Source organism: Cryptomeria japonica, chromosome 5 (genome assembly GCF_030272615.1).
Source record: "Cryptomeria japonica chromosome 5, Sugi_1.0, whole genome shotgun sequence".
NCBI classification, from domain to species: domain Eukaryota; kingdom Viridiplantae; phylum Streptophyta; class Pinopsida; order Cupressales; family Cupressaceae; genus Cryptomeria; species Cryptomeria japonica.
This window is the reverse complement of record NC_081409.1, coordinates 14929652-15073830: the sequence shown is the minus strand read 5'-3', so window position 1 is coordinate 15073830 and position 144179 is coordinate 14929652. Positions and strand designations below refer to the sequence as shown.

At 38.2% G+C, this 144179-nt stretch overlaps 1 protein-coding gene across 1 annotated transcript; it reads right to left on the bottom strand.

Annotated features, from left to right (window-relative positions):
* Nucleotides 1–38895: 38895 nt before the first annotated feature.
* On the bottom strand, nt 38896–112172 carry LOC131077993 (uncharacterized). The gene is made up of 10 exons (XM_058015606.2): nt 112019–112172; nt 103266–103340; nt 102654–102676; nt 102464–102543; nt 101996–102162; nt 76860–76955; nt 39814–39950; nt 39575–39681; nt 39198–39285; nt 38896–39032 (listed from the first exon to the last, which is right to left on the bottom strand). Exons 2-10 carry the CDS (start codon nt 103294–103296, stop codon nt 38967–38969), a joined length of 795 nt encoding a protein of 264 aa, XP_057871589.2. The 5' UTR covers nt 103297–103340; nt 112019–112172; the 3' UTR covers nt 38896–38966.
* Nucleotides 112173–144179: the final 32007 nt, after the last annotated feature.

Sequence of the window (144179 nt, the reverse complement as noted above, 5' to 3'; positions counted from 1 at the left end):
TGCGGAGGTTGAGGGAAGAGAGTATGGAGGTGATGGGACCACCACCACCACCACCATTAGGAGTAGTCTTAGGAGGGGTGAACCGTCTATGACTCAACATTCCTTAAGACCAACTAGTTCAGAGGGTGGGAGCACATCACAACTTCTTTAGCTCCCTATTTATAAATATTGATATAGACACCTAGGAAAGTGATTTTGGAGCTCCTAGTAGCCATTTTGCACTATAACATCATTATATTATAACACATCATTTTTAATTATATATGAGATGACATGATTTTGGTGGTGGTTATATGCATATATTTATTCTATAATGTGATGTTTATGGATGCATTTATGATATATTTTATGTTCCTATCATGAGATCCATGGATGTATGGATGATATATATATGTTTCTATGTAATCCTTATGACACCTAATCTTAGATGCATACATGGTCTAAATGATGCATTTATGTGATGAGTTATATAATGGATGCATGTATGGATGGATGATGTTTTATTATGATGTATTATGCTATATATGATGTATGTGATGGATCATTATGAACTAATGTGTTTTGGTGTAGGATGTGATGTTATATACTTTATCTAGATGATATGTAGATCTAACATGTGCTTTTGTAGGATGGATTCTAATGCATGAGATGCCCCTAGTATTTTTGGTGTGTTGACATACACAATCAATTTATGTGATACTACCAACAAGGAGAGAAAGGGATGAGATGGTTGATTGGCCATAGAAGAAGCGGGTGGAGATGGATAGATAGAAGATATGAAGGTGATGGGTTCTTGTGTATATCTAAGTGATATATCATCATTGAGCTTATTATGGCAAGTGGATGCGATCATCTTAATATGAGTTATACCCAAATGATTGACACACTATTTACGAGGATAAAAAGACACTTACATACAAGGAATATGCTCTTTCACACTAGACTTGTAGGTCCTTGATGATCATAGACACCCGCATCCTAGGACAAGCCATAGTGTTACTAAAGAACAATCCACAAACAACAATTGAGTGATCATGCTCCATCCCGACAACTCTACTTGGAAAAAATCCTCTAGTAGCATAGGAAACATGTCATAAAAGATCAAATCAAAAGAAATTTAAAAGACCTAAATAAAACAACCAATCAGATATTCTTGCCACCTATGTTTCTTGCCATAGGTTGATTTTGTCTTGATATATTATATGTGTTGTGAAGGATTGCTTATGCAATAGGATCGTCATGTTACTTAAGTCTTGATCTTGATCAAAAGATGATTTCGTTAAAGCACAAATGTTGCATGTGTTTGTCTAACAATGTCTCAATCAATGAAATAGATGTTTTATTGCAAAGAAAGTGACATGTTTCTTATGGATTTATGGTGCAAGTGAGATTTTATTGTGAATTATCATTGTATAAGAAGGTAGAAAGTAGGGTTCCTCTTAACATGTGGTGTCTCAGATCCAATTTCAGCACTAGGTCGAGGATATGCCCCTAGTTAGGGATAGTGTCTACTTATTATAAATGAAGCAAGGGTGATGAAAAATTTATTATGGATGGATAGAAAGGGTGATGGACGAAAGAACAATAACAGGCCATGATGGAAGCGAGAGATTTATTGTGATTCGAAAAAATGTTGGATATGTGATGGAAGGATGTGATAAAGTCCTAAAGGAGAGAGAAACAAAGTACCTACACATAGTGCCAGTTGCCTGATTTTCACCATGGTGCTTGCCCCAGGCGCCACTAAAACGATTTTCACCATAGGACAAATTATTTATTTGTACTTTTCTCAAATTTTTAATTTTTTTGTATTTTTTGTATTTTATATATATAAGACAAGGTTCCCTAAAGGACTGGGTATAAAATATATGAAGGTGCGTGCTATTGATAGGATCTTCAAGTAGTTCACCTTTGCAATTAGCCAACTTATAAGATCTAGATCCATACACTAAGTCTCTTGTATTACCATTTAAATTATTCAGGACTCCAACAACTTCTAGACACCCCATAAATGATGTATTGATGGTCTCTTGTGTAGATATTTATATAAATGATATTTTGGTCTTTAGTGAATCATTTAAAGAGCATATATTATGTTTCAAGCAAGTGATTGACATATTGAAATATAATAGGCTATTGTTGAATGGAAAGAAATGTGAGTTAGCTAAAACATCTTTGTTTTATTTGGATGATGTGGTTGGTAATGGTATTTAGTGAGAATTGATCGTTGAAAGGCAAAGGCTATAATGCAATGGCTAAAGGTGAAATTGTTGGTTCCCAAATGGGTTTACACTGTGAGAGGTAGAAACCAAGTTGTTTCTTCAAATACTCATGGAGAAGCCAACTCCAACTATCAATATCCTTCTAACTTGGACAAAATTCAGCAAGGATCTACAAATCCTTCTACACTTTGGGCTCTGCAAGACCCGGGAATGTGACCCCTTAGCAAATTTGTGATCTCTGCGCCACGCTCATGACTTATGCTAAAACAAAGCAGATAATCTCATATACAAGCTCAACAACAAGGAGAATTCTCAAGAATGGTGAATTCTTTAGTGATCCTCGACCTTCTCTGGAGCATGAGATAATTAAACACCTCAAACATACATAAAAACTTGGAAATATGTATTTATTTTAATGATTTATGACAAACCATAAGTGAAACAGACAAGAAATTGATAACCTAATGACATTTCCTAGCATATATCAACGTCTTACTCCATTGGTCTCCGAGTTTATGAAATATCACTGAAACTTGATAGAAATTTATCTAATAGCTGATTAAATCTTAAATGATACTGTATTACAATATCATTTTATTTGCAATTTCTTACCTGAACTACTTATCAAATCCCAGTACAAGCTTTATCCCTTTGTAATCTCATTCAAGCATTTTAATCAACCCCTTGGATTAAAGCATGAAATGAAAAATTGCATACATCATAACAATACAACAAGCAAATGAAACCCTTGATTCCATTTACCCAAAAGAAAAGAAAATCGTACACAAGAGAGTAAGGATCTGAAATTATATCTGTTAGGATTCCCAAAGATACTAAGAGGGGGGGGTGAATCAGTATCTGACCGGTATAATAATTTTCTTAACTTATAACATGAATAGCATATTAAAACTGTGTATCGATAAACCAGAAATAATGCAACAAATAAGAATAACAACCACAACATGAAGAGCACACCATAACACAATATTTTAACAAGGAAACCCGATGTGGGAAAAACCTTGATGGGATTTGTGACCCACAATATTCACTTACTGGCCAATAAGAGAATATTACTACTTACAATAGCGGCATCCACATGCGGGAAGGCCAAGTGCCTAGAGCTCACTGCTTAGTTACAAAGGAAGTCACACTGACTTACAAAAATGGATTATACTAATCCAATGTCCTGTACTGCTTCAGATTAGCATCTGCTATGCCAAATTCAGTACTAGTTTAAGCTCTGCTACATACATAAACCTTTAACCAATAATTCACATATTATGTCTGCTACCTTCTATTCATATGTCGCATCATATCATATCCTAAACAATCTACAATGATCTCATACATATATGAGTCATATTACAATCCGCCATGTCGGCTTACAAAAGATTTAATAATTAATTACAAAATACATTAATACAAAATTGTTGTCGGCCAAGGTGTTGGTATTCTTCCTTTCGGTGCCAGTGTTCGGTATGTTGGTGTAGAGTCTGCCTGTGCCGGTGCCTGTCGGTACCACATGATTGTAAGGTTGCCATCAATGACAATACCTTCAATCACCTACAATTTCTCATTGGAGTGTGAATTTGCCCACAATCTCCCCCTTTGGCATTGATGGCAACACTCATGAGAAAAATCCAAAAAGAATGTGTCCAACAATGGTTTGCCAAAATTGTCTTACCAAAACTATGTGCCCAAAAATGTATGCTCCCCCTGAGCTGATGATGTCCTGTTTTGATCATTTTTCTCATCACACTACTCCCCCTTTGACATCAATGACAAAGGTTGTCATTCACTGTCAGTGGACTCCTACCTAGATTCTTATAACTGGTGGGTTACAATCTGAAAAATATCTGTCAAAACCAAATTTAAACTTTCAATGAATCTTTTGCTATCCTTTAATGCCTCTTGTGTTCTCTGAAATGTACCAATGAGTATGTGCATTTTCTCTAGTGTCTTAAGTCTGGGAACTAGAGCCTCAGAAATTTCTTTTCTCAAAGAAATAAGGTAGTCTAGTTTAGGACCAAGTTGACATTTTAAGCTCTTTGCCTTATCCTTTATTCTCTCTTTGTCCTTCTCTAACTTCTTAATTTTCTCTTCTAGATCTGCAATTTTCTTTTCTATCTCCAAAAATGAATCTGACGTACCTATCAGATTGTCAGCAATATTGTTAATCTCATCTTGTGCTTTGCTTATTTCCTTGTCTAGATCTTCTGTTAGAATATTTGTTTTACAAGTGTCTCTATGCAGTTTCTTGAAATAAAAAATTGTCTCTCCTAGTTTCGGTAATAAGGTGTCCATTTTCTCTTTGTTCTTTTTGACAATTTCCTCAAAGAATTTCTCTTTTTCCTTAATCATTCTCTCCTTAAATGTGTCCTCATTTATTTGATCAACAATCATTATGTTGTCGGTGATGAACTTAGACAATGTGTCTAGTTGACCTAAAGAATCCTTATTATCCACAATGTACTTTGGTGCTATCAATTTAAGAATAGGAATGGTGTCATCAATAGCCTTATAGGCTTTAGTGTTGCACTCTGTGATCTTCTTTATTGAATCCAATAAGACCTCTGTTACATTTGTAGGTTGGAATTCTGCTACTGAAGTACTAGATGTCTATCCAACTGTTCTCACAATATCCATGCTACCAGTTGTAGTAATCACCTTGCTTGATTCGACCTCTGGTAGGTCATTCTGTATTTGCATTTCTATAAGTAAAGGTTTGAGCTTTTCAGTTTTAGCCGGTGGCACTGTTTCTGTCTGAACTTGTGTCTCAACTTGTTTTTGTTCCAGTTTCTCCATCTGTGTCTTAGAAGGTTTTTTTGAGCTCTCAACAGCCGGTTTCTCAGGTGTGGCCTTTGTATGCACTTCCAGTTTCTCTGTTTGTACCTATGTACTGTCCATTGCCAATTCTCCTGACTGAGTAGGTTTTTTTGTGCTTATGTTTACAGTATCATTAACCTTAACCTCAACATCTGTAGTCGGTGACTCAGTAGTCACTTCTTCCTTCTTATCCTTAGTGGTTTCTCTGTCAACCACAACATTTACTTCTTGAGTATCTATATTTACAGTGTACAAAATTTCAGATTCAGGATTTGTATCCTCTAGTGGAGTCTCCATACTCTCAGTGGCCAATTGATTGTTTGTAGTTTGTGTCGGTGGAGTATCTGAAGGAGGTGGGAGCACATTATCAGTTATTTTAAGGTTTGGAGGTCCACCTACCTTACCTTTTCCCTTATCCTTGTCCTTTTGATATACCTCGATAGTCTTGGGTCTTAGTAATTCTTCCTGTTTCTCTTTTTCTACAAAGAATATATCCCATGCATCTGTTGTTTCTTCAGAGACTTCATTCACTCTACCTACCATCAATGCTACATGTTGGTGAGCAGTTGAAAATATTGTCTGGTTAGCTTCATTGATTAGTTTGTCTATCTCATCAAGTGAGTTTATTGGATGCATTGCAAGAGTTTTTCAATTTGTATTTTCTTATCCAGCTCAACAATAGCTACCCTTATAGCTTCTAGTCTTCTATACAGATCATTGGGTATTTCATCAACAATTTCCATCAATTTTTTTTTGTATATATCTAAGTGTAAAATTACACTGTTCTCTATGCTTTCTTTGTCATCGGCAAATAGTGTGTTGTACAGTTTGTTGATGTTTTTCAACTTTCCATCTTTAGTAATTTCACTTAAGAGTTTATCCAGTGGAGCAATCTCTTGTTTTACCTTCTTCTTCTTAGGAGTCAACTTTTTCGCTGGAGGCCTCACTGCCTGTTGCTTTTGCCTTGTTTTCTTGGGTGTAGGTGAGGTTGTCAGTGAGGGTTTTCTTTTCCTTTCAACCCTTTTGAATACCACTGATATATCACTCTCAGAGGAAGTTCCAACCGGTGAAAGATGAGTTTCTGGTTGAAGTCCTTTCAAATCACTTTCCTTTATACTAGTTTGTTTCAAGACATCTTCCTTAATTGCTTTTGCCTATCGGGTTCCTTTCCTTACTGTTTCTTCAACCTTCTTAACCCTTTTCCTAGACTGAATTCCACTCTCAATTGTTTCTGCATTTCCAAATACTTTCTTAGTGGGTTCCTTTGGTGCTTCAAGGAGGGATTTTGCATAAGTTTCAATAATGTTATCATCTGTCTCGTAGCCCATTTTAGTTACCCAAATAGTTCTAGGGACAATTGCCTCCATCCAGATTTCATCCTTTTTAATTACAAAGCAAATTTCCTTCTGATATTTATCTAGAATAGCTTGTGACAGTCTTATTCTAGTTTCCATTCAAGCCTTTAATGCTTGAAAATGTTCATTTAAGTTTTTCTCCTTGTTTTCTCCCATATTGTTCAATAGATCCAATAGTTGCTTTCCTACCGGTATATCAAAGCCAAAATCTCTTCTACCAATACTAGGTACTTGTTTAGTAATGTACAACATTAAACATACAATTAAATTTCCAAATCAAGGTTCCTTTCTTATCTTCCTTAATCTTCTTTAGATTGTCTATCAATTCATCTTTGAGCCATTCACACACATCTATTCTAGCATTGTCATTGACCATATCATATGCACTTTTGATACATAGGCTAGAAACTGAGTTCAATCTATTTGCATGTGTGGCTTTGTAACCTAAGATCATACTGATAAATCTGACATTGATGTACTTTACATCATTTACCCTTAGAGACCTTTTGTCAAAAGTTGCACCGGTTAGTTTCATTACTGTGTCATTCAAGACCTTCTTTGTTCTGTTAGGTCTGCTACCGGTGGAAGGTAACCCTATTACTACTTTTACTGCTTCTTTTGTGATTTTATGAATCAAATCCAACTAGAAGAATTCACCATGAACTCTGCTTAGCATAATTCTTATAATATCCTCAGGAAAATCAGGAATGCTAAGAATATCCACAAAGCCTAGAGTTTCTACTATCTTGTGTTCTAGCTTGATATTTCTAGATTTATCACAAATCACAGTCCTATACATGTTTTTGATCTCATCATCACCTAATTCCTCTATATGATAATGTATGTATATCCTAGGATCTTCAGCATATACTACTCCCTTAGGAATTTGAGAGAATGCACCTATGCTATCATCTTTCTTCGCAATTTCGAGAACCAGTTTGAATACGGGTCTAGGGCGCTTAATAACCTCAATCACAGTAGGGTTTGCAATAAATTCAGGAGTGGATGAGGATGTCATAGTTATAAATACCTCAATCTGTCTTAGGGATGAGTACTTTGATGAACTGCTTCACTTCTTCGCTAAGGATGCCTTCGCTCGGGAATTTTCGCGCTCTCGAAGATTTGAATGCTTGGTGAATGAAAAAGGAGCCAAAACACTTGCTTTATAATGTTATTTTCTCTAACTACCACATTTAATGCTTTTCGGTTAAGTCACAACTTAACTCATCTGTCGGTATAGAAGTAATTTCAACTTCTCACCATCAACCAAGGGAATAATAGCATGTTTTTCATTTTGTTGCTAAACCCCCAAAGGATTTTCCTTCAGTTAGATGAAGAGTCTCCTGTCGGTGGAGTGTTACTCTATTCTACCGATGGAGGGGTATTTCCATCAACATTTTGATCTGACTTTCTGATCCATTATTTTGAGAATTCTTGCTTTACCTCTTCAACCTTTTCTTTACCTTTCAAGCTAGGACCTTTGTTATTTGCCGGTGAGGACTTGCTTCTACAAAATTTTGCAATATGTCTAATTTTGTTACAAGCATAACAAGTCACATTGTTTTTCTGAATAGCTTTCCCATATCCTATGCCAGTATGTGTTCTACATTGATTAGATAGATGTCCAAATCTTCCACAAACATAACATCTTACATTCATTCTGCAATTTTCTAAGTTATGACTAACTTTGTTGCATTTAGAACATTGACCGGTGGGTGTATTATTGTTTTGATAATTTCTAGATCTACACTGATTTTCTCTATGACCATACTTGTTACAGTTAAAGCAATTCCCATTGAATTTGTAAGCATTAGGTTGTCTTACCGGTTTACTATTATCATGATTGTTTGCAGTACCGAAGCTTTCACCAAATTCAAAGCCAAGGCCATTTGTATCACCATTAGGTTTCTAATTCTTCAGCATGTCAACAAGTTCTTCTTAACTTTTCTTGAATTTCTCTTTGTGTTGATTTGCAATAGTTAGTTAATTTTCCAAGATTCCTTTCTGTCTCATGAGTTCAGTTCTATCATTTTGTGTATGCATCAGATCTGTCTTCAACATATCATTCTCATGACTGAGTCTTGTGTTTTCATTTCTAGCATCATTTAGTCTTCTAGTCAAGTCATCTTCATTCTTCTTTCTGTCTTCAATTTCTTTACAAAATCTCATAGTCATATCTTGCATCTCATTCTTCATTGTACAGTTATCTTGTCTCAGTTGGTTCACCAGATCATTAAGAGTTTCCTTTTCATCTTCCTCTTTCTGCATCTTCTCACAAAGTTCTCTTCTTTTATTTCTTGCTATGGTGAAATTTTCTTGAAGTCCTCAAATAATATCCCGAGCAACCTTCAGATCATCCTCAAGTTTGATATTCTTCACTTTTTTTGCATCATAGTCTGAAAGAGTTGTTTCTAATTGCTTTCTCAAGTTTTCCATCTCTATCGATGACAAGATCTTCCTCAAGTTGTTAGGCTTTTGAAAATAGAGGACCAAGCTTTGATACCAATTGTTAGGATTCCCAAAGATACTGAGAGGGGGGGTGAATCAATATCTAACTGATATAGTAATTTTCTTAACTTATAACATGAAAAGCATATTAAAACTGTGTACTGGTAAACCATAAATAATGTAGAAAATAAGAATAACAACCACAACAAGAAGAGCACACCATAACACAATATTTTAATAAGGAAACCCGGTGTGGGAAAAACCTCGGTGGGATTTGTGACCCACAATATTCACTTACTGGCCAATAAGAGAATATTACTGCTTACAATAGGGGCCTGCACATGCAGGAAGGCCAAGTGCCTAGAGCTCATTGCTCAGTTATAAAGGAAGTCACACTGACTTACAAAAATGGATTATACTAATCCAATATCTTGTACTGCTTCAGATTAGCATCTGCTATGCCAGATTCAATACCGGTTTAAGCTCTGCTACATACATAAACCTTTAACCAATAATTCGCATATTAGGTCTGCTACCTTCTATTCACATTTTGCATCATATCATATCCTAAACGATCTACAATGATCTCATACATATATGAGTCATATTACAATCCGCCATGTCGGCTTACAAAAGATTTTATAATTAATTACAAAATACATTAATACAAAATTGTTGTCGGCCAAGGTGTCAGTATTCTTCCTTTCGATGTCGGTGTTCTGTATGTCGGTGTAGAGTCTACCTATGTCGGTGCCTGTCGGTATCACATGATTATAAGGTTGCCATCAATGATAATACCTTCAATCACCTACAATTTCTCATTGGAGTGTGCATTTGCCAATAATATTTGTATTAACTTCAAAAGCTATCTTCTATAAAATAACCAAATACATTTCATTTACAAGAGAAACCATTTTAAATTTGAAACTGATGACTATCTTCTATTTTGCTCTGCAAAATGACATTACAATTATCTACTATTTACTCATGACTTCTCAAAACTGGAACCTAATCTTGCAGACCACACCTACACAAGAGACATTATTCAAAAATTTTGGAACCCTTTCTAATGGCCTTGATTTCCCTTTTATAGAAAAAAAAGGGAGCAACAAGCTCGGGCCAAGAGACACATGTCATCAGAATGAACAGACAAAGAAGGCCATACACAATTTTGTTACAAAATATTCCTTAAAACTACCCATACGCCAGCACTCGTGATAAAACAGAATCACAATTTGTAAATGAACATTGGTAGAAACAAAAGTGCTTGAGTCGTGCCATTGTCACCTTGGTGCCATCAGATGGACTATGAGATGCATCGTTCTACCCTACAGAGCATTTCCCTTCCCGGAAGGGAGACTAGATCCTGGAACGAAGTAAAGTCACCCCTAAACTAGAGGAAGATCTTCAAACTTCATGCCTAGGATCAGAGAAAGTGGAAGGAGGATCTTACAAAGGAACATAATAAGAGGGGAAGGGGTCGCAACTTCCATGCCATTGCAAAGATTACTGGTTCATGCCCCCAACCTAAACACATCCTGCTCTCATTCTCCTATGGGATTCTTCTTAAAATCCCATGCCAACTAGTGGCAAGGGAGAAGCAAAGGACGTATCATGTAGGGCTCCTTGAGATGAGAAATTAATTTCAAGCTTCCACTGACTATCCTCCCAACTTTCAAGTCTCCACTAACTATAAGCATACTCACACAGGAAAATGGACATCCATCCAGTATCACAGAGCACACAGTAGCTCCATGCATGATCGTTCTCAAACATCACCTTCTTCACTGATGAAAATCGCTCTTCAGAAAATAGAAAGGTTTATGTTCATTTCTACCTACTGAATTATCACCCCACTATATTTATAATCAATTCAAATGGTGGTGCTTGTTCATGTGAAAAATCATAATTTTGATGCTTTATACTCATCCCACCAGCTATGGACTCGGGAAGTCATGTCTATCAAATCTAGGACACCATCAGATCTAAGCTAGCAATCGATTGCCTCCTTCTAAGGCTCATCTTATGTGAACGATTTTGTTCTGATCTTATTCTTCCTTCATTGTACAATTTCTGCTTCAGAATCCTTGACAATAAGCGACCTCTAATTTTACCAAGAAATCTGTGATCTTTCACCTCCAACACAAAAGTTATCCAAATCCCCTTATGCCTCTAAAATTGTCATCCTTTCTTGTCAAATCAACCTCGACTCAATAGAAACCTTCACACTAGTCCCTCAAGAATGAGTCAGCATCCAAGTGTCTCGACTTGTTACTATTTATTCCATGTTGACAAGCCTGCATTTTGTTTGTTTTAACTTTCTTGCATGGGTGACAAACAATACCTTTAATTACCCTTTTAAATTTGGTTTTAAACTCCGTCATAGATATTATCCATCTTAGTGAAACACATGGTCATCGTCGGTCAATCTGACACTAACCTTCAATGTGGCAAACGAGTCCATCCAAAGTATGACATGGCATAGCCAACTCACCGCTTACTTTAGCTCAGTCAGCAACCCCACCATCGACTTTTTCTGGCCCACCTTGGACATGTGGCATCATCTCATCCGCGGTCCATAATCTCCTTGCATCTCTTGATCACAAGGTTACAAGGGTCATTGGATCGGTTCACTATTTACTTGCCAGCTGCGACGATTACTTAACAATGGCCACTAACTCTCGAGCATTTCTTGGATCGGGATTAAGACATCATTGTTCAATTTTACTATGTGCAAAAACATGCACCTTTAGTAACTTGATTACTACCACAAAGTCATTGACCAAAAAGATAAAGGCCAGACTTAGGAAAAATATAAAGGACCGATAGAAATATTTATGCTAGGAAATAAAAGGCCTCGCCAACGGTATAAGACCCTCAGGATTAATTGGCGAAAAAGCTAACAATGAAATAGAACTAACTCAAGGGTTTATATCAAGACTAAACCAAAAAAATCACAAACCCTAAACCCTGAGGGCAGGAACAGAGAGCAACATTAACTCAAAATGATCATAATTTTGACCAAGGCATGAAGATTTTTGCAAAGTAATTTTTAGGACTATCACTGGCTCTGGCTGGGGATGATCATTACTCAGGAATGATACGAGAATCCATAATCTTTGGTGGAGCAGACCATTTTGCAGAGCAAGCCAAAAAGGAAACTACTCGGATAGGGCAACTCAAACAGAAAGGAAAACAACACAACTTATGTACAAAACCTATTCTAATGTTCATGGAAAAGAGCTACTTTTAGAAAATTAGAGTTTCAAGAATTTTCCATGAACAGGCAATTGAAGAAGAAAATGATAACTACTCCATTGGGCATAGAGTCAAAAAGGCTTACTCTACCCCAAGTTGTTTGTGTCTTGAAGGTCAAACGACATGTGCTAGTATAAAGCCATCTGACAAGATCAACCAATGATTTCCTCTGTCATAAACATGGTTTTCCTTTGACTGCACTGAAAACAACATGATAACATAGCTGGAATGCCATTGATCAAACTTGCTGGCATTTTTTATCCAACTACCATGCTTAAAATTATCATTGCACTCACTGTTGAACCTTTGAAACTTATGCAATGATTGAAAATATTGGTCACTGTGCGACATATATGTGTTGTGTTGAACGCAACATATATCTTAATTGAAACCAATATCACACTCTGTAAAAGCATCATTCAACTGAGAGAAGAAAGACTCATATTCTGACACACAACTGAGAAAATGGTTTTGATTCAAAACATTAGTTTGCTCATCGAAATAGGAACTCTCAAAAGAATTCACTCTCCCACTGTACACAATAAGAAAACTATTATCAAGAGGAGGAAAAGGATCAAAATTGATCCTTCCATGCAACCGTAAATTGTCAAACTAGAGAATAACTTCAGCCACTTGCTCTGAGTCTTATTTGATGTTATTGATATCAGCAACAAAAGGAAACTCATCCTCGTCAATCAGCATCAACTCGGGTATCACATCCTGGTCATTGCAATTATTTATTTCACAAATTGATGCAACACCTACAGTGTCCAGACCCTCAAATGTCTCTTCATACAAAGGATTAAAAAACAATATGAAAGCCCTTCTCAAAAAAATTATGGCAAAGCACTAGCTGATCCATATCTGCATCCTTATTAAACAATCCATTAAAAGTTTCATTGAAACCACTGCCAATCTCAATACCAAATTCATTTTTATCAGGAACAAAAGAATCAGAATCTAAACTAGAATAACATTCAACATTATAGTTCTCATAATACAGATACTCAATGTCATGATCTTCATAAACTTCAACAAAATTATCATGACTATTTTGTCCCTTTTGAACTCCATCTTTCCCATGCACACTAATTGGTTCAAGAACACTTTGATGATGAGAAAACTGAGAAACAATATGACCCATTGCATGAGAAGTTGTTTGTAATGGGACAAATGGTGCACCACTACTTGCAACATCATTTTCAAGCATACGCGCCTTAACCAATTCTTCAAACAAATTACTATGGATAAGTTCATGTGGCATAAGGTCAAGCTAAAACAAACTTTTTGCATTGGAAAACACCATGCAAATTTCTTGCTCAATAGCATCATCAAATAAAAATGGTGGCACCTCATCATCCAAGTTCTCAGCATTACATATAACTGATTCATGTGAGAATGAATCAATGTCATCAGAATCTTGCACACTAGCATTGTCTTCATCAAGTGTATAACTTTCCAATTCTTCTTCACACAAGCTATTAGATTTATTTGAACCATAAGATTGCAGATGGACGTTTTGCATGCTCTTCTTGCTGGAAAAACTAATGTTGTCGTCAAATTATGTGGTAACTGAAATTATTTCTATTTCTGTATCAGTTGTGTCACATAATTTTTCACTAACCCTTTCTTCATTAACATGAGGAATGACCACTATCTGGGACAATTTCTCTTCGCTCACATTTTTGTTTAAATCATAGGTCATAACATGGTTAGTGTGATCAATAGGGATGTAGATACTTTAACATTGATCTTCATCTTTTGGCTCATACCTTTCTTCAACATCTAATATCTTAGGACATCATACTCTTGCAGATTGATAACCCCTTGGGATCCCATATTTCAAGTTATTATCAATGTCCATTGCTATCCTATAAGCCCGATGCAAAGTTTTAGGATCTTTGTCTCTTAACAAATAACTCATTTCTTCATCAAAAGCAGCTAGGTAAACAACTAAACACATTGCATCATTTGGCCTATAGCTACTAGGAATATCATCCAATGTTCTTGCAAATCTAAGATTAAAAAAAGGGACTAACTCATCCTCTTCCTTTTGAATATCCATAAATCTTTTTATAACTGACCCTGGACCAACTCTTTCACCAAATTGTTCCACGAAGGCTTCCTTTAGTTCATCCCATGAAGGATAGAACATGCTGGAAAATAAGAGAACCAATCTCTGGCATCCTCTTTCAAATATTGAACAAAAGAATTCATGAGAACATCTTCTTGACTTGTCTCAAAATCTCCCATCAAATCAGAAAACTCTTGCAAATGTTGACGTGTCGATTCTGATCTTTTCCCATTGAACTCGGGTAAATGTTCTCTAACCTTAGTAGGAACAAGATTTGGGAAACCTTGAATACCATTAAAACTTAATGGTTTATATCTTTCCATAGAGAAAATCCTGTTGTGACTTGACAGAGGCTGGAAGTCTTTCATATTGACATTTGGCATCTCATGGAAATGTATAGGCAAACAATACATCTTACTAATTTCCCATCATTTGCCTACCTCTTGCTTTTATCACAATCTCAAAATATTACAATTCATAGCTCAAAACATACTTTATTTAACTTAATACAAAGTCTGAAAATCATATCTCAGAAGTATGTGGATTAATTACTACCATTCCCTTCCTTAGTGCTTAACTCACTTAATAGGGAAACAATTTTTGCAACTGATTTTCATGGAAATGCATTTGACTCATGAAAATCAAAATACCTGAAAATATTGTGATGGCTAGAAATCATCTTTCTGGCTTGCAACAGTGATAGATTTGAAGCTAACTTCACATCTTCATTAGATTCCAAGGTAGAGTTGCCACCTCTTTGCAAAGGACAAATATTCTTGAACAACTAAAAATTCTTCACAGATCAAATTTGTTAAAAAACCAACACTGCAACACCTCCTTATCATCATATGGCATCATATGGATTCCTTCCTTATTTGTCAGGGTACTTCATCATAAGAGCTCAAATATTCTTCATCTCTACTGCAAATTCTTTTGTTCTTCTTAGTTCTTATTCAAATAATGCACACTAGTGCAAATATCTCATAGTCGCTACTCACAACTTGTGAGGTATTATGAAACAATCATGAAATATGGATAAATCCAGACATAAGTTACATTAAAAGATGAATTACGATAGATTTTTAGGCAACATTCATGAGAATTGACTCAACTGACAAGGAGATAGACTTAACAAGCTCATGACTCCATAAGATAAAAATAGGGTGGTCTCAACTACATGATGATGCAAATGTTTCTAACTAGAGATTCTAGACAACTATCCCTGGCGGAGTCACAATTTTGTTGGTTCCCAAACGGGTTTACACTGCGAGAGGCATAAACCAAGTTGATTCTTCAAATACTCATGGTGAAGCCAACTCCAACTATCAGTGTCCTTTAGATTTAGACCAACTGCGACAAGGATCTGCAAATCCTTCTGCACTTTGGGCTCTGCAAGACCCGAGAGGGTGATCCCTTAGCAAATTTGTGATCTTTGTGCCACACTCATGAATTATGCTAAAACAAAGCAAATAATCTCATATATGGGCTCAACAACAGGGAGAATGCTCAAGAATGGAGAATTCTTCAGTGATCCTCAACCCTATCTGGAGCATGAGATGGTAGGACACCTCAAACATGCATAAAAACTTGGAAATATGTCTTGATTTTAATGGTTTATGGCAAACCATAAGTGAAATAGACAAGAAATTGATAACCTAATGACATCTGCTAGAATATATTAGTGCCATACTCCATTGGGCTTTGAGTTTTTGAAATATCACTGAAACTTTATAGAAATTTATCTAATAGCTGATTAAATCTTAAATGATACTGCATTACAATATCATTTTATTTACAATTTCTTACCCGAACTACTTATCAAATCCTAGTACAAGCTTTATCTCTCTTAATCTCATTCAAGCATTTTAATTAACCCCTTGGATTAAAGCATGAAATGAAAAATTACATACATCGTAACAATGCAACGAGCAAATGAAACCCTTGATTCCATTTACCCAAAAGAAAATAAAATCATACACAAAAGAGTAAGGATTGAAAATTATATTTGTATTAACTTCAAAAGCTATCTTCTATCAAATAACCGAATAGATTTCATTTACAGGAGAACCCATTTGAAATTTGAAATTGACGACTATCTGTCATTTTGCTCTATAAAATGACATTACAATTCTCTGCTATTTACTCATGACTTCTCAAAACTAGAACCTAATCCTGCAGACTGGGCCTACACAAGAGACCCTATTCAAATTTTGGAGCGCTTTCTAATGGCCTTGATTTCCCTTTTATAGAAAAAAATGGGAGCAATAAGCTTCAGGCCAAGAGACACATGTCATCAAAATGAACAAGCCAAGAAGGCCATAGGCAATTATGTTACAAAATATTCCTTAAAACTACCCATATGCTGACACTCGTGATAAAACAGAATCACAATTTGTAACTGAACATTGGTAGAAACAAAAGTGCTTGAGTCGTGCCATTATCACCCTAATGCCATCAAGTGGACTATGAGATGCGTCATTCTTCCCTACAAAGCATTTCCCTTCTCGGAAGGGAGACTAGATCCTATAACGAAGTAAAGTAGCCCCTAAACTAGAGGAAAATATTCAACCTTCATGCCCAGGATCAGAGAAAGTGGAAGGAGGAGCTTACAGAGGAACATAATAAGAGGGGAAGGGGTCGCAGCTTCCATGCCATTGCAAAGATGACTAGTTACTGCCCCCAACCTAAACACATCCTTTTCTCATTCCTCTGTGGGATTCTTCTTAAAATCCCATGCCAACTAGTGGCAAGGGAGAAGCAGAGGATGTATCATGTAGGGCTCCTTCAGATGAGAAATGAATTTCAAGCCTCCAATGACTATCCTCCCAACTTCCAAGGCTCCATTGACTATAAGAATACTCACATAGGAAAATGGATATCCATCCGGTATCACAGAGCACACAGTAGCTCCCTGCACGATCCTGCTCAAATATCACCTTCTTCACTGATGAAGACCACTCTTCAGAAAATAAAAAGGCTTTTGTTCATTTCTACCTACTGAATTATCACCCCACTATATTTATAATCAATTCAAATGGCGATGCTTGTTCATGTGAAAAATCATATTTCTAATGCTTTATACTCGTCTCACCAGCTATGGACTCGGGAAGTCATGTCTATCAAATCTAGGAGACCGTCAGATCTAAGCTATCAATCCACTACCTCCTACTAAGGATCATCTTACGTGAACGATTCTATTTTGATCTTACTCTTCCTTGATTTTACAATTTCTACTTCAGAATCCTTGACAACAAGCGACCTCTGATTTTACTAAGAAATTTGTGATCTTTCACCTCCAACTCAAAATTTATCCAAATCCCCTTATGCCTCTGGAACTATCGTCCTTGCTTGTTGAATCAACCTTGACTCAAATAGAAACCTTCAAACCAATCCCTCAGGAATGAGTCGGCATCCAAGTGTCCCAACTTGTTACTATTTATTCCATGTTGACAAGCCTGCATTTTGTCTGTTCTAACTTTCCCACGCAGGTGACAAATAATGCCTTTAAATACCCTTTTAAATTCAGCTTGAAACTCCGTCGTAGATCTTATCCATTTCGGCGAATCACACGATCATCGTTGGTCAATCTGACACTAACCTTCCATGTGGCAAACGGGTCCATCCAAAGTATGACATGGCATAGCCAACTCATCGCTTACTTCATGTTGGTCAGTGACCCCACCATCAGCTTTTCCTAGCCCACCTTGGACACGTGGCATCATCTCATGATGTCACAGTCCATAATCTCCTTGCATCTCTTGATCCTGGGGTTATGAGGGTCATTGGATCGATTCACTGATTACTTGCCAGCCGCGACGATCACTTAACAATGGTCGCTAACTCTCGAGCACTTCTTGGATTGAGATTAAAACATCATTATTCAATTTTACCATGTGTAGAAACATGCACCTTTAGTAACTCAACTACTACCACAAAGTCATCGGCCAAAAAGATAAAGGCCAGACTTAGGAAAAATATAAAGGGCCGAAAGAAATATTAATGCTAGGAAATAAAAGGCCCCGCCAATGGTATAAGATCCTCAGGCTTAAGTGGCGAAAAAGGTAACGACAAAATAGAACAAGCTCAAGGGTTTATAACAAGACTAAACCAAAAAAATCATAAACCCTAAACCCTGAGGGTAGGAACAAAGAGCAACATTAACCCAAAATGATCAGAATTTTGACTAAGGCATGAAGATTTTTTGCAAAGTGATTTTTAGGACTATCAGAACTCACGTGCTAAAATATATAGAGAGTTTTATTGGAGAAACTTAGTAGCTCCAAAAACTTGTGGTCATTTTTGTAAGTGGCTACCCCATGAGATTCTGTCATAGGTAATGGTAATGAATGTAATTGGAGAAACAAGCAACTTTGAGCTTTTGATTATGTGAAGAAGAGAGTTAGCTTGGTGTCAGTCTTGGGATTGCCAAGTTTGCAATAGCCTTTTAAAGGTGGCACTAATTCATGTAATTAAACCATGCTGGTTATTTTACTCCAAGGAGGTAGATTGGCCTATTCACACTCATAAATGTTATAGTACACAATTAATTGATGAGACACATGCCAATAAATTGTAAGCATTGGTTTTAGAAGTTAAGAAATGGAAGTATTATTTAATGGTCAAGGATAACATTATTCCTATAAACCATCAACTTTTGCAATATTTGCAAGCTTAGATAAATTGTAGTAGATTCAACATACAAATGGATGATGTTATTTCAACAATTCTATCTTGTGATTAAATACAAGCAATGATTACTAATAAATTGATTAATATGCTTTCCAATCCACCATTACTCTTCGTAGTTGGCACACAAGAATTAATAGAACCATTTTATGTTTAAGATTATGTTAATGACAAATATTTTAGGAAATTATATAAATCAACTTAGGAAATGCATTAAAGTTTTGAGCATAGTTTTGATTTCTACCTTCTTGATGATATTTTATACAAATTAGACAAATGTGTGGGAAAAGCTCAAAGAGTGTTGATCATAAAGAAGCACATACCTAATAGTTGGATGGTCATTTAAAAATGACCAAAATAGTTGCAAACCTTCAACACTATGCCTCATATTTGTACATATATGCTCAAGGTTTGTAAGAGGTTGTCAATTGTGTAGCATATCTAAACCCAATAATAAACAATCAGGATCATATCAACCATTGTTGATCACAACAAGGCCATGGGACTATGTGATAATGAACTTTGTAGGTAGATTGCTGAAAAAAAACCATTGTAAAGATTGTTTTTGTCATTATGGATCATTTTTATAAGATGTTAATGCTGCAATAGATTTGTTATTAAATATGTATGGATGCATTTTGGTATCTCAAAGAGAATTATTCCTAATCACGACATGAATCTTTTGAGTAATTTTTGGTGTACATTGTGGAGTAAGATGGAAAAATGGGCATTGTTAACAAGACTTGTTCATTAGAGGTATTATAGAGATTGGTATGAGCATTTTCCAACACACTTATAACAAAGCAATCCATTATTCCCCTAATTTGTCCCCTTGTGACGTTTGTTTTGGCTATTTGCCACCAAGCACAATTGATCTTTCCCTTAGACAACCAAAGGACAAGCAACCAAAATTGAGACACAAAGATGGATATGGAAACAAAAATTCATAAATAAAAGAGTGACACATCCATATCCAAGTCTAGAAGAGACTTACACTACCGAGAATGATACAAAGGTTAGCATGATCAACATCAAATTGAGCAATTTCATGTGGGTGAAAAGTTTTGGGTATACCTTAGCAAGGAGAGATTACAAGGCATGTCTTGGAAACTCAAACTACTAAGGTATAACCCATTTTAGATCATGTTACATGTGCGAAAATAATTATTTTCGATTAGGTTTGATTGAGTATACAAAGGTATTTTTCATAAATTTAAATGTTGAGAATTTGATGTTGTTTGAATCTTGAATTCTTGCTAAGAAGAATGATGTTTTTTTTTATTAATGAAAAAGCAGGTTTTGAAGGGCCCCCGAAACCCTTTACAAGCAAGACTAAAACAACAAAGCCACGAGAAACAGAGAGAAATAGAACAAAAGGAAAAAACCAGCGGAAAACCGAGGAAAACACACAAAAGCCCCTAAAAGCCAGCAGGCCATCCAGGAATCAGATTTTATCCAGGGCTTTAGCCAGGGTGCTACTAATTTCTTGCAGCTCTTTGATGTTGTCTTTGAGGTTGGGAGGGTCCTTGGCCACAACAACCACAACTTTCTTGATACTGGCCCTGGTTCTCTTCGCAGTTCTGCCCGCCAGGGTAGCATCACCACCACTTCCAGTCTGGATGGTCTCCTCCTCCAGGTCAAGATCCACAACCAGTTTAGGAGTATGGTCAAAGACCTTGGCAATGTCTTCCAGGTTTTTGGTGACAGCAGAAAGGATACTTGGGATAATTCCCATCAGATTTTTCATCTCTTCTTTTCCCTCTTCCAAGGATTTTACCTTATTCTCCATTTCCTGCTTCCAATTAATATGCTCTTTGTTTTCATCCTCCCTCTTTTTATCCGAATTTATCCCTTGCTTCTCCAGGTTTTTCAGGGTTTCATAAGTTCGTCTGTCGAAATTCATTCTGGCCTCCGAGAGCTTCTTGAGATTATCTAGGATAAGCCCCTCACCAGCACTATCCTTGGCCTTGCTATCCCTTTCCTCAGTCAAGTTCTTCTTGGAGCCTTTGTTTGTTTCCTTCTCAGAATTAACTTCGGTTTCCTCATTATCCTTGGGACTCGTCTCCTCCATTAGATGGCTATTGTCCTTACTAGGGTGGTCACTTGGAATAGGGCTATCTTGACTAGGCTCGAAATCTCCACTTTCTTCCTCGTTGCCCAGCTCCTCTTCCTTCCAGCTGTCTTCACCGTTAGAGTCATCTATCTCCATACCACTGCTTTCCTTGACAATGTCCTCAGTTTCCAACCCGGGGGCGCTTTTCCTTTTCTTGCTGGATGACGCCTTCTCCTTGCTAGTATCTCCCTCTTCCATCCTCCTTTTACTTGGGGAAGCGAAAATCCGCTTATTTTCCTGTAGAGCAAGGGTTTTGCAATTCTCATAGATGAGCAGCAAGAGCCCGCAGTGGAGAATCAGGCTGGAAGGGTTAGTTTTGTGCTTGTTCAAGGACCTGGAGAGGGATCGAAAAAGGTAGCAGGGCAAAGACACTTTTTTGTCGTGTCTAAAATGGTTCAAGAGCACGAAGTGGTAAGTGTGGGCCCTGGAGAAACGACCTTCAACCATAATATACTCCATGATTGCGTTCAGGACCCAGCCCCACAACTTCTTAATGTTTGTAGCATCGTAGTAGCCCCCGGTAGCCTTACCAATTTTGGCCCACTCTTTCTCTTTTCGCGGCAACAGGGTAACTGCATTGTTGGAGACCTTGAGCTCTCGAAATAAGTTGAGCCCGGAGTGGGGCATACCAATCATAGTAGAAATAAGCCCAACATCCAACTTAAATTTAACTTCGTAAAGTTTAAAAGAGCCATTAGACCAGTTTTCAGAAATCTTGGAAACGGCTAAGTTGACCCTACCTTTGTCATAGTCCTCAAGATTTTCCATGAAGCTGGTGAGAGAGCCCTTCTCCAGCTTTGCCCAAACTTTAGGCATTGCTTTCCAGGTCGACGTGTTGTCAGGTTCTTCGCATCTTAGATCTCCTCCCATTTTCAAATGTAGGATATCGACTCTGTTTCTCTGCAAATTGAGAACTTCTTTCCCTATGCAACTCAAATTATCGCTTTGAGTAACCCACAAAGTGTGCAGAAATTTTTTGGAGATAGTAGGAGATCTGCCGCAGTGCCAGGTAATGATGGCCTTTCCAGCGAGGTGCAAGTGGTGCTTTTTACTTGTCATGATTTAATTGTCCTTCTCTCCCCGTATAACGGTCCTTTTTGAGTATCTCTTTAATGTTTAAATTGAGATCATCCTCGTGCCAAATCATTTGAACGTCATAATTAACTCCAGTATTCGCTAAACAGTCAGCAACACTATTTTGCTCTCTGAAGGCATGTTGTATAATAATTTCTTTGAAACTGGCGATAATCTCTCTAGCTTTCATGATGATATTCTCAATGGACCAAGAAGGCTCTGATTCCCCCTTTAAGCACTTAATAATATTAAGTGAATCCCCCTCAAGCCATATTTTATCATAATTGAGATTTTAGGCTATAATTAAAGTATGCAAGGCAGCGGAGGCTTCAACAAAATGGCTAGTTTGATTCCCCAGAGGACCAGTCACCACCTTAAGGCAACTTCCAGCAAAATTCCTGATAATGCCCCCATATCCAGCTTTACCCGGATTTTCTTTAGAAGCCCCATCGAAGTTAGCCTTAATCCATCCCTGCGGGGGGAAACACCAGACAAGACCTTCTCTGCCTTTCTTCTTGCTAGTAGTGGTGGTAGAAAGGTTCCATCTATCTTTGAAATCCTCTTTAGCAGCAAGTCCCTTATCAGTGCCATAGAGGCATTCAAAAATACTCCTAAACATTTTGTCAGCAACCACTTTAGGAATAGCCCTTTTATCTCTAAAAATCCTGTTGTTGCACTCTTTGTACGATTTTGCCAAGATCAAGGGCACAATGAAAAGCATAAAAAGAGACAATAGAATGACAAGAACAAACTATATTCTCATCAATATGCAAATGATCAACTGGGTTCACCAATACAATGAATATAGGCCTGCTTATATAGGCAAGGCCATATGGATGTACGAGCACACAATTATGACATGTGGCTCAATGAGAAACAAGGGTAGGTAAGAAATACTAGGGGTAGGTAGGAGAAATAATATAATATTCCACAAGAGGTGGATGACCCACCGAATGTGGAGTGTAACAGCAAAATAAGACCACAAAAGGTGGAATTTCTCCTACAAGCCCTATCCCTATGTGCACACTTCCTTAAGTGTCTCAAATACAAACTATGAAGAGATGCATTATCCTAAGTTAACTTAAGTAAAGTGTAATAATATCCAAAATGAATATTTATTTACACCAACACCCCCCCTTCACTACAACTTAGGGGAATGAAGACTCAAGTCAACAATGCAAGATGGGTCCCGGCTACTAGGCCATGATAGGTACCCATGTACAGTATGCAAATGCAAGCAAAACCATGCAATGCAATCTCTCACAAACGGAGAAAGGGAGAAAACCCAGTGGGAAAAAACTCCCCCCCAAAAGAGAGATGAATGTACAAAAGACTCCCAAAGAAGAAGGACAAAACCTCAAAGAGGAAAAAGTCCCCCCCATAAGAGAGGAAGGAGAAGTCAGCTGACCCCCCCTAATGACACATCTCGCACCCCCAAGAGAGCTCGCAACTGCTGGAACTTACTCTCGGTGAAAGGTTTGGTGAATATGTCAGCAACTTGCTCTGCTGTAGGACAATACGGCAAATCAATGACCTGCTCCTGAATGAGCTCTCAGATATAGTGCATATGAATCTCGATGTGTTTGGTCTGTTGGTGCTGGACCGGATTCCTCAAGATCGCAATAGCACTCTGATTGTCGCAATGTAGAACTGTCGGTCGTGGAGTGGTGAATCCAAACTCTGTGAGAATCTGCTGGAGCCAAATGGTCTCAGTCGCTGTGTTAACAACACCTTGATACTCAGCCTTAGTCGAAGAGAGAGAAATAGCATGTTGCTTCTTGCTCTGCCAACAAATGGGGCCCAAACCAAGGTGAAAACTGTAACCAGAAGTAGACTTACAATCATCAAGATCGCCAGCCCAATCGGAGTCTGTGTAACCAACCAAGCGAAGTCCTGTGCCTGCTGCATAGTGAATCCCATAGTGATGTGTACCCTGGATGTAATGAAGGATGCATTTGGCGGCTTTCCAATGAAGCTCATGTGGTTCCTGCATGAAGCGGGAAACCATGCCAACTGCAAATGAAATATCAGGGCGTGTATGAGTCAAGTAGATGAGACTACCCACAAGCTGATGATACAAAGTGGCATCAACTGGAGGAGAAGAACACTGAGCCTCAAGCTTGACTCCTAAAAGAAAGGGAGTCGGGGCAGGCTTACAATTAGCCATATGAAAGTGTACAAGTAGATCAAGAGCATACTTGGGCTGTGATAGTGTAATCCCAGAAGGTGACTGTGAAATCTCTATCCCGAGAAAGTAGTGCAAAAGACCCAAGTCAGTCATAGCAAATTTGTCATGCAAAGCAGATTCGACCCTGCTAATGATGGATGAAGTACTCCCTATAATGATCAAGTCATCAACATAGAGCACAAGTATCAAGTGAGAGTCATCCTGTCACAAAATGTAGACATTCGGATCGTAATGACACCTGGTGAACCCTGCAGAGAGAAGAAAGGAATCCATCTTGGCGTACCAAGCCCTGGGGGCCTGCTTAAGGCCCTAGAGAGATTTCCTTAGTCTGCAAACCAAGGAAGTATCCTAGATGAAACCCTATGGCTGCTCCATATAAATCTCCTCATCAAGATCACCATGAAGAAAAGCACTCTTCACATCCATCTGATGTACAACCCAACCATGAGCTGCAACAATAGCAAATGTCAAATGAATGGAGTTCATCTTGGCTATGGGTGCAAAGGTCTCAGTATAGTCAACACTTGCAACCTGCGAGAAACCTTTCGCAACAAGCCGAGCCTTATACTTATCCACACTACCATCCACTGCAAACTTGGTCCGATAGATCCAATTACATCGAACCATCTTTCTCCCCTTAGGGAGATGGACTAGATCCCATGTGTTGTTCCTCATCAAGGAACTATACTCTTCCTCCATAGCATGGTCCCACTCAGGAACCCCTGATGCTTCCCTAAATGTCTGTGGATCGGAAGCGGTAGCAACGAATGCATGTGGAAGATCCTGATGTTGTGATCGAGTTCTCCGTGTATCTGAAGGATCCCCAACAAGAGAACCCATGGACTCAAGTGTCTGTCGAGCCCAACGAGGTGGAGGTGGAGGTGGAGAACGAGGCTCCTCAACTGCAAGTGGACCCTACGGAGGTGTAACCCTGCGAGTCAGAGTTGAAGGAGTCTCATCATCTGAATCACTAACATCACTATCCACAATAGAGGAAGGTGGAGGAGGTAGAGAGGCTAAGCTAGGAGAGCTTTCCTCAAAGTGAACACTCCTCTCAATGAACACCTCATGTGTCTCAGGATCCATCAATCTATATGCCTTAACACCCTCAGGATATCCAACAAACATGCAAGGCCGACTCTGAGGTTCCAATGCCTTGCGTTTCTGCGGAGGTATGCGAGCCCATGTTGGACACCCAAAGACTCTGAAATGTCTCACAATCAGTTTCCTACTAGCCCAAGCCTCAAAAGGAGTAATACCTTGCAAAGCTTTGTGAGGAACCCGATTCTGGATGTGTGTGGCACAACTGATAGCCTTTGCCCAAAAGGCGAGATCAAGGGAACGTGCATGTATCATACAGCTAGCCATTTCTTTGAGAGTTATATTCTTGCGTTCTGCAACTCCGTTCTGCTGTGGAGTATATGCTATAGAATGCTGAAGATCAATCCCCTCAAGTGTACAAAAATCCTCAAGTCTCTTGTTCACATATTCCCTTCCATTATCTGTACGAAGAATCTTGACCACTTTCCCTGATTGCTTCTCCACGCGAGTCTTGAAGTCCTGAAATCTATCAAATACTTCACTCTTATGAATAAGAAAGTAGACCCAAGTGAAACGGGAGTAGTCATCAATGAAGGTGAGGACATAGCGGGCCTTACTAAATGAAGGTGCTAGAAATGGACCTGCTACATCACTATGAACAAGTTGAAGAACTTCCAAAGCTCTCCAAGCTTTCCCTTTATCAAACTTCTCTTCGGGATGCTTGCCCATGGAACAACCTGAACATACACCCTCTGAAAAACTGATTCGAGGTAGACCTGTGACCATGTCTTTAGTGCTGAGCTGCTGAAGATAGCGATAGTTGAGGTGACCAAACCGCTTATGCCATAGCTTACTTTCTGAATTTGAATGAGTAAGCAAGGCCCTAGAAGGTGAACTTGGCACAGAGTGGGAGAATGAATAAAGCCTTGAGTTGTCATTGACTTGTCCCACTGCTACCAAGGCATCATCATCAAGTTCCTTTACCACAACTGAATCTAGTGTAAACTCAACCTTTTTCCCATTCCCATAGTGAGTGATTTGGTAGATGGAGAGAAGGTTGGTAGACAAGTTAGGAACATAGAGAACATTCTCAAATGTTCCATCATCCATGTCAACTGAACCTTTCCCTTCAACCTCTACTTGTGTATCATCACCTATGTAAATGTGAGGTACCTTAGATGGCTCCAATGAAGAAAACTGCTCCTTTGTAGAACCCATGTGATATGAGGCACCCGAGTCAAGTATCCATTGCTGTGAAGAACCCGTTGTAGCCACAAATGCTTCCCCTTTTCCCTTAGACTATGAGGAAGAGGAAGGAGATGAATCCTTCTTTGTGTAGGCGGATGGCAAGTTGATGTTGTTTTTCTTAAGAAGATTAGTTAACTCATCAACTTGCTTTGCATGGCATCGATGCTCATCATGACCATACTTCTTGCAATATGCACAAGTTGGTTTATCCTTCTTAGGTGGTGTCCCCTTCTTGGAAGAGGATGAAAAATCGCCTTGTGATGGAGAGGATGATTGTCCTTTTTCCTGGTGTGGCTTAGACTTGGATTGCTTCTTCTTCTTGTTGGAATCTTTGCCTTGACTTCCTTGATTCCCTTGATTTGCCACCAAAGCCTTGGACTTTGAAGACTTGAGAAGCCCCATGTTCAACAACTTAGATTGTTCCAATATCAACATTTTTGTGAAAGCATCAAATGAAGGCATAACATAGGAACTCCCCACTGTCAAACAATGAGTTTGGAAGCTAGACACAAATGCTGCATATTCTGGTGCAAGCTTGTCCAACAAGTTGAATATCAACTGAGCATCCTTTTTGTCAATTCCATAATCCTTAAGCTTTGCTCTTAGCTCATTTGCTTTGGTGACATAATCTTGGATTGTATCAAAACTCTTGGGATCCAAGTTGGTGAGCTCATTGTCAATCTTATAGCCTCTGATTTCATCAACTTGACCATACAATTTCTGAAACATATCCCAAGCCTCTTTGATTGTTTTACACTTCTCAATGTGAAAAATGAGGTCATCTGATACATACTTGCGCAAAGTTCCAAGAGCCATGCAATTCTTTGTGAGCCATTCTAATTGAGCATTTGGATCAGCCTTAGGATCAGGTGGTGTTGTTATTGTTCCATCTATGTAATGTGTGAGACCCTTTTCCATTAATTTACTCCATACTTTAATTTTCCATGATGCATAATTATGTGGAGTTAAAGGTGGAAATTTAGTAGGACTCATTGCAACACAAATGGAAAGAGCACAAAGAGAGGCACAATCACACAAGACACCCCCCCAAATTCACTCAATCAAAGAACCCCCCCCCCCCAAAAGTGATGATTTGGCACTTTATAATTAGTGCGTATACAATGGGCCACTTGCAAAAGATGGCAAAGTGGACTTCTAATTACAATTTTACAACTTCCGCAATAAGGCCAAAAGAGACTCAAACTGATAATGCAAGAGATCTAAACTAAGATCCAAGCACATTACAAGCACCTAATAGGCCAAATAAGACCAATGTCTTAAAGTACAATTTCCACTCAAAATCTCTGAAATCTAATCATATATTATGAAAGTAGACGAAAAAACATGCACTTTCAAAAAAACAGCACCTGAAAAGGAGGTCGTATGAGCTCAAACGAGGCCTTTGAAGTTGCAGAATTGAGGATTGGACAGGTACAGCTGAGAGAATCCAAAAATTCTGAAAAACCTGTGCACCAAAATTAGAAAATAACCACACCACTGCGAAGATCACAAAATTTTAGCCCATTTCAAAAAAAATTGCACAAAAAAGGAGCAAAAATGAGCAAGATATGGCCTTTCAAAGTTGGACTGCAAAACTGAAAAGCTCAATGGAGAGGGGTCAAAAAAATTTAAAAAAACCGTTGATGTGGTGCTGATGTCAGCAATTCACGAGCTTAAATTTGATGCCCATTTGGCCGTCACAAAAATGTCATCCCCCCTTTGTGGCGTCCGTACTATACGGACATGCTGACTGTGCAAGCTGACTGGTTGTACAGATAGATGATGTGGCACTGTGACTGGGCGTACGGTGGTGACGTGGCGCGGTGACAGTGCGTATGGAGGTCGACCGCGGGCTAGTGGCCACCTGCCACGTGGCGGGCGCGAGTCCATCGGTTTAGTCGCTGACGGGAGGGAGGCATCGCCGGCAGGTGGAGATACCGGTGGGCCGGGAGCCGAGGTCGCCAGGAGTCGAGGGGGCCGGCGGCGGGCTGGGAGCCGAGGGGGCCTACGGCGGGAGTGGGGCTGCTGGCGGGAGTTCCTCGGCGTGTGGAGCAAGGCGGCGGCAGGAGCAGGTACATGGCGAAGGCGGCGGCTCTGATAGCAGGTACATGTCAGCGGCAGGACCTGCAACCTGCAGGGTATTGTAGAGTACGGGGGGTCTATGGACCCCCAAAACAAAAAAAATAAATTTTTTTTCGAAAATTTTGATCGCCTTTTTTTCTAAATTTTTTTTTGAAAAAAGATTTGATCGCCCCTTTTCCAAAAATTTCCTCTTTTTTTTTTTGAAATTTTTTTTTTTTTTTTTTGAAATCTGTACAATAATAGCCAAAATGGGGAAAAAAAATTTCTCACCAAAATAGGTCGACTTTATAGTCAAAATTTATGGAAACAGCCTCCTGGATTCAACAGTGATGTCCAAATCGCTGTATGACGCCCCCAAAAAATGAAGATCCCCAAATCTGAAAATAGAAGCCTCCAAAATGTCTCCAAAAAACTAATCAATGAAGCCCCAATGGCTCTGATACCATGTAGGATTTTGCCAAGATCAAGGGCACAATGAAAAGCATAAAAAGAGACAATAGAGTGACAAGAACAAACTGTATTCTCATCAATATGCAAATGATCAACTGGATTCACCAATACAATGAATATAGGCCTGCTTATATAGGCAAGGCCATATGGATGTACGAGCACACAATTATGACATGTGGCTCAATGAGAAACAAGGGTAGGTAAGAAATACTAGGGGTAGGTAGGAGAAATAATATAATATTCCACAAGAGGTGGATGACCCACCGAATGTGGAGTGTAACGGCAAAATAAGACCACAAAAGGTGGAATTTCTCCTACAAGCTCTATCCCTATGTGCACACTTCCTTAAGTGTCTCAAATCCAAACTACGAAGAGATGCATTATCCTAAGTTAACTTAAGTAAAGTGTAATAATATCCAAAATGAATATTTATTTACACCAACACTCTTTCCATATATTCCAGATAACAATTGGTAGAGTAAGTCTCCAGATCTCCACAATTTTAGGATTAGAGTTAGGACAATGCCATTGAAGCCAAGTGTCACCAAGAGAATTTGAGAAGACCTAGCTCAGGTTCCACCTGGTCAGGATGATTTTCCAAATTTCCTAGCTAAAAGAGCATTGATTGAGAATATGGCAAGCTGTCTCTTATTCCCTGCAATAAAGAGAACACATGTTAGGAAAAATGATGCCTCTTTTATGAAGATTATCCAAGGTTAATATCTTATTTTGGATGAAAATCCAAAAGAAGATTTTGATTTTGGGAACTAAGTTCTTATTCCAAACTTTAGCCCAGATGGGAGTAGCTTCCACCGGGACATTATGAATAGCCACAGCAGAGGAAATAGAGTATTTCCCATCCAAAGTTTTCCCCCATATCAGAATGTCATCTTTGTTATCTCTAGGGATTTTAGCAAAAAGAGCAATCTGAAGGAACTTGAGATCCAGACACTGCTAGCTAAAGTCAATCCAGTCCCCATTTATCTAGTAATCTCTTACCATTTCACCATACCTGCATTTGAAGTTGTCGTCTTTCCAATCTTTGATGATAGGGATTTCCTCCAGAGGTTTATCCAAGATCCATCTATCTTCCCAAAATCTAATTTTCCTCCCATCCCCAAGGTTCCAAGTTCTGCCAGCAGCAACCCAGCCTTTAGCAGATTGCACTGCATTCCAAATGGCAGATCCATCAACAGAGAAAGAGTTGTCAAAGAATTCTTCCTCAGAAGGTTGCATATAGAGATATTTGTTTTTCCAAATAGAGTTCCATTCTCTTTCCTCCCCTTTGAATCTCCAAATTTGTTTGGCTAATAAAGCTTTATTCATAGAACTAATGTTTCTTAAGCCCAACCCACCTGAGGCCTTAGGGGTACAAATGTTATTCCAGGCTATAAGGGGGATTCTATTTTTAACTTCCACTCCCAACCAAAGGAACTTTTTTTGGATTCTTTCAATAGCTTTTGCAAACTTTGAGGGGATTTTGAACAAGCTAAGAGCATACACAGGAAGATTTTGGAGAGTAGCTTTGGGCAGAGTGACTTTACCAGCTTGACTAAGAACAACCCCTTTCCAGCTAGCGAGTTTCAGGTTGAGTCTGTCAATTAACTTATTCCAGAAGGAATCCTCAGGCTTGAGACAAAGAGGAAGCCCCAAATAGGTAGAAGGAAACTCAGATATGTTACAACCAAGAATCCTGCCAATCCTAATTTGCCTTTGGGTCGGGGTGTTGATGAAAAACATAGAGCTTTTATCCCAGTTGATTTTTTGACCAAAGGCCGATTCATAGGTATTTAGAATGATTTTCATGTTTTTGGCTTCCAAGATGGTGGCTTCCCCCATGGTGATAGAATCATCAACGAATTATTCATGAGAGCAAACAACATTGGATGAAGAGGGTTTCAGACCCTTAAGATTGCCTTCTTCCACATTTTTAAGGATGAATCTACCCAAGCATTCAACAAGAATGGTAAATAGGATGGGGGAGATGGGGTCTCCCTGTCTGAGACCTCTGGAGCTTTTGAAGAAATTAGACGGGGAGCCATTAACAATAACAATAGAGGAGGAAGTTCCCATGAGTTGAGAATAGAGCTAGATAACTTTGTCACCAAAACCAAACAATTCCATGATCCTGAGGAGAAACTGCCAGTTCACTCTATCAAAAGCTTTAGCCATGTCTAACTTAAGGAAGAATCCCTACTTACTTGCCACTTTCAAAGAGTGGATATTTTCATGAACAGAGATAATGGAGTCCAAAATCTGTCTTCTGGGGACAAAGCCATTCTGTTGGACATAGATAATCCTTGGGAGAACATCAAGCAACCTGGAAGTCAAAACCTTGGAAAGGATCTTGTAGACATAGTTACACAAGCTGATGGGTCTAAACTTGTTAAGAGAATCAGCTCCGGGGATCTTTGGGATAAGGACAATGAAAGTGGCATTCAGTTCCTTAAGTAGTCTTCTGGAGCCAAAGAATTCCTTAACACCATTGCATATGTCCGCCTCCACAATGTGCCAGAATTTTTGGAAGAAAAACATGGGAAAGTCGTCCGGGCCAGGGGATTTATCACCCTGAAAGGAAAACACCGCCTTTCTAATTTTAGGATTAGTGGGAATACGGGATAAGAGGCGATTGTCAGCTTCTGATAGGATAGAAGGGATGGCTTGTAAAAAAGTGTTTTGCTTACTGTGGTCCAGGTTGTCCACTTCACCCAGCAAGGTACTAAAATGCTCAAGAGCTTCCTTCCTAATATCGCAATCCTCTGTTAGGACACCTTTATTGCAAGTTAGTTTGGATATTCTATTGGCTGCCCTGTGCTTAAGGGCAGTTAAGTGAAAGAAGCGAGTGTTTTTATCACCTTCCTTCGGGAATAGAGCTCTAGATCTTTGTCTCCAGAAAGTCTCTTCATTAGAAATGATGGAGTGGTATTTAGATAACAGATCATTTTCAGCCATCCTAAGTTCTTCGGTCAACCCCACCTCTTGGATTCTATCCTGAACAAGCTTTAATTCAGCTTTAACTTGAGTTTTGTTCTTGAATATGTCCCCAAAAATCTCTTCGTTTCAGGTTTTAATTTTGGCTTTTATGATGTTGAGCTTTTTAGCAATTCTAAAAAGAGCCTTATCCTCCACTTCAGATTTCACCATTCAGTAATGCAAGCTTCCAGAGAAGGATGGGAGAGCCAAGCTTTTTCAAATCTGAAAGGGAAGTTTCTCTTAGCCGAAAAAGAGTTGGCAGAAAATGAGATGGGGAAATGGTTTGAACCGATTTTGATAACAGAACCAAGGGAACAACTATACTTAGAAAGCCAGTCAGGAGAAATTAAAGATCTGTCAAGCCTAACTTGAATCAAATCAGCTCCGGTTCTTCTATTGGTCCAGGTGTAATTGATGCCCTGGAGATCAACATCAATGAGAGCTTGGTCATTAATGAGATCCACAAGGTCTTGTTTTCCATCAAGATGTAAGGGGATTCCTCCCATCTTATCTTTGTCTTTGAGCGGGGTATTGAAGTCTCCCATAATAATCCAACTTTGATTAGCAAACTGGAGTCCGTCAGCCGCAAGGCTTTTCCAGAATTTAGCTCTCTCGGATTTAGTGTTAGGAGCGTAGACATTAGATAACACCCAAACAAAGTTGTCCTTAATATGCTCGAGCAAAACTGAGTTCCTATTACAGGCGGAGATGATTTCCTTTCCTATTATAGGATTTTTGTTCCAAAAGATCGCAGTTCCTCTAGAGGCACCCTCCGAGTTAGTTCTTATGACTGTTTTCTTTGAAAATTCTGATCCTTTCAACTTTTTCTTTAGACATCTTGGTTTCCTGAACAAGGACCACATTTGGTTTATGATCTCTGATGACGTTACATAACACATCCTGCTTATGGGGGGCGTTTAGCCCTCTGATATTCCATAATATAATCTTCATATTTTAATTGGGGATAGGGCTGACTCGATGGAACACTGTGTTCCATCAACACGGTTCTTCCAGCTTTCGTGTTCCCTTTGATGTTTTAGGGATGGCCTTCCTTGCTTTTTATTTTGGCTTCCAACATCTGCCTTTTTCTTAATCTTGCTTCTAGTTGAGATTCCTTCCCTGAGTTCCTCCTTGTTCAATTTTCCTTCTCTCGACTCGAGAATCCGGAGGATTTCATCCAGCATAAGCACGCTTTGGGAAGGGGTTTTACAGAGGAGAGGCTTTGGGCTTCCATTAGTTAAAAGCAATAAGGGCTCAGAATCAGAAGGGTCTTGGGCTTCATTAAAGTCATTAGAGTTTGTGTCGACCGATTTAGAGAGTGAAGAGGTTGGATATGATTCTTCCTTCTACTGGCTAGTTGATCCGCCCTTCTGGTCCGGAATAGATTCATCCTTCTCCTGACTTACAGTTTCATTCTCCTAAGCTTCTGGGCTTTCTTTATTGATCAACTCAGTTCCTAGCTCTGCTTCTTTAGAGCTCTCTGGTGGGTCGTTGGAACAAACACAATCCTGTTTATCATTGCTGCTACTCCTAGTCCTCTTGACTTCATTCATAAGTTTCGTTGCATCCTTTTTTTGATTACTCTCGGATATTGATGAATCTACTTTTTTGTTTGTCATTTGCTAGATCTTTTTGTTCTTAGAGTTACTATCTGTCTTGGGTTCCTTGCCTTTCTTGAGCAGACAAGATTTTGCCCAATGCCCTAATTTTTTGCAGTGGAAACAGGCAAACGGTAGAGATTTATATTCAATAGCTTGGGACCATTTTCCTAGTTTAGATATGATATCTATGGATTGAGGCATATCTGTCATTTGGTTAACATTTATGCAAATGCGAGCAAAGACTAACCTTGATTTAGCCGCCATCATCGGGTTAATCGATAAGAGTTCTCCAAAGGATTTCACAATGCCCTTGAAAACTTCCTCGTTCCAGTATTCGAGCGAGAGACCCGGGAGGCGTGTCCAGACTGGCGCAGAAACAAAGAAGGATTCATCCAGGACGAGATTCGGGGCCCATTTCTGGAGAGCCAGGGAAGACTTGCCAAACATCCAGGGGCCTTCGCAGAGAGCTTTGTTCATGTCTTCTTTAGAGTTGAAAGCGAAGGTAAAAAACCCTCTAGGCAGTGCCGCCACTTCCACTTGTCCTTTTACCATCCATTTTCTCCTTATAAAATTCCTAACATCATCAATGTTGGGCCTAAAGCTAGAGAATCGTCCCACTAAGGTCATAGATAGGCCAGCTACAGTCATATCGACTAGACCAGAGGTGGGCTCTGTAATGTTCATTACTTCCAAAAGCCCAGATTTAACCAGTGGCTTCACTCCAAAGAGCGAGGACCATTTTTTCCATTTTCCTCTGTCGTGTGGGTCCCCGGGAATCGAATCTTTTTCTTCTCCTAGTTTTGCTTTTTCCTTGTCCTCTTCTAACCCTTGAGATGTCCGACCTCCTGCCTGCGTGCCAGATTCGATCCCAGGGGAACAACAGTTTCCAGGAAATCCGCCATTCCCAGGAATTCCGCCATTTCCCAATTTGAAATTTGGGGTTCTCGCTCCTTTTCGCTCCATGTACATTTCTCTTAAGAAGAATGATGTTATGATGCCTAGCATTCAATATTTTGAACCCAACTAACAAGATGAATTGGAGCATGATGTCATTCTCAACAAGAATATGTGACAATCTCAATGAGTTGAACATGAGATATGGTTGGTTGGATGAAAAAGACAAGAGAAAAGGAAGGAAAATGGGTTTGTAAAGGTGACGAGGGAAATAAATTATCTCATTTAATGACAATTTGATTTTTTGGGCACTAAAAGTCTCCTAGTGGGGAAGACTAGGATGTGTGGTTCCTAAGTCGGTTCAAAGCACACTTAACAATCTCTGTCATAATAATCTTAATAGTAAAGACTTGAAATGGGAGAACCATACCATTGCAAAATTAAATGAAATTTAGTGAACAATAGTTAATGAATTGGCTGGGAGATGTAAGTGGTGATCCAAAACATCTTCAATGACTTTGATCCAGTTAGTTGGCAACAAATGTCTTGGAAATGCAAATGCAATGAGTTTGTTAGTTCAACTAGAGGCATTATTGTCATTTATCCCAACATACTTGTAACTAGTGGTGAATTCATACCAATAAAGTGATAGAATCCTTATAGTTCATGCATAGAAGTTGAAAAGTTGTCAAATTTGGAGAACACTTCACATGAATGTATTCTATCATTCCACTAACTAGATGAAATGCTTGAAAAAGTCTATATGAATGTGTTTCACGATGTTTTAAGGTTGGTTCTTCGTATAAAATTTTGAGTATGGGAGATCTGTTGACTAGGTTGAAAGGACCAGAATACTGAGATGGGAGGTGAATCAGTATTCCCACAAATATAAATTTTCTTAATCTTCCACTGAAATGTCAAACTTCATCAAATATACTTAATAGATATAAAACAACAAATGTAGAATAAACATGAAGAACACAGTCACAAGAGAAACACCAGATTTTATACATGGAAAACCCAAATGGGAAAAACCACAGAGAGTGTTAACTCTCAGGAGAATATAAATAGTTATATAGTGTTTTACAAAAGGGTCGCTCACTGCCAGATTACAAAAATGGCTCATTGCCAGACTGTTCCTTGCAAAGATACAAAAGACGACTCACTGTCAGAATGCTCACTGCAATATAAAAGGTTGAACTGAAAAGGATTTCATCTCCAAATGCATGAGATAAGTTCTAAGATTAAGCTTAGATCACAACTCATAAACTCTACAATAGATCCAGTTAAAAATATGTGTACAACTGTCCTACAAAAAGTCCGATGAAGGACTACTGCACCACTAATTCTGCCTTCATTGTCCACAACTCACTCTGCTTCTTTGCTACCTTCGTTGCTATGTTCCTTTCTCATACATATGTTTTCTTCATCTCTTGTCTTCTATACAACACATGCTACAACATATATATACCGGAGGACACAAACACGAAATGGTGTGTCGACCAAGCCCAACATGTTATCCAACATAAACAAGACACCCACGCCAGCCTCCACAAGATCTCTACACACTTCCTTTTTCATACTTCATTTGCCAATGCATATATCGAGATTACCAGAATGAGACAGGGTCATCCGGTTAGGATTGATGATAGTCCCAAAGATACTGAGAGGGGGGGGGGGGGGCGGTGGGTGGGGTGAATTAGTATCTTACCGGTTAACAAAATATTTGACATTTTGCATTCCAAAATAGTGTACCGGTAAACAAGAATTAATGCAGTAAATATGAACAATAAAGACAACATAGAAAGCACACCATAACACAAGATGTTTAACGAGGAAACCCGGTGTGGGAAAAACCTCAGTGGGATTTGTGACCCACAATATTCACCCACTGGCCAATGAATGGATATTACTTACAAGAGGGGCATGCACATGCAAGAAGGCCAACTGCCTAGAGTTCACTGCTTAATTACAAAAGGAAGTCTCACTAACTTACAAAATGGATTATGAGAATCCAATATAATGTACTGCTACAAAACAACATCTGTTATGCCAGGTTCAGTACCGGTTTAAGCTCATACAATAACCATAAACCCTTCTACAAAATCTACCTTAATATTCGCTCTATATATCCATCATATCTATCCTCTATCATGTATTGCTCAAAATGATCTACAAGATCTCATACTTATATATGAGTCTTATTACAATATGCCATGTCGGCGTACAAAAAGATATTACAATTAAATACAAAATATAATAATCAAAATCCTGTCGGCTAGGGTGCTGGTAAACATCATTGTCGCTGCCGGTGAACTATCTGTCGGTGTAGAGTTTGCCGGTGCCGGTGCCATAAGATTGCAAGGTTGCCATCAATGACAACACCTTCAATCACCTTTAACTACCATTAGAGTGTGCAATGCCAACACATCCAAACCCAAAGATACTGACTCATTATCACAAAAATTAAGCACAACATCTCCAAACTCAAAGGATATAGACTCCATGCATACCAAGAATACTGCAACACGAAAACTCGAAGAGATACCACTAACATGACGCAAAAAACAACTAATTTTGGAACATATAACTGATACCAGGAACAATGAGAACTCAAAAGATCTTCCAGAGATTACTTCATTATCACTTCCGTCTTACTACATCATAACATCTACCCATAACAAGAACTGCACATACTGACTACATACAACATCCAAACCAATTCAAATAACACTAAATTGCGTATACTATCCTGTCCAAACTGGATAACTGGTTTGACATCAATGACAACAATATTTACACAAGTCTAATAAGATCAAGCAAAGTTTTTATTAGGATTAGGAGGTAAAGCAAATGTCAAGGAGAAACATAGGTGTGTCTTGGTTATTCCAATGTACCCCTAAGGTGATGTAACACTTGTACCTACCTTGATATAATGGCATGAGGCAAGAAATTGCATTCTTCCTAGAGTTTTATTCTCTTAGAGGGTTTTCCAATTGTATAGTTGTGTTTGTCTAATTTTAATGGTATGCATTCTCTATTTATATTTACTTCCAATTGTTTCCTACATTTTGAGCATGTTATTGTTATTGCATATGTTGAATATGGTGCAATATGCATTGAGGAGAGTTTTAATGAGTTGAGAAGAGCATAAATATATATTTGATGATCAAAGTTGAACTCTTTATGGATCAATTACTAATGTTGGGCCCATCGTTGTCCTTGTTTTGTGACTAAATGCACTCTCTGTTATGTTTAAATTTGATGATTCCATTTGATCTCAATTTTACTCCTTTTAAAAAAAAGTGTTGATAGCTTTTCAAATTCTTGTATTTGGGTAGCAATTCAACAAATGAATAATAAGATGATAATAAGCTTTATAAGACCAAAGTTATCATCTCTTTATCATTTGTGAGTTTCTTAATTACAAATAATTAATAAATAAGATATTGTTACAACAAATAATAAATGATTGATCACTCTTATTGTTTTTGAATGAAACCATCAACATTGTTTTAGGTTATTGATTTTTATACTTCAAATGATGGGCCAAACTATTTTTACTAGCTAAAGCTTTTGTACGATAGCAGAATATAAAGGAACATGCTCCAAATGGATGTGTGTTGCCGTTTCTTTCTGCGAATGAAAAAGTCAAAGTAATAAACAGATCTTTGATGAATTACCGATTGATACGAGCAAGCCCATGGATAGCATGAATTCTACACAATTGTTAAAGATCAATAGTAAAAGAAACTCACAGGTTAATGCCTAAGAAGAATTTGGATTTCTTCCAAAGCTAGGGCAGAGTATAAGCATTCCAGGTAACAGTTTCATAAATCTCAAGTACATATATATAACGACTTGTCTTACTACTGTTGATTTTCACATTTACGTGTTTATGACTGTAGCATTGACATACAAAATAAAAGAAATGGCGCAAATGTACTTGGACCACTCTAAAATTCACTTTTGAATGTCCACAGTTATTTTAATTTTTGTAATTATTTCATTTTTGTAAAAATCACATGCTCTCTTACTTCTTTTCATTTGTAACTTGTTCTTTCAGTACATAGATTTTCCAAAGAAAAAGGAAAAAAGATTGCATGGTCTTATGGCCCATGCCGACATCAGACTATTATCAGAACCAATCACAAGGTTTATACTCTTAAATAAAGCAAATAAACATTTTAATAAGCCCACCTTATTAACTGATGAAATAAAAGCAAAGTTGCTACTTTGTTTTTCTTCGGAGTGGATGACCATGGCTACCGGTGAAATTTCATGTCAGTTCAAGTGTAAATTACAAGGTAAAATGACTCAACTCCTTTTCTTCTCAGTAACTTGGTTAATAGCCTTGTACTTGCACCAAAGGTACATCATAAAGAAGATGAAAACTTCTAGAAGATATGAAGTCACGACAAGTATGCACAAAATCATCTTACGAGTTCCTTTGAAGTGACTTTCTTGTATCTTTGAGTTTCATACATCTTCAAAACATGCTGCACCAATTAAATTGAACTTGTCAGATTTCAAGTATTTAGCACAGTTGAATGAAAAAATAAACAGAAGCAAGCACGAGTAAATACAATATGGATGTATTAAAATTGAAGACAATGTAAGGCTGCTAAAATTATCCATAACATGCAAGTTCAGTAGAATCCCACCTTCCCTGCTAATGTCTCTCTTAATGAAAGCGTAACTTCAGCCATTTCTGTTGGACATTGTTCTATCGGCACTTGGTAGATGCCATATCTATCATGGATAACTACATATTTTAGTGATATACAAAAATAAAACTACAACTATTTTCTTTCTTCAGTTTGGATAAAGATGTATAGAAGAAAATTTACGTAAAACTGAGCATTAAGAACTCTCCACATTCATAAAGTTTATAAGAGTGGCAGGTTATCAACTATGGAATTGTAAATTATAAGAGAAAATTCAAATTGGGGCCACTTTAGAATGCACTAACGTATCTACAATAAATAGCTATATTTATTGTCCCTTGAAATATTGAACTCCAAGCATACTGGCATCTCACCCTTTCGGCCATAGCAGAGGACCACAGAGTGCAGCAAATGTCAAGTCAGCTGCAGTAAACTGGTCACCACAGATGAAAGGTCGACCATCTGCAAGAACATTAGCTACCTGCACCAGGTTAAATTTGCCTGAAGTTCAAAACTTTCTGTTAGAACGAAATTCAATTCATTTATATGCACTAGACATTTCCACTTAACTTTCATGTATGAATTGCTAATGGAAGACTATGTTTATCCACACCTCTTGAAATATCTGACGTATTTTTTCAAGAGAACACTCCTTTGCTCCTGGCCTTTTGATGCCATACAATTTATTCATATGAGACTTTATCAAAGGCATTAGAAGCCAACCTAGCCACCTTTGCCAACCTGAAGCTCCTGCAATTTAAGCTTTTGATTAAGGTGGGGGCCTAAATACATTATTCATACAAATTATTTCTATTCCCAGAAAGTAATTAGGTGCACACAAAGTCTTCACGAACTTCCAAGTTCCAGGAGAACTATTGCATAATCGTTTCATGATCATATTTAGCAGAAAATTAAGCATTACATGGATATTCATATTTAGCAGAAAATAAGAATTACATGATAACTTGATCCGAGTGGGAGGCTAGAATAAGCTCTGAGGTTTGGTTGGGAGACGAACAGTCACCCTCCATTGTTGACCTGTTATGATCTTGCTCTGGCCTCTTGAGGCTTCTTCGTACCCTTTGTCGACCTTGAATACCAATCTTAGTTCAATGGTTGATTTTGGGTTGGGTTATTGGTTTCTTTTTTCTTTCTTCTTGCTAGTGTTGTTTTCCGCTCATGCTTGATTTAATATTTTTTTTTTTTGAATTGAGAATCCTTCTGTAGAAAGTTGAGGTGTGTGGTCACATCTCATTAATGCCCAAAGGCAGTCATGCCTTGGGGAAGCCAACCGAGGAATAGGCTTTGCAGGTTGGTAATAACTCTGGTGGCAAAAGTTTCATAAAGGCTGTCACAGGGTTTGACTGTTAATGTTTGTAGCCGCAGGAGATTTCATTTTTACCTGCGATGTTTGTGTTATTTGTTTGACTTAGTTGTGTTCTGCCGATTTCTTCTATGCTTCTTATAGCTGTTTGTGTATCGAATTCCTTGTCACCATCACCGACCTGCATCTTTGCTGGCAGCAGTTCTTTTCTTCCTCTTCGTATTTAATCCGGTGACAGTTATGGTGATTCATCACCCTTGTATTCTTTTGATAACTGTTCTTTTTGTAGCGGCATCTTTAGTAATTGCCAACAAGCTGTATCATGCGGGAAGTATGGACATTTCGTTTTCCTTCCCCTTTCATATCTTCGAGGCTTGTCTTATTTCCTTCAGCAAGTTGCGAATTGTGTGGAGTTCGTGCGTAAAGTTCAGGAGACAGAATTCTTCTATTATATGCATCCGTGTTATTGCATATGAGGAGTTCTTGTTAGTATAATCTTTAGCGCTCCAGTTTACTTTCTTCAGCGACCTTCTTCAGCATTTGAGTATATTATTCAGCATTCTAGTATCTTCTATTCGTGTTCAATTGGAGTATGATTATTTCTTATTGCAGAAGAATTAAGTGCTAGTCGCGTTGACATGTTTTTTATGACAGCATCGAACACAGAATAAAGTTACCAACGGTCACCTTACCCTCTCTTGATCAAAATTAGTCCGTATGCTAAGATTGCACAAAAGTTCAAACGGCTAATTCCAAGGTTCCTCCAGTGCGTGGACATGACTCAGTTGATTGATGGGTTTGCTGCTAACCCAAGGGCCTTACGTATGTTCAATTGAAGAAGACAATAAACTCGTGCAAGTTCAAGGATTTCTATATGAATGATTTGCAATGAAAGCCCTAATTTTGGATTTTTTTGATTTTCGAAATATGCAGAAAGTATATGAGAGTAGGGTAGAGAGAACTATGCTAAAGCTAATCTAATCCTAAGAACAAGAGACGAGATCACTTATGCAAAATCAAGCCACGCTTCGCTTCGGCAGTAGAGCACAACTACACGAAGACGGTGCAATCTTCAAAGGGTGTGTAGAGGTTTTTTCAGATCACCAATGTGGACCATTGAATCGAACAATCTTCACTGATGATAGAAGTTAAGCGTACACACATAATAAAAGGGCTTAGGCTAACTTTGCACAACATGCAACAATCAGCTGCACACCAAAAGTATGAGCTCGAATTCTGCAACAAGTAATCCTATCAAATCCGGTTCTCCTAACAACATGTAAGCAAATCTAATCTAATTGAAGAGAGCAAAACCATGTAGATTGCTAAAATAGGACAAGAATACACCATCAAAATTAAACAATGTATTAAGTTGGCTACTTCAACAATCCTAATGCAACAATCTTAGATAATAATCTCTCCTTACAAATGAGGGTGATGACCCCTTTATATAGGCCTCAGGCCATGCAAACCCTAATTAGGGTTTCACCTTAGAAGATTCCCCACTCAAGATGCAACAAGGTGGGAATCAGCAATAAATACCCCATAAATCCCATATACAATTATTCCCTAAGCCCAAAATGGCGCACACTAGTGCATTAAATGCACCCCACTACATCGAACATGCCCAAAACACCCCCATGCAAGAAATAAATGCCCATCATTCTTCATGCGACGACGACATGCACGGAGAATCTCTCATAGAATCATAAATAAGACGACTGCATGCAAGAAGATTCCTCATGCATTCAACATGCATTGACCGGACCACCACTTAGTCAAAAATACCCCATCAGTAAATACGCCACCACTATTCGACTAAAAGATTCTCGTCCAAGAATGGACGACCATTATCCTGTTCATTTATGGCGTATGCAATGAATTTGTTGACGACTGCTTCTAGCTCTCCGATGGAGACACTTGGCACGTTTTCAATAGTGAATTCCATCAAGGCAATTTCTTCCTCGCTCCTGGCAAAGAAGCCTTCCCATTCCATCATGATTTCCCGTGTCTTCTTCATTATACTGGAAAATGAAGAAACATTTGCAAAATGTTCCTTAGGGAATGAGCCTACGAAAAAGAACTCGTGCAACTGAGATTTCAGGGAGTTCATTGTTATTCTATTGTCATTGAGTTTCCTTACGAACAGTGCCTCAATTGCACTGATGATCTCCTCTTGCACCCCTCTGATTGAGTCTTTCAGAGTTAAGGATTCCACGCTGAATTTATCGAAGGTGTTCTTTCCTGAGCAAACGGCGTAGAATCATCATAAGCTTTGTTCTCTTGAATTACTTTCCCATCAATTAGAATTTGCCTTGGAATCTTTGTCAGAGCCCTGAGCCACAGAATGGTTAAGTCCTAGTATATGTGCACATCTTCCCACAATCCTTCCGCTGTCTCCAATCTGCTCAGGAGGGCCACGAACTTTGAATGAAGCCAAGCCAGGTCCTCGATGAATTGTCCTGCTTCAGTGTAAACATCTTCTATCCATTCCCTGGAATTTTGTGCCATTGCTCTAATTACTTCCGCATCATCAACAACTTCCTTAGGAAGGGAAGAAGGAGGAATGAATGAAGGACCTGCCTCCCTGAGTGGCCTTTTAAAACTTCGGATGTACTTGTATAGGGCTCTATTTTCTTCCCTTAGCCTCTTACACTTCGCCTTTGATTTCAACATCTTTTCCTTCACGGCTAAGGAAGATTCTTCAAAGTCTCCCATTACTTGACCTGTGGAAGCATGACCAAGATCAATTTGCCTGATAACATAATCTTCCTGCCTGATTTCGTTCCTGTCTTTATCCACTGCAGGTTCAACAATGTGCAGGGTCCGGGATCCAGACTCATCCCTTACAACCTTAGAAAATTTCCGGGGAGCCTTCCTTTCTGCAGGTTGATCCATCTTTTTTAACAATTCTTCTAATTCCCGGGCTGGATCAATTTATTTTTCTAGTTCCTTTCTCAGCCTTCCTATCAACCAATCTGGAGCGGGGATGGAGTGACTATGAACTTCCATGTGTTCCTGCTCTTGTGATTCTTCTTCCATTTCGCCAAGGGTGACTTCCACAAAGCTATCCTGACGAGTCTCTTCCTGGTGTGGGGGATTTTCTAGTCTTTGACTTCTTGGTTGATTGTGTCCGTGCAAAGGGTTATGGTGCTGGAGTGTTTTCTGGAGGTCGACCTGCTGGGTGTGCAAACATCTCTACTTCCTGTACACTTGAGGAACTCGCTGGTGAATGCTCCCTCTCTATCCTTGCTCTCTTTTGTGGAGGTTCTTCCTATTGGACTTCTTATTGAACCTCCCGTGGAACTTCCTGCTGAATATCCTTCTTCCTTGCCGTCCTTGGTCTCTTTGAGGCATTTTTCCCTTAATCAATTCGGACTTCCCCTCTTGCCTGGGCCTGTGAAGAGCCTTCGGTTGCTTCACTGTGGGAATCTAGACTTCCCATTAGCTGATATGTCAAATGAACATTTCCTTCCGCCAGCTTCCTTATCTGTCGGTCAACCTAGTGCCTAGTGAATTTCAGCACTGGTGTGGCCAGGACATTCAAATCATCAATTTCGGGCTCTGACCAATCTAGCAACTGAATGGGCTGATCTTTTACTTTCTCAAATTCAGGTTGCACCAAATCTGAATCCTCCTTCACTTGATTTGGCACCTGGGAAATTTCACTTATCCTGATGGTGTCAAGGGGCAATCTGGAATGCATTTTCTTCCGGACGTCAAGGTCATCCTCGACACCTGCCCAATAATCTTCTAAGTGAAATTTGTGTATGAATTTCATTCCAGCAACCTTCCTGATTTGGCGGTAAGGATCATACTGGGCCCTGGATGTATAAAATGGTAGGCGATAGAATGCCAACTCCCCTGCTGCACTCTCAGCGACCTCCAAACCAAGGCATATTTCCATGAAGTCACCTAGGACAATTGGGAATTCAATTGATTGCTTCTTCTTCTTCAGTAATTGATCATAAGCTGTTAGTTGCCTCATGAGCTCCAGCAATATGAGCTTGTCTGATGGATACCTCGACAACTTGTATGACTGGAATGAAAATCCTTGCGTTCTGATGTAGGTGAATTTAGGAAATTGTAAGAATGTGGCTCCATACTTCTGGACCAAGCCACTTGCTTGCGGCAACACCCTTACGTGCAACTTCTTCTGCATAAGCCGTGTCAAGTACATGGTGAAGGTGTCATTCGCCAACCTGTAAGAACTAACATTGTGAAGATGCAACTAGGGATAACACTCATGCACTTTTAGCTGTGTTGGTCTGCAACCCATGATTCCACTTGCTAGCAGACCATCAAATCCTCCCCTTCGTGCAAGCATATAGATTAGGTAGTGTTGATGTGTATTTTGTACATGACCAAACACAGAATAAAATACCCAGAGGTATCTTATTCTCTCTTGAGTAAAGCTCCCGAATGCTGAAGATATCGCAGAAGGATCAATCGGAAGAACTTCAAGGTTCTGTTATGTAGGATCTCTACTCGTGGATAAGCACCAGTGGTCGTTGTGTTTGCTGTTTTACAAGGGGCCTTACATACTTTCAAGGAAAGCTTGTTCGTGTGATTACTTTTCTAATGAGGAAACAGGATTCTCTTAGAACTAACTGATGTTTCAAAAAGATCAAAAGATAAAGGTTTTAAGGAGGCGAGACTAAACTAATCCTAAGAATGACTCAGTGATGATTGGTCTTGATAGAACTCTACCAATTTTAGTATTGCCAAAAGATTACAACTCTACTGGAATTGGTGCGATCTTCTAAGGGGATTCAATGATTTTCAAATCACTATGGGGATAGATACTATCAGTAAGATACATATCAATGCCTCCAACAATGATTGAACTTCTTAAACAATCTCAATGTTTCCAGTTGACCACACAGGGCGTTCTTACAATCAGTAAGGAGCTAGTGGTTTGGAATATGAGTCTTATCAAAGATCAAGCACAACATTCGTCCTTCAAACTTAAAACTTAAATGCTATCTCTACTAAGAGTGATTCAAGAAGATAAACAACCATGAAAATAGCCACAAGGATTGCAATAAAACACCATAACTTCAATATTTCATTGACCTCATATCCAAATAAACAACAATTGTTCAACTTTCTCTCTTCACTACTTATTTTTCTGCTGCTGACAATATTAAACTTATAAATTCTAAATCTCTTTTCTCTAACTCTCTCTAACTCTTGAAATGAAATGAGTGAGGGCTTATATAGCACTCTCAAATACAATGAACGACCTGGATCAAAAGAAGATCAATGGCTGAGATTTTGACACCTAAACCCTAATTAGGGTTTGTTACAAAAAAGTCCCCATTTAGATAAACATTATCAATCCATAGCCAATAGGAATTGGCACAAATAACGAGGAGACAGACCAATAGAAATTAAGTTGCCACGTCATTTTACAACTACTTTTCATCTAGAACTTTGTTCCCTTTCCTATGCTCCTTTCTAGCATATTCAATGAATTTGGACGTAGTCTTCTCAATCTCAGCAATGGGAATCTCAGGAAGATTCTTCATTCGTTCTTCCAAGTGAAGGACTTGATCAAAAGCTGTGAGAAGGGTCGCCTCCCATCCAGGTTCAAGTTCTTTTGTCTTCTCAATCAGGAACATAGTAGCATTCATCTGATCTCGCTGCCTTTCTGTGACAATGCTCTCTTCCTTGCAGAAAATGCTCTTGATCTTGCCTTCCAACTCTTGGACATCCACATCTGTCTCGATCTCTATCCTTCTGTCAAGGATTGTACACAATACATCAAACACCTTGTCTTGAATAGGATGGATGGTGTCTTCGACTCAGCTGCATCTGGTATTGATATCTTCGAAAAGAACTTCCTTCATCTGGAGCAAAGTTGACCACTGCAGAAGGCTATGGGCTTCTCCATCCGTTATCTTCTCTTGTGCTCGAATTTGTCTCGGTGTCCTTCTTATCACTTGCAAGACTGGGATGATAACGTCTCTAGTGTGAGTGAATGCATCCACAGTTATCATTAGATTATGGATGATCTCAAGGACCTGGATAGCTCGATGGACTGTCTTCATCATTCTTGTTGCAAATTCAATGGCTACCTTGTAAGATTCATCAATCCAAGAACTCATGAGTTGGACCAAGCTCTTTACCCTTTCTGCCTCATTTATTGATTCAAGAGGAAGGGCATGCAAAGGAGATATTGCTGGATCCTATTGTCTCAAAGGTTGATTAAGATGGCTAAAATAATTCCTCCAAGCACTGACCTCTCTTTCTAGCTTCTTATTCTTTTCCATTTCTTCTTTGAGTTTGTCATTAAGTGCTCTCACTGAATCAGTTGCTTCTTACATAGCTTGCTCGGAGGTAAGTGGACCAAGATCAACTGTCTCTAGATCATATTCTTCTGCTAGAATCTCATCCTCATACTTGTCCACTACTGGTGTAGCTATCTGTACCTTTCTGGATCCTGCTTCATCTCTAATTACTTTTGACATCTTTGTGGCCTTCCTCTTTTCGTTTTCTTCATGAGAACTTCCTATGAGACTTTCCAAGTCGAACACTTGTTCTTCCTCTTCGACCACAACTACCCTTGTCAGCCTTTCTTTAAGCCAATCTGGAATGGAAGACTTCCTTTCCCTCACTTGTATTTCTTTAGGCAGAGGTCTATCTTCCCTGAAAGGAGATGTTGCTTCATCATCATTCTTTTCTTCTTGTTGTTCATTAGCACCAACCTGGAGAGATTGACTCGATGAATGCCGAGGTGTCTGTCCTTTACCTTGTTTATCATTCTGCACCATGGATTCCATAGACTCATCAATTTCATACACTATCTGCCTTTGATCTTCTCCTTGACTTGCTTCCTTCTCATGCCTAGAAGATGTACTCGGTGGACGGTCAGGTTTCACTTTTTGCTTCTTCTTTGAAGGTTCTCTCTTCTCAGGTCTTTCCTTTCTCTTTGACCCCTTGGAATGATAAGCATTCTCACTCACACTTGCTTCTCCTTCCTCTGTTCTTGTTTCCAGGGTGAATGTCATAGCTACATTCTGCTCTTTCAACTTTTGATGCTGTATGTCCACCCATTTGCGAGTGCAAGTTAAAACGGGATCCATCAATGCTCTTAAGTCTACAACTTTGGGCTCATTCCAATCTACCTTCACTTCTTTATCTTCCTTCTCATAGGAAGATTGGAGATATCTTCCATTGTCCTGGGCTTGATCGGCTACTCTGTAAATTCTACATTTCCTGATGAGATCCAAGGGTAATCTGGAATGCATCTTTCTTTTGACCTCTACATCATCTTGGACATTCATCCAGAAGTCCTCTACTTGAAATTCATGCTTGTACTTCTTCCTGACTGTCTCTTCCATGTGACCATGAGGGTCAAAATTCTCCCTTGAGGCAAAGGATGTGAACGAATATAGAGATAATTCCTTTTCTGCATCCTCTGCGGCTTGAGAGTTAGGGCATACTTCAATTGAACTCCCTACTAGAATAGGTATAGGGATTCCATTTCCATGCTTATGTCTTGATGCTCTAGCATAAGCTGCCAATTGTCTAGTCACCTCAAGTAATATTATCCTATCTGTAGGATACCTTGGCAACATATAGGGAGGTGAAGGGCATCCATGGACCCTGATATAGGTGAATTTTGGAAACTGAATGAACCATGCACCATGCTTCTTCACGAGTTCTTGTGCCTCCGGAGACAATCAGTGATGAATCCCTCCTTGCAATGTCCTGGTGATATACATCGTGAAGGTGTCATTGATTAGCTTGTAATCATTCCTTGGCGGATGATGTAGTTGAAACTTGAACATAAGAATCACAAACTCTTATTTCTCCGGGTCCTCTTCCAACAACTCCTCTGTGTGGTAGCCCTGCGTACTCAAAACTTCCGACTAAGGAATATATGACATATGAACTCATGTGAAATGACTTGGTAGGGGCTAGCCTCCTCAACTGCACGTCCAGGCTATTACTAATGATTCTAGCCCAGTTGAGCTTTCCTTTTCCTTGCACAATCACTTGTATGAAGAAGAACATCCATTTGTCGAAGAAGAAGGCTTGAGAGGCACCGGTAACTTGATTGAGCATGGTTATCAAGTCCTTGAATTCTTCTTGGAAATCAATTCTGTGCGGCGTATTGGGGTTCAGACGAGGTCTGCTCTTGAGTAACCAATTCTTGTTGATGAAGTTCAGACAGGAATCGGGATCATCCTCGTAGATATACCTAGCTCCTTCCAGACTTTTGTAGATCATGTCTCTCTGCTCCGGGAGATGAAAAGCTTCACTTATAGCTTCCTCTGAAAGGTAGGCTAAGACAGTTCCATCCTCAGCTACGATCGTCCTTGAATGTGAATCATAGTGCCGGGCACATTCGATCATCAACTCGTGACACTTGACTGCAGGAGGGAAACCTACGGCCTTGATGATGCCACTCTCAATTATCCTCTTCGCAACAGGTGACGGCTTGCCGATGTAAGGTGCTTCCTGAAACTTCTTCACATTGAAGTTTCCTAGATTGGTGTCTCTGATATTGCTCCACTTGGACATGATCCTGGTCTCCAATTCATCGTTCTTCTGATCCTCCTCGATGAGAGCCTGCTGGGTAGTGGATCCACTGGCCTTGGGGGTCGTCATTTGATACCTACACAAAAGGCTTAAGTTAGGTTTGAGCATAATATCTTCAGGTAGGAGATTTAAGTCTTTTCAAGGAAATAAATAAATATTATTTTGAAAATAATGTGATAAATCCTTAGAATTATGAATTTTCAAATTAATATTAATTGTGAATTGAAATCAGATTGTAAAAGATTTAACCTTACAAAGGATTGATATAGTAAATTAAATCAAATCTTCAACATGCTTTCAAAATCTGATTGTACATACCTTCCTTTTGATTTTTAGCTATCAACCTTGAAAAATGAATAAAGGAAAATGGAGATCTGCTGGACAAAGGTGTTTGATTTGAACTTCAGGTCCTTTTTGATGATGGCTTCAACCTTCAATCAGCTTCCAGCAAGGAGTTCGCCTTCAACCAGCCTTCAAGTATTCTTCAAAATCTGGAAATTTGCCTTCAATCTGCTCAATTTCGCACCCCTAAATCTGCTCCTCAAATTCGCATGAGAGAAAATGAATGAATGACAAATGATTTAAAAAAAAACACCTCTCCTTTATAGGGTGCTCACCTCATTTTGCCATTAGGCCGACTTGGTTAATATATAAATAAATAAAATAAAAAGCCCTTTAAAGCATGGCCGACTTGATAATAAACACATAAAAAATGTGTTATGCGCCAAAGTGTGGAAAATTATGATTTTTTAAATTAATTTCAAAGCTTAAAGGTCAGTTTTGTCAATTTTAGCAATTGTTTAATCAAGGCATATTTGCATTATTAATCAAGGATAAGACTTAGTGAGTGGTTTGAAATAGGAAAGATGCCCTTGAAGAAATTCGTATGTGAATTATTTGAAAAGACAAGGTAAATCTAGAAGATGCTTCTCTTAGACACTAGAATGTCCATGGTTTAGGTCATCCCAAGGAGGCTTGTTTGATTATTCTCACTTAGTTATATTTACTCCATTAATCAACATCTTCACAACCTTGATTTGTCATCACTTCATGCTCTTATCATCATAATTTTGCAACTTGTCTTTGTCTTAGCCCAAACAAGGTGAAGAATAGGCTTCCTCAAGGATTTCGCCCTGGACCCTTTGGAAGGGTCAGGAGCGATTTTCTTGATTAGGCCTCAATTACCCCATTTTTTCACTCCAAAATCCTCTGGAAGGTGAGCATATGCTTGTTTTAGTCCAACAAAGTCTAGGGATCCATCCTTTTAGCTTCTACCAAGGGCAAATTAGGTGATAATGAGAATTTCGCTCTGGACCCTTTGGAAGGGTCAGGAGCGAAATTCCTTCTTTAGGTCAAAACTCACCTTTGCTTGATTGACAACCTTCTGTAAGGCAATCTCTAAGGTCCATTCACCTTGATCACTGGCTTGGCTCAACGTTATCTTGGAGGAAAACATGACTTTTTGTGAATTTCGCTCTGGACCCTTTGGAAGGGTTAGGAGTGAAACTCACCTTTTAGGCTTAATTTTCCATCTCCTCCATTTTCAATTTATCTTGCAAGGCTTAAATAACCTCCCTCCAATCTTTTCATGCCTTAGGAATCAAAATCTTGTCTTCACACAAAGGGGAAATAGTGATTTTGAAGAATTTCGCTTTGGACCCTTTGGAAGGGTCAGGAGCGAAATTCACTTTTTGCTTGCCTGTTCACACTCAATTTCACTTTCTTCACTTCATCTCATCTAGACTCCCTCATATTGAACCTACTTCTCAACTTGGCAACATCTGTTTGATCTTCACAAGGCGTAAAAAGGAAAATTCGCTCAAAAACCTAGCCAGGGACAAGACCTATCCAGAATTTCGCTCTGGACCCTTTGGAAGGGTCAGGAGCGATTTTCAAGTTTTAGCTCAAAATCCACACTTTTGATGATAAAAAATCCTTCATAGGCAATCAAAAGAGTTTATTTCACCTAGGTCTAGGCTTGACTTCACTCACATTTTGGAGGAAAAGATGGTTTTTAGGGTTTTTGCTCTGGACCCTTTGGAAGGGCCAGGAGCGAAAACCTTGCTTTAGGCTTCTTCCTCCATCATTTCATCTTGAATCAACCTCAAAAGGCAAGAAAACACTTCTCCTCACTCATCCAAGTTATAAAAACCCAAGTTTGACTTGATTTTGCTAGGAAAATAAGGGATTTTAGGAATTTCGCTTTGGACCCTTTGGAAGGGTCAGGAGCGAAATTCACTATTTGGCTCAATTCCTTCAAATTTGATAATCATTAGCAATTTGAAATCATTCCTAAGGACTTCTCTTTCTTGAACTCACCTTAGACTTGGCATAAAATTAAGGGAAAAGATAGGTTTTGCACAATTTCACCCTGGACCCTTTGGAAGGGTCAGGAGCGAATTTCCCTTTCTAGGCTTGATTTTTCATCTTTTCAATCTCATTCTTCTTTACAAGATAAATTTCATCATTTCTCACCTAAGGAACAAAGTCTTAAGCTCAAGCAAGGTTAAAAGAATAGGTTTGCAAGGAATTTCGCTCTGGACCCTTTGGAAGGGTCAGGAGTGACATTTCCTTTCTTGGCTAAAACCCTCACTCTTCAACGCTTTCAAACATTCCTAAAGGCAACAACATGTCCATTCTCCCTTTCAACATGCCTTGGACATCAAAATTTGGTCAAACAAGGGAGGAAATGAGTCCTAGGTAGATTTTCGCTCTGGACCCTTTGGAAGGGTCAGGAGCGAAAATCATGATTTGGGTTTGATTGCTCACTTTTCCAACTTCAATCTTCTCTTGGAGGCAAACATAGATTATTTTCCACCTAAGGAACAAGGTTTCAAGCCCACACAAGGTAGCAAATGAGGTTTATAATGAATTTCGCTCTGGACCCTTTGGAAGGGTTAGGAGCGAAATTCACCTTTTAGGCTAAAATCTTGATCTTCCAAAGCATCCAACTCCCTCTCAAGGCAAGAACATACCAATTTATCCTCCATCATGCCAACGCCTAGCCAAAACAAGGAAGAAAATAAGAGTTATAAGGATTTTTGCTCTGGACCCTTTGGAAGGGTCAGGAGCGAAAATCATATCTTGACCTTGATTCTTGATTTTTCAAACTCTAATCTTCTTTGGGAGGCAAACATAGACTACTCTCCTTTCATTTCTACCTTGGTCCTGACTTTGGCTAAAGGAAAAATGAGTGTTTTCAAGAATTTCGCTCTGGACCCTTTGGAAGGGTCAGGAGCGAAATTCACCCTTTAGGCTAGAATCCTTCATTTTTTCCACCTTTACTCACTTCCTAAGGCTAGAACATTGAAAAACACCTCCAAACATGCCTTAGAAACTAAAAAATTTGGCCTAGACAAGGAAAAAATTGATGCTTCAAGGATGGGTCCAGAGCGAAAATCACCTTCTATGCTAGATTTTCACTTCCTTTCATCTCATTCTCTTCCAAACTTGATCAATTCAACTTCCTTCTTTCGCAATCCAGACAATCCATCTTCCAACTATGTCTAGGCAAGGTCAAACTAGGTTTTTAAGGCCAAGAGAAGTCTAAATGGAGGATTTCGCTTTGGACCCTTTGGAAGGGTCAGGAGCGAAATTCTCTTTCCAGGCTAGCCTTCATCATTCCAAGGCCTAAACCTCCTTTCTAAGGCAAAGTTGCATCAAGCCTTGTCAATTATGCCTCAAAAGTCTACAATTTTGGTCAAATCCTTGAGCAAAGTGGAGAAAAGGTAGATTTCACACTCAATTCCACTCCTTCTCAATCCGGACTTGATCAACTTCATCTCTCCATAATACCATCATGTCTACTTGCCATCCACTTGACTCAAAAAACTTCATTCTGCATGCCTTAGGCCAAAATTGGGGGTCAGGTGAGGATTTCGCTCTGGACCCTTTGGAAGGGTCAGGAGCTAATTTCCTCTTCCAGGCTAACTTCCATTATTCTGATACTTCAAACCTTGGATATCCTTTCAAAACTCCTTCAATCATCATCAAGTGCATTTGCTCACCTACTTTTGAAATCGCCACTTCCATCTCTCCCTGACCACTGACTCCGCTTAATCGACTCTGACCTAGAGGAAAACAAGACTCCGACAAGAAAACCATCACTCCAGACCTACCCTGACCTGAGACCTACCACTTCTTCACTCAGTGTATCCATCCTTATCCCTCTGAAAGGTAAAACACTTCTTGCGACAACCTTAGGGTTCAAGGTAGACAATATCTGACTTCCTAAATCCAGACTAGACTCAACTTTGAAAGAAACCCTAAGACGAGCTCTCAGAGAGAAACCCTAATCTACCCAGCCCAGGCGACCACTCACTCACTCAAAACTCAGCAAGCATAGAGAAAACCTAGCTAAGGGAAAAGCAAAACCTAAGAAAAAAGAGGGGGTCCCCATCCTAATGGGGCGATGTGTGAAATGGTCACAACAAGTAGGAGCTCATGAAGAAGGACTGGGACTTTCTTTCTTTTAAGTTTTTTAGCTGTTCTTGCAAGTAATGACTAATCAATCTGGCCCAGTCAACTAGCCCATTTGCATTCATGATCTCGCCTATGTAGAAGAACATCCATGTTTCAAAGTTCATCGAATGTGAACACCCCATTACTCTGCTCTGCATCTTTATCAGGTCCACATACTCCTGCTTGAACTCAAAGATAGTGAGAGTCTTTGGCATCTTGGAGGCATGCATCCTAGGCTTCAGCAACCACTGCTTATTAATGTCAGCACACCTGGCAAGATCTGCTTCATATACTGCCTTAGCTCCGCTGCTGGTCCTGTATGTCATGGAATAGTGTGAAGGAATTCCGAAAGCCTCACCAATTGACTCCGGGGTCAATGTCGCTAGCAGCTAGCATCACGTTGAAATTGTCTTCTGCTCCGGATTATAATGCTCTGCACACTCCAGAATCAAGTCTGGACACTGAATAGTAGGAGGAAAACCAGTTGCCGCAACAATTCCACTCTTCACAATTTTGACAGCTGTTGGTGATGAACTATGCCCTATTGTCTCGAACATTCTGATCTTGAATGCAGCCAGATTGAATGTGCCCAAATTTGTATTGCTGATTTTCTCCCATCTGGAATTCATCTGGGAACGAGGAAGGAAACCTTTCATCTCTGCCTTGATCAATGCCTTCCTGGAGAGGGTAGCTGCCTTGCTTGATTCCGCCATCCTGAAAAGTACTTTGGAAATGATGAAAACAAAGACTAAGTATGACCTCGCTTCACTTCTCCAATTCTTCTTTCTTGAATCCTGCACGTGAGAAATGAAATGCCTCTCCATGCTTATATAGAATCCTTCAAATCGTATTGCTAAGTTAGGAGCAGAGATTAGAAAATTGCCCGAAACTCGCCAAACTCGGCGAGTCCGAGTCTGAGACATGCTTGTTGAGTCTGGCGAGCAACTTGCCAGACTCGCCGAGTTGGCGAGTTTGGCATAAACTCGTCAAACTCGGCGAGTCCTGTGCTTGGGACTCGACCGACATCAAGGCCCAAAAAAAGCCCAAAAAAATGCATTTTTAAAAGTTTTTTAAAAATGAATAATCTTGTCTTTGTTCACTACAACCTCCGCCTGAGAATGAGAAAAATTAGGGTTACAACATGTCAGCCAATAGAAAAATAACACCTGATGCCTTTACTAAATAATAAAAGTCTTTTTGGCTGCCCCTTGACCCCACCTTGGGGGCGTTGCCCCCAAACCTCCGTTGAAAAATATGGGGGGAAACTGCGTCGATAGAAGTAGGGAAAATTTAACCTCCGAGTCTGACACTGATTGGATCGACCAGGTAGATATAGATGCTGAGGCTGTAGCCATGGCAGAGGAGGAGCAGAGAGCACGAGCAGAGACAAGAGATACTGATAGTGACACAGATGTTCCTGATGTTGGTGAGCATGGCATGGTGTCACGGGGAGCGACTATGGCTGCCGAATCATGGAGGACCTACCTTAAACGCCTTCGTAGGGGGCCAGGGTGAGAGGGTGCACGCTCCTCTGAGCCATAGGCTTGTAGTTGTATTTACCTTTGGTATTTGTGTGGAACATTTGATGATGATCATATGATGACATGGATTTTTTATTCCATGAGTTTTGTAATATTGTATACATTTGACAATATTTATATATTTATGTTTGTTATTTCCTTCAGCTACAATTTGCGTTTATGCTAATGTGATTGATGTATACTTGTGTATGTAATCAAATGAGCCGAGTTTGATGATGTTATTGTGTTTTTAAGATGTATTCAATAAAGGGTGCATGAAACAAGTTTTAAATCTTTAAAATCTCTAAATTTCTTGAGTTTTTCACTTTCCTGAGTCTAGTCGAGTCTAAAGCCGAGTCTGACTCCGAGTCCGATTCGGCCTTGCCGAGTCCAAGTCCGAGTCCCGTTTCTTTGGTTAGGAGGCATCAATTTAGCAATTGAATTTATGATGCGTCATACTTTCCCAATCACTACGCCATGCAAAAGAAACTTCCCTTGTGAGTGAGTTTGAATTTAGAAGTTTCATTTAATGCACCAAGTTATGCGTCATACTTGGGAGATTCCCTTCGCCAACTCATTAACTCCCATTCTTTCAAATTTCGAAGGGAAATTGAATTTTTTTTTAAGATTCACTTGATTTTCATTCTAACTTGTCGTCTTCTGCTCCTGAAGGAATTTTTACAACCTTTTCAACATCCCCTATTTTTTAGGGATCCTCCAAAATTTAGGAGCCACGTTCATTGGATAGAGAAATTCCCCACGATTCCGAATCTATAAAATTATCCACATTCTAATAAGATTCAGTGTCTAAAAATAGAAAATTAAAAATTATTTCCCGAGGGGATTTTTACTTTTCATTCCTCCTTGACCCCTAGACTTTCATGCCTTAGACAAATTTTCAACTTTCAGGCTTAAGCATGGAATTCACTGTCTTGGAATTTGATCATTTTTCCATGTCTTAATCATTTAGGAGCACATCTCTGTGCATGGGCGTGGATTCTGCTTGGGAAGGAAAAATCATGCTTTTTTCTCATTTTCCATGACTACCTAGGCCTGGCACCTTCATCATGCCTTAGGTGCTATTTTACCTAAGGTAAGGAATTCACAAATTTTTTAATTCTCCCTGCACATTCCATTCTGGCACCTTCCATTCATCTTGCTCGCTATTTCACCTAGGAGAGGGAATTCACAACTTTCTCCTTTCTCCATGACACTTCACTTTTAGCGCCTTCATCATGCCTTACTTCCAGGCGGTATTTTGACTTGGTCAAGGATTCACTAACTTCTCTGCGCATTCCAAGAACCCTTCAATCTGGCGCCCTTCATAGTGTTTGGACTAAATTTTGCCTTAGAGGAGGAATTCAACATTTCTTCTTCTTTCCATGACCATTCCCTTTTGGCGCCCTCCTGAGTGTTTGGGCGGAATTTCGCCTTAGAGGAGGAATTCAACATTTCTTCTTCTTTCCATGACCATTCCCTTTTGGCGCCCTCTTGAGTGTTTGGGTGGAATTTCGCCTTAGAGGAGGAATTTATGAGTTTTTGTGAATTCCAAGGCATATCAACTTTAGCGCCCAATTCCATTTCATGGCACTATTTCACCTTGGGCATGGATTCTTTCAGTTTTCAATCTTTCCCTGCATGCTTCATTTTGGCGCCTATCCTTGTCTTGGGGCGGATTTTTACTGTGAAGGAGGAATCCAACATTTCATGCTTTGTCCGGACTTGGATGGATTTTGAGCCTCTTTCGGATCGGGCCACCAAATAAGAATTTGGGGGGATTTCCCAAGACAGGAGCAAATCTCTCGAGCTTTCCATTTCAGGAATGGGCTTCTAGCACTTAACCATTTTCTGACTCTTCCTGTCTGCTTTCTGACTTTCCAGAATTAGAAGTAGTCTCAAATGCCTGATCTTTGTCACCCTGCCCGAATGGTCCTGTTAGAACGAACTTTCCAAAAATAGAAACCTTTAAAATGTCAACGTTAGATCTCTAGACAGGACACATGAATGGCTTACTATAAATAGAAACTTACTAAAAATAGTAAGTTTGATTTTTGGCAAAATGACGACATTCCGGGACTAAGTAAAATCCCTAAAAAATGGGAACTTTCTAAAAATAGAAAGTTGCTCCGTTTTGGCTCAAATTTTACCGGGAGGTTCCTTGAAGGATCCTGATTCCAGTTGTATGTTCAGTTTCTTCAAAACCCTAACAAAACCCCTAATATCTAGGACTAAAGGCAAAAACCCTAAAATTGACAAAACAGGTCCTAGACTTCACCAAATTTGCTCAAACGAAAAGTAGACTTAATCAAAATGACTCCCAAACATTCACAAAACCGAGAGACTAATGAGACTGCCACCAAAACGCACAAAAAACCAAGACCAAACGACCAAAAGGGCCTAAAAGGTAGGAGTCCCTGTCTGGGATGGGGTGATGTGTGATTAGGTCACAACATCTGGCGACTCCACGGGTGGGTGAAGTGTTGAAAAACACTTCAAGTGTTGAGAAACACTTCAGGGTTTGAATCCAGAGGAAAATTCAAGTGCATGGATATCAACTTTGTTCCAAGAGATCATCCAAAACTCTTAAAATCTGTTATGGCAGGCTAATGGTATCTATACTTCAAAAGCATCCGTGACATTGCCTCGCTGCCAGTCAGGCGTCCATAGCCCCAACGAGGTTGTCTCTGGAATTCCATAAATATTGCTCCACTACCGGCCAGGCGTCCATAGCCCCGGTGGAGTTTACCGCACATTCCCAAAGCAAATATTTTGATAATTCTTTCATTTTTCATCTTTCTTTTCTTTTTTTTTGATATTTCATTTTGTTTCTGTCAATTCCTTTTGGCTCGTAAGCAAAGAAGCCTACCATGGGTTTGGAGATTCCAGTGGCGCTAAAGCAAGATGTAAAGTTTTCACCAACCATAACTTCTCCTAAGAGATCTGAATGGCTCAGAGCAAAGGTCCGGATACCGTGGAAAACATAGGCAAAAGAAAATCACCACCCCACCTACAGACAGAGACTCCAAACACTTTAGGCCACCCAAAACCAAAGACCTAAGCAAAACCACTCGAGTGGACAAGCTCGAGGGAAACCAGCACCAAAGGCCACAAAACAAAACCAAAACAAAACCCAAAGCAAACGAAGCAAAACAAGCCAAAAGAGGAAACCAAAATCCATAGGGGGGGAACAAAACTTAATCTAATATAGTACAAAGCATGCCTCAAAGGGAGACCTATGATTGGAAATAATGTTTAAGGAATTGCCCATTGACGGGCAATGGAACATCCTCCCCTGTTAAAGCCTTTAATCTGAATGCATTATCTCCGAGGATTTCGGAAATTTGATAAGGGCCCATCCATAGCTTGTCAAACTTGTCATGATCAGCTCTTCTTTCATGAGCCTTATCCCAATACAAAACCAAGTCAGAAATCCTGAAACACTTGACTTTGGCCTATTTGTCAAACCATCGTTTGACCACTCCTTGATGCTTCACGAAGTTATCCAATGCTTGATCCCTTTTCTCCTCAAGGTGTAGCAACTGTGAAAGACGTGTCTGAACCACATCTTCACCATCCAAATATTCTTGCAGGAACTGCAGAGTTGGAATTCTCAGCTGGATGGGGAACACTGGATCCTATTCGTAAACTAGATGATAGGGAGATGTTCCCAAGGAGTTCTTCATCCGTGTCCTGTCTGCCCAAAGAGCAAACCTCAGCTGTGTATGCCAATACTTGGGATTCTTATCCAGTAGCTTCTTGATAGCACTCAACAAATTCTTATTTGTTGACTCAGTCAACCCATTTCCCTGGGGATAATAATTAGAAGAGAATTTCAATGTGATCCCATACTCGAAGGCCCAATTAGAAAACTTCAATGATGAGAATGCGGGGCCATTGTCGCACACCAAGGTGTGTGGACATCCAAATCTTGTAATAATGTTCTCGAGAAATTTGATCACTACATCAGTGGTGCACAGTTTTAGGGCTTGGGCTTCGGACCACCTTGTGCAATAATTTGTAGCAGTAAGGATGTATTTATGCTGAGCTGAAGAAGGGGGATTGATCGCTCCAATGAAGTCTAATCCCCATTGAGCAAATAGCCTTACTTCAACAACTGGCTGAAGTGGCATAGCAGGATTCTTTTCTCGAACTGCGGCCACCTGACACGTGTGACATCCTTTCACATGTTCGTATGCATCTTTAAACAATGTGGGCCAATAATATCCTGCTCTGGCAATCTGATGTGCTGTAGCCAAACCACCTCCGTGACTGGTCCCAAATCTACCATGAAAATGCTCCATAATTTGTTTGGCTTCTTCTTTTCCTACACATCTTAAGTATATCCCCTCATGATTTTTCTTGTACAACACAACTCCTTGTAACATGTATCTCTGGCTCTTCATCCTCAACGCCCTCTTCAGGACAGGATTCAAATGCGAAGGGCATCTGTTGTTCAGTAAATAGTAAACAACATCATCGTACCATTCTCCAAGAGATACTTCTTCAAGAACATAAGTCTGTTGCACTAGTCCGGGTCCTGTTGTGGCAATTGTCTGTGCTAATGCTTGACCTCGAACTATCTTCATCGGTTGTATTTCAATGTCATATTCTTGGATCGTGGCGACCCACTTGCCTCTTCTTTCACCCAATTCATTTTGCATCAATAAAGTCTTCACAACCGCATCAGGAACAATGGCGAACACCCTGCTTCTTAATAAATAATGCCTGAATTTCTTAATACCCTTGACCAATGCATAGGCCTGTTTCTCCACGATTGGGTACTTCATCTCCGCATCCTTTAACAGAGCACTCATGAAAGCAATTGGATGTTCATCTTTTTCCTCAATTCTTTGAGTGAGAACCGTTGCACAAGTATGCTCTGAAGCAAAGGAGTACAAATAGAAAGACTTGGTGTAATCAAGGTTGACAGGGATTGGAGCATTAACAATTGCTTGCTTTATTTCTTCAAATGCTTGCTTCGTTGGAGTTGTCCATTCTACCTTTGCTCCTTTCTTCAACATGTCATTCAATGGCTTCACGATCTCAGCGAATCCAGTAATAAACTTCCTGAGGAAGTTAATCTTACCAAAGAATGATTTCAATTCTCTGACTGGCAGGCAGGCCAATCTTTGAAATAGCCTCAATGCGTTCTGGATCAATAGAAATTCCTCTCAGAAATAATGTGCCGAAGAAGCTTCCCCTCAGTTACGCCAAACATGCATTTCTTGGGATTCAAAGATATCCCGTACCTTCTGAAGCATTGGAAGATTTTCCTCAGATCATCAATATGATCTTCCCTTCTTTTGGAAAACATTGTGAGATCATCCATATAAATTATTATGCACTTTCCTACTAAATCACGAAATGCAATGTCCATCGGCCTCACGAAGGTGGCTCCTGCATTGATCAAGCCGAATGGCATTCTCCTGTAGGCGAAGATGCCCCACTTGGTGGTAAAATTTGTCTTCAATCTGTCTTCTTCCTCTACCAGAACTTGGTTATATCCAGAGTATCCGTCCAGGAACGACATCATTTGAGAACCATTAACAATTTACAACACCTTGTCCAAAGATGGCAGAGGGTAATTATCCTTCTCAGAAGCCTTATTCAAATTCCGGAAGTCTATACACAACCTTATTTCTTCGTTTTTCTTTCTTACCGGAACCAGATTGGTGACCCACGTCGAGTGCCTAACTGGAAATATTATCCTTGCTAAGAGTAGTTTCTTTACTTCTTGATAAATCAGTGGCTCTAGCAATGGATTCACAGGCCTCTGTCTCTGTCGGAAAGGCTTGCTTCCTGGCTTCAGTGGAATTGTGTGTGTGAAAAGAGAGGTATCATAGGTCTTCAAATCCTCGTATTCCCATGCGATAACATCAAAGAATTCTCTCAGTTTTTTCAAAATTCCTTCTTTTTCTTCTGGGGTACAAACTTTCCCAATAAACACGTTCTTTATTTGTCCATCTTTTCCCAAGTTTACAGCTTCACACTCACTACCTTCCGTAGTTTGATTCCTGCTCAACCTATCAGGGTCAAAGAGTCTTTTCAACTCTATCATTCCACGAGGGATAGTATTTGTTTTCAAGTTCATTATTCTGTCAGCATCAAACTCTGCTTCTTCGAGTTCCTCTTCATCAATTATTTGCGCCGTAAACACATCTGAGTTTGTAAGAAAATCTAAAATGTGTTTATCATCTTTGAACACTTGAAAATTTGTAACATTGTTTGGCACGGAGGGAACTGAAGTTAATTTGACTGTAAATTTCTTTAAGCCTTCCATGGCAAGGGGCTCCTTGCTGGCTGCTTGTGCTAATGCATTCGTGGCCTCATTATCACCTTTGTATCGTCTTGATATTAAATGCATCAAAACTCTCAATCAAGTCCCAGACTCTGTTACGGTAGTGGCACAACCTTTTGTCATGACAAGCATATAATTTCCTTATTTGCCACACCACAATTTGTGAATCTCCCAGCACATGCAGGGTCTTCGCACATTTCTGAATTGCAAGGAGCAATCCATGGACTAATGATTCGTATTCAGCAACATTGTTAGTGCAGGGAAATTGCAGTCTGTATGCAGCCCGATAAGCCTCTCCAGTTGGGCTGATCAATTCAATTCCAACGCCACTCCCATTCTTGGATTTGAACCCATCGAACCTTAAGGTCCATATTTGATCAGCATTTTGAACTTGGGGCGACTGAACGACCTCTTTCTTCTTTTCTTCTTCTTGAGCAATTTTCGTTTTCTTCTCCTCGAGTTTTAGTACCACCTTGGAACAGGCTCCAGCATCACTAGTTTCTGCAATACTTGTCATTGCTGGGTTCGGCGGGACTATCTTCATTACTTGCTCAATAGCAAGTTTTCACATTTCACAGATAAACTCTGAGTGAAAAGCATTGTGAATTCTGCACCAATTGGGTAATAACAGATCACGAATGCCAACGCCTCTACCCAACTGAGTCTCCTGCTCTACACTCCTTAGGACGAAATCTCTAAATCTATCAAACATATCCTTACCTCCACCCGACTGTTCCTTAGGATCATCTTCAATAAGAATCTTTGTGGAGTTAGGCATCTGTTCCCTTTGCTCGATCTCAGTTGAGCCATGCAACATCAAAACTTCCTCAACCTTGGGCCTATAGGTACCCAAATCAGTCTCTAGAAATAGGATCTCATTATCTTCTCCATATTCAGTGATTGTCAGGCGCAATTTGGGTGTGCTATCAATTCTAATCTGGCTAGGAACACCCTTCCATGGAAGCCACATGTGGGAAAAGTCAGTAGAGATATATCCATTCAACTTCCTTGACCAATCTCTACTTAATAACATGCCATACCCGTCTGGAATATCCATGACCAAAATATCAATATAGCTCTGCACCCTTGGGTCCGCGGTTCCCCAACAACGGGTACTTCAGTCTTGTCAAGTTGGGTGACCTTCTTGTTCGTATGGAGGGGCATTAATCCCAGTTTCTGACATACCGCCAATGGCATTACGTTGTGTTGTGACATATTCACACATTGCCCCATTGCAAATGGGGACCCCTGCTTTTTGCTTTCTAGGGTTAGTCTTCTTGGCTTAGTCTTTTAGGTTCTTGGCTATTAATCTTTGCATTGGAGAGTTTCTAGAGAGCTCATTAGGGCAAGATGGTTTGCTTGAGTTGAAATGGGTCAGTAGGTGGTCCAGGTCAGGGTCTCTGTTGAAAGTTTCCCCTTGGTTGAGCCTCGGTCTTGCTTCTAAGGTCAAGTCTTGATTGAGTTTAAGGAAGTCTTTGTGTCATGTTAGGAGTCTTGCCTTTTGGGACCTATGCCATTGAGTCAAGTCAAGGATGCCTTGTACATTGAGTTGAGCAAATTTTTGATCATGGACAATGAGGAAATTGAGCCTAAAACGTCAATTTCGCTCTTGACCCTTCCAAAGGGTCCAGAGCGAAATCCTTCAAGGGACCTCTTATCTCACTCAAACAGTTGAATGAATCCTAGTTCAAGTAGATTTGAGGGCGAATAGACTTGATCGAGATGGAGGGAGGACCAGAAAGCCAAGTCTGAGAGCAAAGTTGATGGGAAAATTTGGAATTTGAGCTTAAAGAAGAATTTCGCTCCTGACCCTTCCAAAGGGTCTAGAGCAAATTTCTCTAAAAACCTCTCCTGCTTCTAACATGGGTTAAAATCCTTGATTCCATGCCTTGACTGAATGGGGAATGACCTATTTATACCTTGTGAGCGTATTCAAACAAGATTGGATGATGAAAATGTTAGGAATTTGACCAAGAAAGCAATTTTCGCTCTTGACCCTTCCAAAGGGTCCAGAGCGAATTTCCTTTGATCTCCTTGTTTAGGTCAAAGTCTTTGGCGTGATTGAGGCAAGGTTGATTCATGCATACCTTTGAAGTGAGTTGCAACCAAGTGAGATGAAGTTCTATGAGGAATTTGAGCCAAAAAGCAAAATTTCGCTCCTGGCCCTTCCAAAGGGTCCAGAGCGAAATTCCTAGAGGGGTATGTACCTTCCAAGGGTACACAATCAAACTTGTCAATAGTTACCTTTTGATCCCAAATTTGAGCAAAGAAAACCCATAGGATGCCTTCTTAGCATGGACCAAGGTGAAAACATAAGTAAAATGAAGGATAAATTGAGTGAAAATATGAATTTCGCTCCTGACCCTTCCAAAGGGTCTAGAGCAAAATTCCTCTTCAGGTCCTGTCCTTCCAAGGGTACTTGGGCGAAATTGTTAAGATGTACTTGTGATCCAAGATTTTGAACTAGGCGCCTCCTTAAGGTGATTTGTTAGCATGTCCTAAGGTGAGAGCAATGTGAATGAGGGTGAAGTATTGAATGTTTGAATGATGTCTAAGGCTAATTCCTCAAATTCGCTCCTTACACTTTCAAAGGGTCCAGAGCGAATTTCCTTGGATCTCCCTTCTTGGTCCTAATTGGCATCATAAACCTTGTCCCTATGGCGTTATTGAGAGAGAATTGATGTGTGCAACGAAGTGAAGTGATGAAAAGTGAGGGATTTGAGCATAATTGCAAATTTCGCTCCTGACCCTTCCAAAGGGTCCAGAGCGAAATCCTCCAAAAGACTTATTTCCTCACCAAAAGCATTGAGTAGACATCACTTTGAGAGCAAATTGGCTTGAGTATGATAAGGTAAGGGTGGAAAAGACAAGTCCAAGGCAAATTGAATGAGAATTGAGCCTAAAATGCCAATTTCGCTCCTGACCCTTGCAAAGGGTCTAGAGCGAAATTCCTAGAAGGACTCCCTATTTCGCCAAATGCACCCAAAGGACCTTGTTTTAAGCTAAATAGATGGCGAATTGACTCGATCATGATAAGAGGGGGTTTGATAAGTCAAGTTTAAGGTGTTTTGAAAGAAAAGGAGTGTGAATTGAGCCTAAGGAAGAATTTCGCTCCTGACCCTTCCAAAGGGTCCAGAGCGAAATTTCCTAAACCTCTATTTACTCCTTGTTTGAAGACCAAGATCTTTGTCCCTATGGTGTGGTTGAGAGAGGGCTGGTGTATACTTGCCTTGAGAAGTGATTTGGAGCATAGGAAATGATAGAATTGAGACTAAATCACAAATTTCGCTCTTGACCCTTCCAAAGGGTCCAGAGCGAATTCTCTTGAAACCTCCTTTTGCTCCCAATTTTGTATCAAGCCTAGTGTTGATTGAGGTGCATTGAACTTGGAAGCATCCTTAGGCATGCATTTGAGTGAGTTGTGGTCACAAAATGTGAAGAATTTGTCCAAAATTGCCAATTTTGCTCCTGACCCTTCCAGAGGGTCTAGAACGAAATTCCTAGGAGGTCTAATGTTTTGCCTAGGCCCTTGAGCGAGACCTATTCCTAAGCAATTTTGGAGGTGAATGATTTGATCTTGGTAAGGTAAGGTTGAAAATGAAGTCTATGTGAGGTAAATTGAGCAACTTTGTCAATTTTCGCTCCTGACCCTTCCAAAGGGTCCAGAGCGAAAATCTCATTATAGGTCCTATCCTTGGAGAGGGTCCAGAGCGAATTTCTTTAGGAAGTCCTGTACCTTGCCTAAGCCTTTGAACTAACCTATTCCTAAGCATTTTCAAGGGCAAAAGACTTGTTTTTGATGAGAAAAGGACAAGGAATGAAGTTTTATAAAGGAAAATCAAGCAAAATGTCAATTTCGCTCCTGACCCTTCCAGAGGGTCCAGAGCAAATTTCATTATAGGGCTTGTCCTTCCAGAGGGTCCAGAGCGAATTTCATTATAGGGCTTGTCCTTGGAGAGGGTCCAGAGCAAATTGATCCTAATGCCTTCTTGTTAATGGTTTGAAGTGGGAAATACCATGTTAGGATGAATATATCATGTATTCTTAATCATCTTTTGTTTGTTTTGCAGGTCAATCAAATCAAGTTGGAGGAAGATCAGGCCAAGACAAGGGTAACCTCTTCAAGTTTCATCATCATCAAGGACACTTCAAATGCGTGAGGGAAGGCTCAAAGTGCTTCTAAGTTGAAGGACTTCAAGTGTTCAAGGAGTTGCAAGCAATGGAGTTAACCATCCTCAAAGACCTCATTCTACCACGTGGAGAAATCGCAAGATGGTAGAGAAGAAAGATCTTATAAACACTTCAAGGCGAGGTGAGCTACTAGAGGAGGAGTGACTTGACCGTGATGGAGCCTCATCAAACATAGGTGAGCCAAGGAGAGGTACATCATTCATCGAGTACATCAAGGACAGAGGAGGATCAACCAAGGCCAGTGCAAGGGTACATTGAAAGAAGCAGATAGTTTCAGAAGAGTTAATCAAAGTTAGCTTCTCATCATCATCACATTGAATATCAAGAAATACAACGTTCCTTGATTAACCAAGCACAAACGCAAGACAAGGTGGCATCCCAGTCACTGTTCCTCTAGTCAGATAGGTCCACATCAACATGTCCAGATTCAATGTACCTGACTCACCAGTGATGGCACAAACTTCGAGGCACCTACCTCGATTTCCTATTGGTTTGCAAGCATTGAATGTAATTTTCTCAATGGCTAAGGGAAGTTTGTTGTAACAAACCCTAATTAGGGTTTTCATCTTGTAATCCTAGCCATTGATTGTAAATCAATCAGAGCCATTGAATTGTAAAGAGCTCTCTGTATAAAGCTCTGTCTCTTCATTTGTAAAGGGTTAATAGTTAATAGTTAGTCAAGAGTTAGTAAATAGAATAGCAAATAGATAGCAATTAGAGTAGATTAGGAGGAGAAGGCAAGAAATTGTTGCCTTGATTGTAAATAAACTTAATTTTCATTGAAGTTATGGTGAAGTGTATTGTTTCTTTGCAATATGCATGGTTTCTTTTTGAATCTTCATTTTAGATGGTAAATGATTAGATTGAATGAAGGAAGTTACTGAATGCACTCGCGTGGAATCCGCCTAGTCCAAACCACTAGCCTCTTACTGATTGTAAGTGCGCCCTGCGTGGTCAACTGGCATTGAATGAGCTTAATCTCGAATTATTATGCGTCTATTGTTCATGCATTAACTTGAATGGTGATCAGTGTTTGATGGTGATGATTTGAACAACTTCATAACTACCCTAGAAGATCGCACTAAGCTGGTGTTGAATTGTTCAGTTTGATGGTGAGACCTAGCCCTGTAGGACTCCACCTAGTTCATTTATCTTCTTGCATTCTAGGCCTTAGAGTAGACTTTCTGAGCCCTTCATCTTTTGCTATTTCTTTATTCTCCCTGGTGAGTAGATAGAACTCAAGTTCCAGCAAATCAAGCAATCAGGCATACAAACGTAAGTCCCCTTGTGATTCCAGCATAATCACATCAAACCACAAAGCTTATCCACACGTAGAGACCCTACATATAAGAACCTTGGAGTTACTTCGATTGATCCTTAGGCGAAATCTTCAGCATTCGGGGAAACTTTGTTCAAGAGAGGATAAGATACCGTGGTATTTTATTCTGTGTTCGCATGTGCATAAAAAACACATCAACACGTTGCTTGAAGCGCCATAGTCTATCAGGCAATTGTGTAAGAGCTTGCCAAAAATCCTGATAGAAACCAAGAAAGGAGCAGGTTCATCCCTTCCTTGATAACAAATTGTGGGCTTCCTCTCTGATCACCATTATTGTTAAATTCCTGACTTCTTGCTTCCTGCTGTGAATCTTGACCCATAGCCAACGCTTGAATGATTTTGGTAAAATCTGGCTTCACAGGTTCACTAACCTTCTGAATTTTTTCTTCTTTATTTACTGCAGGGGTACTTTGCAGAGCTGGTTCAATCGTTGCAGGATTGTGTTCTTGTGGAGCATAGGGAGAATTCTGCACCATTCCGATAAGGCTCGGGGGCTGCTGCGGAGCGTCGAATGCATTGGAAAAGACTTGTGGCACATCTTGAACAACGTTTGTGTTTGATTCCAGGTTCAGATTGTTGGGAGCGTTCCTTTGAACATTTGTCACGGCTTGTGGGGCACTTCTCGATACAGGAGCATCGCTTAGGCTTCCCAACAAAGAATCTCTCACTTTAGGAATTTTCATTAGTTCAAACAGAGGCAAGCTTATCTTAATTTTCTTGAATTCTTCCAGAACATAAGAGCTCAATCTTTTCAACTCTTCCTTGGGAGGATTATCTTGCTATCTCCTTTCTGTGGGTTGTACGGATGGTTGGACTCGTTCACTCTGAGGAGAAGCTGCTTGTTTGTACTTCGGTGAATCCCTCAGAAGACTAGGAACATCGCTGGCAGTGGGATTTGGAGGAGTTGAGAAATTATTCAGAGGGATAGATGACGTTAGAGGTTCGTGGTTCCGATAATTTCTCTGATACGCTCTCGGAGCAGCATTTCCATTTGATTGTTGAAATGCTTGAACCTCGCCAACTGCTTCCACTAAAACACTATTATTCAGTGGAGGGAAAATGTATCCATCTTTGACGAGAGGTTTATTGGGCAAAACTTTTGATGATTCTTGATATATTGGTGCCTCCACAGGGCCATTTGCTAATGCTGGTGGGAATTTATAAGTTCCCCGTGGTGGCGTATAATCCTCAAATTCAGGCGGGAATTTAAAATCCTCTAGAATCATGGTCATATCTTTGTGTCGGGACTATTTCGTATCCCGTTGTCGGAGAATTTTTAGGACCCTCAGAATTCTTCATTTCTTGCCTAGGGATAAGCCCAATCACACAACCTCCATACAACCAATCACAAATTGTAAAAGTAACAAAAGTTTCATTTATTGAATCAATAGTTACATTAGTATAACTCAATGACATTCACAGGCCCTAGGCCTTCCTTGGCTAAGCTATTTTGCAAACATAGTCTTCCATCATGTCACTCTTGTGATCACCACATTCATGATTCCTCAACAGATCTTTTCATCAAGTCAATCTTTGTTTTACAATATTAAAACACTCTGATCATTGAAAGGCCAACCCCTCTACTTGCCAAATCTTCCATGTTTATGCTCATTTGCCAAGAAGTTGAACCAACAAGTCAAATAGTCCAATCACCTAGTGCAACATAGTGTCATTTGATTCTCTTTGATGCTCGTTTCATCTTCTTTCATCAATCGTTGCCTATGGTCAAGACTCTAAGCCCAAGTCCAACATCGGGTTTGCAACTTTGTATGATCCTAAGACCTATCAAGGGTCGAGGCTTGTAAGGGATCAAAACCTTTTTGACTCAGTAGGCGTCAGATAGACATTAGATTGGAAGCCCACTATATAGTCCTAACTATCAAGTATCGGCCATCAACCATAATCCTTATCTCTGTTCATTCCCTGTTATTGTTTAGACTTTGCCCCGAAAACTTGATGTCGACAAAGTCTTTCTTATCAGGCTATCAACCATTGGCCAATACCTTTACTTCTATTTGTTTTCATTTTCAGGTAGACGTTGACTCAAAAATTCAACAACATACTTGCTAACAGGGTGTCAAAGTTGAAAGTTAGACAAATTCTTCCCTGAGGTGTTGGGGTTGTCGAGAATACAAGGTATACCAAACTCCATACTCTTTGTCTTTGGTGAACATAAGGTTCATATCCATAGGGCTTGTCAGGATTTCGAGATTCGGTGTGAATTGAACCTCATTCCTTTTGTTGTTGATAGGCATGAGATCTGTCAAAAGCTTGAGCCCTGTAGGGCTTGTCAGGGTTTTGAGGTTCGGTGTGAATTTGAACCTCATTCGGGGTTCAATGTGATTCCCCAATAGCCCAAGCTCGACAAGGATTGTCGGGATTTTGAGTAATCATCCACTTTTACATTTCTCCGACATGAGTAACTTGAACTCCTAGAACTGTGAACTTTGCCCAATTTGACCCATTAACCCTTTTGCAAAATGACCTCTGACTTGACTAATTTGGAGGAAGCTTCCTTCTACAATGTGATGTCCCCGATATAATTAAATAATAAATCTAATTACCTTGTTGTAAGGCCCCAAATTTAATAACAAATCTTTCGGGCCCCTTTTATTTAATTAGATTAGGCAAGTTTTGGTTGGTCGTGTTGGCCCGTTTGTAACCCTTCGGGAAGTTTCCCGAATCCCATATATATGGCCGTGTTAGTCATTATTGTAGGCATGCGAATTTGGTATTTTTCCTTTATTTGTGCGAATTTCAGTTTGGAGTTCAGCTTGTCTGTCATTTCGGAGGTGAGAGATCCTCCCTACTTGGCATCCGCAGTTTCGGTGGGAGTCCTCCTCACCCTAGTTTGCTTCTGTTCCGAATCTATGTAATCTGCAGTGCGATCATTATCAATATAATTTCCCGTGCATGTGTGGATATTCATCATCAACTCTTAAGTCTCTTGTGCCTGTGATAATAATAAATTCCACTACGCTTTACAAATTGACTAAGTATCTAAAGGTCTCGAAGGCGGAGCATACACACTGTACGGACCACTATCGTACGCCATTCCTCCACCATACGCCTTACCTCCCGCTGTACGCCCGCCGTACGCCTTACCTTCCACCGTACGCTGTTCCTCCACCGTACCTCCCACCGTATGCCTTACCTCCCACCGTACGCCTTACCTCCCATCGTACGCCTTACCTCCCACCGTACGCCATTCCTCCACCGTACACCCATTGTACGCCTTACATCTCACCGTACGCCCACCATACGCCTTAACTCCCACCGTACGCCATACCTCCCACCGTACGCCATTCCTCCACCATACGCCCACCGTACGCCATACCTCCACCGTACGCCATTCCTTCACAGTACGCCTTCTGTACGCCCCATCGTACGCCTTACCTTCCACCGTAACCGTACGCCCCACCGTACGTCATTCCTCCATTGTACACCCTCACCTTCACCATACTGTCACACCCACACGCTCTCAATTTTTGCCGTACATTGGCAAGGGAACATTACAGTGGTATCAGAGCTTGTGATCTTGCCAGCCTGTCGTGTAGCGGATGCAAGTGTACATCAGAAGGAGGTACTTTTCAGTCGATCAAATGGGCGAACCTCAGGACCCTACAAGAGAAGTCATGGCACTATTAAGGGAGCTAACCAAAAGCCAAGCTCAACTCAACGACACCCTAACCAGAGGAGAGCAACGACAACAAATCATGGAGGAAACCTTACGACAATTGGCCTTGGGAAAAACGAATGGAGAACAGAATGGACAGGGCGATGATTCGGTCACGGGAAGGTCAAACGTCTAACGCTCGCATTCACGGCCGCTAATGCCGACTTTTCCTCAAAAATCAGAAGCACCACGGGGGGAGCCAGAACCTACCTTTCAGGAGATGCAAGCACAGTTGAGTCAAGATTGGAGGGATGCAAATCTCGAAGGGGACATATCCTTCAAGGATTATGTGGAGCTCCGGATGAAATACTCGGGCGGCATAAGTCGGGGCCATTATGGACACTATAATAATGACGTCAAGCGGAAGGTTAGCAAGATCAACCTATCATGCTTTGATGGGGCTGGAGCGACCTCAGCACGTGCCTGGGTTCAAAAAGCTAATACTTACTTCCAACTCAACCTGATGCCTGAAGATGAAGCTATCAAGTTTGCAGCACTCCACCTGGAAGGGGTCGCGCATGAATGGTGGCACCATGGAATGGTCACTCTTGGCCATGACCAGATAACTTCCTATGTCGAATTCACAGAGAAGCTCATAGATCGATTTGACGGGAAGGATTCATAACTCAATTTCAAGGAGTTGGCACAACTAAAGCAGTCGGGATCTGTGGACAGTTACATCATAGAATTCCAGATACTATCCGTGTTGGTGACTAACATCTCAGAGCGGAGATTGGTGGTCTTGTTCATGGACGGATTGATGGAACCACTGAAAGGTTGGGTGAAAGGGTTCAACCCAAACACGCTCACGGAAGCAATAAAAAAGGTCTGTAACATGGCAACATCTGCCTCTTCTAGAAGTTTTGCGCACACCAAACCACCTTTCGTTCCGAGGGAGAAGGATAATAAACCCTATCCGAAGGGGTCATCACTCGATGAAGCCTCAAGACAGGAACTCAGAAGGAAGAAGCCGTGTTTCACTTGCAAAGAACCATGGGAACCAGGTCACCGATGTTTGGGCAAAGGAAAGATTCACTATATTGAAGTGATGTTCGATGGAGAAGAGGAGCATGAAGAAAGCGAAACTCCAAGGGAAGAATCGGTCGAAGAAACCAGCTTGGCAGAGAGAATCTCCACATTGGTTCGGAGGGGGGGCATCATTGCCACACTAGCGGGTACCCCAAGGTGCAGTGTATTTAGAGTACGTGGCACACTACAAGGGCAACGAGTTCTTGTTATGCTTGACAGTGGAGCCTCGCTCAACTTCATAAACTCGTCACTTGTCAACCGATGGGCCTTGTGTACAAAGGAGCATTTCGATGTCAAGGTGGCAGGAGGCAATCTCCTATCATGCACTCACCTGGTTCCGCAACTGAGCATCACCATGGGAAATTACACGGTGACCAATGATTTCTTTGTGGTGGATCTGGATGACACGGATGTCATATTGGGCATTCAATGGATGGAGACCCTCGACCAGTACACACAGAGCTTCAAAAGGATGGAGTTCTCATTCGAGGTGGATGGAAGGAGGGTGGTTCTCAGGGGAATGTCGAATGGCGGCCCAAGGGAGATTTCCGCCAAAAGGATGGAAGCCATCTTCAGACATGATGAAGTAGTTTGGGCAACACATTGCTTGATCTCAACAAAACCTGTGAAAGGGCAACCGACTTACTACCAGGATGAGGAACTTCAGTCGGTTCTGGATGGGCATAGTTTGGTCTTTGCTGATATTCCACTTGGTATACCCCCACACCGAGGGTTTGAGCACACCATCGAGTTGGAGGAGGGAGCCAAACCCGTTATCTCCACACCCTATCGCCACCCGAAGAAGTTCAAAGATGAGATAGAGAAAACAATCCAGGAACTCCTCGATAAAGGATGGATCCGGCCCAGTTCTAGCCCCTTTGCATCCTCGGTGGTTCTGGTGAAGAAGAAGGACGGGATTCTCAGAATGTGTGTCGACTATCGTGCACTAAACAAGAAGACTATCAAGAATAGGTACCCCATTCCCAGGATCGATGAGCTATTGGATGAACTACATGGCACCATCTATTTCTCCAAGATTGATCTCCGCTCCAGCTACCATCAGATCCGTATGAGGGAGCCAGATGTGGAAAAGACGGCCTTTCGTTGCCATTACGGACACTATGAGTTCTTGGTTCTACTGTTTGGATTAACCAATGCTCCGGCCACTTTTCAGTCTTGCATGAACCACATCTTCAACAAGCAACTGCGTAAGTTCCTATTGGTATTCTTCGATGACATACTCATTTACAGCAAGACCTGGAAGGAACATGTGGGGCATTTGGATGAAGTATTGGGGATTATGGAATCACAATCATTGTATGCCAAAAGGTCCAAATGTGAATTTGGAATGATCGAGGTCCTATACTTGGGTCACGTCATCAGCGCCCAAGGGGTACAAGTTCACCAGGAGAAGATTCAGGCCATTCTGGATTGGCCTCCACCCAAGACTCTCTCGGAGCTGCGGGGATTTTTTGGGTTGTGTAGTTATTATAGAAGGTTTGTGAGAGGATTTTCACAGCTTGGGGCACCACTGACAGATCTAACAAAGAAAGGATCCTTCCATTGGAATGCGTAAGCGCAACAAACCTTCGACAGATTAAAAGAAGTTATGAGTACGTGTCCGGTTCTGGCACTACTAGACTTCACTCGCCCTTTCATCCTGGAGTGTGATGCCTCGGGGGAAGGCATTGGAGCGGTGTTGATGCAAGACCGTCACCCCATTGCTTTCGAGAGCCGGAAGCTCTCTGGAGTTGAGCGATTATACTCCATCTACGACAAAGAGATGCTCGCCATCATACATGCACTGACAAAGTTTCGGCAGTACCTCGTTGGAGCAAAGTTTGTTGTGCGAACAGACCACAACAGCTTACGATACTTCTTGGAGCAGAGGGATCTGAATGAACAACAACAGAAATGGGTGAGCAAAGTCCAGGCATTTGATTTCGACATTGAATATGTGAAGGGAAAGAATAACGTGGTTGCTGATGCCCTGTCAAGAAGGCCTGCCGTATGTTCTTTATCTCAGATTTTGGCGGATTGGAAGGAATACCTGTTGGTTGAATACTCCAAGAACACTTTTGCTTGCGAACTAATGGATGGTCAAGTGTAGGATGACCGATACAAGGTGGTTGATGACATCATTTATTACAAGGACAGAATTTATCTAGTACCCGAATCCAAGATGAAGGAAAAGGTTCTGAAGTAATTGCACGACTCTCCCTTGGCTGGACACCCGGGGTACTTGAAAACCTACAGACAGATCCGTGAAAGGTTTTCCTGGAAGGGGCTTAAGAACGACGTCTTGCAATATGTGCGGGAATGCTCCACCTGTCAGTAGAACAAATCTGAGCATAACCTACCGGTCGGACTGCTACAACCATTGCCAATTCCCGACCAGAAATGGGATAGCATCTCGATGGATTTCATTACTGGACTCCCCAGAGTGCAAGGAAAGGATTGTATTTTTGTCATAGTTGACCGATTGACCAACTATGCACACTTTTTTGCCATCCCCACAGGATATCGAGCAGTTCAAGTAGCCGAGTTGTTCCTCCGTGAGGTGTTCCGCCTACATGGTTTACCGCGAAACATAGTTAGTGACAGGGATAGCCGTTTTCTGAGTACGTTCTGGATGGAGTTATTTCGGTTGGTAGGAATCGAGTTGTCACCCAGCACGAGCTACCATCCACAGACAGACGGACAGACCGAGATTGTGAACAAATGGCTGGAGGGTTATCTCAGGAACTACGTCTTAGCGCAACAGAAGGCTTGGGTTCGCTGGTTGCATTTGGGTGAACACTGTTACAACACCACTTATCACATGTCGATAGGCATGCCACCTTTCAAAGCACTGTACGGGTATGAGCCTTCTTCATTTGTTGACCTGACATTGGGAGACAGTCGTGCACCGATGGCCAAAGATTGGCTTCAGGAGAGTTTAGACATCCTGACATCTCTCAAAGACAACCTGCAGAGGGCTCAGAACCAACAAAAGATGTATGCTGACCGACACTGGATTGAGCGGAATTTTGAGGTTGGTGATCTGGTTTGCCTCCGACTTCAACCGCACAGACAATCCTCCTTGAAGACAAGTGGTAAGGAGAAGCTGAAGCCGCGTTTCTATGGGCCCTATAGGGTGGTTCGGAGAGTGGGTGAAGTTGCCTACGAGTTGGAGCTTCCTGAGGGGAGTCGGATTCACAATGTTTTTCACGTGTCATGTCTGAAGAAGGCCGTCGGGTAGCGCGCCGCAGTTTCCAGGGATTTGCCACCCATCGACGAAGAAGGGCAACTAATTCTGGAGCCGGCTGATATCATCGATGTCAGAGAAAAGAGGTTGAGGACACGCACAGTCAAAGAGTTCCTTATACGTTGGAAGAATCTACCCATCGAGGATGCCACTTGGGAAGGCGAGCAAATTCTGGAGCATCCAAGTCTGCAATTGCTTGAGGGCAAGCAATTTTTGACCCGAGAGGACTGTGATGTCCCCGATATAATTAAATAATAAATCTAATTACCTTGTTGTAAGGCCCCAAATTTAATAACAAATCTTTCGGGCCCCTTTTATTTAATTAGATTAGGCAAGTTTTGGTTGGTCGTGTCGGCCCATTTGTAACCCTTCGGGAAGTTTCCCAAAGCCCATATATATGGCCGTGTTAGTCATTATTGTAGGCATGCGAATTTGGTATTTTTCCTTTATTTGTGCGAATTTCAGTTTGGAGTTCAGCTTGTCTATCATTTCGGAGGTGAGAGATCCTCCCTACTTGGCATCCGCAGTTTCGGTGGGAGTCCTCCTCACCCTAGTCTGCTTTTGTTCCGAATCTATGTAATCTGCAGTGCGATCATTATCAATATAATTTCCCGTGCATGTGTGGATATTCATCATCAACTCTTAAGTCTCTTGTGCCTGTGATAATAATAAATTCCACTACGCTTTACAAATTGACTAAGTATCTAAAGGTCTCGAAGGCGAAGCATACACACCGTATGGACCACTACCGTACGCCCACAGTACGCCTTACCTCCCGCCGTACGCCCATCGTATGCCTTACCTTCCACCGTACGCCATTCCTCCACCGTACACCCACCGTACGCCTTACCTCCCACCGTACGCCATTCCTCAACCGTACACCCATCGTACGCCTTACATCTCACCGTACGCCATAACTCCCACCGTACGCCATACCTCCACAGTACACCATTCCTCCACCATACGCCCACTGTACGCCATACCTCCACCGTACGCTATTCCTTCATCGTACGCCTTCTGTATGCCCCATCGTACGCCTTACCTTCCACCGTAACCGTACGCCCCACCGTACGTCATTCCTCCATTGTACACCCTCACCTTCACCATACTGTCACACCCACACGCTCTCAATTTTTGCCGTACATTGGCAAGGGAACATTACATACAAGACTTACTAAAACAAAGCAAGAAAAACTGAAAACAGAAATATTTTTTGTGACATAGGACTGCTTATACATCTGGAAGCTCCTGCATCAATAACTAGGACTCTCATATCAGCTACATAAAGTCAATTTTCAAGGCCTAAAGATTGGCACAAGAGTATCTAGGTCAGCATCCAGCAAGGGAAGAATTATCAGCAGCTTCTTTTGAAGGTTTAAATATTATTATCAATTGTATTTTACATTATATAAGATGTAATACAAATTTATGATTAAATGGAAGATTGTTGTTGAGTATTTTTTTTTAAAAATAGCAAGCTGTCTTTATGTTCATTTTGGTTAATCAATTAATGGATAAAATTCTATGGAACAAGAACAAAGATCAGAAGGGATGTCATAGAAAAAGGGCAATTGGCATTTTCCAAATCCTTATAAAACACAAGAAATTTTTTGGCAGCCCATTATAATGGATAACATCTAAAGGTTATATCAATATATCATAGTGATATTGGAATGCATGCCTGGTCTACAACCTTTCTTTTAGATAATGTAATTTTAAGAAGAATCGACAATTCATGCAACCATCCACCAGACCAAGATCACTTCAAATTCATGCATGTCAATTTAGCTATATTGTTTTACTAGTTTATCGGAAAAAGAAAGTTTTATTTCAGCACAACAATACAGATGGAAATATCATCTGCCAGACTTTTAGCATCCAGCACTGCAAGCTTTGATAAGCATTGAAACAGCCTTCTAATCATGCATTCATGGGTAAATTCTGAGATGTTTGTTCTATGGGCCTTGTGAATAAAGCTTTCCTTGCTAGCAGGCCTAAATTTAGTTTTATAATGCATTGCATACCTTGACATAATAGCTGGTAAATGTGCTTGCCATACAGCAAATAATAATATGACCAGCGCCTGACATGGGGACCCACTATCTGGTTAAATTTTATATCTGTAGTATTTCAAGAAAACAGAAACTCCAGTTAAAGGAAAAATAGTGAAAACTTGACATGTCTACCTAACAAATCAATACAATACAGCATCTAGTGTGCATATTGAACATTGGAATATCTTTGTGCATACTGAACGTTAGTCACAACATAAATTTCAAGTATAAGTACATTGACTGATGTACAACAACTACCACAAAAGTTTATAAGCATCATATATTCAACCATATAAACCTTTTAGCCTTCTTTCTATCTGTTCTTTCCCTTATCACAACCAATCCACCTTCCCACCAAATTTTCCTGATTCCCACCATACTAGTAACCAAACCACTGAAAATTTGGATAGCAATACAAGAGAGAATCTGCATAGAACCATATAAGTTTAAATAATTCTTACATTTTATGTTTGAACTGGAAGCCTTTGATCATATAAAAATCTTATTCCAAATGAATAAATATGGACAATTATGATAGAAAGAGAGCAAACGGACTTCCTCTCCTTGAACACACCACGTCATCCACTTCATTCAAAAACCAGTACTGTTTTGATATCATATATTTTCAAAACTTTATGCCACTGTTTGGCATGAAACATTAAAAATTTGCATAGTGATAAAAGTAGAGCAAGTGTCGAGAAGATTTCAGGAGAGACATCCAAAATAAGGACCAGATGTTTGCATTCCAAACCATTATGGAGAATGCTTGTCAGCTGTCTTCAAAAGACTTTTGCTGCTTTGTAGATTTTATGAAGGCCTTTGTCTTTGCCATGAGAGAATTGGTTTTCCAAATGCTAGTGCCTCTAGCCACCACCATGAGGCTCTACGAGGTGGTTGTAGAAAACTCACAAACTTCTCACAGCTTCTTTGGCTTTATGAAGAGAACCATCAAGGTCAGATGGGTTGCTCTGTTTCCTCAACTCTTTTAGGTATTTTCATAGATGAACTTGAGGACTTTTTCTACTAACATGCTTGTTCTAACAACAGCTGTTTAATGCACCATGCTCTGATTTCTATACTGCTTTTTTCTGATGATGGTATACTTGCACACCCTATTGACAGTTTTACACATAGATGCAAAACTCACACCACTCACAAGTAACATAATAACTCGGCAATGGGTTATTGTGAAAAGCTCACAAGAAACTCCTGAAAAACTCACTGAAAACTCATCATTAACTCATGATTTGTGTTTTAAAACTTGATTGCTTTTCAGCCTTACAAAAAGTGTTCCACAGGGACACGACCCCCCCCCCGCCCCCCCCCAAAAAAAAAAAAAACTCGCATCCCCTGTAGGGGGATGCTTCTGAGCCTTGGGGACTTGAAGGAAATGTCCCCCCACAGCACCACCACTTTCGCCACCTCTGCCAAAACGCAGCCAGGTCGCTTGCTATATGGCACATGCCATTACATACTGATTGCAACATTTAACTTTGTGAAAACTAATTGGCCTTTCATGGGGCACTTAAAGAGATGTTACATTGCAGATTTTGCCTTGAAGATTTCAATTCACCTTTATTTTTCTATCAGCGCCACTCCCCCACCACCGCTTCGCTGCTGTCCCCTTTCTGTCCCCAAATTTAGGCCCTTGGTCCCCCAATCCCCGAAACCCGTCCCTGCATCCTCTTGTCCCCTTGTCAAAAAACTCCATGGAACTATGATTTAAAAAAGTGACTACTTTTCATCATTTTGGACTCAGTGTTGTTGGAGCAATGGTGTTTGAGTCTGTAGGCATTTGGGAACAAAAAGTTGACTCTTCTAACCTCTTATTTAACAACTTTTCGAAACCATGTAACTATAAAACATTCCCATCTTTTTAATTGTTTTTGTGTCTTCATTCTGTTTTATGCTAACCGCTAGGGTTTAGCAACTAGTTTTATTTTTATTAACTGCAATGCTGCTAGAGTTTTGTTCTATTTTCTTTATTTTCTTTTTACTAGAGTTTATTTCTGTTGGATAAAGAAAATTCAACCTGTTTGAGCTGAAGATATTCTTCAAAAACTTCTAATAGCATAGGATCATTTTTAACAAAAGAAAATCTCTCTTTCTTTGATGCAATCAACTCAGCAAATTCATTGTTCAGGGGTGACGAAAGAGTAGAAAAGGATAAAAAATACGTGCTTTGGAAATCACCAGCATAGATGGATGCTTTCATTAATGATATTCAGAGAGGTAGGAAAGACATCTTCACCACAAAGGAAATCATCATCTGATCTAGGTTGTAAATCTGCCTTATGAATAACAATTTCCACGAGTATAGGATCATCATTGTTAATCTAGAGAATCCATTGGCAAATCAAATGAGTTCAATGGGGGCCTAGGGGCAACAAATCTACTGAAGTCAAGGGACGCCGCCCCTTGTAGGGTTCTAGGGGCAACAACCCCAATGAGGTCAAGGGGCAATGCCCCACACAAACCTTCATGACGCACATCATTTTCATGATTTTTACGAAGAAAAAAACAATGTTGACAAAGCCAAAAATAGAGATTTCGAAGTGTTTAACCAACATATGCCAATATGTGAATAATTCTTTGAACTAACTTCTTTCTACAAAGTGGTTATAATAATTGATAAGCAAAATGTTTGGCTAATGTGGTAGCCAAAAACCATGTTGTTGTACACTAAAGTTTGGATTTGCAATTGACTGTCATACAAGGTAGTACGATGGAAGGGAAAGGCGTTGAGCTATCTATTTGTCATACAATGCAAATGGAGAGAGGTTACTAACAGTTGTAAAAAGAGTGTCGTATGATATAAAGATGCCACCAGACGATGCAAGGATGATGTCGTACAATGCTGATGCAATTACAAACTCACCTCGTCGTACAGTATGGACTCTTGGTTATATGATGTAGAGGAATGAATGAAATAGTCGCACAATGTAGCCGAATGAATGAAATAGTCGCACAATGTAGCCGAGTCAATGAAATAGTTGCACAACATAAATGGTGTCGTTGGTGTAGGAGCACCTATGGAACACCTATGAAGCACCTATGAAGACCTATGGAGACAAGGTGCACTAGGGTCATTGATAGGCCCTCATGGAGAAGCAATGAGTAATGAAGTCCAAAAGGCCTTTAAGGTCTTAAAACAATGTAATCATGGCCATTAGAGCCAATAAATGCAATGAAATGTAATGAAAAGGTCAAAAAGTGTAAAATTGACAATTAGGCTTAGAAAGGGCTAAAATTGGGTTTTGAAGGGTAGAATAGGTTTGTGAGGAATAAAACATGTTTAAAATGTTTGTAAGGTCATCTTAAGACCATTTTTATGTGTTGGTAGAGTTAGGGGTCAAGTTTGTTCATGTTGACAACTTTGTTTGTCAAATGACAACTTTTGAGCAACTTTTATTGTCAAAATTGCAAAAAAATGATAAAAATAGGTGGTTAGAGGTAGTTGGGTGTTTATGGTTCGGTCTTGAAGGCCACAAATGCTATAAAATGATGTAAAACAATGATATTGGGGGATATTGTGAGTGTTTGGTCGAAAACAATCAATTGGAGCAATAAAAACCATATTTTCCTGTGCATTTTCTGAGTTTTCAACGTGGACAGTCAGATCTTTTGTTAATTTTGATGCATTTAATGTTTGTATTTTGAAATATTCTTGTTTGGGGATGATAAAGGAATGATCTAACTCTGTTTTGGAGGAAGTGGCATTTGATTTGGTGTTCATTTGATAAAGATATCAAAGTTTTACTAAAATCTGCCAAAACCTTGAACTAGGGTAACCCGTGACCTTGCAAATGTAATATCTTTTGTTTTAATGATTAACCAAACCTCATTTTGGGCAGGGATGAGGGAAAGGATGTATACTACCTGTCCATGGTGTGTGCAAGGTTCCATGAAAGATTTGGCATGTGCATGCAAGAGGTTTTTATGACTGTTGTTGTCACAGGGGCAGAATGACTGTTACAGTCAAGTGAAGAAGGCTTTGTTTGATATGACAAAGTGTGTGATGGCCAGGAGGGCTCAGGCGAGTGTTGGTTGGTGTGTTGACAACCTTCCTAAGGTGTTGGAGCAAGTGGAGTGCCCAAGGAAGGGCTTAAACCAGTGGGTTTCCAAAGATATCAGCAGACTGTCATAGTGTGACAAAATGACAGTCACAAAAAATGTAGCCTGATGCGGGGCCCATATCTCGAAGTTGAACCGTTGGATTTGTCTAAAATTTTAATATGTTGTTCGAAATCAATTTCTTCAGAATTTCACAAGAGCAATTGAGGAGTTTTGAACCAGGTCAAAAGTTATATATCTTTGTGTATAGGTATATCTAAGAGGACAGCAAGAAGGTAACTTTGTTTTTATTTAATCCAAGTGTTGAGCATTTTTGTCTTGTGAACCTAGTTTGGAGTTTAGTGGTTTGTAATACTTACAAATGCAATGTGGAAGAGTATAACTTGGTGTTAGGGTATTGAGAGGCTTAAGAGTCAAGTATTGATCCTTGAGTAGGGTCCAAAGGAGTGAGTAGGTTATCAAACCTTGAGAGTGCAGTCTTAGTCATATTGATGAGATGATCAATCATGATCAATAGAAGTTGGAATGGGGAGTTGGTTTCACCTAGCATGTAGAAGGATCCTCTGGAGTGTCACCTTGAGTGATTGAACCCTTGAGAGGTCTAGAGTAGGGGATCCCTCTGTATCAGTCGTACAATAGAGATCAATAGGTAAGGTTTTATAATGCACACTGAGGGATAAGGCAGTTGTACAACATAGTTCTTTTCTCACCATGCAAATGAATTTGCTAGTTGTACAACATGTTTTATAGGTCATACCTAAGTTACCGATTCGAGTACGGATATGAATGCGGATTCGTGGATTCGGCAAATTTTTTTTTCTTCTTGGGTACGGGTACAGGTACGTTCGTACACACACACATATATATTATATATATACATATGTCATATATTATATATATGTTCAAACATCAAAATTATATATGTTCAAACATACAAATATGAAACATACAATGTAACTTTCCCATACAATGATACATAAATGATAACAAATAAATGATACATAGTTGTTTTTTAATTGTTTTTTTGACTTCTATGACCCGTGGGCCCTGTTTTTGAGAACCCATGGGCCTTGGTTCTCCTAGGTTCTTCTGGGTTCCACCTGGGCAGGACCTGGGTGGAACCCAAGGAGAACCAGGCTCAGACCAGGACCGGGCAAGAACCAGGACTGTAATGTCCACTTCCTTGTGATGTTGCATTCAGTGGTCCATTGGCCTATTCCAGAGACCCCTAGGCTATGTGGAAAGATGAATTAAGGGTTCCCATGTTCGTTGGAGTTCCGACCAGACTTGTCAGGGGTGGAATGTGAACTTACTATTTTTAGTAAGTTAAGGTTTGGCCGTTAGGATGGTACAGAGTTGCTAAGCTCGCCAAGCTCTTTCTCTGGTTGTGAAGACAACGACTTTCAGAGCATTATTTCATGACTTACTATTTTTAGTAAGTGGCAGTTTGGGGCATTCTATTTTTGGCAGTCCTGGATTTGGTCCTGTTCCAGCACAATTCAGTGATCCTCATTGCTCAACCTCATCCGGATTCTGTTGATAATTAGTACTGGAGTTATAAGCGATTTAATTAAATATTATTCCTTATCTTAAGGTTATTATTTAATTATTTTATTACTGATTGATGTTATGGGGAATTGTGCAGAAATTGATATTTTTCCTAAGTCTTGCCTAGGTGAATTATTTAATGGATATAAGGAGACTTTATTTTCGACGATTTTTGGACTTGGGAAGTGGGCGCCACTTTGGGTCCACCACATGAAATGAAATGCAGTTTGAATGAGGTGAATTTGGAGGCAGTTTCATTTGAATTTCAGAGTTGAAAAGCTATATAAACAGGTGTTTGGCTCCTCATTTGTTTATCCAGAGAAAATATATCGTTATGCTATCAGAATGACTCCAGACTTCTTCGAGGGTGAATACCTCCTAGATCTTTCCTTCCGGTTTCGAGTGTGAGACATCACTCCTAGCTGTGGTTCGAAGTTGTGAGCTTTTTGGTGATTTTTGGGTGTGTTGGTGAAGAGTTGTGTGCTGCTGTTTTTTTGAGTGTTGCTGGTGTGTGTTGGCTAGAAGTGTATTTTGCTCGTAGCTATTGGCATGTTGAGTGCATCATTTTGGGTGAAGGCTTGTTGGAAGCGTATCGGAGAGACAATAATTCTCCTACATTGGTGTGGCATTTGGAGAACTCTCCAATTTACAGTTGCAAATCGAACTATTCAGCCAAAACGCCATTTCCAGAATTGCCTTGGGTTGCATGCCTCGCAGTTGTTGCTCTCCAGTTGCAGTTTTAAGGTATTGATTTGTTTGTTTATCTCATACTCTTCATTTGCTTTTGGTTTGGCATGATTCCATTTAGTTTTGAGAGAATTACGAGCATTTTAGTAGGTTTTGGGATGGCTGGTTCTGCGTTTTCTTTGTATTTGATTTCAGAACAGCAAGTAGTGTTTATGGTGAGAGTGTGTTAGTGAATTCTTGAGATATGTACTCCATTCCATCTTCTTTCACATCTCTATCTTTGTAAAATTGCTTCAGTAGTACTGACCAATTCATTCTATGTTGCATTTCCCGTTGAACAAGTGGAAGAGGATGGCTTAGTCGCTTGAATGTTTGTAATTCAGTTTTGTCCTCCCACTGAGCAAGTGGTTGAGTGATAGTTTTATGTAAAAGTCCTCCCGTTGCATAAGCGGTAGAGTGATTTGGTTCTGTTACGCTCTTGTTACCTTGGCTGGTTTACCGCCAAGTCTTGTTCTTCATCCTGCTGAAAAGTGGAAGGTGTTGGCTTGCTGCCCAGTATTGTATTTGCATTGTAATTTCCAGCGGATTAGTGAGCTAACAAACCCCTTATCACCGTATGCTCTCACCTTCCTACACTGGACTCTTGGTGATCAGAAAGTGGAAGGGTCACTTTTCAGTAGCATTTGGATTATATTTCCTAACTTTAACGGGTGCATTGTAATATTTGTTGTGCTTGAAAACCGAAAAAATAAATGGGAATATTACAAGGACCCGGACCTAGCCTTTTTCCCCAAGAACCGATATCTTAAGGTCATACGATATAGTCAGGCCTTTTAATGTAGCCTGGCTTTGTAGTTGTGCTTTTTAATGTGGTTGGGTCTTTTATGTAGTTGGGCCTTGTAGCCAATATTTTTAATGTAGTTAGGCCTTTTATGTAGTCGAGCCTTGTAGTCGGGATTTTTAAAGTAGTTGGGCCTTTTATGTAATCAGGTCTTGTATTATTTTCTCCTTTAGTTGCTGGATTTAATTTTTCAATACAACATTTTCTCTTTTTCCATTCTAATTTTTCCTTATTTTCTATTTTTCTTTTTCTATAAATTTTCTATGAAGTTGATTTGACTTGACAAGTATTTATATGCTCCAAATAAAATATTTTTCTCTTGGTACTCTCAGTAATTTTGCATTTTTCTACAAAGTTGAATACCTCTACTACAACTGTCATTTTTTGCAAACCATGGACTGCATCTCACACACATAAAGGTCCAAATTTTCAAAATAATTTTTCATCGGTTGCTCATCAATGATGGCCGTAGCTTCAAGAAAATTACAAGTAAACAAAAATGCCTCATAGTCCTCCATTTTCTAGTGAAATAAGTTGCGGAGAGAATTTGTTTCATCCTCCAAGCATGACTGTAATTCTAGAATCCCTTCTTCATTCAAATCTATTAGACACAGATCATGCTTCACTGTCCATTCTTCTTCCAAGTCCAAATCTGACAAATCGGAGGAAGCTTCTTCCTCATTGATTTCTTGATTCTTCGAATCAATTATATATTTTTGGCCCTTGTTCTCAATGGTGATCACATTCCTATTCTAGTTGTGGTCAGCTTTGGCTGTTGCCAACCAACCCCGACCCAACAATGCATCGGTTGCTTTCTTATTCAGTGAAATGACCACAGAGTTCAACAAAAATGCTTGGGTTCCGATAATTGGCTTTTGTCCCATTAAAACTCCAAGTACATTAATGCCTTGTTGATCTGCACCCATCAATTGAAAATTTGGGGGTCAAATGTTAGGCTTGCCTAAAATTCTCCAAGGGTCTTCCAAAAGTACGTTCACACCACACCCACCATCATCAATTGAATTGGTGAGATTCCTTTCCAAGAATGATCATATTCACCACTACCGGTTTCTTTATCATGTTAACTATTATGAACATTTAATCAATCACTTGGTCACCGACAATGGAGGTTTAGTTATTGGATCTTCATTCTTACCAAATTCCAATTGAGTCATAGCATGCGCCATCCCATTCTTCCCCGATATAGTATTAGTCATGACATTTCGAAGTTCAAGAATAATTTGTAATAAATGGACACTACTTTAACTAGTGCGGTATTTTGAAATACTTGCCTTGTAATATTTGAATTGAATGGTAATTCATGTGTTACCGTACTTGCATTTGCATTTGAATGGCATCATTTTGTTAGCCATAGCATTCTCCACTTTGACCCTTGCTTCACAAAGCATTTCTCTTTTTTCACATGGGTCCAAGTACATAACCTTCTTTGCTTGGACAAGAGTAATGTCGTCATGGTCTTGATGCTAGCTTTTTGCTTCAAACATCCAATGTCATCATGGTCTTGAAGTTCACACTATTTGCACAATAATTGCACTTTGTCCTTGTAATGTCCCCTTTTTGGGACATTAGGAAAACCCATTAAATAATTAAGTTAAAGTTGTCTAAACATAATAATTTAAAAGACAACTTAATTTAATTATTTATTAAAACAGATTTAAGTGACTTTAATGTCAACATCAGATTATAAGATGAAGTCACTTTATTCATAAAAGGGAATTCCAAGAGATAGGCAGTGGGCAAACGAAGAGTCATAAAGTTGAGCTATTTAATATCTTGAGGAGGCTCATATTGGGCATGCTTGGTTTATGTTTGGTTTTGTATTCTCTTGGAGAATTCAGGGAAGCTTTGGCTTTCAGCTGGTTTGGGGACGAAAACCCTCAAACTTGGAGGCAGTGGACGAAAACCCATTGCAAGAGGAGTTATCATATGATTACGGGTGACTCAATTGTTTTTATTGTTATGCTGGTTATCCAATCTAACTATAAGTTCTGTGACTACGATTGGATTTTGGTAATTGCATCATTGAAGATTTCAAGCAGTTATCTTTTCTATTTCAGAATTATTGTTTAATGTTTATCAGTATAATCTTGATGAATAAATTGTAGTCAATTGCATGCAAAATTGTTGTTGAATTTTTGTGAACATAGGGTGAAAAATCTGGAAATTAATATCCATAGGGGGATATTTTAGTGGTATTAGAGCGGGAAATTCTGCTAGCCTGTGAGGTTTTGTTTGAGTGACAGATACAAATTTGTAGGACTGGAGAATTAATGTTTAATCTAATCAAAGTTTGGATGACATTATTGCTGGGGATTTGTTTATTTTGAAATAAATATTAATATCGTCATAATTGGGGAATTGATGAAAACATTATTTGATGCCGATTTAAATGTTTTTTGATTTAAAAAAATTCAAATTTAAAATATGGCCAGGTGAGCTTTGAACGATTTCTTCTTCGTGACTCCTCACATCCAACACGACAATCACAAACCGGGCGATTAATATTTGGCAGAATGAGAAATAGGTAATGGTTACGGGCACCTGAAGCTTTCCTTGAGCAGGAAAATTCGAATTGAATATTGTTTGTCTGGATGCCCTCCAATAAGGAATCGATCTATCATTATATGTTTGCTGTGAAGATAATTGGGGCGACATTTTGATGCATATTGAAGCTCTCGTGTGAAGGTAGTGTGGCAATGGAGGACAACTTTAGTGTTTAAAAATTAAAAGGATCACAGTGGGCGACAATATGTTGGAATTGGTGGGATGTATGCTGGCCGATTTCCATGGTTCTGGGCAGATTGGTGTAGAGGTTGAATGTATCAGGACTCTAGCGTGGGAAAGAACGATCAAGGCACAGCTTTGTATAGTCAGATAAATTATTACCAAGTCTTTAGTTCAATTTCTAGGCGTGAGCTTACAGATTTGTAGTTCGGGGCGAAATATTTTTGTAGAGTAAGGTTTTTATTGGTTCATTTGTTTGCCATGAGTCTGGTGTTTGTGGGAGGTAAGAACTGTGTAGGCGTGAAACTGTGAGTTCCCTTCTTTGGTGAATGTGGAAACGACATGCAAGACATTCCCGTGGATTGCAACTGTTGAAGCGTGGATGAATCTTTGGGCGTTCTGGGTGGCCGTTACATCTGCTGTGGGAAAAACAAGAACTCGAGAAGAGTTTATCGATGATGTGTTGTGGAAGTTCTTCTAAATTCAGAAACGTACTTTGGACTCATGAAATACCAATTACAGGTGCTATATGTTTGCCCTCTCGGGTAAACGGTTAAATGCAGAAAGTAAATGCACAGAACATAACGGAAATATATTAAATAACCAGCCTCCGTATTAATTCCACAGTCCATGTACAATAAGTGCTTATAACATTACATCTGACATGACTAACATGATCCTCCTTCGAAGAAAAGGTACACAATATATAATACCTGAAGGGGCGCGACACAACCGTCGCGACTCCAACTACCTACCCGTCGGCTAACTAACTGACCGCCGTAACTCATTATTACCGACGACAACATAAACATAATATAACAACATAACATAATGATTATTCCCGTCAACATCATCCCCCCCAAGAAAAGAAGTCGACTCCGACGACTTAATACAAAATAGAGATGAACGGCAGGAACTACTGATGCCAGTCGGGCCCGGATCTTATACACTTGCTGCGTCCTTGCCTAAAAACCCTTTTCTGCTACCATCCGATGCTCAAGTGCGGATTTCACCAATATTGCTTCCTTTGCCATCACAGTCCTCTTGTGCTTAACCCAAACTTGTCTGCAAAACACGTTTTTCAGTCTCAGCTTCCACCAACTGCTACTCAATTGATACTATCTCCCTAGCCAATTTGTCCTCAATGGCCACCCGTGCTGCTCTCCCGACATCCAACTTCTGGGTACGCTGAACTAAGTCTCATGTGACTATTGCCTCCAACTTGGTGGTCAGCTCCTCCCGAGCCCTCTGTGCATCCACCAAGGCAACCTCACGTCCAACCGAGACATACTCCGAGTTCCTCAAAGCGTACCGATCATGCCTGGAGGTGGCCACAATCCGCTGGCACAAATGCTAGGAGACACCTCAAATCCTCCATCACACTCCCCAAAGGCTAAAAACTGAACTGAATAACTCCCTGGTGTCATACAACTGCGCGGACCTGCAATGCCTTCCCTCAAACTCTGTTTGTTCCCAACCTCCAAATCCGTCTCCCTCTACGGCTTATGGCTTCCCTGCCAATGCTTAGCTGCGGGCACAACACTTCCCGTGGTACTCTGTAGCTCAAAATAAACTGGGGGTCGAGGGGCAGCGCCCCCGCCGCCAACACCAATTTACAACCTTCAGAACCCCACGAAAGTCCATGGCGCGCATCATTTCTGTGATATTTTATGATGTCAAAACCCTTCTTCTACACTCCAATATTTTCAGTGTCTAGGCTCCAGACTTCAGCAAATCATTTTAAATCTGGCCGTCGTCATTTTTTTTTTTTTTTCTTGTTGTTGGGCACTGTAATGTCCCCGATGGCACCCCGGCCATACAACCTCCCTATACGGTCAACAACAACATTGGCACCTCCGATCGTGCGACTGCTTGGTCTACCTATGGCGGTCGGCCCGTGCTTTACCCTTCGCATCACGTGGTGGCGTGGTGGTGCGGTGTTTGACGTCTTCTTCCCTTTACCCCTTGCTGTGCGGTGATGGCGGTGTGCGGGGTTGTTTTGTTCTTCGTCGCGGTGGTGTTGTGCGGCGTCTTTGATGTTTGGCAGCGTTTTATTCTTCCGCGGGCTGCTTGGTGACCGCCTTCGGTGGCTCCCACCGCACGGTGGTGCCACCGTCGGTGCTTCCACCACACGGTGGTGCACCGTCCACCGCACGGTGGTTCCATCGTCGGTGATGCCACCGCACGGTGGTGCCACCGTCGGTGCTTCCACCGCACGGTGGTGCACCGTCCACCGCACGGTGGTGTCACCTTGGTCCCACCGTACGGTGGCCATTTTCCCCTTCTTTTTCTTTTTTTTTTTCTTTTTGACCAAACGGTCGCTATCGTATGACCGTGCGATTTTTTTTTTCAAATTTTTTTTTTTTTTTTTTTAAGTTGTCTAGAGAGTCTTCGGCTCGGGTCCCCTGTCTCTGGGATCGCCCTTCATCCTTCTCGGTTTTTCTCGCCCAAAAGTCTCCTTCTTTTGTCCCATGCCTCTCGAGTTGCTTGCCCGGCCTCTTAGGTCCCCTTCCATCCTCTCAGGTCCCCCTTTGGGCTCTCGGGTGTCCGTCCGGCCTCTCGGGTCCCCTGCGCGCTTCGCGTGGTAGGGTTTCAATTTGGGCCCGTTGGTGGCAAGTCTATTTTCAATGGCCATCCGAAGACCTGGAACCACAAATTTTACAGGGACCACAGTCTCCTTCCCATACATAAGAAGAAGAAGAATAATAAAGATTTTGAAGACTGCGGTCTTCCATACAGGGTTCCAATCGTTGCCGACACTCTTCGGATTATCTGCGTCGCCAGGGTTTGGGGCGTCTCCCTTCCAATATTCTTTGTATTCCGGCAGGTACACCTCTGTTGGTTGCTCTGGTTCCTCTACTTCGAGCCTGTAGCTTTGGAACATTTTGTAATCCTCCATTTGCCAGTGGAAGAGCCCGTTAAGTGAGCATACCTCATCTTCAGAACATCCCTCCAATTCGAGCACCCCTTCACTGTTCGGCTCCATCGCGTTCTTGCCCTTGCTTTCATCGGGACCCCCTTCCCTTTTATTAGAGTCCTCTGAGTCCGAGTCTGAAGAGGTGAGCTCTTCGCCGACATCTTGGGTGTGTAGGTCAATGGTATATTTCCGCCCTCCCTTCTCCATGGAAAGTGTATTTTTCATCCAGTTGTGGTTTACCCTCGCGTTGATCAACCATGCTCTCCCTAGGATGGTGTCATAGCCTTTCTTCTTCGAGGGAATAACCACGAAATCTAACAAGAATGGTTGTGTACCAATCGTCACTTGCTGGGCCATCAACAGGCCGAGTGGCTTAATGCCGTGTTGGTCCGCTCCCACCAGGTTGAATGTGGGTGGCCACAGGGTGGGCTTCCCCAGCCGCTTCCATGTTTCTTCTGGTAGTACATTCACCCCAGATCCACCGTCCACAATGGTGTCCTTCAGAATGGTCCCACGGATACCCATTTCTACCACAGCTGGGTGTCTACCACTGCTCAAGGCTAGTAACATCGGGTCAGTCGAAGGGCTGACGGAAACGTCCACTTGTGGTGTACTCTTCGAAGCGGTGGCGGGAACCCCTACCTGTGGTGCATTCGACGATGCGGTGGCGGGAACCCGTACCTGTGGTGCACTTGACGATGCGGTGCTTTGCACATTGGTGAGGATGGCAGTCCTCAATTGTGGCATAGAGTCTAGAAGGTCTTTCACCTTTATCGGCACCTCCATCTGCAAGATTTGCCCAATGATGTTATTTTCCGCTTTCGTACGGGATGATGTACTCGCCACCTCGTTGTCCCGTCGTTCGGTCGTCATCTCACGTTCAATATTGGCCTTTGCCTCCCGTAATCTCTCCTTCTTCGTACGGGGGTCGGGATAAGTGGCTTTTTTCATCTGGGCGCGGGTGATCGCCAATACTTCTTTCTCGCGAGTCTTCTCAGCCTTCTCAATGTTGAGGAGATTAACCCCTGCCTGCGGGCAATTTGCATCCTCATGGTCGCCTGGCCCACACCAACGGCAGAGGTGCTGAGGGGTGGCTTCCTTCGTGCAATCACGGGCGAAGTGCCCCCACTGATTACAGGCCCTACATTGGATAATTGGCCGGCCCTTGGCGTCATACTGGATACGGCTTCCATTATTGTTATTGTTGCTATTCCTTCCGCCGTCGCGTCTGTTGTCCCGGTATCCTCCAGATGATGCCGTTGTGTTAGTATGTTGGCCGGTACCCGCTGGTGCGGATGTTGTGGCCTGCTCCGTGAATAACACCTGGTTCGTGCTTCGGGTTTTCATATTGTATGGGCACTCCTTGGTGGAGTGTCCCATCACTTGGCAAATCTCACAGAATGCCTTCTTCGGCAAGTACCCCTTGTGTGTCCGTCACTCCTACAGTCTGTACACCACACTTCATTTTCTTTCGTCTTACTTGTACTCCCTTTCATGGCTTTGAATTCTTTCAACATTCGTTCCATGTCCTTCTGGAGCGCGTGTACCTTTTTACCCGATTCGCCACCGCTACTGCTCTCCCCGTCAGAATCTTCATCATCGTCAGATGAATATCTATTACTTTTCTTCTTCCTTGATGTTTTATATTCGCTTTCTAGATCCATCACCTTGTTATAGGCGTCATCATATGACGTCGGGGGTACAATCTTCATTTTTTTTCGTAGGGAGGATTTCAATCCTTCCACAAACCATCGTTTTTTTAAGCTGTCAGCCGGCTGGCTCTCCATTTTACCCAAGAGTTCTTTCAGCCTCCGACTGTATGCCTGTACTGTCTCCTTAGTACCTTGCTTGGTACTGTATATCTCTGTCACAATTTCGTTGTCATCACGAAGCAACTGGAACTCCTCCGTGAATTCCTTCTGTAGGGTAGCCCATGTGGCCACTTTTTGCTTATCTACATCGGAGTACCAATCTATGGCGACTCCTCGTAATGTGGCTGGAAACTGCTGTACCTAGTCGTCGTGGTCTGTTACTCCGTTGGCGGACCAAATGGTCTCACATGTACGACAGTGCCGTAAGGGGTCTTCCTTGCCGTCCCCTGTGAACTTTGGTAACTTTTGTTTGCTCGCCATCCCTTGTCGTCTTCCTGGAGGCGGTTGCGTCTGTGTCTGTGTCTGTGTCCCTGCGCTGCTACCTCCGGTAGTGTTGGTGGTGTGTCCTGGAGTTACGGTGTTTTGCCTGTCGCCTGTGGCACCTACACCCGTATTGTTGCCCTCCCCTTCGTTTTGACACACTCCTACTCCTGCTTCCTGTTGGTGATCTTCACTCCGTGGCGTGAGGGATAAGTTCCTAAACTGATCCCGAGTCTCCTCGACTAGATTTCGCCGTAACCTTGTTTCTTCTAAAAATTCCTCGTGGCTCCGCGTCCTACGATGATCTGGCGACGCGTAGAAATTTTCGTCGGCCTCTGCACCTTCCGTGACACCTCCTTGGTTCCCCTCGGGCCCCCCTTCGGCAGGTCGTCCTTCGGCAAGTTGCCTCAGCCTCCGTCTTCGTTCTACTTGCTGCTCCAGAATCAAAGCCCTCTACGCGGCCTCCCACTCGTTCGTTTCCGGTTTTCTATTCCTATCTTTATTCAATAGGTTTGGCATTAATTGTCACACATCTCCATAACTCTCAATTCTTAAATCAAAACATATCTTTATTAATTCATCTGCTCAAGTACAACTCGTGTCAATGACACTTTTATTTGAAAATAAGAAGTTCACAGTTCAATTCCCTCCTGGCCTGGCGCCATCTCTCCCCGTGTCCCGTCGGCTATTCTCCTCGTAGCGTTGCAAGATTTGTTGTCGTCGTTCCTCCTGGGCAATCTCCTCCAGGTGGGCCTGCTGTGCCAGCGATGCCTGTGCAAGCAGCCGGGGGAGGTGGTTCATTAACCGGTTTACTGCCGGGCTAACCTCCAGTGCTGTCCACACGGCACTTGGTGGGATTTCTGCCTCCGCTGCTTCTCGTCGAACGTATGTCTGAATGGCTACCTGGAGCAAAATCGAGAATTCTTGCGTTGTCGTGTCTTCTCCCGTGTACAGTTTTGTCCGCGCGTCGTCGGCCTCCGGGTTTACCTCACCAACGGGTAGGCCCATTGTGTCTGTGCGCCATCCGTGTCTTCCCTTCCCGAGTTTGTCTAGGCAACGGCGCCAAATGTTTGCCCTCTCGGGTAAACGGTTAAATGCAGAAAGTAAATGCACAGAACATAACGGAAATATATTAAATAACCAACCTCCGTATTAATTCCACAGTCCATGTACAATAAGTGCTTATAACATTACATCTGACACAACTAACATAATCCTCCTTCGAAGAAAAGGTACACAATATATAATACCCGAAGGGGCGTGACACAACCGTCGCGACTCCAACTACCTACCCGTCGGCTAACTAACTGACCGCCGTAACTCATTATTACCGACGACAACATAAACATAATATAACAACATAACATAATGATTATTCCCGTCAACACTATATGCGTTCACAAATTAGAACTGGTTGATGGTGTGGCATTTTCCTTGACACCTTGCACTTTGGAGTCTATAACATCTGGATAAAAATTATATCGGGATATTTCTAAAAGAAGTGCAGCGTTATTATTGAAGATTTTTGTGTTGATTCTTTGAAAGAGGCGTTTTAATTTTGTAGCGGATGATTGCCGTTTCATTTCTTCACTGGAGCTGTCTTTTGAAGGCATGGTCGAGAAAATTATGACATGTTCTTCGTTCTTTGTCGTCTTTATTCATCAAGTATCTCCATAACTCTCAATTCTTAAATCAAAACATATCTTTATTGATTCATCTGCTCAAGTACAACTCGTGTCAATGACACTTTTATTTGAAAATAAGAAGTTCACAGTTCAATTCCCTCCTGGCCTGGCGCCATCTCTCCCCGTGTCCCGTCGGCTATTCTCCTCGTAGCGTTGCAAGATTTGTTGTCGTCGTTCCTCCTGGGCAATCTCCTCCAGGTGGGCCTGCTGTGCCAGCGATGCCTGTGCAAGCAGCCGGGGGAGGTGGTTCATTAACCGGTTTACTGCCGGGCTAACCTCCAGTGCTGTCCACACGGCACTTGGTGGGATTTCTGCCTCCGCTGCTTCTCGTCGAACGTATGTCTGAATGGCTACCTGGAGCAAAATCGAGAATTCTTGCGTTGTCGTGTCTTCTCCCGTGTACAGTTTTGTCCGCGCGTCGTCGGCCTCCGGGTTTACCTCACCAACGGGTAGGCCCATTGTGTCTGTGCGCCATCCGTGTCTTCCCTTCCCGAGTTTGTCTAGGCAACGGCGCCAAATGTTTGCCCTCTCGGGTAAACGGTTAAATGCAGAAAGTAAATGCACAGAACATAACGGAAATATATTAAATAACCAGCCTCCGTATTAATTCCACAGTCCATGTACAATAAGTGCTTATAACATTACATCTGACACAACTAACATAATCCTCCTTCGAAGAAAAGGTACACAATATATAATACCCGAAGGGGCGTGACACAACCGTCGCGACTCCAACTACCTACCCGTCGGCTAACTAACTGACCGCCGTAACTCATTATTACCGACGACAACATAAACATAATATAACAACATAACATAATGATTATTCCCGTCAACACTATATGCGTTCACAAATTAGAACTGGTTGATGGTGTGGCATTTTCCTTGACACCTTGCACTTTGGAGTCTATAACATCTGGATAAAAATTATATCGGGATATTTCTAAAAGAAGTGCAGCGTTATTATTGAAGATTTTTGTGTTGATTCTTTGAAAGAGGCGTTTTAATTTTGTAGCGGATGATTGCCGTTTCATTTCTTCACTGGAGCTGTCTTTTGAAGGCATGGTCGAGAAAATTATGACATGTTCTTCGTTCTTTGTCGTCTTTATTCATCAAGTGGATACAGCTACCAGGAAGGTTCTGATCTTGATGCCGTTGAAAGATGCTGAGGGAGTTATCGATTTTAAAATTAAGATTTTCTGGGCTTGGGATTCTATTCAAACGACTCATGATTGTGGCAGTTGAAACAATGCATCCTCATTGTGCAAATCTTTGTTAGCGCTTGAATCCTTTGAAGTTGCTGGAGGGATGTGGCAATTATATTTTAGAGTCTAAAGATGTTGTCTTCCTTAGTGTGAAACCGTTTTTTTGGGTAATCGGAGTATATTCAGAATAATATATACTTCTTGAGTAATCTTCCTTGGAATGTGTCGTGAGTTTCCACAGTAGTGGCAAATTGATCATTTTGGATTGTTGTAAACCTGTACGCCCTTCTTCCACAGTCGTGAGTTATTTCATAAGGTTTAAGAAATATTAGCCGCATCCATTATATCCACCACGACTCAGGCTTCAAGCTTAATCACTGCCGTGGATTGCATTTGAGAGGGTCATTTTGGCTAAAGTCGCAGAGTTTGATTTGCAACAACCCACGTGAAATTGGTCATTCTACACAGTGTGGGAGTCAGTGATGCTAGTTCGTGGTCCAGCAGGGAGTGAAAAGGAGGTGTGGTCTGTTAATAAGCAAAAGCGCAGGTCCATTGGTGATTAGCTGCCGCTAACTTCAAATAGAACACGTCTTGACTGAGTTAATCGCCCATTTTGGTGTCACGTGGTGGTGGTTGCAGCTGCAAGCAGTGGCTTAGTATCTCTGGCGAAGTGACTGCTGGGAGAATTAGTGTAGAGCTGGGCGTTTTCCTTCATATTATTGCTGGACGTAGGGAATAGAGTTTTGGATTCTTAAGCCACCGCTTGTCCATAATTGACTACTGGGTGTAACTGTATTCTCTATTTTGTTGGGCGTGATATTTTTTTTCACTGGGTGTTGACTACATCATTGGCTGGGCATTGTATACTATGAACTAGGCATGAGAGATGATATAGCTGGGCATGATTATTCCTTAGAGCTGGGCGTAAACCATTTCTTTCTGGGTGTGGGGGCTTGTTGGTGACTGGGCGTGGTCTTCTAATTAGCTGGGCGTGATTAATGTTTGGGCCTTGGCACCAAAAATTTACTTCTTGCTGGGTGTAACCATTACTTTCTACTGGGCGTGAACTGAGACCTCTGGGACTGGGCGTGTGTACTCCAACATTAACAGGGATTAAGGAGGGTTGTAGCTGTAGTTATTTGCATGAAGATTTCTGTCGGGTCGAAGGGACCAACAGACTCTTAGCAAACACGCTTCATTCCAGGTTCTCTATTATACACTAGCAATTATAATTAATAGCTGTGTATCAAAATTTGCTCAGTGTTGTGCTCTCTAAAGAAGTACAAAACAATGAATGTTGTGAATGCTGGAAAGAAACACTATCAAAATTATTTCTTATTTATTTTGTTTAGTGGACTCAGTAGTACTTAAGTTAAAATTCATTGTGTAATTGAATGTATTGTTGACTGTGACAAACATTACCCATAAGCATGTGATAAATGAATGCACGAAAAACATCAAAAGCAACAGGGACAACTAAACTATAGGGACAGTTTCCAGTCACAACTAGGTTGAGTGCGAATTCTACTGTTGGGCATCTTACCTCGAGCTCTGCTGAAGGAATCGACTTTGGAAATGGAGTTTAGTAAATCAAATCAACATAAGCTGGGTTCTCTCCTTGTTCACTGTTGATAAAATTGAATTAATGCTGCTGTTGAAGGTTCTACAACTACAACTATCGGTCCAGTCACAACCTCTCGTACAGCAAGAGTGAGAAGATACAGTGATATCTGATTTTCAGTTTGAGAAATGGCAATAGAGGACATTAAACAGTTGGCCAGTGCACTCAACTTAGCAGGCAATGAGCTTAGTAAGCATTTACAATCAAGGAATGAGGCCTTGAATATTCTTAAGAGGGTGGAAGAATGTTTGAGCCTTGTGGAGCAGTCACCTCATGATTTGATACAGCTAGCTATGTCTCCCATAATGACTACCTTGAAACAACACAGATGGTTAAGGCATCCAGATGATGAGATTAAGTTGGTGGTTGCTTCTTTCTTATCTGAGATCATAAGGATTATAACACCCCAAGAACCTTATGATGATGATACAATGAAAGAGGTTTTACAACTCGTTGTGGAGAGTCTACATGGGTTGTATAATGTCAAAGACCCTACTTTTGATAAGAGGGCTAAAATATTAGAGATTATTGCAAGGACAAGATCATTTGTCCTTATGTTGAATCTCCAATGTAATGAGTTGATTCTTCAGATGTTCAATTGTTTCATTGCTGAAATCAGGGAACACCATTAAAATAAAGTGAAGACATATATGTTCGACATATTGTCCATGATCTTAGATGAGGATGATGATATCTGTAGGAAGTTACAAACAAATTTGTTAGCTATTTGGAGAGAGGAGCTAGTAGTCTCACCTTGCGCTTATAAGTTCTCCAAAAGGTTGATTGAGCAGAAAACTGAAAGGTTCAGGGAACAAATTATTGAAAGGGAACTAATCTCCATGGGTTTATAGGTTTCGAGATCTCAAAAAAAGACCAGGAACCAAATGAGAAGAGAGCAGATTTGTTTCACATGTCAGGAGGCTTGGACACTAGAACATAATTGTGGAGTTAATAAGGAGAAAAATCTTCTGCAGCCAAGTAGAGATGAGGACCAAGATATAGCTGATAGTGCCTTAATTCATGAAGAACAAGCTGAAACAAATACACCTGATAGTTCCCAAGCAATTGAGGATGATATTATGGAGAAAGAATTAGTTGCTACAGGAGGTGAGAGGTATACAAAACTCCTAATTGGTGATTTGTAGATTACTATTGATAAAACTAGTGAAGAGAGGAGCTCTTTTGGTGAATACATATATAATCACAATTCTTTGCCATTACTACATCATGAAGAGTGTATAACATCATCTAGAGAATCCATTAAGTGTGATAGTAATAATGCCACAATTGAAAACAAACCAGAAAATTTACTGTGTGACAGCCCATGTTCCTTAGATGAATTTGAAATTAAGCCTTTATCATTGCAAGATTTGAAGGATAGATTTTGAGTCACAGAGGAGAGAGTTATGCAAGTATTAACAAAGGCAGATGAATCTCACAAACATATTGAGAACCTTACTTGGAAAACTCAAATTGAGGAGAGACACAAAGGAGTTGCGAATGGAGTCACTAGTACTCAGTTGGGCACAATCAAATAAGCTTTTGAAAGGATGAAATCAGATTACTTGCAGTTGCTAGTGGACAGGGATCTTGCTATCAAATTTGCGGAAGACAAGGAAAGTGAGATTGATGATCTCTGTTACCAGCTAAGCATGACCCATTTCTCTCTACACAAAGGAGAAAATCAGATGCCTAATATGTCTATAACCAAAGAACAAGAAGTTGATACAAGGGAAATGGAGATCAAACAAATAGTAGTAGGGATTGATGAACTCTTAAAGGAAGAATTGGGAGGCAATGATCCTAGCAATTCACATACTAAAGACATTGGGTGAAAAATCTGGAAATTAATATCCATAGGGGGATATTTCAGTCCTACTTGTCTTGGCAATCCCTTGCAAAGTGCCCCATTTGCTGCATTGTCAACATTGTATGATAGGGAATCCTTTGAGGTCATATTATATTTGATTTCATACTCCTCTTTGATTTCGATAATGGCTTGGAGATGCATTTGATGGCTTTGATAGAGTGGACTTCTCTCCTTATGTAAAGATTACTTGTGTACTTTTGGTGTTCAAATTATATGGGCACTCTTTTATTGAATGACCCATAACCTAGCAAATCTCAAAACATTTTTCTAGGATAGTTACTTTTTGTGTGCCCCTCGATTTCACACTCAATATGCCATAGTTTTTTAGTTTCTTTGTTGGTTTCTTTCTCTGCTTTCAACTCTTTCATCATTTAGAGCATGCCCCTCTAGAGACCTTGTATTATTTTTGATTCATTGTCACTATTGTCATACGAATGTCTATCTTCCTCTATTTTTATTTTACCATAGGACATTTCATCTTCACTTTCTATGTCCATTTCCTAATTGTAGGCTTCTAAATAGGAAGAGGATGGTTCTACCTTCATCTTTTTTCTTAATGATGGAAGTAGACCTTCAATGAACCATCTTTTCTTGAGATTGTTGGCCGGTTCTTTTTCTAACTTTACAAGCAATTCTTTAACTCTACAATTATAGGCTCTTATGTTTTCATGCTTACCTTGTTTTGTATTGTAAATTCTGCTACTATTCCATTATCATTACAAAGCAATTTAAAGTCTTCTTCAAAGGCCTTCTATAGTCTTTCCCATGTATTTTGGAGGGCTTGGTCAATTTTTTTATGCTAATCAATCGCTACACCTGGCAAGGTGGTTGGGAAAGATCATAGCCAAATTTCTTTGTCATCTTGCCCATTTACCAACCAAATTGTTTCACAATATTGGTTCTAATTGATGGGAAATGCAAGGGGGGCATGAAATGACAACAATATTAAAGGCCTTCATTATTTAGTTGGCCTCGTTTGGATATGTAACCTCTGCTCCTAGGATGATGGAGATTGGATTTGTTGTAAAAAAAAAATTTGGTTCTATAAGAGTGGACCACAAATTCAACCCTTACAAACTAAAAGTTTTTAGTATCTACCTTGTTTAGGTCATGTAAAAAATGAGCTCCAAAAAGAATGCTTAAAACCTGTGTTGATGTGAACCAAATAGGAAAAATACGTTCTTCACACTTGCACCCCCCCTAAGTGCAACGTAGGGAGAATAAAAAAGTAAAACACTCAAACAAGGCTTGAAAAGGTAACCATATACAAAAGATTTTCTCAAACAAAAGAGGAGAAAGTTTAGTGGGAAAAAAATCCCCTATGAGAGGATGAAGCAAGAAGGGCTAAGTGATTCCTTGAAGAAATCCTCTGCACCTCTAAGAGAGCTCAAAGATGGATGCAATTGCTCTCAATGAAGGGTTTGGTGAAGAGATCTACAACTTTCTCTACTATTAGACAATAGTGTAAATCATGACCTACTTTTGAATTAGCTCCTTCAAAAAATGTATGTCGATCTTGATGTGTTTAGTCTATTGATGGTGGACCAGGTTCTTTGAGATTTGGATGGTGCTTTGGTTGTCATAGTAGATGATTGATGACTTTTGAAAAGTGATGCCAATTTAAATGAGAATATTCTAATGCCAAATAGCCTTAGGGGTGGCATTGACAGCTCCTTGATACTTGAGTCAAAGAAAGAGCAATGGCATGTTGCTTCTTGCCATACAAACAAAAGGGGACTATAACCAAGGTGAAAACCATAGTTGAATGTGGATTTGCAATTCTCAAGATCACCAACCCAATTAGAGTCCATATAGCCAATCAAATCTAAACTCGTGCTTGCTACGTAGGGAGTCTCATATGTATAAGTAACCAATATGTAGCGCAAAATGCATTTGGCCACTTTCCAATGAAGGTCATGTGGCTCTTACATGAAGCTTGAAACCTTGCCAAGTACAAATGAAATGTTTGGGTGAGTACAAGTAAAGTAGATGAGGCTACCAACAAGTTGATGATGAAAGGTGGCATCAACAAGTGGTGTCACTCACTTTGTCTCAAACTTGATTCTAAATAGAAGGGGAATCGATGCAAGCTTACAATAACCCACATGAAAATGAACAAGGAGATCAAGAGCATTCTTGGTTTTTGCAAGAGAGATCTTAGAAGAGTTTTGAATGATCTCAATCTTGAGAAACTAGTGTAAGAGACCCAAGTCAATCATGGCAAATCTGTTGCATAAAGAAGTTTTGACTTTGTCAATGATGGATGAGGTGCTTCATGTGACAATCAAATCATCAATAGAGGAACAAAAAGAGAAGAGCATACTCATGTCCCAATATGTAGACATTTGGATCCGAGTGGCTTCTGCAGAATCCAACTGAGAGAAGAAAGGAGTCCAGCTTGGCATACCAAACATGGGGCCTGCTTGAGGCCATGAAAAGACTTCCTTAATCTACAAATCAATGAAGAATATTTAATGAACCCATGCAGTTGTTCCATGTAAATCTCCTATTATAGATCCCCATGAAGAAATCCACTCTTCACTTCCCTCTAATGCATACTCCATCCACGAGTTGTAGCAATAGCAAGAATCAGGCAAATGGAGTTCATTTTGGGAATAGGGGCAAAGGTCTCAATGTATTAAAAAATAGGAACCCGCAAGAAAAATTTGGCCACAAGTCATGCTTTGAACTTATCAACAATTTCATCTGCTGCATATTTGGTTCAATAGATCCACTTATATTGAAACAAAATTCTTCCCTTAACAAGGGGAACGAATTCCCATGTTTTGTCCCTTAACACTTGTTGCTTGGAAGATTCTTCCAAACGCTGGATTCTTGACTTAGGTGCTTCACATCATATGGGTTCCGAGTGGGCTTATGAGTGAATTCACCTAAGATAAGACCTATTCATAATCCAAAACACAATGCAAGATCATCACAACTCACAAAAACATCAAGTAAAACCAACCATTTGTGAAATAGGTCTTCAAAGATGATTAAAATAGCACACTGAAATCTCATCAATGAACATGTCGTATGAACATAATGCCACTGTTTCACACATCATCCATTGCAAAATAACATTCTGTGAGAAGCATAAAAGCTTAAAACAAGGGAAAAAGATGCAACACAAGCATCAAATTCAAGCAATGCAGTTAAACTCCACCCTAACCCTTGCATTTAAAGAATCTTTCAGCAAAATTGACAGCCCAAATAAGATGCCAGCAAAAAATGATGTCATCATCTGACAGTGGGGATTGCTTTGTTCTCAATCTTGATGATGGGATTTGCTGAGTTCGGTGAGCCTGACCAGACTTGCCAAGTATCTGTGTCACAAGTCTGCTGGCCTTTGTTTGGATGCAACTGTCTTGGGAATTGCCAAGTTTAGGTGATTCTGGGTGAGTCTTATAACTTTGGTTCTTACACACTTTGTAATTTTAAAAGTATTTGGCTCATAGTTAGGATTTTGAAAGCATACAGTACAACTGCATCTAGAACACGGTAAAATATATTGATATAATATAAACTTCTTCCATCCACTATGATTTGTCTCATTGTTTTTTGATATCTCTCAAAGGGTACTCTACTCATGGTTTGCAGTAGGACCAAAAGGACTTTAAAAAAAAATCTGGATTTAAATTATTGGTTTTCACCAGCATATCAATCAACAAAACAGAAAACATCAGCAGAAATCAACAAGTTATACTACCTAAAAGTAAAAACTCATCCTTATGATGTATATAACACAGATTTAAAGGAAGGTCTGAAACCAGATTATTACCCCATTCTTGCACAGACTGCTTAAGGGTGGATGGATACAAGTGATCTTCTTCATATTTAATATTATTGTCAGCAAACTGCAAGATGTCTGACGATTCATTCAACAGTTGATACCTTTCTCCCTCGCTGACTACAAGTTTGGGACAGCTGGTTCCCTGTCCCAATCCTCTAAAAACAGGTTGTGAAAAAAAGATCTAATCAGTTTACTCTCTAAGGAAAGTCACATCTTTGTAAAAATGAGAAATGATAACTACAGATATAGTAAAAGTTTTTCAGAGCAAAAAATCCCAATTTTCGCAATAGGATGTATATACTTTGGATATAAAACAAACATATTGTGTGCAGGAGTAAGCTCGATACATAAACTTGGAAAACGTGAACACCATTTAGGGAATTCCACAGCTGGCAACTAGAGTGACCCTGCTTCTGTAAAGCTTATACTGTGAGAAAGGAAGATCACAGTGCAAACCTTGTGTACAACACATGAAACACAGGAACATGTTTTGTCTCTTGATACAAAATTCCAGCACGGTCCAATCCCCATCTTGCCTGTCCAGCAATTATTTCGCACTTTACAATTTAAAAATAGAGCCGTAATTTGAATTCCAAATTAGCATTAATTTACAGCAAAAGAAATCATGAGAGAGCACAACATATACCTTTTCACAATAATGAGAAGGTCCTGTAAACAGGCTCCCATAATTTGCACAAAAGCATATGCAAGAAATGGTCAGAATTGAAATTATAACCAGTTATCAGAAATTCTGTGAAAATATTTTTGACGGAAAAAAAAAGGAAAAATTGGTCCAGTACTACCAATATTATAAGCTAGCTTTGATCTTTTTTCATTATTTAGCCTACAGCTATCATCATCCTAAAGTGGATTTCCAGTTGTTTTGAATTTAGGCTATTCTTTTCATGAAAATGTTTCTACTCTGATCATTCCTCTAGATTAGCTTCAATCCATTTGAGGGACATATTTTTGAAAATGTACTCATCAATATCATTCTCCAACATAGCAGGCCCAATAAAACATTTGGGACTCACTTCTTTCAGGCAATAATGAAATAACAGTTTGCAAAATTTTCTCGCTCACCCACTTGAAAAGCATTCTAGTTACCAACTTGAAAATTTTAGACATGAAATAATCAAACACTCTGAAATTGAGAAAGACTAGCTTGAACAGTTGGATCTGAATGTCATGTCATATGCTTCTGAGAACTGAATTGGCAGTCTGTTTCAGCTTTAAAAAAGAATGGATGCCTACTTACCTATGGAAATGAGATGAATTTTTGAAGCCATGAATCCTGCTTAGATTGACGATTCTTCCCTCCAACGTCTTTTCCCTTCAATCAGATGAAACAAAATAAATTTTTGAATTAATATATAGAATTTTTTTATATATTTTAATACAGAAAAACATATATTTTCATTTAAAAGATACTGATCCGAATTATGGATTCGGACGACAACACCTAAGTGAGAACCTGTGGTATTGTGGATGAACAAGATAACACAGAATTGAAGCAAGCCAAAAAGTGATCTATTCAATTTGAAAATTCAACAAATAGTAGTTCATGAGATTCCAAGGGTCACAAAAACATCTTGAGAATCAAAACCCAACAGTCACAGCTGTTTATTACATAATAAAATCTAAAACTACGAAAATTTCAAAAAACTATATGAAATTTTGTCCTAACTTCAACTAGGCATAACTTTTTGCTTAGGACTCAAAATTACGACCCGTTTAATTCGTTGGAAAGGTCTCCAAGAGTTGAGGCAAAGTCCTAAAAGAACCTGCCTACGACAATGTTCTAAAGGACATGCCAAACTTTCAAGGGCTGAAAATGCCCCGAAGGCCTTCAAAAATGACAATTACTAACATATGGAAAAACTAAAAAAATATATATAAAAATATTTCAAATTTGCTTCTGATCAGACTGAACATAACTTGTAAGTGGTTTATTTCTATTCTTATTTAAATTTCTATTTCTATTTAATTATATGCTTTCTTGTCTAAAATATGTTTCTTGCTTAAATGTTTTTTAAATAATTTTTTTTAATCTTATTTACAATAAAAAAATTCTTTTTGGTAAAAATAAATTTAAATTTCTATTTCTATTTGATTATATGATTTCTTATCTAAAATTTATTCCTTGCTTAAATTTTTTAATCTTATTTACAATATAATTTTTTATTTTTTTTAATTTAAATTTTTAGTGATGAATTTTAATTTCTATTATAAATGAAAAATTCACCTAAATATATATAATCAATCGACTACATAAGGGAAATAAAAAAATATAGAAATACTCCTTTGAAAAAATTAAATATATATCTTTTATTTAAACAATTCCATAGAACCATATTCGTTATTTTTAACTTTGAAAATTAATTTTTAATTTAAATTTTGATGCCTAATATAATAGTGGTAAAAATAATATTATTTATAGAGCTTTATAAGAATCTTTGGAGATGATGCTCCACTTCAATATATAGACGACTAACTCAGAATTCTTCATTCCCACTCCATATTATTATATTGATGAAGTTATTTATATGACAAAGTTTTGATTCCTAAGAAAATATAATGCGTTTATCAATAATAAAATCATTTTAAATATGTATTAAATTTATTTGTTGATTTTTTTTAATTAAAAATATATATTTTTGTCACTATATCGGAAGGAAACAACATGTTTATAACATATATTTATATCTTTCAATTTTATGAGTTTTTTTAATATATATATTTTTGTTTTAGAAAGAATAAAATTGTTTATATCATATTGTGAAAACAAGATTGTAAAGCTTACAAAGAAGTGTGGTTCAAGAACACGAGTAATTTAATAGCAATTTATTTTCAAGATTTATTTAGTGGGGAGATGGTTGAGAGAATGGAAGAGTTCATTATCAAATTGAATGGTATAAAATCTACTGAGTTGGATGATACCGACTTTGCGTTGGACTCCATCCTTGTGCAATGCCAAAAGGCTAAAAGATGCAGAGTGTCCTTTGCTTCTGTTTCTATGTCAGACTCTCTACCTTCCCATCATTCCATTCTAGATAAGTCAAAACCCGTGTCAAAGAAGAATGATAGACCTCCTTTCCCTAATGACCTCAATGTTAACTCCCCTCTCCTTGGTACAGACAAAGAAGACCTTGATGATGTCTTGGCCATTTCTCGTGACTATGTTGTGGACAATTTCAAAATGTTTAAGTGGGTCTTCCATGAAATCAAGGAAATTAATGTGTAACTCCGATTAGTGACCAGTAAACAAGATAACCAGGGTACAAAACAATGGAGTGTTTGATTAGAGGAGAGTCATTGTCGATTCCATGCAAAAAACTATAAGAATAATGAATGATCTCAAAGAAGACTATGATAGCAGAATCACAAACTTGGAGGAGAAAATGAAAAAGAGTATGATGGTAGACTCAAACAAATGGAAAATAAATTTTAGAAAGTCAATGAAAACCTCATCTCCTTGGTGACATACAACCACAAATTTGTTAAAAATTCTACTGAAAGTATCAATACTATGGTTGGAAAGCTATAAAGCCTACATCAAGAAGGGACTACGATTGATGTTGAAGCCTTTGAGAAGAAGCAGGATGATACTTTTGGGCCTTCCAAGAGAACTATGGCCAATATGAAGAAGAAGTCCCCCAATCAAGAAATACAGGAATTGAAGAAGATTGCTCTCAACATGACATAGTTGGAAGTTGAGGCGACTAGGCCTCTTAAAAACTTGAACTAGTCTTTTGTTGTCTTTTTAGTGGTGTTTGGTTTTTTGTTGGTATTTTGTTGTCTTTTGGCTGTTATTACTTTAAATGTTTATATCATTATGCAACTTTTTGTAATCTGAACTATTAAAGGGTTTCGGGTTCCTTCAAAACTTGTTTGTTCCTTAATAAAAAATAACAAAAATAACACTAATGATGGTATTTCCAAAAGCATAATTAAAAGTTACATACAAAAATAAAATAGCACTTCAAATATGTTTATATGAATTTTTTTTTCTCATAGGTGTTGCTATTAACTACTCCAAATATGTGGGTTTCAGAAACTCAACTATTGGGAATGTTACCCATGAAAATGACACTCCTTTGCCATGAATGGATTTGATGGAGTGTAATTACCTTGTTCTCGCCATCTTTTCTACCTAAAACACACACAGGGATCATATTGGAGGCTCAATGGAATGTGGCATGGGAAGGGAAAATTTAAACACCATAGCTAGGATAGGTCCATTGCATAGGGCACACTTGGATGCAACAACAATTGGGAACGAATCCTAAGCAAAATTCAAGGAGCATACAATCATTCTTAATTTGGTAAGCCCATTCAATGCTTTGGTATATCCATCAAAATAAATTTAGGCGACGAGGTGAAAAAAGAAATATTCACAAATGAAATGTTATTTGTAAGCATGGGTTGATTGACAGGTTCAAATGTTTATGGCCTTACCTTCTATATCTACACCAATGCATCACTATTTTTTTGCAATCGATTATGGATGAAAAGTTGAAATTTATCTTTGTGCATGTGGTTTCTTTATTATGCTATTTGATAGTGTTGAGGATTGAAATAATATCCCCCACTCTTTGGGTTTCAAGACAACATTTGCTTATGTTAACTAAAATTGTAGCACCCGACATTCAATACCTCCACTAGATCATTTACTATAATGTTTATCTAGGTTTGTCTTCCTAACCTAACACTCCACTTCTAGGTTGAATCATGTGCTTTGAAGCTATTAGTGATTCACTAGAAAACTTTTTTGCTAGTAATAATGATTCCTCTAATTTTATGCACACAACGTTTGCTTACATATTGGTGGATCTAGATACTTCAAAATACCTTCCTATAGAAATATTTTTAAAGGTAAATGATTACATTTGGACTTAACTAGGGTGGATGATGAAGAATTTTCATTTCATTATAGAAGATGCTACAAAATTGGCCACATAGCTATAGAATGCCCTATCTCTAAAGTTAAATTTGATCATCTTGCCACATGGTGGAAAGATGCCACTTCTCATCAAATGTTAGGCAATTGAGAGTTATATACTTGAGATTACAAGATTTCACATGAGCCTCTGCATAACTTAAATAATATTTTCACAAAACGAGATTGATCTCAATCCATGAAAAAATCAAAAGAAAAGGCTCCGACTATTTAAAAAAAATGATCAACAACTATCCATGGGCAAATGTGGGAAAACCTCTATAATGTGTGTAACTTCTCTACTTGTCCATCTTAACATAGAAACACATAATGAAGAGAGACGCAACAAAGTACATGGGAAGTGGTGAAAATAAAAAAAAGTCTCTAACAAAGGCAACAATACCTTCCACAATATGCACATGCATTCTCATTCCAAAAAAAAGTAAGTGTTAGTATTTCCAAACTAAATTAGATTGTTTTTATGATCCTAAAATTTAAGATCCTCAAGGATAATATTATGCATCTTTGTTTATTTGTCTAATGCATTGTATTTTTAAGGCCCTCCATTTTAGAGCAACCCAAATCATATTATTTTTTCTTTTCATTTTTATGGGTATGGTCCCCTAGATCAAATTCACTAATAAAAATTGCAATTCAAAGAAAAATAAAGTAAACAATAATTTAGATAAAAATAAATTAATTCTTAACGAAACTTTAAAATTTATGAATATACATATATGTATGTAGGAAGTAAAATTATTTTGATAGTTTTTTAGATAGATACATTTTAAGATATCTATATTAATTTAGATTAAATTTTGTATTTTCCTTAACTACTAATAGCATGTAGAGGTTGATTAGACATATATATTTGTAAAAGTTATGCAAGAACTTATATAAGATCTTTGAAGTTGCATATAATCATAGATATTCAAAATATTGCATAGAAGTTTTTATTTGAACAATGTATGTCAAGTAGTATATTATCTAAATCATGAGAGTATTTCTATTAAAGATCAATTTTATTATAAGCTAGTTGAATGTGCATAGACTGGTTAGAATTGAGAATGACAAAATAAATTTGATTATAGATTGGTGGAGAAATTGTTCAATCAAATTAAGTATCAAAAGAGTTTATTGTTTTGTAGCTATGAATGTGCACATCAACTATATATATTTTGTTCTTTGACTAATTAGACCATCAAACTAATTACAATGATTACATGCATTAGTCACAACAAATTTCATTGCCCTCACCGCAACATTAACATGAATCTAACATAATGCATCTCTTATTTTTGATATTGTGGATGATATTTTGTTTTACATTAAAATTCTTTATTATACACCAAATAAAAGTATAATTTCTTATATTATATTTCATGTTAAACTATACATTATAATTTTATATAATTTTGAACTATATTAAAGTTTATTTCTAGTAAACTTTATATTTATATTGAACTCTATATTTTTTATTTTACATATTATGTTTGTCATTTTTTTCATTGAAAATTATATTTCTTAAAATCTTATTTTATGTTTATATTAAATTTTACATATAGATAGCTATATTAATCTAAAATATAATTGTGTTTGATTATCGTAGATTAATATAACAAAATATATATTTTTTATAATATTTATAATAATATTATTTTCAATATCTATAAACTTTTGGCATGGATAAATAAATAAGTAGAGAGAAAAGAAAAACCAATAAGTAGTAAAAACAAATTATATAAATAATATTCATTTTAACTCTTAAAAAACTATTTTATTTTAGCCATAAATTACTTTATCATCTTTTTATTAAAGAGCTATTTTATTCCCAAAATATTTGTATTATTTTTCAATAAATGTCATTTTTTCTCAATAAATTAGGATTCTTAAAATGAATTTTCAAAAATAAGTTTAAAAAAAATGATATTCTGTTATAAACATCTTATTATTAAATTAGTTTGTCAAGCATTTTAATAAATAATAGATTATCAAATACGTGTCACTTAAACATCCAATCATTTGATGTACTGAAAAACTTTGGAAGTGCTCTCTCATGATGATGGATCACAAAGTATGATCTTAAATGTTGATAGAAAATCTCACCCATATTTTTCTACGAAAACCTTGCGAACTAATATCATGTCTTTGAATTAGGTATCTTTTGACTTAATCGTCAATGTTACTAAGTTAAAATATATTCTATATCGCTTCTTTCGTAAGAGCAACACGTAAGAGTTCTATCAAATAGGTAATACACACAATAATTTAAGACCCTTTCAACTAAGCAATTCACAAAATGACTACAAAAATATAAATGTGTAGCGCTTGGTAAAAGAAGACTATAATCTCTTTATTATCTATATATAGATAATAAATAAATATGTAGAATCTAAAATAGCTTAAACATAATCTCAATGATCAATGTATTTGTGTTGTTAATGTAAGACAATACTCAATAATTAAACTAGAATTGTAACTTGAATTTTAATGGTCAATGCCAAAATAATGTATCCCTTGAATCACACAATGGAATAATCTTAAGATATAAAGGTGTTACTTATGTGATAGAGACAAATATGCTCTTTTCTATGAATTTTGATGAGTCCAATTAAGAATATAAATTATATAATGTTGTTGATGAGGTTGTTAACAATGGTGCAATTTTTGCATGTCAATATATAAATACAATTCATTTGTATGCTTCTAGATGTGAAGATATATATGGGTGAAGAAGGGAGCGATCCTCATCAAAGAAGAGAAAGAGCATCACAAAACATAATAGAAGTTGAGAATTATACTAACTTGTTGCTATTGATGTGACTGATGACTATAGAGTAATTTTTCCATGCTAACATATAAATGCTTGTTGTCAATCTTTGTATGCTTTCAAAAGAAGATATAAATAAATAAATAAATAAAATTATTGTCTAGGAATATAAAGTTTGACACAAATCATAAGAGGCATTCAACAACATGGTGTATCTCTAATGTATTGGGCTCAAATAGGATGAATGGTGAAACCTTGGCCAATGAAAGCAATATTCATTATGTGTATTCGCCACATGCTACTTGTATACCTCCCCCTAAATGATATTTATATTGATCTCTCAAATATTCCCACATGTTCAATACCATTTGAAAATACATTTTTATATTGTTATAGTACATGTTTTGATTGATTTTAAATATATTTTAAAAAATATTATGTATTCATGACTTAAATTGTATGCATAACACATGCAATAATTATTTTTCACAATATTGCAACTATATAAAAGTAGATTGTAATTATGAGTTTTAAACATTAAACATGCATGCACATCCAATATTTGTTGATACTACTACCAATGTGCATGGCACAAGAAATTTACACACATATGATTCCTTTTAATTTTCAAGAATAATATTTTTTAATGTCTTATTATTAGACATACATGACTTAGAATAATTTATACAAGTTCTTATAGTTAATACTTATTGTGGCACTATTTGGTATGTTTGGATGTGACCATCTATATTATAAATTGATATATCTTTAAAGTCACTTCTTGCTTATAAAAACCACTTAAGATCCCTTTAACTAAGCAACTCATATTTATAGGACTCTAAAAAGTATAAGTGTAGTGGTCAAAAAGACTATAAAATAAAAAAATTCTAAGCTTGCGATATTTTGAATATCTATGATTATATGAAGCTTCAAAGATCTTATATAAGTTCTTGCATAACTTTTACAATGATCACTTCTTGATGTTAAGGGCGAGGAAAAAAATCAGAAGAAGACAAATGATATGTGGTGTTTAGTTAATGAATTATGGAGCAACAAAATAAGGCAAGTAGGATGTAGATGATAAATATGAAGAAATGAGCAATATTATGAATGAAAAAGAGACATGTGAGAAGTATGTATAACACAATGATTACAATGGCAAGGGTCCATAACATAACATTATCATAAAGAGAGTTGGACATCATATCATTTGTTGTAAGTGTCAAATACAAATGCATGTTTGACAAAAAAGATAAAAGTAATTATGAGAATGACCATGAAGATATTGCTCTAAACAAGAAATCAATACAAAATTGCAATTCATGTGAAATAAAAAAATGTAATGCAAATGTAATAGTTTAATAAATGAAACTGCATAATTATTCTATATAGATTCAAACAACAGGTATTCACCATTACAATCATATTTGCTCATATAATAAGATAAAACAATAGACTTATAATAAATAAATTAATAAATAAAAACAAATCAAAATAAATATAATTGTTAGTTTATAATGAAATTATAATTTGTTCAAGTTTATCTAACAAATATTATTTCACTTCACAAATTGAAAGTTAAAAAACAAACTCCTTATCTACAATGTTTATAAATTTGCTATTATAAAATCAAGTGAAAAATGTATCAGAAATTTCTCTTCAATTTATAATGAAATTATCGTTTGCTCAAATTTTTTTAATAAAATATGATCTCATTTCACTAATGAAAAAGGCATCTCAGTGAGTCTATGAGACCAAAAAAAATAAAAATAAAAAAATACTGAAAGCCACACAATGATGGCCAAAGAACCAACCATCCCACTCAGAAAACCCTGATCCTTATAGATCGAATTTCTTCTGCTGTAAATTTTGACCAAATAATCAGCGATCTTAATAATTCATTCTTCTTGAAAAACATTGAATTTTACATTACACTTAATGAAGAACATCAAAATGCAACAAAACATTGATATAAACACATACCAAAAACCAGTTTTGTTTCTCTTCATTTTGTGTTAACAAGCAGTGATGAACTTAACAGAAATTCAAGATAATACCGATTTAAAGAAATTCAAGATCTTTTGGGAAGGATTTTCTTGGTTTATTTGAGATCTGCATCACTTATGTTCATTGCCAAATCTACCCATTAACTAATCCATTCTTCTTTTTTATTCGGTTGGATTTGTTTCAGTGTTTCTAACATAGAAAACAAATTTTTTAGATCTGCAAAATGTCATGTGATTTTTAAAACACAACAAAAAAAATCCAATTTAGTGCAGATTCTCAGGAAAATAAAACATACCTCAAAATTCTGCACAAATTGTATTGATGATAAGGAGAAAAATTGGGCAGAATTTGCTGGGAAAATTTTATATAACCCTACTAAAGCAGAACATTTTTAAAATGAGACAAGCCAATCTCAGAATTATTGGTGGTTGTTTTCAGCGTAGGAAGGAAATTTCAACTGACAAAGAAATAGATAAAAAATAGATAAAATGATTTTAAAGTCAATAATTATGATGTATATAATAGTGCGCATGTTTTCAACTGACAAAGAAATAGATAAAATGTTTTTAAAGTCAATAATTATGATGTATATAATAGTGCGCATGTCATTCAAGTCATTAATATCGTTGAAATTTAATCTAAAGAAAATAATGCATACACATAATTCAATAAATAAATAAAAATGATATGTATACGGACTATTTCGAATATGAATTTATAGAAAGATAAATAACAGTTTTAGAAATTATTAAATAAAAAAAATTAATTGTAAACTATTATATTATTAATCAATTTTTTTAATTCTATATGCTCATTGACTAGAACCTAATGATAAAAATTGAATGCATTGAATGTATTAGTATCATTGCTATGATAGAAACGAAAAACTAAAGAAGCCAATGTGGTTCACCTACCATCTACCTTGCCTCCTATTCCCTATTCTGATGTACCTTGTAGAGGCGTTATAGAAGAGATGTTTCTTGGAGGGATTGCAAAAAATAGTTGTTTGGTTTGTCATAGTTACTACATGTCTTTGGTTGACTATCCCATTGGGTAGGTTGTAGTTGTTGTTTTCAATTCCCCTATTTCCCTTATGTTGGATAATGTTTGTGATAAAATTGATGCTCCTATTATGGGGTCCTCTATTCTAGGTTGTGTTGTATTTATTAACAGTCTCAAGGATGGTCAATGTTCGTAGGATGATATCCTCAAAAGTAAGAGCAATTACACTCATACTCTCCTTATAGAACCTCCTTGTGGCTAGAAATGGTTAACACTTGAGGGTCCATTATTCAGTCATGGATTGTTTGACTCTAAGTTACGATAACTGTCTCATTGGTTAGGATGATATCCTCAAAAGTAAGAGCAATTACACTCATACTCTCCTTATAGAACCTCCTTGTGGCTAGAAATGGTTAACACTTGAGGGTCCATTATTCAGTCATGGATTGTTTGACTCTATGATAACTGTCTTATTGGTAAAAAAATTGATTCAAACCCGAACTTGATGTGGTTAGAAAATGGGTCTTCAGAAAATATATCAATGTGGTCAAATTGAGGTTTTAGCTATGGTAAAGGGACATCTCTTGTTTTATTTCTTGTTTCGTGAGGACCACTCTTAGACCCTTTCTAGTGGATCGTGGTTTATGGGAAAAAATGGTCTCTACCTTTGTAAATGAAGGTCAAGGTTCAATCTAACATTGATTTTCTTTTTAGGGCTCCCCATTTAGATCAAACTTCTAGAATTGTCTTTCAAGTACTGGGATGAGGAGGTGTTCTGGTGCAGGAGCACCTAGTCTTGCTCATGCTCTCCATTTTTTAGTATTTTCTTGATTAAGTCTTGTCATAGGTTTCTAATGTTGTCTTAGGTTGTTTTGATTCTTTTCATGAGTGTTTGATCTCATTTAGTGCTTGAGAGATCAAGTTTTGTTTTCTAAGGTTTGAGTTGTCAGTTTTGTGCTCCTAGGCCCAATAAGGCTAAAAAATGGAAATTTGCCTTATAAGCTTCGTTATGCTTTGGAAAGTGTTGGATCATGTTTAGGAAGTTTTTTTGATCATGTTTAAATGTTTTAGGAAGGTTGCATATGTCTGGTTGCTCACTTTGCTACTTGGAGCAACAAAAATTGTCATGTTGCTTGTGCAAAATTGTCATTTTTTGACATTTTCTTGCAAAAACAAGACAAACTTGCTATGTGTCCGTACAGGACTTAGTAACTACTTCTAAATAGTATTTAAATTCCTTCCTCTTCTTTGTAATGGTTGGCTTTTGTACTTTCATAAAAAAAAATCAATTGAAGGAGCAATTTTTCTGGTTTTTGACATGGTTTCTCCTCTTTGGGAATAGCAGTTTGTACAAAACCTCATCATTTCCATACTATTCTTCTTGAATAGAGATCTTCTTGTGTTTTTTATGCTCTCCATGTAATCGTTTTGGCAATTTGTCATTTGGGAGTTGTGTGCAAATAATCTTTTCAGTTTTGCCAGGTTGCTGCCTTGTCAAGGGTTTTGAGGCCCAAAAATGCATACACTTGACTAACTCCAGGTTTTGGGCTCCCAAAATGGTCTTAGTCAAGTTGATTTGTATTTTTATAGTGTACATATATTTTACACTTGCCAGGAGTGTTGTTTGGAAGGAAGATGAAAGCTCTTACTAGGCAAGTTTTCCTAACTTGGCTAGTATGCTCTTAAATTCATAGTTTGGACCCAAAACCCAATTTGAGTTATGCAAACAAGGCCAATAGGTCTGCACACTTCCCTGTAATGATTGGAAGATGGTTGGTGTCTCAAAACAGTGACAATATTCCTCAAACAATAAATTTCTTGTTTATGGCAGCAAGTATCATGTTTTTGGGATTTTTCATGGTTTGAAGCAAAGACACCTGGTGTTTGAGTTATTGTTGAATGGAACCAATAAAAGTGTTTGTTTTTCAGTATTAGCAAGTGTTTGGATGACTATGAAGCAGGGTTGAGAGTTGTGTGAAGTTCCAAGCACTTAAAATTCTGAAAATCATAAGTGTGCTGCTGTCACAAGGGCTTTGACAGTCATAAATTTGGATTTTTCAGTTTGTATGCCATCTATTTGACATTATGCTTGCAGGCCAGGGTTGTTGAACAGGTTGAAATGATGTTGCAGAGGTGTGAATTAAATAGGGAGACAAGGTACAAGGCCATGGAGTGATTTGCCAAACTCTAAGTTACCAAACCCTCACAAAAACCTTTGTTTTAAGGCTACAAAATAGGACAGTCATAAATTGACCTTCTCAAGACCTCTCTTGGCACTAATTCATGATTTTGGCCAAAAGAGTACTCAAAACTATTTTCCTTTTTCAAATATTCCAAGTTGGGAGTGAGTAATGAGCAAAATAGTGTTTCAGGAGGGCTAAAAAGGGCTTATTTCTTGTAGCCCTGTTTTGAAGAAAATTAAGAATCCGATTGGAGTAAGGATTGGTGACCTTGTAAAACCTTTTGTAATCAGTCCAAAACAACCTTGGAAACCTTGTGAAGCCCTCAGAACTCCAGTTTAAACATTTGGGGGTTTGGACCTAGTATGGTGAATGTGAGCAATGTTGAAAAGCTAACTCCAAATAAGGGGTTTTAAATCAAGATAAAAGAGTAAAACTTGCAATTCTTTCTCAAAAGATGGTGGAAATCTTAAAACCTCCCAAAGAATAGCAAAACCATATGCCAAGTGAGAAAAAGTCAAAGATTGAGAAAAACATCTATTTGAGCAAGGTGGAGCATGCTTGAGTAAAGGAGGTGAACTAAAATGATAGGGTGATTGTCTGAGAAGAGAAGTGAGGAGAAGAATAGCTAACAACAAAAGTTGATATAGTAAACACACATTGAACACAAAAATTGACCATTTGGATGATTCTAGCAAGTTTTAGACTTATTACCAACTTCTCACTCAAATCCTCCCTATCATAGTGGTATCAGAGCTCAGTAAGATTCAGGTGAAGAGAGAAAACAAATTGATTTAGAATCAGTAGAATCCTTAGAAGAAAATATGGCGACTAATGCTGAGTTAGCCAAGAAGGTCGAAGATCAAGAAGAAGAAAATAGAGCACTCGGAGAGAGGTTGGAGCAGCTAGCAGTGAAATTAGCTAAAGTAGAAGTCAAAACTGAAGAAGTCCATGATAAGGTTGGAGATCAAGGCAAAATGGTGGCAATAGAAGATGAGGTTCCCATACCTGACCCTGTTATTGAGCAAGAACCATTCTTGAAGGCTTTGAGAGCTATGAGTGGTAAAACCTTAGAGGGAGTGGCTCTTTTCAGTGGAAAGATGCATCCAGATGCTCTTATAGAGTGGATTGAAGATCTAGAAAACCATTTTGAATGTGATGGAATAACTGAAGCACAAAAAGTTAAAGTAGCAAAATCAAGGTTGAGAGGGGAAACCTTAACTTGGTGGAAGTTCATCCAAGAGGAAAGGGTGAAAGAAGGTAAGCAACCAATAGCCACCTGGAAAGCAATCGTAGCCAAAATAAAAGAAACCTATCTTCCTGAGGACTATGAGATCCAACTTCACAGGAAAAGACAAAATTTGAGACAAAAAGACTTAGATGTCAGTAGCTACACTGAGGAGTTCCAAAAACTATGCATGAGATCCAAAGTAGTAGAGGATGAGAGTATAAAGGTAGCAAGGTATTTGAATGGATTGAGATGGAACATACATGAAGAGATGAGTTTGTTATATCCACAAACAATACACAAGTGTTATCAACTAGCACTTAAAGTGGAAGAGAAGATTAAGAAAAAGCAAGAACAAAGCAACAGAGTTAGAGGTAGGGGAAGAGATGGTAGAGGGCATAGAGGCAGTTTTGGGGGAAGGAGCATAGATCAATGATCCCAAGGAGAGTCTAAACTTATAGAGAAAAGTGGGGATTCTCATAGCAAACCCAACTATAGGGGTAGGGGATCAAGCAACCCGAGTAGGGGTAGATCTAATGGACCAGGGAGAGGGTCCTACTTCTCAACCATGAAGTGTTATAACTATCAAAAGTTGGGCCACCCTGCCTATAGATGCCCATAGAAGCCTAGTTCATCCTATGGTGGTGAGAAGAGGGTAAACTATGTTCAGGAAGATGGAAGTAATACCAAAACTTCAGCATTGAACCTAGCTTCAGAAGATGGTGAGAGTTTAATGATCAAGAGAGTGTTAATGAAGAAGCCACATAGTAAAGAGGTCTCACAGAGAAGAGTATTGTTCAGGATTAAGTGTAAAATCATGGGAAAGGTGTGTAAGGTGATCATAGATTCAGGATCCACAGATAACATCATATCAGAGGAAGTAATAAGTAAATTGAAACTACCTAGGATACAACACAAGGAGCCATACAAAATAACATGGTTAAACAAGGGACAACATGTGTTAGTATATGAGAAAGCCTGGGTAGATTTCCACATAGGTGAATACACGGATAGGATTCTATGTGACATCCTTCCTATGGATGCTTGCCACCTACTGTTGGGTAGACCATGGCAGTTTGACAGGAAAGCACAACATGATGGGGAAATAAACTCTTACTCATTTTAGAAAGATGAAGTAACCTATCAGATTCAATCCCTCAATGAAGGAGAGAGAAGTAGCAACAAAGTGCCTAACATCTTGTTAGTGGATGAGAAAGAATTCATAAAAACACTAGAAGAGGGTGAAGGAATTGGCTATGCACTCATAATGACACCTAGAGAGGAAAAGAAGAACAAACAAACTGAAATCCCACAAGAAGTGCAACAACTTCTTGACAATTTTAAAGACATCACAAGTGATGGAACACTAGCAACTTTACCACCTCCTAGAGCCATAAGTCATCAGATTGACTTCATACCAGGAGCTTCTTTGCCAAACAAGGCAACCTATAAGATGACTCCTGAACAAAACAAAGAAGTAGCAAGACAAATTCAAGAACTGTTAGACCAAAGGTTGATAAGAAAGAGTATAAGTCCTTGTGCAGTACCTACAATGTTGGCACCAAAGAAAGGGGGTACATGGAGACTATGCACAGATTCCAGAGCTATAAACATAATCACTATAAGATATAGGTTTCCCATTCCTAGAATAAAAGACTTGATGGATTATTTAGGGGATGCAAAGTACTTCACAAAAATAGACCTGAAGAGTGGTTACCATCAGATCAAAATAAAGGAGGGTGATGAGTGGAAGACCGCCTTCAAGACAAATGAGGGCCTCTATGAGTGGCTAGTTATGCCATTTGGTCTTTCTAATGCTCCCAGCACATTCATGAGATTAATGAATGAAGTTTTGCATGATTTTCTTGGCAAGTTTGTTGTAGTCTACTTAGATGATATTCTCATTTTTAGTAGGACTAAAGAAGAGCACTTGAAGCATTTAGCTATTGTATTGCAAAAGTTATCTGATGAACAACTAACCATACATCTTGAAAAGTGTCATTTTATGAAGCAATAATTGGTCTATCTCGGTTTTGTTGTATCAAATGGAGATCTGAAAATGGATCAATCTAAAGTTGCAGCTATAAGAAGTTGGCCAACTCCAAGAACACCAAGTGATGTCAGAAGCTTTCATGGCCTAACATAGTTTTACAGAAAGTTCATCAAGGGGTTCAGTGAGATTTGTGCTCCAATATTGGATACCATCAAAGGGGGTGTTAAGGTAAAATTTCATTGGACATATGCAACTAACAAGGGGTTTGAAATGCTGAAAACCAAGGTTGCTTCACAACCAGTACTCATACTTCCTAGTTTTGATAATCTTTTTACTATTGAATGCGATGCTAGTCATATTGTTGTAGGTGCAGTTTTGAGTCAAGAAAATAGACCAGTTGCATTCTTTAGTGAAAAATTAAATGATGCTAAGAAAAAGTACTCATCTTATGATTTGGAGCTTTATGCATTAGTACAGGCACTTAGGAAATGGAGACACTATCTCCTTCCTAAAGAATTTGTTGTTTACACAGACAACCAGACATTAAGTTTCTTGAATTCATAGGATAAGCTCAGTCATAGGCATGTTAAGTGGGTTGAATACTTACAGTCTTATACTTTTACTCTTAAGCATAAGAAGGGCCAACGTAACAAGGTAGCAGATGCTTTGAGTAGAAGGCTTGTCACAGTACATGAGGTACAAGTACAAAGTATTGGTATTGATTGCTTTAAGACTATGTATTCTCATGATGATGACTTTGCTGCTATATTTAAAGTTTGTTCAGATTTTGAGAACCATTTCCATCATGATTTGTAGAATAGTTTGTTTTTTAAAGGTGGACAGTTGTGTGTGCCCAAGAGCTCCATGAGGGAGAATTTGATTCAAGAAAAACACAATGGGAGTTTGAGTGGACATTTTGGTCTCAACAAGACCTTAGAATTGGTGCAACGTTTCTACTATTGGCCTAAAATACAGCATGATATCAGGAGGTATGTGGACCAGTGTATGGTTTGTCAGAAAGCCAAAGGTACCTCTTCCAATGCTGGTTTATATCAGCCTCTTCCTATTCCTACTAGACCTTGGTATTGCATCAGTATGGATTTTGTAGTAGGATTGCCTAGAACTAAAGCAAGTTTTGATAGCATCTTTGTTATTGTTGATAGATCTAGTAAAATAGCACACTTTGTTCCTTGTAAGACTACACATGATGAAAACCACATTGCTTCTCTTTTCTTTAAGGAAGTAGTTAGAATCCATGGCTTACCTACAAGTATTGTTTCAGATAGAGATGTCAAATTTCTTGGTCATTTCTGGAAAACATTGTGGAAGAGATTGGGTACTAATCTTTCTTTTGGTTCAGCTTACCATCCTCAGACTGATGGCCAAACTGAGGTGGTAAATAGGACTCTTGGAAATCATTTAAGGTGCTTGACAAAGGAGTATGGACAGAGTTGGGATCAACTCATTCCACAGTCAAAATTTGCTTACAGTGATAGTGTGAATAAGTCAACTAGCAAGAGTCCTTTTCAGGTGGTTTATGGTATGCACCCAAGGGGTGTTATGGAGTTGAGAGATCTTGGTGATTTGCAGCAAAAGAGTGGAACAACAGATGACATGGCCCAATCCATGAAATAATTTCATGACCAAGTAAGGAAGTCTCTTCAAGAAGCTACTCAAAAGGTTAAGGACCAAGTGGATGCCGCAAAGAGGGACATTCAGTTTTTAGTTGGCGATTATGTCATGGTTCATTTGAACAAGTCCAGATTGCAAAAAGGAGTTCCCAGCAAACTCCAAATGGGGAGGACAGGTCCTTGCAAAATATTGGCTAAGTATGGTACTAATGCTTACAAAATTGATTTACCTACTGATCTTTCTTTGTCTCCTATTTTTAATGTTTCAGATTTGGTAGCATTCAAGGGTCCACTTCCTCAAGAGAATGAAAGAGTTTTAGATGTGTACCAATCACTTTCAGACTTTCCTTTACCTCCTCCATCCATCCCTCAAACTGAACAGGTGTTGGACTCCATAGTTTACAAGAAGACTCACCATCAAGTGTATATGGAACATCTCATCAAGTGGAAAGACAAACCAATTTTAGAAGCTACTTGGATACCTGAGTCTGAGTTTTCTAAAGCTAGAGTTTCATCTTATTTTCTGCCTCCAAGAGTCACTTGACTTCTTTGTCTTTGGGGGAGTATGGTGCAGGAGCACCTAGTCTTGCTCATGCTCTCCATTTTTGAGTATTTTCTTGATTAAGTCTTGTCATAGGTTTATAATGTTGTCTTAGGTTGTTTTGAGTCTTTTCATGAGTTTTTAATCTCATTTAGTTCTTGAGGGATCAATTTTTGTTTTGTAAGGTTTGAGTTGTCAGTTTTGTGCTCCTAGGCCCAATAAGGCTAAAAAATGGAAATTTGCCTTATAAGCTTAGTTATGCTTTGGAAAGTGTTGGATAATGTTTAGGAAGTGTTTTTTATCATGTTTAAATGTTTTAGGAAGGTTTCATATGTTTGGTAGCTCACTTTGCTACTTGGAGCAACAAAAGTTGTCATGTTGCTTGTGCAAAATTGTCATTTTTGGACATTTTCTTGCAAAAAAAAGACAAACTTGCTATGTGTCCATACAAGACTTAGTAAATACTTCTAAATAGTATTTAAATTCCTTCCTCTTCTTTGTAATGGTTGGATTTTGTACTTTCATAAAAAAAATCAATTGAAGGAACAATTTTTCTAGTTTTTAACATGGTTTCTCCTTTTTGGGAATAGCAGTCTGTACAAAACCTCATCATTTTTGTACTGCTCTTATTGAATAGAGATATTCTTATATTTTTTATTCTCTCCAAGTAATTGTTTTGGCAATTTTTCATTTGGGAGTTGTGTGCAAATAATCTTTTCAGTTTCCCAGGTTGCCACCCTGTCAAGGGTTTTGAGGCCCAAAAATGCATACACTTGACTAACTCCAGGTTTTGGGCTCCCAAAATGGTCTTAGTCAAGTTGATTTATATTTGTATAGTGTACATATATTTTACACTTGCCAGGAGTGTTGTTTGGAAGGAAGATGAAAGCTCTTACTAGGCAAGTTTTCCTAACTTGGCTAGTATGCTCTTAAATTCATAGTTTGGACTCAAAACCCAATTTGAGTTATGCAAAAAAGGCCAATAGGTCTGAATAATTCATTGTAATTATTGGAATATGGTTGGTGTCTCAAAACAATGACAATATTCCTCAAACAATAAATTTCTTGTTTATGGCAACAAGTATCATGTTTTGGGGATTTTTCATGGTTTGAAGCAAAGACACCTGGTGTTTGAGTTATTGTTGAATGGAACCAATAAAAGTGTTTGTTTTTCAGTATTAGAAATGTGTTTGGGTGACTATGAAGCAGGGTTGAGAGTTGTGTGAAGTTCCAAGCACTTAAAATTCTGAAAATCATAAGTGTGCTATTGTCACAAGGGCTTTAACAGTCATAAATTTGGATTTTTCAGTTTGTATGCCATCTATTTGACATTATTCTTGCAGGACAAGGTTGTTGAACAAGGTGAAATGATGTTACAGAGGTTTGAATTAAACAGGGAGACAAGGTAGAAGGCCATGGAGTGATTTGCCAAACTCTAAGTTACCAAACCCTCACAAAAACCCTTGTTTTGAGGCTACAAAATAGGACAGTCATAAATTGACCTTCTCAAGACCTCTCTTGGCACTAATGCATTATTTTGGCCAAAAGGGTACTCAAAAATATTTGCCTTTTTCAAATATTCCAAGTTGGGAGTGAGTAATGAGCAAAATAGTGTTTCAGGAGGGCTAAAAAGGGCTTATTCCTTGTAGCGCTGTTTTGAAGAAAATTAAGAATCCAATTGGAGTAAGGATTGGTGACCTTGTAAAACCTTTTGTAATCAGTCCAAAACAACCTTGGAAACCTTGTGAAGCCCTCAAAACTCTAGTTTAAACATTTGGGGGTTTGGACCTAGTATGGTGAATGTGAGCAATGTTGAGAAGCTAACTCCAAATAAGGGGTTTTAAATCAAGATAAAAGAGTAAAACTTGCAATTCTTCCTCAAAACATGGTGGAAATATTAAAACCTCCCAAAGAACAGAAAAACCATATGCCAAGTGAGAAAAAGTCAGAGATTGAGAAAAACATCTATTTGAGCAAGGTGGAGCATGCTTGAGCAAAGGAGGTGAACTAAAACGATAGGATGATTGTCTAAGAAGAGAAGTGAGGAGAAGAATAGCTAACAAAAAAATTTGATATAGTAAACACACATTGAACACAAAAATTAACCATTTGGATGATTCTAGTAAGTTTTAAACTTATTACCAACTTCTCACTCAAATCCTCGCTATCATGTTCATTGGTATTATAAATTCTATTGGACAACTCATGGCTATTAATTCAGTTTTAGAATACTAGCCTTATTTTCTTTTTGCTAGATTTTGTGTATTTGTTGATACGGGTAAACATATATTAAATTTATTGCTTTATCTTCTAAACTTGGAATTTGAAAGCAAAAATAAAGGCGAAAGATTATAAAGTAGTTTGTATCATCTATCGCAAAATAATTAATACTTTATTGAATTGCATACTCAAATCTAGTTCACAAAATGTTTTGATCTAAAAAAATATTCTACCTCAAGATTTGGAGACTCTGGAAACATCAATTAAAGGTAACCGCATAGAAGACTGTAGACGTATAAAAATGACCATATTCCTAAATGAATATTTAATGTTCATTTTATTCTCATTCCTCTATTTTAGTTAAATCTAATTTAATTAAATCACCACATTCTTCTATTTAATTAAATAAATTATTCAATTTATTTATTTAAATTCACTTAAGCCCTTTATATCATTTAATTGAATAAATCATTTTATTTAATTAAACCCCTTCTCTCTACTTTTAATTAAATTTACATTTAATTAAATAGTTTACCCCAATTAAATAAATCTAATTTATTTAAATCTCCAACTTGCAACCAAATTGAAATAAAGCAATTTATTTTAATTAATCCTTTATCCTCCACCCACTTGTATTTTCCTACAAATGCAAGTTGCACAACTATTTTAAATAAAAATTATTTATTTAAAATCCTATTTATCCTCCACTCACTTGTATTTTCCTACAAATGCAAGTTGCACAACTATTTTAAATAAAAATTATTTATTTAAAATCCTATTTATCCTCACCCACTTGAAACCTTTAATGGTTTCCCTTAAAGTCTTCAAACTTAATGGCTTCTTTCTAGAGTCTTCTTAAGCCTTTAATGGTTTCCCTTAAAGTCTTCAAACTTAAAGTCTTCAAATTTAAAGTCTTCAAACTTAATGGTTTCTTTCTAGAGTCTTCTTAAGCCTTTAATGGTTTCCCTCAAAGTCTTCAAGCATTTAATGCTTTATCTTCCTTTTTCTCATGTAAATAAATTAAGATTTATTTAAATCCAAAATTCACATTCACATTTAAATAAATTAATATTTATTTAAATATTTATCCAAATACAAATTACACCATTTAATTGAAATAAATGATTTTATTTTAATTGAAAATCCCAAAATTCCTCCCACTTGCATTCTCCTACAAAATCCACTTGCATGCCTAAATCCCTTCTAGATTCTTCTAACTCCTTCTAATTAGCCTAATCCTATCCTAATCATTGTCACATCCCTAAGCAAAGGGAAGTCACTTCTCAAACCTTCAAAGTCTTTGAAAACCATTGAAGGCTTTAGGTTTTCAACAACTTAACCTTGAAAGTCTTCCAAACCATTAATGGTTAACTCAACCCTCTTGCATAGTTAGAGACTTTTTGACTAACTTAACCCTCATGTAACCCAAGGGTCTCATCAAGCCTTTAATGCTTTGACCATGGTTATTCCTTAATCCCTTGCACAAGAGTTTATCCTTTGGGTAAAAGCTTTATCCATTGGATAAACCCTAATCTAATCCTAATCCTTACCTCTTAAGGTAACCATCATGTCCCCTCAAGCATTTAATGCTTCCTACCTCTCCTCTCAAACAGTCTTATGTTGACAATTGTCACCATTTCATTGGTGAAAATTGTAAACATGGATTGATAACTTTCAATTCTGACCCTTGATAACTCCTCCAATCTTGACCCTCCATTGCCCTATTTTCACTATAAATAGAGCTCTCCATCCCTCCGTTTTATCATCCAAGCTTTTAGTATCTCATTTATGCTCAATTTTAGCTTGCATTTAGCCTCTCTTTGCAATAGGAATTAATCTAATATGCATTTTAGAGTATTTCTATTATCATTAGCTTAAATCATTAACTAGTATATCATGTTAGGATAGTATTGCTACTAACCTTGTCATCTTATAATCTAGTTTAATCCATTTTGTAGAAACATGCATAAATAGGATGCATTCATGTTAGAATTAATCTAAAGCATCCCTCATTCTTGCATTAGTCATCTCTAAGTCACTTTGCTCAGTGATCTGAGAGCAAAGACATTGGCCTGAGGGACCTTGTGAGATAGAGAACCATGGAACCAACCTTGGTAAGTTGAGCTATCCTTCATAGCTCCATAACTCGCACCAAGAAGTCCCATGTGTGTGTGTGGACAAGTCTTTTGGAATATTTTCATATATTGAGTTTCATCAACCCACTTTCCCCGCATACATTTCTGGCGCCCACCGTGGGGCCCTACCCCACTAATCAAATTGGTTTTTAAATCTAACCACTTTTGCAGGTACGTAAGAAACAAGAATCGACGCATGGGGAACATCCCTTAGCCCATCTGGTCAACATTATAGCACATCCGACTCACTGTTCAACGTGTGGGACTCATTCCTTAGCGCGTACAGACTATCACTTAGCGTATTAACTTTATTAACATTTTCCTATAGGTCTCGACACAGGAAAACAACAGAGCAACGCATTCAAAAAAATAGTTCAACGCATCAGGTCTGTCCGATAGCGCATCCAGGTTGTTTTGTAGTGCGTAAAGTCCTTTCTGTAGCGCATCACAGACAAAAGGCAAAAATTAAAATTGTAACCGAGTTCAAAGTTAGACTTGTTGAAGTCCACAAAAACCCGTATTTTTCTAATTACTGTGGTGTGTATTTTTACAGGATTTCTGACATCTTGTTGCAGGGAGGAGCTTAGTCTTATTTCTAGAACTATAAATAGTTTAAATTTTTACTAACTTGTTTAAGTTAGTTAGAATTTAAAGTCTTTTTAATTCTTGTTAAATAAAATTGAACTCACCTTATTTGGGCTATAAAAAGAACCACAAAAACAATCTTTTTTTTGCTTTTCTAGGAGAGAAATTTTCAATTGGGCTCTAAAAAGAACAAAACAATTTTTCCATTTTGCAAAGCAAAGGTGTTTAAAAAGAACTTCACCATCCTTTGGTGCATAAAAGGATCAATTTTAAAAAATTTCAAAGAAAAAGAACCACACCAAATTTTTTTTTCACAATTAAAGAGGGAAGATCTTCCCCTTTTGATTGATTTCTTTTGTTGACCAAACATCAAAGTTTTTCTTTGTTGGCCAGGTTCTTTTCCTAGATTAGAAAATCATTGCTTTGAAGGGATAAAATAAACACCATGTTTTTGTGGAGCAACATCTCCATATAGATTTTAGAAAATCACTGAATTGAAAGGATAAAAAGAACAACTTGATTGCCTTGTCTCGAAAGTAGAAGGTATATGCTCTCCCCTTAACTGGGTGATCAAAAAATCAGACTACTCTTACGCTTTCAGTCATTTAAAACATTTACATCCTTTAGCAGGCCTGCCTTCCCGAGAGGTTGAAAAACTCTTAAAGCCATTTTTGGCCGGTATGAAGGGAACGACCTAAGTGGGAAATGACTTTGATGCCAAGTGTTCCAACCCATTATAATCAAAAGTGGAAAGTGACGAAAGTCTTTTTCAATGGTTGCGCGCAGCGATTAGCCTTCCCCCAGTATCCTTGAGATATGTAAAGCCTTTGTTCTAAAGGTTGGGAAGCCTCCTAAGAGAGTTTATCACTGATGACCGAACAGGAAGCTTGATTATGAACCTTAGAAATAAAAACCTTGAGCCGAGTCAGTAACCAAATATTTGTAATATCATAGTGCAAGGGTGGGGAAGAATCCACCCCCAAGATGCCATTGGAATCGCGAAAATCGAAGAAACTGACAAAAAGTTATGAGCTCAGGATTGAAAATAACACCTCTAAATTCAAATGTTTGTAGAATACACCAACAGAAAAACTAGGTGATGAAACCCACATATCTGGAAAGTAGACAAAACTAGCTTTCCAACGATATCTTATTTGCCAAAGAACGATATCCTATGCCCAAGTTATGGCCAAAAGAAAAAAAACCCCTCTTTTAGGGCACAAAGAGGGTCACAAGGGCCATGCAAGCTGCCCGTACTGTTGACTGTACCACTGACGTCAGTGCTGATGCAATGTACTTTTGCTACAAAGGGTTGACTTTTTTTTTAATAATTAAAACAAATCTTTTAACAACATGCACCAACTTGATTTTATTTTTTTTACCACCTAGTTGATTTTTTTTTGAAAATATTTCTAACGCAGGTGTAGGTATGTCCATATGGATTTTCATGTCTTGAAAAATGTGCCAATAAAAAATCATGTCCCAGATGCCCCTGTCATCGAAAATAGGCAAATTATATATCAAAATTCATGGAATTAGCCTTTTGAATCCAATCGTGGGGTCCTTTTGGGCCCAAATTGCTCTGAAAAATAGGTGCCCCCTTGGATCACAAAAAAACTAAATTTTCAAACCCTCATAGATCTGACCCCATGAATCAAAAATTGACAAACAAAAGGTCAATTTTGACTATTTGACACATGCCAAATTCAATGGTGAAATCCAAATGAACCCAAATTGCATAGAAGACCTTCTATAGGTAGAATCTCTCAATCTGAAGAGTAGGAAAGCCTCGGGTCTGAAGCTCTTATACCATGAAGAAGTTGTAGAATCCAACCTCATAGAACCCAGTGAACACCTGTATGCAAATAACCTGTCACAACAATGGAAGATTCACAAAACACAAAGATTGCTTTGTAAACCCAAAGCAAGAATATGCGACAATAATAATCAGATTGGTTAGAATTACAAAGGGATCAATCCTTATAAAAGGAGATCAAACCTAAAAAGGAAACCCTAAAAGTAATTAATAATTAATATTCCTAAGTTTAGCCTCCTAAATTTAGCTTAAGTGAAATAGAGAAAAGGTGACTTAATTATTAAATCAATATGATTTAATTAATTAAGTAAACTAATACCTTTTACTCTAACATTAAATGTCAAACTTCAATGGGTTTAGTTCACTAGGGTATATAGCTAAAGTATATAAGATTGGTACCGAATTAAAATTGCATAATTAATTGTGAAAATGATAATATTGTGTCCTTGATCAATGTATTTTTCTCTAGGCTTAAGATTTGCAAGACAAATATTTTAGGAAAATACATGTTGTAAAAGGAATATGGTATGAACATAAACATGTTAGCACATCACATATAATTCAACATACATGTAAAAAAATATGAAAGAGATTAATAATTTTGTAGCTATGAGAAAGATCTAAAGATATGTAAGATAATATCTATATAGTCATGTGTGTGTGTGTGTGAGAGAGAGAGAGAGTGTGAGAGAGTGAGAGAGAGAGAGAGAGAGAGAGAGAGAGAGAGAGAGAGAGAGAGGTACAAAGAAGATATGATTATAGGTCAATTAAGTTTTGTTGCTAAAAATCGTACAAAATGGTGTAGGGACCATAAATAAGATTGGTTGAAGGGCCATTATAGTTTAAGAGCCAAAACCAAATGGGAAGTTCTATGAAAACATGTTTAAAATTCAAGTGTAGATGTTATGACTCCACTTAAAATTATTGTGTTGGAGTAGTTGTAATCATGTTAAATAAATATAGTAGAAAGAGGGAAATATGTGCATTACATGCTAAAACTAGGGAACATGTAAATAAGGTATATACCCTTAGGGAATAGGAAATAAGAAACCACTTTTACCCCCAAAATAAGGACAAAAGAGGTTGCTACCATAAGAACATAAAATGGTTCACTAGAAATTATGCCCAAGAGATGAAGTAGGAGATCAAATCTTGTCACTTAAGGATAATCAACCATCATGTAATACACAAGGCATGTTAATATTTTCGGGTCAATATGTGTTTTGACTATATGTATAAATTTATAGGGATTATCATCATCCACACATAATATATAGAGTTACAAGTACAAAGGAAGTATTATAATAAATAGAGACTAAAAATATTAAAACCTTATTTCTATTTAGGTGAACATAATTGTAGACACCTAAAATTAATGTTTAATTAATTTAAGCCTGTCATCATAATTAACCAATTTCATTGTGTTAATTCCCTTCTTCTTAAGGTTAATTAAATCAAATTTAATCAATCTTGTCACTATAGTCCAATACTTAATTTATCAAATAAATTAATTATTTCCCTATTCTTCTAAAGTCAACCAAATCATTAAGTCTTCTAAATTCCTCTTAGTTAATTAAATCTAATTAATTAACTTAAATCATGTGATTCCTACAAATCACTTTTCCTAATCCCCACTCAGCCTAATTAATTCTTCCTTAACCATACTTATCATTATTCTCCAATATTATATTCGTCTACTCATGTCACATCACCTTTGATCTTTTTAAGGAAATTCAAATTCCTTGAATTTCCCCATGCATCCTCTTCTCAAGGAATTTTTAATTCCTTTATCCACTTAGTCTTCCCACACATCCTTTATTTTGGAATTTTTAATTCCTCTCTCCTTTCCCCAAGGAATTTTATATTCCTTTTTATTCTCCCAATACACCTTGATCCATGTCTTCTGTCTCAAATCAATCTCAACCCTTCATACCCAAATCAATCTTGGCCCTCCATTGGCCTCCTCCAATATATAAATTGGAGGATTATTTCCTCACAAGGGGGGAATAAAATCCCTTGATAGCATTCTCATGTTGCTCATTTCTCCCTCTATCTTCCTCTATCATATCCTTATCATGTCATCATGATCCTTCATCAAATCCAAATCTATTCATTTCCATCTAATCCAAATCCAAATCCTATCAAATCATTCAAATCTTGTTGTGTGTGGAGAGAAATCCACATCCCAAAGAAGGAGCCAATCCAATCAAGTGAGGAAGGGGTGCATTCTTCATTTCATCCAAGGCTCAATCAGAGGAACAAGAGAGACTCCTCTCTTGCAAGGTATAGATTAGTTAGTTTATTGCTCTTATTTGTCTTTTTATGCTTATTTGGATTTAACCAACCTACTAAACCTTGCATGAAGGTTTCCCTTGGTTCATTTTGACATGCTCGATGGGACCCACGTCTAAAAAATTTAACCTTTTTTTTGTAGGGTTTTCACCATTTTTAGTCGCAGGTTCTGGATCAGTGCGAGAGTCTGCAAACCAACGCATGTGCCTCGGCTTCAGCACGTGTGCTTCTTCTTCGGCGCGTGTGCAGACGCTTCAATGCGTGTGCAGACGCTTGAGCGCGTCTCCTTCAAATTTGAATTTTTTTGACCGCCTTTTTTGTTGCAGGCCACAAAATGATGTGAGCACTATGACATCAGCATGAGCGTCTTAGTTTTCCTTACCCCCTTCTTTTTTGCAGACTACGGAACAACACATCCGCCTTGGTTTCGGCGCATTTGCCTAGTGTCTTTTGACACTTTATTTCGAGCTTAGATTTTATTTATCTTTGCTATCTAATAATTGAAAACAATAAAAACATATAAAAAGACATTAAAAAGAACAAAAACAATTCTAGCATAGCTCTTTAATTTGGGTTTTTTTATCAACTTTAGGTATCTTAATCAAGTTTTTTGGGCTACTGGCAGATCAACGCTTGTGCAGGCAAACCAACACCTATGCTTTTGGTTCAATGAATTCACTAAACCCAAAAGCTCGCTCATTTTCAAAATTTAAAATTCAAAATTTAAACTTCTTTTCTTTTGGCGCCTACGCTCACACTTTAGCGCATGCGATTTGTGATCAGCGCGCCCATCGGGATGCATCCTTCCCATGTCTAGCAGTTTATCCAAATCCATCTTCCTGCCCATCGGGATGTATCCTTCCCATGTATGACAGTCTATCCAAATCCATGTCCTACTTTTGGCAAGAGATATTAGTTGGTCATGTGCATGTTGTTTGCATGATTGAGATTTTTGCTTTGATTTTTATCTTGTGTCCCAGGAGTGTACCTGTTCATGTCTTCCCTGATCATCCTATATCTCAGCATGTCTTGGTTGGTGTTTAATGGGGCATTGTTTTGTGGTATGGCATGTTTGATGGTTTCTCATGTACGATCCTACAGTCTCGTATTTACATCATCATCGATGTTTGCAAACCTATGTACATAGAGATACCTATTGTTTGAGAGTCTATTCCATGCCTCAGATATTCAAAACATCTTGATTCCTATAATCAACGGTGTGGATAATCTGTGACAATATCAAAACTAGGTTTGCTCTCCACATCTACAAAACAAGAAATCTCATCTACTCCATTTCATTCATTCGTCCCATTTCACCCATTTATTTTGGAGACTCTAATTTATTCATTCACTCCCCCTTCATCATCTTTATCGTTTCATTATCTAGTCCTCCTATCCATTTTGAGAGTACACCCGGGTTCTTAGAACCCGCATGTCTTCTCGAGGGGGCATACCACTATCTCCTCGTCATCCTTCCTCATTTCACCTATGAATGGGGCATCATGCTACTAGTCCTTATTCTTTCCATCCACTATGTTTTATTCTTCTTTGATATAACATCACTATATCAAAGAGGGGCAAAATGTAGACACCTAAAATTAAAATAATTAATATTTAATTAATTTAAGCTTGTCAACATAATTAACCAGTTTAATTGTGTTAATTCCCTTCTTCTTAAGGTTAATTAAATCAAATTTAAACAATCTTATCACTATAGTCCAATAATTAATTTATCAATAAATTAATTATTTCCCCATTCTTCTAAAGTCATCTCAACCATTATTTCTTCTAAAACCCACTTAGTTAATTAATTTTAATTAATTAACCTAACTAAAGTGATTCCTACAAATTACTTTCCCTAATCTCCACTTAGCCTAATTAATTCTTCCTTAAGCATGCTTATCATTATTCTCTAATTTTATATTCCTCCACTCATTATCTCTCCTCATGTCACATCCTCCTAACTTTCCCACTTGCTCTCTAATCACTCATTAAGCCACTTAATCAATCCCCTTAATCATTTGCATATCCCTAATCACCTTGATCCTTTCAAAGAAATTCAAATTCTTTGAATCTCCCCATGCATCCTCTTCCCAAGAAACTTTTAATTCCTTTATCCATTTAGTCTTCCCACACATCCTCTTATTTTGGATTTTTTAATTCCTCCTCCCTCCCCCCAAGGAATTTTATATTCTTTTTTCTCTTCCCAATGTGTCTGGGAGATCTTCCCCATGAACCTTGAGAGGTGTGGGGACAAGAAATACCTTTATGGCATATCTCTTGAATCCCACACCTTGTCCTCTCAATCCATGTTCTCCCTCTCAAATCGATCTCAACCCTTCATTCCAAAATCAATCTTGGCCCTTCATTTTGGCCTCCTCCAATCTATAAATTGGAGTCTCCTCTCCTCACAAATCATCCACTTTTCATACATTCTTATTCTTTCCATTTCATCCCTTGATCCACTTCTCATCTAATCTTATGTTGTTAATTTGGAATCCAAAATCATCCATCACGCCATCATAATGCCCAAATATTCCCTTGGTGCAAGAGCACCTAGGAAGACAAGGTGGAGCAGGGTCACTGATAGGCCCTATGGAGGATTTTGATGAAAAATGAAGACAAACAAGACCTATAAGGTCTTAAATGATGTAACATGGCCATGTGAGCCATAAAATGTAGTGAAATGCAATGTAATGGTCAAAAAGTGTAAAATTGCCATTTTGAGCAATTAGGCCTAGAAAAGGCTAAAATTGGGTTTTTGGGGTCGAAGTGTGTTTAGGTGGATAAAATATGTTTATAAGGTCATCTAATGACCATTTTAATGTTTTAGAAGGTTCAGATATAGGTTTGGCAAGTTGACATACATAGTTGCCAAACTTGACAACTTTGGAGCAACTTTTTGTTGTCAAAAAGTTGTCAAGAATGCAAAAAGTTGTCATAAGTTAGTTATAAGTTGGGTTTAGGCTGGATTTCAGCCTAGAAGGCCTTGAGGGTTATAAATGGATGTAATTGAATCATTTTGGGGTTGTTGGTAAAGGTGTTTTGTTTGGGTTTAGAGTTTTGAAGCAATAAAAATCTAATTTTTATGTGTATTTTCTAGGTTTCCATATAGAACAGTCTGATTTTACATTTTTTTGAGTTCTTTTATGAATTAGTTTTCATTCCTTCATAGTTGGAGATGATTCTATAATGAACTAAGTTTATTTTGGCTTTGGTTTGAAGTGATTTGGTTTTGTTTTGGTGAAGATGTTTAACTTCTTGTGAAAACAGTCATATCCCTGCCCTAGGGTTAATAGTGAGCATGAAAATGTTTTATATTTTATTTCCAGATTGATCTAACCCCACAAATGGGTATGATGGTGTATTATATTGTATATTTTCATAATATTTGGTTTTAGGAGGCCATGCACAAGATGGCATGTGCATTGTGGGAGTAAAGGTTTGAAATTTTAGGGGCAGACTGTTGTAGAAAATATAGTCCTAGTACAGGGGCCATATCTCACATTTCCCACCGCTGGATTTTGCTGAGGTTTGGACATGTTTTTTAGAACCAAGTTACAAATAATTTCATTAGAGCGATCGAATAAATCTGTTCATTTGCAAAAGTTATGGGTGACTTTGTAAGGGTCTATCAATATGGCAGTAGGTGGTAGTTTTGCAATGATTTTTCTTTGTCAATGCATTGAGGCAGTTTGTAAAGTCTCAAAGGGCCGTGTTTCTCTTGATTGAGTATTATGACACCATTTGTGTCAAATTTATCATCAAATAGTCTTTTATTGTTAATTTTGAGTTGGGTCCTTTTGAAGCTCCGCATCAAATTGGTATCAGAGCTCAGAAGATTTTGAGCATGTAGATAGAGCGTCGAAAGAGGCAATCTACACTAGGATTTTGGGTCGAGAAAAGGTTTTGGATTTGATTCTTGTTATTGAGTTTTTATGGTTGGAGGTGTACGTTCGCTTGCTGCATATGGGCAGACAGGAAGGTCTGTCAAGAGGGCTAGAGAAGATGGTCCATTGGGTGTTGCCAAAAGTCTTGGGGAGAGAGGCATGAAGGGACTCCCAAGTGAGGGACAAAGGTTATTGGTGTTTGTAGATGCACCTTAGAGGCAGCCAACATACACTCCATTGATAGGAGTCATATTTTAAGGATAGAGAGAGCGCAGTAGAGGCATCAATCCAGTGATGAAGATGAATAGACAAAGTTTTGTTTGCAGGTTCTTAACCAGAGTGTTTCCATGGGACATGGAAACATTTCAAGGTCGGGAGTATGGTGCAGGAGTACCTAAGAACCAAGAGGATACAAGAAGATAAAATACAATTCATGAGTAAATTCAATCACATTTGAGTTTTTATGTTCATTTTAAGTCATGGTGAATCAATATGTAAGGCTAATTAGAGCCATTTGTAAAAAGTTGTCAAATTGTCCTAGTTAAGGTCTTAATTGGTCAAATGGTTAAAAATTGTGAAATGACCCTTGAAATGGTAATAAGAATGTATAATATTTTTAAATGGTCATTTTGACATGTATTGAAGGTTTTTATAAAACCATGAAGTCATTTGTGCAAAACTGTAAAAGTTGTTAGCTTGACAACAAGCCATGTTGCAAAAATGCAACAAAAGTTGCAAAAGGGGTTAAAAGTTGGTTATGAGAGGTAGTTGTAAGGTCAAAACTGACCAAGAGTATATAAAAAGTCATTTTATGATCTTTCCAAAAAATAAAAAAGGAAAAAAGGGAAGAAAGGAGAACATTTTGATACATTTTGGTGCATTCTACTATTGTTATTTTGATTGGCTTTCCACTTTTTATGTTGATTCCAGGTCTTGTACGACCATGTATGGGCTGGAAAACTTTGTATATGTATAATGGATAGTTAGATACATGAATTAACTTTCTTTTCCTTTTGGTTTGGAGTGATTATGTTTAGAAATGAAGAAGTTATGAAATTTTTGGTGAAAGTTGTTAATTGCAGATTTGATATTTCCTGAGAACAGTCATGTTGCAGCGTATGGTATGAACTCACATGGGATGATTATGACTTCTAAATATATTTATTGGAAATATATGTGAATCCTCTTTCTTTTCCTTTTGTTCTTAGTCATTTTTGTTTATATTTGTGGAAGTTATGAAGATTTTGGTAAAAACTGGTTTTAAACCGTCTTCAATGGAGTTGCAGGCAATGGTTTGTCTTTGTATAATGATTAAACCATTGGAAAATTTAATGGATTACATATTATGAAAGTAAATCCATAAATTCATGTTAAATTGGTTTGGGATCATTTTATCTTGTTTTGTGAAAGATATTTGATGCCCTAGGCAGACTGGGCATGCACATGATTTGTTTGGGGACAACAGAAATGGGTCTCAATGCAGCGGCCATAACTTTTAATCAAACTGTTGGATTTGGATAATTTTTGGATATGTTGTTTATAATATAGTTATTCAGGGCTGACCAAAGGGATTGAGATGTTTACAGCTAGTTATAAAGTTACAGACCTCTGTGTATAGGTCTATCCAAAGGGGCAGCAAGTTGGCAAGTTTGATACCTAGATTAAGTTTATGTTTTCTTGATTGATTGATTGTTGAAGTATGATGAAATATGCCTCTAATGAGTTGTTCTCATGATGAAAATATGGATGGATCAACATTATCCTAGAGTTGTGATTGGTTTTACAGGATGCTCTGCATCATCCCTCATCTAAGCCAAATCCCTCTCATCCATCATCATCATTCAAATCCAAATCCACTAATCTTGTTGTGTGTGGAGAGGAGGATCCAATCTAATCAAATGTAGCATTTGGGCACATTCCACTTCATCAAAGGCTCAATCGGAGGAAGATTGAAGAACTAAGGTATAATGGTTTATTCGTGTATTTGAACACATTATTTTGTGTTTTATTTGGTTTATACACTAACCATTAGGCTTTATATTTTCCACCTCTTAAATAACTTTGTAGAGAAGACAAAGTACTTTGAATCATCCCTAGAGAAATAAGGAAATAAACACATTAAATAAAAATGTCTATCTTTAAAAAAATAGGTCAACTTGAAGGAGGTCTTAACACCTCAATGCTTTGCATAAAACCCAAAATATGCCAGGGTAGAGAGAAATACCTATTGGAAGAAGAGTATGTACAAATAGAAGAAAGACACAAAATTTTGGTTTTCTTATAACCATGCACTTAGGGGAGTAAAATGGGTCATTGCTTGAACTACGAAACACATAATGACTAGTGAGCCTTAATACTCATCTAGTAAATTACCTTGTTCACACAACCAAAAGTAAAATTGTTCAATGGTATTAAGAGATGCCAAGGTTTTGCAAGAGTAAATCATGGAGGTCGGGAAGGAACATATATTATATAGTAATACCATTACAAATTGAATAAGGTTTCCCCTAATTAGTGTAATCATTAACATGATTAGTGGTATTGCTGATCTCAAAGAAAGGAATAAAGGAGTGGGATTAAAGAGCATATAAAAGGAAGTAATATCTTTCATTTACACAATGCAAGCCTCACTAAGAATGTGAGGTGTCAACTAAAGTGTTGAAGCAACAACAAATCCAAGATCCTTAATATTGTTGATAAACATGGGTACTCTAAGATCCAGATGTTCTTAGGAGGCTACCACCAAATGTAAATAATAATGGTATGTAAATGGCACTAGAGTGTTGGAAGTAGTGGAAAACTTTGGATTAGGTTAGGGATGGATTAAGGCTCAAATTTACGTTTAGGTTTAGAAGGTGGATGGAAAAGGTCAATCCTAGAGGATGAAATAATGTCTAGCAAGGAAGAGTGGCATGGATAAATGGAAAGTGTGGGGTGCGGTTTAGGTAAGGAGGATAGGTTATAGAAGAGGGTAGTAGGAATCAATAATGCATGAGATAGGGGGAGGTTTGATATATAAGATAAAGAGTGAAGGTTAGGGATTTATAGTAAATGTGAATGGATAGGGAGAGGAGACAAAGAGGAGGGTTAAGGAATTCAACTACTCTAAGTCTTTTTTGTGGTCTTCTAGTAGGAGGATGACCCTTGAGTGGTGGATGAGTAAGTTAGGCTCGGGAAGGAGGTGAGGGAAGAGGTATAGAGGATATTGGGATAGGATTTGGTTTAGATATTACTTTATGCTTCGATAGAGATTTAGATTTAAGTTTATTTTTATGGTTTGGATAGGGTGGAGGTTGGAAAATATTGGAAGTACAAAGGAGAAGGGAGAAAAGATAAATAAAGGAGGGGTGATGATGAAATTGTTGGTACTGAAGTGCCTTGAGTTAGAGAAAGGTTGATATAAATGATGCAATCCTACTAAGGGTATTGTACATGCATTGGTAGACATGAGGAAAAAATTGCATCATATTGAGACAATGGTAGCCTAAGAGGATACAAAAGTGGTCACTGATAGGAATACCATGGCATAGGACATTTTCATATTAAGGTCCCATATGGATGGGAAGGACTACACACAAAAGAGTATTAAAGAAGGTCCCAAACAAGAAGAGATAGTATAAAAGTGACCCATTATCTATTCATAATCACATAATGCAATATAAAGGTGGCGAAAGAAGGGATTTGATCAAGATAAATATATCATAAATTTATGTGATAAATTTTCCAATGAATAACTACTAGATATTTGAATTGATAATATTATTAATATATTTTAAAAAGAATGAAATAATAGTTGTATGGTACCCTATAATACTTAATGATTTAGGTTATATGATTCGGTTCTACAACTTAGGGATTAGATCATCCTATACTACACAACCATCAACTATTATGGGGTACATTAAATTGTCAATTAGGATTGTAAACTTGATATGGAATGGGTTGTGAGTGTACACTATGAGATTATTGGGTTCTACTACTTAAGATTCAAGTAATTGAGAAATTGTTGAAAGGAGCACGTAGTTATATTAAATTACAAATTCACAACCATAAGTAAATAAGAATCACAACTAAGAACAATTAACAAGAATAGTAAAATGGTAAATAACAATTTTTTGCTAAAAATCCTCACACAATATAATTCCAGATAGTTGTTGAATGAATAATGATATATTAAATTGCTTGAAATAATTAACAAATTAGACTAAGATGATTATAATAAATTAACTACTGAGTGGCACCTTACCTCAAGTGGGCCCTGACCTAGGTAGGTGTATTCACTAAATTAACAATTGAGCAATGTTACTACTCTAAGACCACTCTCTTATGCCTACTCATAAATGTGATCAAATAGAAAAAATTGTGTATTACTAGAAAACAAATAAATTACAAGATTGTCAATCCTTTGTTCATATTCTACATTACATTTATAAGCTTTACTTACTCTAACAAAATAGAATTGATCTGGCACTCATTCGATAAACTGGGAAGAGGATTATTCAACTAAAAGACACAACTCAAAGTAGAGTCCTAACAAAATTGCATATTCATCATAAAGAAAAATTGGATGATTAAGATGAATGTGTAAAAAATCATTAATATTAACTGTGATAGAAGAATTCTAAATGCTGAAATCTCTATTAGTGCTAGAGTCTCAAAATTTTGCTTCGCTGGACACCTTGGTGCTTGCAATACCTATCACTATGACTTGTGCTATTGGGATGCACAAACACGTACTACTTTTGTATTTATTTAGCTATAGTAAATCCACTTGATTCCCTTGATCATTCTTGTTGTAACATGTTAGTCTCTAGTTCAACATTCCTCATAACAACAATCACATTATTTCATATATCACATTATCAATAATCATGTATATGTATTGTATTCAACATCTCATACTAATATTTCTAGTGCTTATCAAGTAGCCTTAAACTTAGGAAAGTATTGTAGTTTTTGTGTAAAAGTTAGGTAGTTTAAGAGAAATAGAGGATTAACAAATTAATAAAAGAGATAATTAAACATGCCCAATAGTAACATTAGAGGATAAACGTATAGAACTATTTTAGGATTTCAATCAATAAAATAATTTTGAGTGAAGCAATTTTTCCCAAAACTACTTAGCATCTACATGGAACAAAATATTTGGGAGAACCCTTTTCACTCAAAAACACTAAATAGGTACAATTTAATTTGAAAGCTCAAAATAGGTTAAATTTTCTTGACGTGTTTCAATCAGAACCTTTTCAAGTGAAAGAATTCAAATCAAAATACTTTCACTCAAAACTATCTACATGGCAACATATGTGACAACTTAACCCCTCTTTTGAGGAAATGTCTTGACAATGTTACAGAGACTTCTAAATCATCACAACATTATGGATGTGAGATTGTTGTAAATTTTATTCACATATTATTTCTTGTACGGGTCTTTCTTCTAGCTTAGATAGTAAGTTAAATATTGTCGTTGTCTTCTCTTTGAGACTTATTTGGTTGTAGTTGCATTGAATGCTTAAAAAGTCTAGTTTTTATCTCGTTGGTGTGTTGTTTGATGTTCTTTGGGGCGAGGTTCCTTTATGGTGTGTTCAATAATAATGGGTACAATTGATGGGATTTGAATTGGCATCAATTAGTGGGATAATCATCCTACATATCTTTTTGCATCACTTTGATGGGATAGAAGATGGCATGTTCTATCAATTCTTTTAAATCTTTGATTTCAAGTTATCTAGTGCTCTTGATTTTTTATATACAACATTTATTAGGTTTTATCTAGAAGCAAGTATATTTGGTCAAACAACACTGGTATATTTCTTATTTTTAAGGTTTGAATTGCAACCAATGAGTCACCCTCTATATCTATAAAATTTAATCTTAGTTTGAAACACGTTTTAAGACCTTTGTGGAGGGTGGCAAACTCGACCTCGTTGTTGGAGTCATTTTGAAATTTTATAATGTCAACCCAACACGTGTTTCCTCTATCATATTAGATTATTAAGCTATCTATTAGAGCTCTAAAATTCCCACTTTCATCCACGTCAAAGTTGAGCTTGAAGCTCCTACTGGGAGGAGTGTATGACCACTTTTTGTTCGTTCTTCTTAGAAACTCTACATCCATTTTGATTTGTAGGTACCTATAAAAAGACCAAGTAGAAAGGATGTTGTTATCCTATAGCAAGAAGGCTTGTTAGGATAATTGTGTCTCAACCTTGCAATTACATAAGGTTACTATTTATAGTAAGTTTTAATTTGAACATATATTGGTCTGAAATTTTTCCCAAAGATATGAATTGGCTAAATAAGCATGCCAATAAATTTGTGTTGCAAGATCATATATGGATTTTAACATACTAAAGTTTTTATTTTTAAAAGTTGCAAACAAAAGCTTCAAAGTTAATTGTGAAGGCCTTAAAGGCTTTATATGTTCCCAAAAGTGGTCATTACTAGTGTAGTGGGCTATACCTTGATAGACCACTTCACGAGATTTTTGACACTTCAAATAGTTCGTCAATAAAACACCCAGATCAAAATTTATAGCTGTATATGGTGAAAATGAATAACAATAATAATGATATTGAAAGGCTAAATGAATTCAACCACAAAACCCTAGCCTAACAACAACAAAGATCCACCATAACATATGAAGATTACCTAAGACAATGCAAATCAAATGAAATCACAAAGATTATACCATCACATGTCCAATAGGGTTTGGATCTCCATTCTTCCTATCTCCATTGATCTTGCTTGATATATTTGCTCTCAGATTTTATGTGCACAAGAGCTCAACAAAGAACGAAATGTGGTTGCAAGTAGGATCATAGTGTAGTCAATTACATAAAAGATGATTAGGATGCATAGAATGATTAGGGTTTGATAATGAAGGAAGCATCCTCTTATATAGAAGACACTATATGAAATGGAGGGATAAGATTGAGAGGTGTAAAAGGAGGTCGGCTATGATTAGAGGGTAGGTAAAAGAAATAATAAAATAATGAAAGGGGTAGGTAGTGTAGGAATTAAGAGATGAATGACATGTGTCATGGGTAGAAAAGGTTAATGAATTAATTAAATAAATAAATATTTATTTAATTAATAGAAGAAGTGGGATAATTAAATAAATAAGATATTTATTTAATTTAGGAAAAGGATAATTTAAATAAATAAATGTATTTATTTAAATGAGAAATAAGGCTAGAAGAGGATAAATGAATTAATTAAATAAATAAAGATTTATTTAATTAATAGAGGAATTAAGCTTAGATAATTAAATAAATAAAATATTTATTTAATTAGACTGGACAATTTTGGGTGTCTACAATAGCCTCTGTAAGTTGGGTCTCCTAAAATGGGAAATATAAAACTATGTTGGACACATAAATGGGTTTTAAAAGGGAATTACATGTGTTGGTGTGTGTTTTGACACATCATAGGGCATCTCGTATTGGATATAAGTTGGGAACCACTTTTTGGGTGGTTTTAGCTCATGGTTTTGTAATACCATTTGACAATTTCATGTATTGTATCTCTTGTATATTAGGTGTGTGAGATGGAAGTTGTGGGTAAGAATCTTATATTTTTTGAGTTACCTTTGGATCTTTAGTTGGTGATACTCCAATGAGAAGCTTTCTCTACAAGTATATTGCATTCATTTGTTGATTTTTGAAAAATATATTGAGTAGATTTTGGAGTATAAGGTTTTTCTCCTATAAGGGTTTTCCTCACGTAAATCATTATGATATGTATGGATGTCATTTGTGTTTTTTATTATTAATTTATGTAATTATTGTAAATATCTGAAAAAAAATTATTTACCCTCCTCTCAATATTAGTGTAGGAAGTTATTTTGCAACCTTAACTTTTTTACAAGGTCCACTTCTTTTTCCTACAAGCTTGATGTTCAAGAGTTTGCATATTGCAACCTCAATTTTGTTTATCAATCTTGTAATTAGTGTTGTATTATCCTTGAAACTTTTTGTATTTCATTCTTTCTAAATTTGTCATATGATCATTGTCGATGTATTCAACCAAAGTCCAATCTGTAATGAGCCTTTATGTAGTCTTGGCCAACTTTAAAGGGCAACAATAATTGTTTCCAATAGAGGTTCTTGCCACCATAACTTGTTAACAAAGTAGGAGAAAAATTCAACATCAATGATACATTGTAATAACAAGTGGTCCAAGGTTTCCACATTTTCTTTATGCAATGGACAACTATGAGGCCTAGCAAAATAAAGTTTCATAAGTTGATTTCTTGTTAGAATTCTATTATTGAGGGTGGACAAGGGGAACATTCCCGCTTTGGGAAAAATATTGGGCCCCTAGTAGAGGTCGACTACTTAATTAGTTGACTATGTATTTTTTTTTTTTCATAATCTCATATCCAATTTTAGTAGTGTACTTCCTTGATTTGGCTCCACAACACAAATGCTCATCTTCCTTTGTTGATAATATTAGTTTCCTTGTTGCGAGATCTCTTTGAATGGTTTTGTTGGTTTGCATGGAGAAACATTTAAAAAATAAAAAACATAAATTAAAATAATAGTTTAATATTTCATTAGTTTACACCATTTTAAAACTAAAAGCATAAACATCACTTTTAAGAAATGTAAGTTGAAAAACTACATTTGTGCTATAATTTCCTTTATAAAAGTGTGACATAGTTCGAAATTTTGCCCAGGATAAATCCAATTACCTTTTCATGTGTACCTTTATTCTAATACACAAGGTCCATGAAATAAAATTGCAAGCCCATGATAACTTGGAAGTGCTCAATTAAGAGGTGAGTGCGGTGGCCAAAAGAATGGATAAAGTAGCTAGGTAAATAATAAAGCCACTAAAACATGTTTTCCTTAAGGAAGTGTGATCATTAAAATAATGATTGTAGAAACTTTAAATTGACACACTATCATTTCAATGATTATTCATTATTTTTTTATATAATTGATTGAATAAATCCTCATTTATCAAATTTATATCCCATAATTAATCAAATAATATTATATAAGTTATATAATAACATCACTATTCACCACTTTTCACTTAACTACTATTCCTAGCCTAAATCACTAATCATCCATCTTCATGAGTCCAACATAGGTAATAAATATAAATATTTATTTACTTGAGAGTCTCATTTTCATCTCAAAAATTATATGAATATAGCTATTATTCAGTTTTCTCTTATCATTAAGTGGTATTAGAAGCAATGAGCAAATAATATTATCTCGTTGAATTGTCCCTCGAGGTCTACAAATTTATAACAGTAATATTGGTGAGCTGTATGCTTTAAAATAACACTTACAGGTTCAACCTTGAAACAATATATCATACCATATCTTATATTATAGTAGTAGACAATAACAAATTAAACAAACTTTGGTGAACGAATGATGGAATAATCCAACATTCCCCCCTTATTACATCATCATTTTAAAGTACTGATAACATAATCTTGAAATGTTTCAAACTTCACACATGCAAGAGGCTTGGTGAAGATATCTACATGTTGTTCTTGAGTTGAGCAGAATTGGAGTTGGATGTTGTTTTGCTGAACATGTTCTCAAATGAAGTGACAGTCAACTTCAATATGCTTGGTCTTCTCGTGAAGCACTGGATTACGAACAAGCTTCATAACACTCTGATTATCACAGTAGAGGAGAGTAGGTTGGTTTTGTGGTACCTCCAATCCTTCTAATATGCGACGCAACCAAACTATTGCACAATATTATGCCTTTGTTGAAGAATGAACAACTGTGGGTTGCTTCTTGCTTCCTCAAGAAATATGACTTGATCTAGAAAGAAAACAAATCCAGAAGTGGATTTTCTATCATCAACTGAACCTGCATAATCAACATCTGTATACCCTGTCAAGAAGAATTGATCATTCTTTTTGTATTCCAAACCATGATTCATTGTACCTTGGATATACCTTAGTACCCATTTTGCTACTTTACAATGACACATTTTTTGGTTCTTACATGAATCTTGATAGATAATTAATAACAAAACTAATATCTAGTCTGGTATAAGTCAAGTAAATCAAACCTCCAATCATTTGATAATAGAGAGTTTCATTCACATGAGGAGATGAATCAAATGTAGATAGTTGCAAACCAGATTCCATAGGTGTAGACATGGGTTTGGAATCCATAATTTTGAATTTCTCAAGCAGAGTCTTGGCATATTTTCTCTATGACACAAAGATATGGTGATATGTTTTCCATACCTCTAGTCCAAGACAATAGTGCAGTAGCCTGAGATCAGTCATATCAAAAGCCTTCTTGAGATCATTCTTGGTTGACTCAACCATTTCTTCTAAGCTATCTATGATAACCAAGTCATCAACATATACATTGATCACAATATCCACCCCTTGATCCTTGAGGTAGAGATTCAGATCATATGGATGCCTAGTGAAACTATGTTTTAGCAAATGCTCATCAATTTTGATATACCAATCTCTAGGAGCCTGTTTGAGACCATATAGGGACTTGATTAGTTTGCACACTTTTTCTTCTTTACTAGGTGAAACATATCCCTTTGGTTGGGTCATATAGACCTCTTCCTTAAGGTCTCAATTAAGAAAGACATTTTTTACATCCATTTGGTATAATTTCCAACCAAATTGAGCAACTAAAGCAGAAATAATTCTAATGGTTTTTATCTTTGCAGTGGGAGCAAATATTTCCTCATAGTCCATCCCTTCTTTCTGGGCATAACCCTTGGCTAAAGTCCAGCCTTATGTTTATCTATACTACCATCTGCTTTATACTTAGTTTTAAAAATCCATTTGAAACCAATTTCTTTCTTACCAAGTGGTAGATCAACAAGCTCCCAAGTGTTCTTTTTCATCAGAGATTGATACTCTGCATCCATTGCCTCTTTCCAAGGCTTTGACTTTAGGGCTTCCTCAACATTAGATGGCTCAAAATTTTCAACAA

What these genes read in the sequence shown, in the direction of transcription:
- LOC131077993 (XM_058015606.2), bottom strand. Translation starts at nt 103,296, where the DNA reads ATGGCTTCAAAAATTCATCTCATTTCCATAG. An exon ending in TACGTCAGATATTTCAAGAG is followed by an intron (nt 39,682 to 39,813) that starts GTGTGGATAAAC and finishes AACCTGGTGCAG; the next exon opens with GTAGCTAATGTTCTTGCAGA. An exon ending in CCTCTGCTATGGCCGAAAGG is followed by an intron (nt 39,286 to 39,574) that starts GTGAGATGCCAG and finishes TATCCATGATAG; the next exon opens with ATATGGCATCTACCAAGTGC.